This window comes from Anopheles moucheti, chromosome 3 (genome assembly GCF_943734755.1).
Source record: "Anopheles moucheti chromosome 3, idAnoMoucSN_F20_07, whole genome shotgun sequence".
Lineage (NCBI taxonomy): Eukaryota > Metazoa > Arthropoda > Insecta > Diptera > Culicidae > Anopheles > Anopheles moucheti.
Window position 1 is genome coordinate 53,264,174 of NC_069141.1, and position 144,179 is coordinate 53,408,352.

The window sequence follows — 144,179 nt, forward strand, 5'->3', positions numbered from 1 at the left end:
TCCCAACGGCTCTTATCAGAGCCAAGAATATTTTGAAAGATATAAATTTCGACAAACTCCAAAAAACACAACTGAGGACAACCCCCGGACGGAACACTGGCAATACTTAAAGAATAGTTCAATTAAGAAACATCACCGCGAATTCAATAACTTTTGTAGAAGATCTACATCGACGTACGATTCAATTGTGGCATGATAAAAGCTATACAGTCACATCACGATGACCTACATCTTCCCATCCAATTCCCATTCTTCACGCAAACTGCCGAAACCATTTTCTGTACTTCCCACTTATCACTGTATGAGCAGAACGCATCGACAGACCGAAACAGTCAATATCTATTACTCACTTTCGGCGTATCCTGTACGCAGTACGTCCTAGAAAAAAAAGGACACAATCGACAATCGAAACAGGAGATATGCTGAGACCGGTGGTACCGACTACCGTCAAACCCATATCATGACTGTTTTCCGAAAATGTTGACAACTCTACACCACTAATGCCAAAGTTCTTTTCCGCCCTTTTAACCAAATTCTATGCTCCACCGACAGCACGTCGGATTGCTGCCAAAAAACCATAAATCACGACCATTTCCCCTAGTGATCCGTCCCGCCCGTGACGTGTCGAGGTGGGCAAGCTTAAATTTGTGATGCCATCTTACCAGAAAACTTATTTCATCGTGCCCAGAATGTCTTACACCCTCGTGTCATGTACTGCAAAATTTCACCCTCGCTCTTTCTCGCTCTGCTCCAGGTTGCAAAGAAAGGTAGAAAATTGATCTTCCCCATTGCGCGGTGTGTTCGGGACAGCTTCGAACCATTGCAAAACAATTCCAAACGCTTGAATCACAACTTTCGAACCCATTGAAGCGTGAATCGACTTCATTGCTTGTTTTGCTCATCACTGGACTGTTTTTTCCCCGCTTCTTTATATAAAAAGCTCCTTGTTTCTACTGGCGAAGCAACTGCCAGCGACCCTAATGGGTGAGCAGGATAGATAAGAATTGCTCCCCGGAAAGCAGTACGTTAACGTCGACAGACGGATCTGCCTGCCATTACCATGCTCGTGCCCGGGTAATTTAAGTATGACGGGGAACCACCGGCGCAACGACCGTTCCAGTGCGAACGGGGGCAAAACATCAAACCGCCGAGGAGAAATAAAAATACCCCATCCTTTATGATCACGGCCCTTCCCCAGCCGGTCTCCTCGTCCACGCAGTAACAACTTAATGAGCAACGAAAACAAACTGAACCTTACCGGAGGTTTGGTGCGGTACGAGAAGTTGTCTGCAATGGAATACATATTAATATTCCTCCCAGGGTGAGTACTCAGCAAACATCCTTCATGGTACCCAAAGACTGAGAAGCACACACCAGTGGGCTGAAATTGTACGGATTCTCGAAACCATTGCGTGCCTGGTCGTTTCGATCCCAGACTACCTCTTTTCCCGGCACAAAAAAGATAGGATGACCGGTGAGGATAACCTAGAAAAGATTCATTCCCGGGAAAGTATACCAAAAAGGCGAGCGAAAGTATAGGCTTTAACCTGGAAAAGGGACTCATTGTTGGTAGCACTGCTAAATTCGAGCTAAACATGCACCAAACTAGATGGAACTGGGGCTAACTCGGCTGAGGTCATTTATTTCAAATGTTCTCTACCCAGATAAATCCTTAAAAGAACTCAGGGCGATCAATGTAAGCTGCGCTAGCGTTAATATAAGGTTTCTCTCCAGAAGAATTTAATTGAATTCTACTCACTTCGTATCCAAAAATTTACTAATTTTGTTCAATTGTTTTAATATTTCATCATTAATACCAAACAATTATTTTAAATTACCATCAATAGCTAAGCGAACATTTCAACAAGTAACAAGCAATAAAATATTCAATTTATTGATTTCGTTGCACTTTAAGGCAAGCAACCGCACACCAAAATCCACCTGTCTTTTAACGTGCAAAAGCCCAGACAAATTTATTTTGTTTCGGCACTCTGTCTCCCTCTGTCTGCCTATTCACTTCCTCTGTCACTCCCTTTTTCCATCGGAGCCCAAACGTTTGGAAAAGCTCCCCGAATATGACGCTCTTCCCGCAGGGCACATTTATGTACCATCCTGTTCCGACTAACCCGGACTTTATCGAGCCTGGTGGCGGTAAAGGTGTAACTATGGCACGGCAACCGTGGCTCTAATTGAAACAAATGGCTAGTGCAAAGCCCCCGGCACAACTGACGGCACCCGGCAGTACCGGTACAGGCAATGAAACATTGTCACTAAAAGGACAACGAGTCGCAAAGCGAGCAGACGAGCTAGACGACAAATGCACGGAAAAGCGTTTTCCCTATTCAACGTAAATAATATATTAATAGACTTTAATTTTTCTCCCATCACTATAAATACTAATTAATTTGAGAATAATTCCATTAGATTAACTGTGGAGCCAGTTTTTGCATCCGAAAAGGTTTGGTTTGCTGCGGCCGCTGCTTTTGGGGCCCGGTTGCTAGAACACAGCAAAGCGTACTCCCTTTCACCCCTCTATCACCTGCTCTACGTCCGGTACGAAAATTCACCCCTACCGGAAGCACGTTCCAGCCATCAACGAGGACTTTCAGACCTTTTCCCGTCGCTTCGGTTTAAAGCCTCACAGCCTGCAGCGCCCACACCGACTGCCGACTGCTGCCAGCGCGACGACTAAAACCTGAAAAGCACATACTCGAAAAGAAATTAAGGAGCGGTTACATGGAAGCATCTTGCAGCCTTTCTCCCTCCTTTACCACAACTCACGTCGGAACGATTTTTATGGCGCGTTTCCCTTTTCGTTTGCGCTCCGGTTCGGGTTTTTTTTTTATTTTATTCTTCCGCCTTATCATTTCACGGAACCTCCACGGGTTCGGTGCCGGGGTTTGACGGGGCGATGAAAAACCCTAACCGCATCCGATAAAATACTAATAAAAAACAATCTTTTCACTCATACTTCGCACGCAGCGTAGCACGATGGGAAATAAATTATTACCTGTGCGCTGACGTGCGGAAGTGACGAGACGGAGTGGATTTCTGTTATCGGCTTTGCATGCAAAGCAATGCTGCCTGCAAGCAGTGTTTTTCGTCTTTTTCATTATGTTGGTAATTTTACAGCATTGTCCCTGTTCTTTATTTCATCATCTGGAAAGTTGTTCTGGATTCGTTATCTCTTACCGTTCGGAAGCAATTTACACGCACGGTTCAGAAGTTGTGTTGCATAGTAACCATGCGTTACATGTTGAATTACTCTTTACCATCCGGGGATCTCTTTGGTACATGATCTTTGTATTAATTTTGCATTCACGGACTAAAATATAATATAATTGCAAGGACTAAAATACAACAAATATCAAAAATATATATTTATCGCGGTAAAAACTATTTTTTAACTGATTCAAATAATAACAAAATAAAATAACAACTTTAAGATTTTAAGTAAAATTTTATTCACGCGATAGGACTGAGCAATAATCCCATACGATCCGTTCCACTTTATAAAGGACTGACTATATGGCTACGTTGTAAAATTATTCGATACGGCTTGGTCTTTCCAACGAAACAAAAACTAAACTTAAACAATGTGCAACCCAAAACACATTCACACATCTGAAATATGTTCTCCTACCCATCGTAAACTGCTGCATATTTACAGATAAAGCACATTTTTTGTATTTCACTTCAACCGTACAGCGGACTTATACCCTTTTTTTTACTCCCACAAATATCAACTTCGCGCCATGCTAAAGTACGCACACTGCTCAGGCGTACGCGCGCAATGTAAATGCCTACCAATAATTTACGCCTCCCCAAACGAGTGTTTTTGTCTTGCACATTTCTTTGTCCTTTAACTACATCTAACCACAAATCTGTGCTTCCGTGCAAGCAAAAGCATAATGCTCGAACACTCCGTCACCGTAACGGCGCTCGATTAAGGATGGTAAAAGAAAAATGTTTCGCAGACTTCCCTGTGCTCGACGGTAACGCGGGTTGCGTGACGTAAAACGAGAGAAGCGCGGATTAGAAGAGTGTCCTCCCGGCAGTGAATGTCACGCGATCGACGAAAGGGGAAGCAAAAATATGAAATTCCATTAAATTTAGATTATGACATCACTTAATATTTCCAGATAATGATATTTTACGATACACCATTAATGACTCGACGCGTTTTGCTTCTACTATTTTATTCTATCCTTCGCATTGGTGTTGCTGCCCTTTCTTTGCAGCACGACGAACGATAGGCTGCCGGATGCAAGTGCCGCTCGAAAGATATTCAACCCACTGGGAAGCACTTCCGTGGCCCAGGAAGCACTTCCCTTTACATGACCCAGCTCCGTACATACGAACGTGCCCACGCGAAGTGGGCTCACATCATTCCGAACAACTTCCGTCTTCCGGTTTCGATTGCGGCGACGAAGACCCGGCTACCCGGAACATATTGACTTTTATTAACGCTGTCACTGGCAGACGGCAGAGACTCTACGTCAAGTGACACCTCCGGGAGCAGGCCAAAGCTTAATAATCGCTCCCGATCGGTTTTCACATCGGCATGCGTCGTTTGACACTTTCATGCACGGTGCCACGGTCCGCCCGTGTGCCGTTTCTTTTATCAGCAAACGACCCGTAAAGAAGTTCTTACATCATCCAATGCTTGATGGTGGTGTTTGTTGAGGGTTATGCGCTGGATCCGAGGGTTTGGAAAATGAGATTTTCTTCTTTCTGCTCTCGAGATATCTATCATTGCTTTTTATTCGTCACCTTCCATAGGTGTAAGATAAAATCGGGAACGCTCTTTAGCATCCTGACCTGTCGGAGCGCATGTTGATGAGGGTCCTCAGGAAGTGACCGACACTCCCATCTTCATGAGGCAAGTATCTAACGACTACAGTACTTTGTCATCTTTAAAGTCGCAATCGTAGCTTTGATTAAAAACTACTTCACAAGAGAATTCGTTAGAAATATTCTGCACTGAATAGAATGTTTAATCGATTTTCCTAGCCTCATGTACCGTCGAATAGCCTCTGGATATCGATTAAACTTGGGCACCAAGATACGACTCAAAGCCGCTTGTGATTCAATGGCAAAATAAATGAGGCTATCAATCAGTTTTGCACACTTCTGAATGGTTTGTTCGGATTTGCTTACATCAACCCATAATTAACCCATGAAGTTCACGTTTTACTCATTAATAAGCAATATTCATGCTTGATGAAAAGAAGAGCCAGTGCACTAGAACTTGAAATTTATTCATGTTTCACAGTTAATCTCTGGTATATATTTTTTCGTAGGGACACTACACGATACCCAATACTTGCATTACGTGTTCTTTGAACTAACCTTTGAATTTTTCTTTATTATGATTTTCCTCCTAATTATTGAACCGTCTATCAAATTAAATCGGAAATCCATATAGACAAACAATGACGGAAAATCCCGGATAAAATTATTTTGATCACTGGGAAAAATGAGAGGAAGCTGGAAGTTAATAAACATCATGAAGCATAAGCGCATGAATAACAAAAGATCACAAACTTCAATCCATCCATATTATTCTTTGGATAAAATAATAATAAACTGCTTGTGTTAATTAACCGTTTTGTATTACGTCACATAATCTCAACACATCTCGACTGCATAATCTTAATATGTATTGAAATGTGTCCTACAAAGAGAGTACTGCAACCTCGTAATCCATGAATGACCAGAAAAGATAATGGAAGGAGAGAAACAGAAATAGATAGAGAGAGTAAGAGATAAGGAGAAAAAAGGTTAATAAGTGACGCGCGGCGTCACGAAGGACAGGATTCGCAAACTGACGATCAAAGCGGAAGAAACTGTATACCAATTATCATTTAATTGCAATCATTATTTTATTAAATCAATATTTCTAACAAATTTTTCCCTACATAAATAAATAAATGTATAAATAAACAAATATATAAATAAATAAATTAGGTAATACATAAATACATAAGTAAGTAAATTTATTAATTAATTACTTAATTAATAAACAAATAAATAAATAAATAACTGTAGCTTATCGCCAGAGTTGTCAAAAGTCCAAGACCTCAAGGATTTATGGAACGAAAGAGAAACCAAAACTTAAGTGCCTTTTCACCCCTCAGTATGTTAAGAAGCGAATGTCAGCAGGATGATGTTTCGAACAATGAGGTCATGACCATTTTATAACTCAGTAGGAAACCCTAAAGTTAAAGAAGAATAGATACCATCGCACATAAATACTGCAAAGCCTCTAGATAATCTCCATTACCTCCTCCAATCACGTATGTCTAATACTCAACGTGTTACATTGAAGCTAACCAAAAGCTATCATAAAATTTAATATGTTTGATCAATCAGTATTGAAATGATTGTCTTTAGCACCGGTGTGTCTATTCCTACCTGTTGGCATAGCTCACATCATATCGATCCAATTATTCAACATTATTAACCCAAAGCTGCAAGAAAAAAACGCCATACCTTCAGCACCATCCATTGTTACCATCCTCATTAAGCATCCACACTGTACTATTTTAACAGCAAGAAGATATTCTTCTCTGTTTACAACAGTTCAAACACGTTTCATGCATTAAACAAACGAACCGCCCCCAGGTCAGGACCTGCAGGTTACGCGCAGTCCATTCTGCGTCAAATTAGTGCCCGAAAATTTATTGTTCCGTGTTTCCCTGCCATCCAATCACCCGGTCTGAATCGCACGCACACCAACGGATCGTCGGTTGGGAAAAGCACATCGAACGGTGTACCGATCCGTTTGTGAGTGCGATAATGACGCTGGCGAATAGTGCGATCCGGTCCTGAATGAATAACATCCTGCACGCGTCCAAGTTTCGCTTCCCGCAAAACAACAATGGACAAAGGTGCTTTGGCACCGTAAAAACACACTCATATACACATTTCCTCGGTTCGTACCCGGAAGACAAAGAAAAGCTTCGATAATTACGATTGACACTTCATAAAGTATTCAACGGTATGGCACGCTTTTTTTCTCCCAACGTTGTGGAGTTGTGTGGCGCGGAGTTACGGTAGCCTCGAAAGGTCCTGCAGCGGTTCCGGTGGTTCGATGAAGGGCTTTGATATTGTATCCGAAGCACTCGATGCGAGGGTCGGGCGTAGGAAATTCCTCTGCTTGAAGCATCCTTTCGGCAGGATCGGCATTGGGACAATGGTACTTGCACCCACAAGAATGTGTCCTTGTGATGTCCTGTGAGCCTTTCACCCACTGCAGACATTTCGGTCCTTACTTTGCTCCACTAGGAATGGCCGTGAAACAACCGAATGAGTGCCATAGACTCAGCGATTTAATGCACGTCCAATTAGATAAGCACGTTCCGGGTGAGGCTCATTTACCGTGCCGAACGGGTACAATTTACACGGATTGCACACTTCCAGCGTTCGAAGACCAATTTCCGCAAATGAGCGCTCGTCACGATCGTACATCGGGAATGGCCTGTCCTTCCGCCTTTTTAACGTATCGTATCATTTTTCTTCCCACACCACACGTTTGTGCATTGATTATGCGGCTGTAACAAACATCCAGCGTCGATGGGCCAACGATGCAGTGATACGCCGGCACCGGCTAGAAGTACCGAACAGAACCATTTCGACATGCCTCACACCCGCAAAGCGCTCACCCATCAGCCGAACAAACATTCTCGACTCGTTCTTTCCATTCGCGTCACGTCTGGATCGATTGGTGTTGAGGTGGAGTAACGGCGCGTCCTCCTTCGCTGCTGTTTCGTGCCTGTGCCCGGGGGTCGCACACGTGTGAACGCTTGGCAAATGGCAGCTGCAGCTTCCTGCGATCCAGCCGAGTAACCGGTTGCGATTGTGTTTGAAATCAAATTAAATTGCTCTTTCTGCTATCGGCCGGTTGGGACCATCCATGCCGTGGCGTTCCGTTCGCAAACGGACAAAAAAAAGCACGATTTTTTCCTCTCGACGAACTTTGTAAGCTACGCTAGCAAAGATGCCCCAAAGTCAGCGCAGATGCTCATCTCATCGAGCCAGAGGTGGCCTACCATACGCAACGGTATCAACCGGATCCGACAGAAACGAAATCAAAAACCGTTTGACGTACACCCTACACCGGAACAACACTCACCACCGTTGCAGTGACATTTGGTGCTGAATCATGAAAAAATAGGTGTGGAAGTGAGGTTAGGTTTTTTTACTTCCATTAACCATGACTACCAACGAACGTACCTCCCGGAAGGTACGTCTTCTTACCAGATGGTTCTAGCGGGGAGATAGTTGCGATGTAACGAATATAGCACCGACCAAACGACAAGCTTGCTCAGTGGCATGCACGGGAAAATGGTAAATAGACTAAGTGCTGATTGCTGACATTTTACATTTTCGAACCAATCTCAGCACCCATTGTAGGCAGGTGTTGAGCGTGCTACATTTATTCTTGATTCTCAGGTGGTCTAGGTTAATCGGAAGTGGTGCATGAAACCCAGACAAACTACCAGAATAACAAAAGCAACCGGTAATCAAATAAACACTAGAAAAAAGTAATGTAAGTATAAAGAGCAAGAACTCTTCTACAATCCATTCTTTATATATATAATTTGAACAAATCGTACCAATATCTCCAAGAATCCAAGATTTACCTTCAGGTATACAAAATTCAGAAAGGGATTTCTAGTGAAAAAAATATAGTGAGCTTAAAATTATCCAAACATACCGGAAAATGAAAGAATATAACTCGTAGTTAGTAGTGTTAACTACGTAGAAAGTATAACAAAATAGTGCTTTTAACACTTCGATGATCTAAAAAGGAGATTGATATAAAGTAAACATACAAAACATCATAAACAGCATAATGTTGCGTTAACACGTTATTCTAGGACGCAATATATCATAATTGCAATATCTGCAAACGATTAACATAAAACTATTGGAGTTCAATCAATTTAAAAATAGTATGCAAGAACTTGTCACTGTCTTGTTGTTCTTCAAAGAGTATCTAATAAAAACCCCTGATATATGCTAGCAATTCTGCATGAAGTTACTTGTTTTTGAAAAATCTTGTTCGAATGCTAAATTTTTACTTTTTCGGATCAAGTAAAGTTTGTAGAATTCTTATGTCTAAACATTTATTTTATGTTTTATATTGATAAGTTCATCAAATAATACAACATAAATATTACCCTAAAACATCAAATTTGAAAACTTTAATTATTTATTTTTTTTCAAACGTTAGAACGGCCAGGCCGTATACCTTTAAACATTTAATAACATTTAATAACCGTATAATACTTTAAACATTTTATAAAAATCTATCACAATTAACTTCAAACTCCCATAAAGCTAACGTAAACATAACAATGTTTCTTATAAAAAATACTTCACGAACTATACAAGCACACGACCAAACAACGCTCACTTCCGTACCACACTGATCCACTAGATATCCGAGTACAATAACTACCATCAGCACTTAAGTTTGCCGTTTGCTGAAGATATTAGCCTGCACAAACCTTCCCCGGGCCTTGCCCGACCACCACCTGCACTCAGCATGTGTCGTGGCACCGTATCCGACGCAATGGCATATGTTAATCCAATGTCATTGTATCCACTTTCGAGAGCAGCTTCGAGTGTTGCAAGCACTGCTGCAGCGGGCTATCGCCACTATCGCTCTGCTGCGGTGATCTTGTGCAAACGTACCGTGGTGGTCAGGGCCAGTAACCACAACAACCACGAACGGTACGGTGAGCTGCACTGTCGGGCGATCTGCCGCACCGAAAGCTCGCCGCGAAGTTGGTGCCGGCCCCGTGAAGTTTGTTATCATCGTTGGAGCAATTCAACAAACGTAATACAGCATCACTACGCTCCTTCATTACGGCGGCTGATAGCAAACAGTGCACTGCTCAACAACCTTCCGAGCGCCTCGGCAAACTGGAGGAACCGGGATGAACTCGATAGCAAAACTGCACATTAAGCGCAACTCGTTATCCCAGGACAAGTAAACCCAACCAAACGGTTCGCTGTGCTCCCGGTGCCCCCAGCAGGGTCTGGTAGGATGTGCGCACAAGAAACGGGAAATTTATCGACAAATCAACTTGCATACATAATCGATAAATGGTATGCAGTGGCGTGTCTCCCCGTAACGTTGATAGAAACTGTTAACGAACTTTTCGGCTGACAACCATGAATATCATCACTGACGGATTATCTACACCACACCACGCATGCACATCGTACCTACATCGATCAGCGAGTCGACAAGCATCTTTCGATATGATAATGCCAACCCGTTCTCTTTGCGTACTGCCAACCCGTATTGTACTGTGTGTAACGATCCTTTTCTAAAAATAAATAATCCCACCCCGCCCCGGTCTGCATATTCTGTATCCATTATTCTTTACCGGTGTAAATTATGCAACTCTTTCCCGTTCCCTAGGTTAAAGGCCGATAAATCACACAATAAAAAGAGGGATACACACAGCCAACGCACACCGTGACGTGAGCGTGTTGCAGGCACAAAATGTACCACCCACCCATTTGAATGTGATTATGTTTGCAATACCGTGGAATTATTTGTTTTTATTTCTCGAGTGAAAGATAAACGCAACGTCAACGCAACAGCAATCCCATCAATATGTTAACTATTTCCGTGACTGGGTGGGCAATGAATTTTAAATAAAATTACTGTACATTGTTCTACTTTATTTGCTGTCACTGATTTGTGTCGCGGGTCTGTAGTGCATCATCCGATATGTATTATTACGTTTCTGATAAAAAAATAAAACTAAAGAGGTGGACATAAAAAAACTGTTAATGTCGATAATATGTTTATAATAAAAAATATAGAAAAAAGTTTACTAGAATTGCAATCGGATCATTGATTCGACACTCCAATGTTCTGATGCATTCCTACTCCATTCGTTGCTGAATGCTGGGAATTGTAGATCTAAAATCACTGCTCTCACATAAGCAAGCTATTTTCATCGCTAAGATTCTCCTCAACAATATTGATGCCCCATCCTTACTATCTATGCTTAGCCTATATGTTCCTTGTCGTCGTCTCCGTTCCCGTCTTCCTTTATTCATTCCAGCGCGCCTTACCTCTTACGGCCAAAATGATCCTTTTCTGCGAGCTATCTAAATCTAAATCTCTAAATCTTTTAACTGCGTTTTTTATCATTTCGATTATAACATCTCGGTAATTGCCGGTATTTTTGCCGTCTAATTAATGACTCCTTGTAATCCGCTAAGTTTAGTTTGTTTCCTCATCCTCCTCCTCTGACGCGTTATTAGATTTAAGATTAGACTATAAGATTCCTTTTGTTAAGCCTTATGGGCGGACAAATTATTTTCCGTAAAATAATAAATAATAAACAAATAAGTGCCGTCTGTAAAGTACTGGAACTTATCATACATGGGACATTATTAGACGCATCCGCAAGCTATATTAATGCCGAACTACGAGGATTCAGTTTGTTGTGGATGAGATGTTGTTTCTGAATGTACAAGCTGCATGGATCAGGGCCTGCAAGTAGATTGCATTTACACGGATTGCAAGGCAGCCTCAGACAATAGCTCCGCGCATACCTCTTCGACCGCCCGTATCAGGTGAAGGTTTTGAATGTGATATCGAAGACTCAAACAGCTTCGTGTGTTTGGAGCTATTTGAGCGAAATAAATCCGAGTTTTTGAGTCAGTATGTAATCCTGTATGAGTCTTGGCTCTTCCACTTCACTCCAAAGTCTAATAGACAGTCATCTGAGTGGACTGGACGCGATGATCCTGCTCCAAAGCGGGGGAAAACGCAACAATCAGCTGGCAAGTTTGTGGAGTCAGTTTTTTCTGGGATTCGCAAAGAATAATCTTCATCGACTATCCTGAGAAAGGAAAAACCACTAACAGCGACTTCTATATCAAGTTATTGGAGAATTTGAAAGACGAAATCGCAAAAAAATGGCCACATTTGAAAAATAAAAAGTTTTGTTTCATTCAGACAACGCAGCGTGCCACAAATCAGTGAAAACAATGGCCACCCACCGTATTTCCCAGATCTGACTCTCAGCGACTATTTCCTTTTCCCAGATTTCAGAAGCATGCACACTGGGAAGAAATTTTCGTCGGATGAAGAGGTGATCGCCGAAACTGAGGTCTTTTTTGAGACAACGTACTACTAGCAAAATGGTATCAAAAATTGAGAAACCGATAAAATCGTTACATTACCCTTGAAGGAATGTGTGTTGAATTAAAAAAAAAAATTTGCAAATTATTAATAATTTATTTTGCTTCATTTTTTTTTTGTTTTACTATCATAGGCCAAACAGTTATCAGCCCACCTGTTACTTCCTGATAATCGCTACATGATGTACGCTGACGATAGTAAAATGTTTAGGCGCGTAAAGACCCGTAAAGACTGCGTAAGCTTGCAAAATGAGGTGAAAAATGTGGTCTCTATGCGTTGATAAATGTTATGTTGTGTCCTACGCACATACGACGAAACCGCTTAAGTACATGGATTTTTAAAACAAGACCTGTATCGGTAGAGCCGAAAGTGTGCGTGATCTCGGAATGCTATTAGATTCGAAACTAGATTTTTGGCTACAATACGAGTATGTAATAGGACGAGCATTGTCAAGGGATTTTGACGACCCACTGCGCTTAAAATCTTTGTTCTGTGGTACTAGAGTACGGCTCAAAAGCGTCCATGCGTTCTACGCCTGGATCAGTAGAATCGAGGCTGTTCAAAAAAGCCTACTAGATATGCCATTTGTCGGTTTCATTGACATGGCAGAAACAACCTGCCACCTTATCCCGCACGCTGTGAACTTCTGGGTCTAGAGATTTTAGGAACTGGACGAAGAAATGTCTGATGATAAGACAGTGTAACAAGTTTCAAACTATTTTAACTACAACCTTTAAAAATAGACTTTTCAGAATTTAAGAAAGTTTTTAAGTCTATAAGTTGTTTGTCTATACGGTGGAAGGGTAAAATAAACGATTAAATTGATGTAATTAAAAAAAATGATAAACTATAAAAAATTAGAAATACTAAAACTAAGCCCTCCAATTGACTGGTTAGTTCAAAACTTTTAATAACAAATTACGTCCAATGAACGAAACGATTGAATTATTTCCGACCGATTGTATCAACAGCAACCAATAATCGAGAACCAAACCAACCGACCATCCGTCCGTTGATAAATAATCCTTAACCACTGTAATGAGCTCGTAAATATAATTTCAAATTACATTTTAGCCAATAACACTGCTCCCACACCAATAATGGGCGACTAATATTTGTGTGGCTTTCAGCACCGCACCAACCGAAAGCAAGTGTGCTTTGCTGGCCACAACGATACCGTATCACTACCAGCGCTCTAAAGCTATTGCAAGCCTCACCGGTACACCTGCCACAATATTGCTGCTATCCAGAGCGATCGTTGAGGTGATACATATTTGCTTCATGAAGTGGAGAGTTTAATTATGTCCAAATTTTCGAATCATCATTCTGACACGCGCGGCTACACATTATTGACCCATGCTATTGGAGGGTACAAAATCGAACCACTCAATGATTTTGGAGGTGTATGGTGGCTGAAATGAAGCATTAATTTACGGCCCGACCTGCCGGAATCACACCCGTTTAGCGCTACTTCTGTGAGTTCAAACCTTTAATTGATGACAGTTGGTCGAAAGCCTATGAAACGTCTTTATGGTCGTAGTATTGTGTCCAACAATGAGTGCTTTAAGTCGTAGGGATAATATTCCGATCATCGTCAGTAATATTCCATCAGTAAATTTTGTAAAGAATTGAGATTCACTTCCATATACAGGCAGTCCCCGAGATACGCGGTTCCACTTATACGCAGATTCGGAGATATGCGGTTTTTGGAAATTTTACAGCTGAGCTAGTTTATAGCTCAAAATTTAAGCAAAATGGTGAAAAATTGGTAGAAAATATCTTTTATGTCACATAAAACATTTCTTTCTTACTTATTTTAATGTAATCTTTCTAAAAATCGTCTGCTACGCTGCATAAATAAAATGCAGAGAAGGAAGTCGACTCTGTGACTTTGATGTATAAACGATATTGCTCCAGGATTCGACTTACGCGGAAATTCGAGTTTCGCGGATTTTTCCCGGGTTATAGCGGTCCGCTATAATAGCGTATCTCGGGAACTACCTGTATTTATATATTTTTGGATAAGTAATTTGATAACATTCCAATTAGTTGTATCAGAACCCTTTGCTTTATTCAGCTATGTAATCCAACAGAAATTCAGTTTGTTACTCATGCTACGAATAAAATGCTGGCATCACCTTACAATTAAGAGCCTCTTCTAATCTATTGATGTTATGAGCTTTAGATTGAGAAATTTTATTTTTGTTTCACCTGCAGCGTACTATTAATTGTATAATTATTATAATCACTATCTACACAATAGCATTTGTTTGCCGTCAGTCAACAATTAGCACACGGTGAAGCATCCACCCGTGCTTTCATATTTTATCGTTCAATGTTGTAGCCAGTGCCATACACCTTTTCTACACTGCAGCACACGCGTTCTGCGCGTACAGCAATCGGAATCCTCGATTCGCCACGTCCGGTGTTTCGTTGCCGTTGGTCACCGTGTACACGACGAAAGGTCGTGCGCTTGCTGTGGAAGAAGAGGGAACTGAAACGCTCAACGTTTGGATGCGACGAATTATGGCACCGACATCAACACTTACTCGTTACGCCTGGAAAACCAAGACCGCAGAATCGATCCGAGGTTAAACCGGAGGGATTCGGTATGACAACGAAATCCGTCGTACAGGCTGCTCCGGTCATGCTCAACATGGCCATACCCAGCAGGGCCGGATCGACGGCAATTGCATCACCGGACAGCGTAAAAGCGTACCGATCGTTTGAAGGCTAGAAAAAAAGCCCATAAACCAATATTCCAAATGAGCTCCTAAGGAAGACATTTCTTTCCCGTCAAGAAATCGGAATTCTTACCAGCGAGTACGTAATGGAGCATCGAGCCGCTGCAGGACGTATGCAAATACCGTAGTTCGTATTGGCTAGCTGTCGACTGCCTCGTGCACTGACCGTATTCAGCGCTGGATTTTCTCCGAGCCCATAGTTAAGGCTGCTGATCTCACCGCTCTCGTCCGTGTAATACTGTAAACATCCAACCGGCGCCCGTTCTGCGCTGGCACACGCTATCTGTGACAATTCTATGTTCCACAGGCGGTTGAACGATATGTCCCCGTTGGTGGCGATACGCAGCGAAATGGGACCACTTCCGACAAAGTTCACGTACAGATGTTGGCCCGTGTTTTCACCGCAGATCGGTACGACCGAGGGACTTGCACCGACGATCGTCAAACGATCGGTATTGCAGGACCCATCACCGGTCGGTTGTTCGAGCGTCAGTGAACGGAAGTCGATGCGAAGCTGACAGATCCCACTGGAAGGTGTGATTGTGAATGAACAGCTGAAATTGACGAGGGGCACGAGTTAAACACACATTCTCGATAGTATTCAGCAAGCTTCTTACGTTCCACCGCCGTTGTATGGTCCCGGGAAACCCGAGTTCGTAAAGTATGTGCTATTAAGGTTGGTAGAACCCCCGCAGGTTTTCGTATCTGTTTCCAAAGAAATAAAAACCCACATCATCAAACGATGGTCCACAATCACAACATTCCCCCCCAATGGGGCCACATTTTCGTACTCACACACACAGCATACGGCCTGGTTGGTACGGGTGCTGCACGAACCGGACGACAAACCGCCATTGTCTTTGCACTCGCCCGCAATCAAACAGGTACCGGATAGGCCCGAGGGTGATGTGCACGGAACGTTCGCAATACGGCCAATCGTGTAGAAGGGAAAAACTGCATGCAACCGAAGAAAAGAAAAAAAAACAAACAAATATACAGCCACAACCACAAACCAAAGAATTAGTCAATTTTTCCACTGGTCAAATGGTTCTCGCCACATGTGGTGTTTCGTTATGCACCAACTATCGGAACTTTTGTGCATTTCTATTCCATGAAATATTTCAACCCTTATCTGCAACACCGTAAAACAACTTCGTCCCACCGGACGGCAATGATAAAGTGGGTTGTTTCAATGAAGCGGACATTGCATTCTAGGTTGATGGGCAAATAGAACGAATAAATAATAACAAGCAAAATATACGTTTTAGTTTTATGATGTTTAGTACGGTAGAGTGAACTATTACGGCACGTGCTTCGCCGTGACAGGTCGGTAAAAAAATCTCAACATTACTGATCTCATGTATGCCAGTTATGTTATGAAACGAGTTAGTTTTAATTAAGTTAATAAATAAATGCTTAAAGGTTTGACTGTTTTTCGTCCATTTGTTTTTGATTCACAAATACCAGGAAACGATAGGAATTGGCAGAACTATAGTTCAAAAATATTAATATTATTAATTCGTTATTTTTATAAAACAAAGAATAATTTTGAAATAAAGGCTAACCAAACTATTCGTAGACTATGACCGCATACACAAACCAAAAGAGCAATTTCTCTCACAGCAGTAAAAAGAAAGAAAGAACAGAGTAAATCCTAGAATGCGAACAAAACCGATCATGTGCCATTCATTAATTAGTGCAGCTCGAACATAATTTCACCATCCTGCAGTTCATGTGAATTGATTCCCGTTCCTCTGACCTATTCGACACGTAAACATTTTCCACTTCAAGCATGACTCGTACCGTACTCGTAAATCTCACACCTAACCGATAAAATAAAAAGTAGTACACCATGTTTCTATCGCTGTCGCCAATTTTCCCCATTTTCGCTACACACACATTATTTTTGCCATTTTTTTTTGACACCGATTTGTGTCACAGCGCGACCACTTTTCATCACCAGCGTCAGTAACTCACATCTTCCACTACGCTGCGCCGTGTGCGATACTTCCAGCTCATTTTCGCCTTTGATTAACGTTGCATTCGGTAGCTGATGTGTGTAGCAGCTGCAGCCGTGCAGTACACTAAAACATAAAAGCACTGACCACCAATCCATTGCACAGCGAGATTACTAAAGTGTTTTAAGCAGTTTTTAGTAGCAAACGAATCAAATTTGTGCGACAGCTTCCGCTGTTACCGGAACGTAACCACCTTTGCCGATCCAGAACGATCGCAAGACTACGGCGACATATTGTTGCACGGACCTTGTCTAGCCTATCGTTCCGCTCTGGAAAAAGGTGATAATTCCCATTCCCGGTGCGTGTGAAACGTGTGTACGTTCAGGTCAGTTGCTTCTGGGCATCACTTGCGAACGCAGCAACTCTGTCGGTTCTTTTTTCCAGTTATGAAGATGTTCGGATTGTTGAATGCACGGGCAGTTTCAATGCTTCGGTGGAAAGGGACGCCGGTAGAACACGGCAACGCATGACTGGGTGTGATGCTGACTGCTTAAACTTTCTTTTTTCACGCGTCCGAACAGAGAGTGAAAACGCGCCGGGAGGTGTCTTGGTATTTGCACGATCGATTAGCTAAACTGCGACGATGCTCTTGCTGCGGCTACTGGACCACATCGAATGTGTGCCACCTAACCTAGATTTGCCAGGGTTCATGATCTACAGCACCGCATACGTCATAAAGGCGACTCAATGACGTTCAATTGCATCTGGCACGGGTGTAGGTTGTTTTGGAGTTTCAGCTCAGAAGGAATTGTATCATGCAGTTAATTCTCATTGCGCGATCTGTTACACTGGGCTTTGAAACCGTACATTTCTGCCAAAGGTACGAAAGAAAAGAAAAGAATAATGCAAAGAGAATAATGTTTCAATATTGAACAGAATATGTTTCAAAATTTTAATTTTCACTTTAATTATAATATGATTTCTCTTTGAATTTAACGATTTTTTCTATTATCTTGCATCTCAAATACTAAAAGTTACATTAAGTTACAAAATTGAAATAGAAAAGAACCTTTCAAAAAGTCGATTGTTCAAATCCGGGAAGCTGGGAGTCCACAAAGTTTGGCTCAAGTCAGTTAAATCTTTCCGAAATCCGGGTTTGAACCAGATTTCCGTATGTTCTGGTGCACTGTTCCGTTGTAATACGTAGTGTTCAACTCCGTAGAGGTTTTGAAAGTAGGACTTACACACAAAAACTAAGTGTAAAAGATTGCCGCAATTAGTGATGGGATGGAGCCACATTTGGGGACTGTCTCCCAAATCATCATGGACGATATATTTGGGATGTAACATGTTTATGGCGGATTCAGTAATTCTGAGCTATGTTGCAGTCTGCCAATTTCAAATATTCAAAACACTATGCACATTTCAAAGTAAATATGTGTAGCTAAAACTACCAATTTCCATACAAAATAAATACACGGTAATGATGCATACTTGACGACGATAATGTGCATTTGTACTTATTGAAAAGAGTACAATCATTTCCCGAGTTACGCGACACTCCAATTACGCGAATTGGAGATCCGCGAATCTCACAATTTTGACAGTTCTTGTAATGTTGTATGCAGAATTGAATTTTTTATTTGTCAAATTTCAAATATTCCCCACAATTCGTTATGTTTGAATAGTACAAATAATAATTTTGGTAACAAGTTGCTTTAATTGTCGAAATATATGTAAAAATATCAATTATTAATGTGACTCATAGCGCATAACCGAATTCTGAATACTAAATAAAAACGATATTATAAAGCGAATTCGAGTTACGCGAATTTCTCTGGTACGCATTATTCGTGTAACTCGGAAAAGACTGTACTTTAAAAATTTCAACTGTTCCTTATCTTATATCTCTTACTATCAAATCTCTAATGACAACTTATATATTCCGATCGATGTATTGTTATCTAAGCGTGTAATAATAATAAGAGTATGCATAAAAATATCTCCAATACATTAAAATATTAAACTTTGGCTTCCTAATAAACTCTTTCTAAAGGTTCGTTCTTCATTCTTTTGAATTATCAGAAGAGAGAATCTTCATAGAGAACACACATCGTTGCCACAAGGAAGCCTGCTCCAGCAGGAACCACCATAGTAAGGAAACTGTCCGATTCGCCGAAGCGTCTACGAACTAACAACTCCCCAAGCCTCAGAAACCTTTGTCGAATGGCCCGTTAGTATATTTACGTCAGCGATAGGCCACCTGGGTACATTTTTCTTAGCAGCTAACAAAACCCTCACGGCGCCGCGCGATGATCATTGGTTAAATGTCAGGCGTTCGAGATGATCACGGAATCCACCCAGCCAGTCACCAGAGGCAACCACCTTGCTACTTCAGCCAACTCCCCTCGTGATCGGCAAAGTATGGTCCGCGTACAGACTAAAGGATGAAGGTGGCTGCTCCTCCATGCTTCCTCATAGTCACCCTTCGCGCACTCTACCTCATGAGTCTGTTGCTGCAGTGGCTGTTTTTCCCACGAGGCGCACCCCTACAGCGGGGCATACCACGGTGTCTACGAACCGAAATTTGGTGTACCTGCGACCACCCGTTATGTGTACTAGGAATACTGTGTGGAGCTAACGGTGAAGACTTTGGATAGTCAAACTAAAGGGAGCAATAAGAGGGTCACCTAATCTTTGTCTCATCGTCATTCGTCTCATCTTTGTTAGCTTAGCCATAACACGTTGATCTTAAGCCCACCACAGATAGCTGGAGATACAGCGCATAGATACAGCGTACACATATGGCACCGCGCTGATCCCCAATCTTCGCACGTCGCTTCATGCAAATCAAAATCGTAGTTGTATGGGCGAGACTCCAGATAACTAGTCCATAAAGAGAACTAGCTGACCAGATGCTGTAGATACGGCGGATTGGCACAACTTGTGCGTCGCACTTATCTTTCAGTGTTTGCATTGGTGTCGCATGACTGCGGAGGTGGTGCGCAGTAAATAGCGTTCAGAACTACTAGTCCCATGAATTGCAAGTTTCTGCCTCGGCTGGAGCTATAACATGGCCTACTTATAGTGGTTGGATGATGAGGGGCCGGGCCGGATTTAACCAGTTCCCGATACCCTAAACGGTAACCACTATTTCAGCCCCTCCGAATTTGCAGGGCACAACGGATTTTAGAGTTGACCGGAGGTGATTTAACTGCACTCTCCAGTTCCTACATTGCGCGGCCCTGCTGGAGACACTGCGAATATTAGGATTGACCTTCCGGTGTTTTGACATTCACTTTCCGGTTCCTACATCTCGCACATCTCGGTTACTACGGTCATCGCAGACACAACGGATTTTAAGGTTAACCGTTTGTGGCCTACCTCCACTTCAGGTTCCTACATCTCGCGGCCTCAAGCCTTTCCAACTTAGTTAAACCATTTTGGGCTAGTGAGGTCCAGTATGTCCTTATCCAGCAGCGCCACAAGAAGACGTGTTAGGTATCAGATGGCACGAGCAATTCACCGAGGGGGGTTTGGAAGGCCCTCCCTCCTGCCACTCAAGGACCTTATATGGGCAATGGTTGTAGCACAGATTGCCTTCTACAAACCTCCAATAAACTCACTCCCTCGTCAATGTTATTCGACTTATCTTTATATCTTCCAGCTCATTGGACACCGTAATCTAAAAGCATTCCGAACCTTTCAACACATTTTCATTCAATTATGGTCGCTTCTGAAAAGCAATGTTTTTGCAAACGTTCCATTTTATCAACGATAAGCGATGTGAGATAAACGCCTTATTCTGCAGTACAAATATAACTTCGAACCACAAAGCAGTGGGGCAAGCCTAACGAACACAAATACAAAAAAAGCATACTCAATGCATTTTTCTCACAAGTCATCACATTCAAACAACAGCGGCAACGTTTGGATAGTAAAAGGTAAAAAAAAACAAACCATTCACCTCGTACGCTTCCATTTGATGAGTTTGACTAGCAAGGAGAAGTATATTTCCGATCCTTGCTCAGCTGGTAAATAGCAGCACAAGAATGTGTCAAGAAAATGCCACATTATGTTTTTAAAACACTCCCTACTGCCCACAACGAATGCGATGCGATCCGCCCCAAACTCACCCACACACATGTACAGGCCACCCTACCAGCACGAACCAGGAAAACCAAAAAGGCATCAAATTTAGAAGTCAGCATAAACCTCCGCTTCTTTCACCGCCACCAGCACCACCGAGGCCACCACCTGGGGTGGGTTTATTTGTTTTGATCTTATACGCCATAAATATACTCTCACAATGGTGGTCTGGTGAAATACACTTACCTTGCCTAGTTATTCCTACCGCTACTGCTTGCCCACTACCCGGAAATTCTTGTTGCAAACACATACACAAATGCGTGTATGTGTGCCGCCGTTTCGTTTATGAAGCAAAAAAAAAATGAACGTAGGGACGCCGTGCGGATCCTGCTAATCCACTTGATGGGATTCTATATTTCATGGACGGATTGGCGGAGGGTTTTTATGGCGTGGTTCTTACGCTTGTATACACAGACCCAGCTCCTTTCACTTACTTACGGATGTTCTTAACCTTTCCCCATATTCTTCGCTCCGTTCCGTTCCACTCCGCCCGATGTAATGGGTGAAAGCTCAGTATGTGTTTTTTTTTTGTTTGTTGTTGTAAATTCACTCTCCCCGTCCGCTCCAGCCAACATCTTAAGATGGTTGAATGTGTTTTAAACGGGTTTTAGTGTTTATCTTGCCAGTCTCATAAATATTGCAAAATGGAAATTTAGGTGTTAAGCGGTTCACTCCGGGAAGAGATGAATCCGAAGCAACAGAGTGGAGAATCAAGAATTCTAAATCGCTGTATCGCGTTGTTTATCAAGCGCGATATATTATTGAAGTGTATCTAACTATTATAAATTGTTATTGTTTTCCGCATGTTTAATGACACAGATCGTTTTAAAATGATTATGGCTCAAGGATATCCAATGGTAGCGTGATAAACGTTTGGTTTCATGCACCACAGTCGCAGGAAACGGTTTAGTTATCTAAACACTTAACTTACCAATATCTTATTGAATGTGTTTTACTTATTTGTTAATGTTAATGTTTAACTTAATAAATTTAATTAATGTTTTGTCCCTTCACAAAATTTTCTCTTACTCCAACTACTTTCTCTTACTTACTTTTAATACTCTTATTTCCTTATTTACTACTCTCTTACTACTTTACTTATAACAGTTACCTTGATTTTTTTCCAGTTTATTGCATTTTTAGATAATTTAAAATACAATAAATAAATAAATAAATAAATAAATAAATAAATAAATAAATAAATAAATAAATAAATAAATAAATAAATAAATAAATAAATAAATCAATAAATAAATAAATAAATAAATAAATAAATAAATAAATAAATAAATAAATAAATAAATAAATAAATAAATAAATAAATAAATAAATAAATAAATAAATAAATAAATAAATAAATAAATAAATAAATAAATAAATAAATAAATAAACAAATAAATAAATAAATAAATAAATAAATTAATTAATAAATCTATAAATAACTAAATCAATCAATCAATAAATCAATAAATCAACAAATAAATAAATAGCATAGGATGAAAACATTCACTTTTGTACTTTATGGATCAAAGTGTATTGCTATTAGAAGGGAAAACCAGTCTTCATGTCATTGAGAATAAACTCGAAATCGTCAAGTTAATTACTGAAGTGCCTAAAATACAAACTTTCACTGACTGGAAGTTTTATTTGTGTAAAATTTCGATTCTATTTATTTTCAATCAATTCTTCCATTCCATCAATTTTTCATTCAAATTTTGTACCAACTGCACTATAATGCAAACAAAACTCCAAACCACTCACTCAGGGATTGTGACCCAATTAAAAAACTGTATGCTGACATGTTGTTTGTGTTTCTGGATATATCAACCAATCCAGTTCACTCGATTTGCAATGCACGTTTTTTGCATCAGTTTCAGTTTCCACTGACCCCATTTCGTGTAGACATGCAACAGCAAGGATAAAACTGTTTGACAAAAAGCATCCCCACCAGATAGGGTACATCTGCATACAGTGACACGCAGCACGCAACACAAGGTGTGGCGCTTCCGTTTGTATCATTCTTTCTCCTTCTCGCTTGGAAAATACGAATGACAATTCTCAATCACCTTACCCCATGCCATGCGAAACGTGCACGGACCGCCTCTTGGACTGTCACCGCAAGAGAGCACGACCAAAGCGACACCAGCGGCTTACCTTTCCACCGGATGACTTCGAAAGCCATTCAATTAAGCTAAATGTAATGAAAATGCTCTACCAAACTTGAGCCCGGTGCTTACTCTACTTAATTATATGCCATTTGGAATGTCCAGGGCCGTACGGTGGTGGCTGCTGGAAGAACTGTTGGGCACAGGGTACGACTAAGCTTGACAGAGGGACACTACCAATGGAACGGCGATTTCGAAGCACGAACCAATAGTGCCATTCAGATCTGTGCGAAGCTCGCACTTGAAAGCACACCGGATTTGTGCCTGATCCCGGTCTCAAGTCCTTGTCTCGAGCGAACTCAACCGACGAGCTGTGTGCAGTCGGCGGTACAAAAACGGTACAACAACATTCCTCCTGCAACGTACCACCGTTCGGTTCGGTTTGCTCGGTTTGGCTTTTCGGCGTGTGATTTTGTTGGCACATTTACACTCTAACACTTCGCACCGAGGAGAAGGATTTTGCGTGGCCGCCCCACTTGAAGCAGAATCGTTTCAGTAAATTAGAATCATGTTTGCCGAGCAACAATTACTCACGAAATCGTTCCCACCCACCACCAACCGACCGTACGACCGTTCACTTGGCCGAAGGATCAGTGCCAGGCTGAAGATACCAATATCATCGCATGGCACGATCGGACGAAATTATGTAATGATAATCTGCTTACAGAACGGCTACGAGCGGACGTGCGGAAAGAACAACACGGACAGAGGTGACATCTTTGGCGTGCCGAAAAGCACGGAATGACTCATAACACATTGCTGCCAGACGTTCATTTCGTCAAGCGCACGGATTACATCGCGCTTGTTTGCATATGCTCTCATGCGGACGGTTGGTAAAGTTTATCCGCTCGAGCTAGTCTCATCTTCCGAAGGAAAACACGTTCTACGCGTTCGGCCAAACAACATATCGCCATTGTTTGTATCGTTTCATCAACCGATTCGGGCCGCTTATCATTCCGGAGCGTACAATGGGCATCCTATCGTGCATACTGCTTTACGGGAAATTTATCTCAGTCGAAACAACACTTCGAATGAGTAGTTGATCGCATCCCAAGCTTCACTTTGTTTCATGGAGTAGTTTTTTTCTTCATTTTGCATAACAAATGGAACATGTGACATTTTTTTGTAAACATGCGACAGCTGGATGCAAAGTTGAATTCTGTTTCTGAATAATAGAAATAATTAAACTGAGAGAAGAAATAATTGTCATTATTTCTTAATTATTTATTAAATTCAACACATCGTTAGTAGCTCCGTGAAACGTTACCTCACAATACATAACAAAATTTCACACAATACCTATTCACACGCATAATACATTTGAATAACATTTTACGTAGACGGCCGCACAGAACGAGTCATAGGAACCAAAACAAGTACGGCATTCCTCTACGTCAAGTAGCATTCTAGTACGTAGCGATCTCACCGGGACATGCAGATTTAGTCGAGAGAGCAGCTCAGGCGAGTCGATCCGATTGTCAAGGAGTCCCAGACTCTGATGGATTAGTCATATCATGAGACCGACAACGGGAAACCACAGTCCTTAATTCTTTTTAAGTCGTCCACGTGGACGCAGAAGACGAGGTAGGCCGAAACTGGGATGAAGTGATGACGTTCATGCATTCGTCAAAAGGACCGAGATAATGGAATGGCAGGCGACGACAATCGGTTGTTAGCAGTTTATACTACTACTTCAGCAGTTCAATACAGCGTAGTGTTTGTAGCTCCTGATTGGTAAGTAATTTTGTAGAGCTATTGTCTATTATTCACATTTCTCGGAATCCTTAGCGATTTACAAAACCATCTTACGTAATACATAATATAACATTTAATTTACGGCATATCTATACCAAAGGATTACTATGTCCATAACTAATACTGGAACGCTCCTAACGAAATAAATACTCAATCGTAAAGTCCTATTTGGCACAAACAGCAGCAAATATCACTAGAAAGACAGTTTTACCATAAAGCAGCCGGAAAATCTCGTGGAAAACGGTTGAAGACCAAGCAGAAGACACCGTAGGTGGATTGCAGGCTGGACACAGTTTGCCCAGGGAAGAAGTCCTAGCTCGAAACATGACAACCTTCGTTGATTACTTTCCACACCGATTGTGATATCTCAGCGGAACTTATACTTAAGTTAGACAGTCGGCTTTCTGTCTTCTGTTCTGTTCTGCTTAAGAGAAGGTCCTTTATTTGACCAACGCTTGCGACTTATCCTTATCGCTTCTAACATCATACTGCCGAGCGAAGGACCCGCTCCCGTTTTTAAAACAGTTCGATTAGCGGTACTCTCCTGTATCGCCCCGCTGCCACCGCGATATTATAATTCGTCGCCTCTCACTCTCTCTATCTCTCTGCCTCGCTCTCTCTTGTTCCGATGATACGAAACACCGATGATGGTGCGGACTGAGAGGTGACACCAAACTACTCAACTATACTCCAATGATACAATGCACTGTTTTTAGGCAAATAGAATCCCGGAATACGCTACATGTCCTCATTAAAAGGCCTTGTGCCTGTTTTCATCTGGCAATTATATGTTCGGAATGATCGTGAAACGTTAGCGTTATCACATAGTGGTCTACTGACGTGATCTGCCTATCTTAGACGTAGTCTACTGTCTAAGATGGTTTGGTATTTATCCGGATATGGCTAAAGCAAGTTTCTTCCACATCAATTACCAAAAATCGTAAACAGTTGTTGAAGACGCTGAGACGCCGAGTATATTTGGCTGGTATGTTAGAATTCACAAAATTCTACGATATTAAAGTATCAGGAGTGCCTATTTCTTACAATTAACTGAGCGTACTTGTATTTTCTTCAAGAATACTATTCATCCTTTTTCGTTGGAATCCTCTAAAATCATCAACATTCTGTTTTTTCACATTTGATTCCAAAACACCGCATCTAGCCGAAATACTCCCAATTGAATAACAAGGTAGTTTTCCTAAAAAACTACGATAACTATCTTGATAAATTTTAGAAATGCACTCTTGTAGTTTTAGGGAAATTAAGCACCTGCATTTTACCAGTTAAGAAAACTTTAATAGACCTTCACTAAACATCTCAAATATTTGCACGATATTTCGAACAGTCTGCTCTAGTTAATGAAATTAACTCCCCCAGCACACTGGCTACTTAGATACTTAGATAGGTAGTTATGCCTAGTATGTCTTGTGTGTCTTATCTAAATCTCTCCTTATTCCCAACCTTATTCAATTAAAAAATAAAGCAAGCTCTCAAAGTTCGGTCAGATAACTTTTCATATTTTTTGTAACATGATTTATAAGAACATGTACGAACTAAATCGAACTTTAAGAAAGCACACGTAAATTAATCTCACCGTCAGTAAACCCTTTTCGCAAGCACTACAAGTTTACCAACCAACGCTTTTTGTAAACAGACCTGAAGGGTAACCTACAACACATAAAAGGCAAACATAATCATTCAGCTTGTATGAATTTACTATAGCGTCTTCTTGCTTCTACAAACTTCACTTCATTAATCATAAATACGATAAAAAAAACACTTTCAGTACCAGCCGTTTAATGACACAACTGATTCGAAATCAAAACTCAACGCCCTGAAAACTGACGATTCATAGTATTGTTTCGAAATGTGTTATAAATCCTTCGTGAACCTACGTCAACGGCATCCCACAATTATGGTAGTAACATTACGCAGGCAACCCACTTCAACCTAGAGACATTTTGAAAATATTGCTGTTGCTTTTCTACATTCCTGTTTTATTTTTTGCTACCTCCCGGTCTTGATTCGTTATGAATTGGCTCTTTTTTCTGTCTATGAATTTAAAAACAAACCCCATGCCCACGATCGTCAGGCGGGAATGATTAACCAAATTTGGATAATTAACGGAAACTCAATTAAAGAACCCCTGCTCGAACTTCCCAAAGAAGCAAAGTGTCTCCGTTCGTCGAAACAATGAGCATCATTATGAAAAATGCGTTTATTTCTTCTCGACTCTTCTACTTGCTGGTGCGTTTCTTTATCGTTTCGCTCGGTGCTGCCAAAAATAAATTGTAAATGGAATTTATGTACGGTAGAGCCAGAACGGAACGGAAAAGATAGAAGGTTTAAAAAGCAGCCTAAATAACTAACAAAAAACCGAATAACCTGCAACATGTTTACTTTCATACGATAACGAAAGAAAATGTAATGCCAGCAACGCAACAAGCGTTACGCGTTAATTGAGTTTACGCAAGTAGGTAAATTTGTTTCTGTTGTTTCTCACAATCCGATATGGTTATAGTTTAGCGAAATGGTTAATTTTTATTCTGATATTGTGCAGGTTCTGTGTTCGTGTAGTTTTTATTACATTTCAACTTGTTAATTTGTATATTTGCTGTACCATTTTGACATGATATAATAATTTTTAATACTAATGAGTTTTGCAGTTTATTAATGCACAAACAATTTTAATAACAACTAATAATTCTGAACCAATTAGGTAGTTTTTAGCATTAGTACCAATATTAGTTTGAGAGACATGTTTTAAATTTTGAGTTCATTATTAAAATAATTGCTCCTTAGTTGTTTAAAATGTAAACAAATTCCTATTTTTTAATCATAAAGAATGGCGAGCTCATGTTGCTTAAATTTTTCGCGATCTTAAACTAAAGTACAATTCACGTTAGAAACATTTACTTCCTCAAACAGTGACACCTTTTTCCTGTAGTACTGGGTGTAAAAATATTCCACTTTATTTAACGAAAATCTCAATCTTTCAAATCCAGTAAATATGATGCGAATAATGCCAAATTTATAAAACCCCCACTGACATTAACATCAACTTTTGCTAAATCTCCAAACCCCATGAAAAGAAATAACATCCAACTCATCGTTAATAATGATGACAAATGGCTAAATCAGTAAGCCAAAGTCAAACAAGGCACAAAGCATCTTCCTGTCTTAAGGCAATTTTCACCAATCCCCGTTATGCTGTTATACGCTGGAAACAACATTCTCGTTACAAAGCTAACAACAAAGAATGCTAATTTCTGACCAAATCTCTTTGAACGGTCAGTGATGGACGAATGTTGGGTAAACCCGCTATTGCTTTATTGACATTTCTGCTTTTTCTCGCTTCTAATTTTTCAAAATATCCAAGCTTTTCCTTGATGCTTTCCTTTAATGTTTTCTTGCTCTACCTAACGAGTTTGAAATAAGGTGTTTGGAGCCGTGAGCATGATTTGCCGTAAAGACAGTAAGACCCTGTGTGGCGTCTATGGGAGTAGCGCAAGAGTTTTTATTTCACTGATGTGATACGCTTTAATCCCAGATCACTCATTCTGGCCTGTTTTCAGCCCGGCCGGCTGAGGCTACTGTACGTCTTGTAAAGCCATCGCAGCGAAACGTTTATTTCAATCAACTCAACCGACCTCGGCCCATACAGCACGGTACCCATACAGCAACTCATCCGTTGGCAGACGGCCAGCGCACGATTTAAGGGCCAATTTGCCCAAACCACCCGCATTCAAGTGCGCCAACCTTTTTGTTTTTTTTGGCTGCTTGTCCGAGCTACGTAAAGCACTTTCTGCCGCAAAACTTCGCATGCCGGCTCACAGTAACAATGGCTTCCGGTTCGTAAAAAAAAACACGAGAAGGTGTAAATGGGGCCTTCCCGATGTGACCGAATGGAGGCGCCCGGTCACGTTCGGTGGTCGAGTCACGGACAGGATCAAAATCAGCTGTACCACGTTTCGTGCCGTGCGTCTGCCACCTGCCTGTCACCTTCCTACCCTGTTTCGCTCCTGTAATGGCACGTTCTCGCTTTCGGCTTGTAATCATGAAAATTAAATTTATTCAAATTAAGAGCCCTAAAGTTTGAGCCCCGGCCGGGACACCGCACCCGGCGTTAAACGTACGAGCATCAACCTGCGCTTCCTGCTCAAACCACCGAACCTTTGTTTCGGTTTTGTTTAAAGCCAAATTTGTCGTCCCCTTGCTTGAAAAAGTGCGCCATAAAAGCAAGGCCCGTTCGTCAGGTGTATCAGCCGGCGCGTTGCTTTCCTTGCCGCCGCCGTACGACCGTACAGATACCGTCTCGACCGGAAGCGGGGAGTCTAACTTTGAACGCCACGGTCATTACGCTCGTTGTCATTGTCGGCCATTGCCGAACGCACCGTAAAATGTCATCGCCGAAACCCAGAGCTTATTCCCACCGACGGGACCTTCCATACCATGGTCATGATCCGGCCACACCATGATGCTGCTGTGGGGGAGCAAAGTTTTCCATCGGAAAAGTCTATGCACAGGGGATGAAAAAAAACGCTCGCCTTTCGCCCTTTCGCTGCTCAGTTTCGCTGCGTTGCTCCTTTCGGGTGCGTTTGGTCCCATTTTTCTTCTATCCGCAGTACTTAAATAAACGTATTATGATTATGTTTCGGCTACATCAACAGCTGCATCGAAGTGAAAGTTTTCCGGTTGCTGTGCAGTGGCAAAGTGCTCTCCTAGGGCTAATTTGGATGTGCATAAATTTTACCATCGACAACTTGTGATGGTGCATTGTGGTGAACTCATAACTGGTTATTGCCGATGCTCGATTGAATGCAACGAGTCAAAATTAGTTTAAATTCGTGGTATTCACTATTTCTAAGTGATTTTTTGAACAATGTAGTAAACAATTTTGCTAAACTAATATTAAATTTTCACCGGCGAACAATCAAACAATTGTTATCATTACTGTAGGGCCATTTATTTATTAAAACTAAAACGTATTTTCTAGGAGATTTGTTTATATGTTTCAGCGCTTTTGTTATTTTACCAACATTAAACTAACGAGCTTGTCAAAGTTTTTGACACATCCTACCCATCTAGAGGATCGGAGCTTAGAACGAATGACGGAAGAGGGCGCCACCATCAATGCAAATAAAACGGGTTGCATTTCGAGGATCGAGTCCTATTTCTGTAGCAAACGAGTAAAAGACCAGTATTAAATTTTTAACGTCTCTCATGTAAACGAGGCTGTTAAAGATTTACTGATGACATCTGAAACTTTGCAACAGAGCTGTTGTTCTTTAATTATTTTCAACACTCGATATTTAACTAGCTGGCAAAGTTATCAGTTATTTTTAATTGGTTCTCTGGAGAAACTATTGTGACTATCAATATCAGGTCATAGTTTCTTCAATATTTGGACTCCGGTACTGAGCAGCAAAAAAAGACTGGAATCCATAAGCTCATAATGCACGATTTAAAAAAAAAAAGTTCATTTGGAAGCAATACTCACATACGCTTCCGAAATATGGACTTTATCCAAAACAGACGAAAGCCTCTTAGTATGTGTGGAAGTACAAATATGAATAGCAACTATAATCACGATCCCTATGAGCTATACGGCGAACTCACACGGATTAGACTCGCCACCGCTTTGGTGGGCTGGTCACGTTGTGAGAACGACACCGGACGACCCAGCCCGTAAAGTCCTTTTAGGTCGTCAAGGTATGGATAGAGAAGGCGTGGTAGGTTCAAATTGAGATAAAGTGATGTCGTTGATGCGACCAACAGAGAGGCCAGAATAATTGATTGGCTGACGTCGGCGCTAAACCGTGAGCGGTTAAGAAGACACCTGCAGCAGGCCAAGGCCGCGAAGCGGTTGTATCGCCTGATAAGTAAGTAAGTTTTATTGAACTTGTAGGTTTCCTCATCAAACTCGTTAAAAGAATTATTCGTAAAAAAAGCAGTAAATTGTATCTGCCAGGTGGTTTTGGAACGTCTAACTTTTTTTAAATTTTATTCCATTATGGCCATATACGTATTTTTATTCGGTACGTCTTTTAACAACAATATCTCTCATTTACTCTTTATATGTTAATTTTTTTCTCCTTAAATGAGAGTTTTCTTAAAAATGTTACCTACCGTATAGAAAGGAAAAAATGTTCTATTTGCTTGTAAAAATATGACCCCAACTTAAAATACAATTTAATCATTCTTCCTTCAACACATAAACTGTTACTTCCACCTAAATTTCGCTGCTCCCTTGTGGCCATTACATTGCAATCCAGACTAACCTCATCACATTTTCACAATTTCCATCTTCCGGTGCAATTTTTACGATACATTACTCATCCACCAAATTGAAATGGACCAGCTTTTATGCAAGCCACTTAGCTTCGTTTCAATTTAAATTATCCACCACAGCGGCATCATCGCATTTTGCAGATGGTTCATGGCGACGTCGCTGTCTGTTTTCTGCACCTCTTCTTCCATCATTCTCACCTCATTCCGACTCACGCTCTCCTGTCTTTCCTGTTGGATTTCTTCACTCAAATTCAGCAAAACAGGATAAAAATCTTTAAAAAAAATCCCTCAACCTAAATAGCTCCTCAAGTTGGCTTCCAGGCTTACGAATTCACAGCAATCCTTAAAGACTACTTTTAATTTCGATTTCTCTTTCAAACATTCATTTATGAGCTGCTGCCACCGGAGCGCACAAAACGCAAAGCAAACTGTCAATGAAAGCACATTTTATTATGCGTCATCGACAAAATCCCGCGACCTGTCCGGGGCGGTCATGGAAGCTCAAGTGTGGAAAACGTAGCCGTAGCAAAATGGTTTGCAACGTAATCAAAATGAAATGTGCTGGCATTACTCAACTAAGCCGCCCAAACGTCCGGTTGGCGCTGATCGTTTTCGGTTTAAAACGTTGTTCTCTTTTTCCAACTTTTTTCACTCCTCCTCTTCCTCCTGTTCACTTTGCAAATTATCCATGTGCCAATTGGCTTAATGAGAATAAATGAAGGAGATTACGAAAATTTGCCAAACGCCTGTATTTGATCTGAGGAGCGGTTACGACAAAAAAAAACAACAGAGTGGAAAAAAGTTGTAATGCTTTCACGCAAGCTTGTTTCCGCTAATCAAAGGCGGCTATGACGTGCAATTATTCATTGTTGGTAAATTTGTTGAATGGTGAGTTTGATAAATTGAGTAATTGAAAATGTAATATTATGAAAATTGGGATTTCACTACCGTTTTAGAACTGTTATTTGTGTTTTAATTTTTAATTACTAGAACTCATTGGGTATTCAAGTAAGTTACCAAGCTCTTCTTCCTATATAATATCATGTACTATTGCAAAGAATTGTTGAATATTTTTTATACAAAACCAAACTCATGCTTATTAACTAAAATTTCCCATAATTTTTTCGCCATATAGTGATAGTTAAATACTGTACTAGCGACGCCAATTCCCAAAGTTTAATTTAAATTTTAATTTTAAATTTTTATTTTATATTGAGCGCTCCTACATCGAATGCTAGAGAATATGCCAATGATTGTTGGTAACTTTGCCACTAGAACCCTAAATGTTTGGAACCCTAAATGACGCATTTTGCAGATATAATGAAGTCTCTTCAGTTGGTTATTACGAAACAGACCTTTGGCGGGGTTTTTTATAAATAAATAATTAATTTTTCGATTCTTGCAAATAAAGCTTTTTTAGTCTAAAACTTGTTATGATTACTACTACTGATTATTTATTTAAAAAAATAACCAACGCCTATACAAGTGCTTTAATTGAAAAATGCAATATAACAGATTAACAGATGTCTAATCAATAAATATAACACATGATATTTGACATTCTCAATCGTAATGACATTGACGTTCGTAAAATACAGCGAACTTACTTGTAAACCTAACATGTTCCGCATATTTTGTATTCTATACATTTGAAGCATGTTTAACGTTAGACTAATCCGTATTGCACCACATCAGCCCCAAAAACAATCTGATTGAATAGAACTTTAGCCTGGATCTGGTTTTAAATCAAACCTTTCAAATCTGTAATGTATTCGAGGCTGTTCTGTGCCACGTACGGCGCTAGTCCCACGGGCTCGTTAAAACTTTCCTAAATGAATGCATGTAATTTTACCGCTGGCTAAAACACATTCGTACAAAACTGATGCCTACTAACAAGCCCCAAGCCCATTAAGGCCTTGTATTTCCGTGACCGAAGGGAAGCGTTTTCGGATACTTGTTTTTTCTCAATTTAAATATGTTCCAATTCGCGCAACGAGTTTTTTTCTTTATTTTGTCCTCGTTTTTCGCTTTGCGCCAACATATTGCGTTGGATTTTCCCTTTCGTCGGTGCTCATTTGCAAAGCCCGCGAAGCCTCTCCACGTTTTACGTGTACAAGGACGTAAAGCCTCCGGGCAGCCTTTCGACCATCCTTCGCTTAATAACACGGGGTTGAGGAATGTTTCCGTTTCTTTTTTTCCATCCCATATACGACCAAGTTCAGTTCTGTGCTTTTTTTTTGTTGATTCTTTCCCCTTTGCACGCGTTTACATTGCGCTCTGCATTGCGTTAGGTTTCCGCTCATTCCTGCTAATCTCTGTTTCTTTTGCCGGTTAACCACTCAAACGACAGCTTCAACCCTCGCGTACGTAACGCCCAGCAAGTTGTGCCCGGGGTTGCACCGGAAAGGACACGACGGCGGAAGTTCCCGACCGTTCTTTTGCAACAGTGTTGGAACCGCTGAAACGCCAGCCGAATGGCGAACAAAACAAACACACACACACAAAAGTAACAAGCGTTAGCAAACGCAAAGAAGAAGTGTAAAGTTAACTTTTAATCATCTCATTAAAAATAAAATCTTGTAACAAATTTATGCTATCATTTTACATTCCACCCGCCCGCGGTCCGTCCCACGCACGGCCACCCCCCTTCACTTCCGGTGTTGCTCAAATTACGAAAAACAAAAGGATACCGACGGTGTGCGCCCCAGCGATCATCAACCACCCGAGAGTGGCCACTCGGGAGCTTTTTGCTGTGTCGTTGTGGAAGGATTAGTCTAAACGGTAGGCACCTCAGGCACGAGATCGGCATAACTTCCCTCTCGCTCGGGTGAATGCTTGGCTGGGAAGTTTTGAAAAATTAACTTCCACCATTTTGCTTACCACACGGAACGGGCTGTGCGCACACACAACGCTTCAAACGTACGCTAGCCGATTAGCAGACAATCTTGATGTACAACACCGTTTGCTACAAAGCGCCGGGATCCGCTTTGACCCCTACGTTTATCGAATTATTTTACGATGCTTATTTATATTGCCCTTCGTCCCGGCAGGCGCATGGAGGGACTATTTGTAGCAAATGAATGTACCTGCGTTCCGTGTCGCAGTAATTATCGTTTGAACGTGTTTCATGCGCTCTGTGCAGTGCGAAACCACCCCCGGTTAATGCAAAATTATTACACGACGAGACAAAATTTTAACAACGTGAGCTGAACGCGCTTATAAATATTAATGCAGTACAGAGCGAGGTTTTGCTATAATTATTTGCTTCAAAATTCGCACCACACTTCAACGGACGAATTACGCAGCGAGTGTTATCTCACCAAAAATAACCCACAAAAACCACAAATCGCGCTAAAAATACTTAACTGTGCCTTATCGAACTGGCAGTTGCTTGGTGACAACGTTTCTGCACACTTATTCGCTTCTCACTTAGTTTTGAACATTACCGAACGATGGTCGCGCGACAGCATGTTTCTAACAAAAGTGCTTTTGGTGTTTTGTGCGTTGAAACTGGCGAACCATCAGCCGCTTAACTGCACCCACGTTGATCTTAAAGGTTTGCACTATGAGCTACTACTGACCCACCTTATCGAGATGGAGTCACGGCTCCAAACAACCCTGCAGGAGATCGCCCAAAACCAATCCCGCCAACTGGAGGAGCTAAAGCTTCGTGCAAGTGCGTGTGGTTCACCTTCATTAGCTTTAGAAACCACGGGACGAATCAGTACACTCCTGCCTGGACGTAAGCAGATACAATTCCATCGCGAAACAATTTCTGGCATCGGCAGTGATCGAACCGTTGATGGTGAATGGGTCCTATTCCAATGGCGATTTAATGGGTCGCTGCTATTTAACCGTAACTGGAGGGAGTATCGTGCCGGTTTCGGCGATACCGACGGCGAGCATTGGCTTGGTTTAGAAAACCTACACCAAATTCTAGCAACAGGACGCAACGAGTTGTTGATTGTAATGGAAAACTTTCAAGGCAGTACGGTGTACGCCCACTACGACATGTTTAGCATCGGAACCGAGCTGGAACGTTATGCGATCAAAACGATTGGCAAATACCGTGGCACAGCTGGAGACTCACTGTCATTTCACATCGGATCCAAATTTACTACCTACGATCAGGACAACGATGTACATGCATCGAACTGTGCCACCCTATACAATGGTGGCTGGTGGTTCAAAGACTGCTACTCGTGGTACGTTGCTTTCAGTAGAAATATCAGTGCGAGCAGTTGCATTCTGTAAAAATATTCAGTTTCAATATTTAATTAACAGTATAATTAAAATTATTTTCAGTTTCCTCAACGGAGATTACATTCCAACACCACAAAACCAAAACGTAGAAAAAGGATTGATTTGGGTTTCTTTTACCGGACCATTTAGCTCACTGAAGTCTTCCAAAATGATGGTTCGGCAACGAAGTTCTTAAAAGTGGCTCAGAAATGCAACATCGTTAAATAGAAAGTCATTCAAAAACAAAAGAGAATTTGTTGCAACTTAACTATAAGAACTAGTATATTGATACTTGAAATTATCCATTTTATTTCTTTTTTATTTAAAGTCTTTTCATTTGGACGAGGGCTCATTCAATTATTACGTAACGTAGATAGGGGAGAGGGGGTTAGTATCAGCGTTATGATTTGTTACATACAGCGGAGGGGGTTCAACTTTTGGTTACGTAACATACAATAAGATGATACTTTCATTCCGGCTACACAGGCTATGTATGACAAATTAATTTATTTGAGGGATTATTACACCAATTCCATGTTATCTATCTGCTGTCGGTAGTTTAGAAGTAAAATTTTCTTGGTATCTACTGATTCCCACTCATTGATGACTTCTGATGTCTACTCAGATGGTGATTTTGGATTCCGGTTTGTAGTAATGGATCCAGTTTACATCCATTGTCACATAACTATCATAGTCGACTCATAAAACTTACATTGAGCTTGAAGAGCCCTAAACAGTCTCAGAATGATGCATCTAAGTTATCCACTATTTTAAAGAACTTCATGCACTTATACATGAATCATTAATTATACAACAGTTCATTATTCAATATCATTTAGTGCTCGTACGCTCATTCACGGTACAATGATCAATTTTCAACAACTAGAACGTGTGGCATCATCATTAGAGTTTGTCTGGCCGGGTCTTTCTCATGACGTGACCAGCCCACCGGAGCCTGCTGAGTCTAATGAAAAAGTCCACGCCTCGGAGACGTATGTGAGTACTGGAACTATATAAGTTCTATATACTCCCAGCTTTGTTCAAATGAATTATTCGCTAAACCTACTTTACCAAAAAATGTAGTTATACTTTCGCTATTTTTTAGTTAGTTTTGGTTAATTTTTTTTTTTGTTTCGTAAGAATGGCCTGGCCGTATCGACCACGTAGCCGGATAGTTATAGTCTTTGCTACGGTGGATTGATCCGAATGGGATTTTGGTCCGGTCCGTACGTGTGAAGACCGGCTCCGCTACCATCATGCCACCGGGCCGCCTCAAATAAAAGTTAATCAAAAAGGTGAATGAATAATGAGAACTAACAGAAGAAAACTACGCAAAAGAAAGGTTGCTGGTTAAATAAGAAACTTATAGTACTGATGATTAATTTACATATGAATTCTTGTACTTCGCACAGCCTGAAAACAAACATTGTAAAGTATTGTATGCAGAATCGTAGCTGCATAGATTGAAAAAGGTTCTAAAACCACTTCAAATTATAAGCAACAATCAAGCAGGTCAGAATAGCTCAAAAATAAGTTCAAAGAGGTTGAACTATAGGGACCAGCTCGGTAAAAAACTACTATGAGTAGTAGCAATAGGAGTTGTTGATGTAATTGAAATCATAAAAGTGAAAACGTATATGGAAAATTCAACACGAAAAATTCCATCCTTGTTGATGTGTTCTCTAAATAATTCGTTTTCAGAAATTCAGCAGATTTCAGAAATTTGCCGACCAGTTGTTCAATAACTTAAAATGGTCGAGAAATGTCTTGATACTTACATTGCTTTAAAAGACAAAGAAAATTCCCGATAAGGACATTGCATTTGTCTGAATGATAGCAACAATCGGTTAATATGGATGAGCTCAATATTTCCAATAAAATTACCATAAGTCTAGTAAATCGTTCAAAAACAGACAAAACAAAAAAACACGTTACTAAGCACTTGGTAGACACCAACGGTACATCCTCTTTTCTATCACATCAAATCGCACCAGTCTCCTGCTTATATGCACATAACATAGCCAAATAAAAGTTCTCGACGAGTCGAGCCTGCTCAAGCCTTCTCTTTTACTGGCCAATATCTAATGAATTCACCGTACGAAACGATTCTCAGCTATCCTGCAACATTCACTTTATTGCCCACTTCCATGCAACTGTGCTCGCATTAGCATTCGAATGACTCACTTTCAGCAGTTCGCTATTCATCGATCTCGGACCACACACAAACAAACAGCCCCGTTGGTCGTGAACTGCGCTGTCCTTGATTTTTTTTGTACCCTCGAGCTGTCTTCTACATGACCTCAAACAGTTTGCCCGGTCTGCACTGCGTTTGAAATGCCAAAAGCATGCTCGAAAACCTCTGGAGAAAATCAATACCGACTTACCCGGCAAGGTGGAAACATTTTTATCTGCGAAAGAATTTCGATTGGCATGGGGTTTTTTGATTCGTCTTCTGTTTTATTTGCAGTTTGCGAGCAAGAAACAATTCACCGGTAAAAATGTGCTCCAAAACGTTCACCTGCACACAAACAACTTACGTTCAAAGGGAGCAAGTTCCTTCCCCTGGGGTTATGTCTGAGCTTATCTTCGGGAGGAGGAAAAAAACCCACAACTCAACAAACATCAACAAATCAACAACAATTTGCTACCATTCGACATCACATCAAATTATGATAATCTACATGCTACAACCAACCGTACGATGTGCATGCATATTCCTACGTGTTGGAACCATGATTTCGAATTAAAATTGTATCACCACCGAACGGAATGGTAAAATGAATGGATGAAAGCATTCCGATCGTTTCTAAACAAAGTGAAAACAACAAAATGGATTCCCATATCAAATGCGTTTTACTCTCTCTCTCTCGCATCGTACTAGCTTTTACACACGTTTCAAGTGGAAGGATTATACTTTCTATTGTTTCAGTTACGAATGTTTTATTCCACTAATCTTTTACGCCAACTCACTCATTCAAACTGTGCTACCCTTACCACACGCCGTCCAGCGAACGGGGACACGCTAAACGTCGCGACGCGTAAACAATTCATACAACTCGAAGCGGAAATTAAGTAAAACCACGTCCGCAGCGAGAAAAAAATGCTTCCACCCAAAGAACAATGGTGCAAGTGTTGCAAAAACAAAGCAATGCATAAATATGCAGATTCGGGAACGGATCGAAATGTGCAGAAACCGGATTGCACATTCATCCTTCGACAGCAGACCACGGTTGACAAAACTAACTGACCATCGGTGCTACAGTCAGGTTGGCATCTGCTCACTGGGTGAGTGATTTTTTTTTTCAATCACTGTATAAATTTCAAAAGTTTCAATGAGTTAATAATGTACCCATTCACGTGAGTGCTCGATTTCCCATTGCTGCTTTCATTTAATTATGGTAACGAGAATCCCATTTCCTACAAATAATAAATCCTTTTGTGCATTTCATTGTAATTCATTTTTTGTTGTTATACTTTAAATGATCACAACCTCGAAATACAAAAAAAAAATTATAAGCTCGAAAGACAAATATTTGTCAAACAGTATGATCCCGAATTTGGACTTTAGTACCAACAAATCTCGTCTCTTACGTATTGGTGACGTATTGGTAATTGATTAATAAATAATTGAAAGTTACTGTTGTTTTAATAGTGTGACATTTTCATACCAGCAATATTTCTATTACAACAATAAATAAGCTTAGAAAATTTCAAAAAAATGGTAATTAAACATATATTTTTGAATTTCAAGCCCCAGTTTTTGAATTTTGGAAACCCAATAAATAAGGTAGTTCTTTTCTCTTAGACGCTATTAAGGAGTAACTCATTTTCCACTACCGCTAATTACTAAAACATGTCTTTTGCACATAAAATAAAATCCTTAAACTATTTTCTATTGAAAGCCTCTCCAACCGTGACGCTTTTGCAATGCAATTGCTTACATTTAGGCGTTTATTAACATCCTTTCTATTTCCGGAAAAATCACCTCAATTCATTCGCCATTCATAAACACAGAAATCATTGAAATTGTAGATAATATAATTTAAAAAATTTGATATTCCTTATGACAGTACAGTCTAATGCATTACAGTGCTTGATGTAAACATACCTTGCACAAATTGAATAAAGAATCTTGAGAAAAGGAAAAACGAAAATGAAAAGGAAAAGGAAAAAACGAACCGTCGTACATCAGGCCTACGCCATTTTATTTTTTTACGACCCATTCGTTTCCATTTTCTTTTCAGTGTCTGAAAATAAAGCCACAGCCGTAAAAGTTAATACTCAGCTGATGTATTTATCTACTTTCACGTTTAGCCTACCCGCATCCTGATGATACTGTCTACTCGAGAGATGCCGCCCAGTTCCATCTTGAAATCGTACATAAAAAGTCTATGATTTTTCTCGCACACACACACACGCCCATATACAAAACATTTACATGAGTTATCGTGTATTGTTGAGTGCATTTGACAATAAGACATCTCTTCAATCCAGGAGTTTTAACAACAACTGCAATACAACTGTATTTTACGATTGTTGTTTCAAGCGAAGAATAATAAGCTTATCGTTTTAATTCAACTGTGCTGTTGCATGTTGTGATTATATTATATCGACATGAATACACATGTAAATTACTTGTATCGTTTTCAAAGCACATCCATTTACTCTTTCAATGATCTCATGAATGCGTGCTGTGCTGTGTACTTTAATACAATACAATACAATACAATGCTTCTCAAACAATCATGAAGTTGGTTCACAATAAAACACACTAATCGGCCTCCATAGAATGACAAAACCCCATCCCAAACAAACCATCCATTGTCGGTACATTACACAGCAAATACAAAGCAATAATATCCCTGTTCATAATCTACCACGGATCATGTTCAATCTATCGAAACGCTTAACATGCTAAAGGGGTTTAACCTACCTTTTGTTTATGCCGTTTCTAACCTCATCCAGCTCCACCATCCGCACGGGCCCAACACATGTCTAACTGGTTCGAAAATGGGTAGTTAAAAATTAAAGCCCGTTTCGACTGCGACTGCGGTTCCCTTTCAAACCTAATCAGCTAATGTTGTGAACCACCGGAACGTCTCAATTTCCAGACAAACGTTCCACCACCACCATTCAGCCTGGCTCGGCCAAACTAACCTGCATTACCAACCTGCGACCTCACTGGTACGCACCCCCCGAATCGCGCCCCAAGCAATAGAATAGTGCCCATCACTATTTGTAAATCTTGGCACGAATTTCCCGGACGCACTCGAACCTATCTCTTCCATCCATTCTATCCGCCTACGGAAGAAAGGCGAGACACTTTATCCAAAAACCATCCCAAACCCCCGTCCCCCGTCCACCATGCTCCCGTTTCACAAACAGCAGTCACAAGGTTCGTCATGGCGACACGTTTTCCGGGGACCATCGGCGAGATTAGGTTCCAACAATGAGCACAGGTCGTACTAGTGCCGGAAGCTATTCAAACAGATTAATGATTCATAGCGGCTCTCTTTCCAGCCCAGATCCCCTTTAGGATGGCCGGAAAAACGGGACAAGTTGAAAAAAATCCTGATACCTGGTTGTGCTAAAAAGGATGAGCAGTAGTAGTAGTGGCAGCGTATATGAATAATAAAATTGAATAATCCTAATGGCCCTCGCTACGTTCACTGTGTTACGAGCTTCTGGGTGACTTTCCACATTTTGTTAAACCCCTTTTTTTTAAAAAAAAGCTCCACACGCCTCTGCCATCCACGTTCGCTTTAGCGAATCTTTTATCCTACACGATTTTTAGTTTAATCTACTCACACACTATTAACAAAAAAGCTAATCTATGGGCAACTATTTCCCGTGCTCTTTGCCTTGCACGTCCGCTTTAGAATGTTGTGCATTCCGTTGCGGGAAATCGTTCTCATAGGCTGATCTTCGTCGACAAGCCATCCGAGATTTTGCGGTTTTCGTTATGTCATTCGATTCGCACTTCATTTTGCTATGATTTATTGCAGTTGGGACTGAATTTTTACAAAAGCATTTTACGGTTGTGACACACTTTTTCTTTTGCAAACGCAGAACAAGAGCGAACACTAAATCAATAGCATCCCAACGCGGCGGATTGTTGCGGGAAAGGGAATGCTGGCGCTTAAGCTAACCATAAATCAACCGTGCCACAAATGAACCACAAAGCACCATGTTGTATAATCTATAAACATGGACATTCCGGGTAAGCCTATGAACGTGCTGTAATCTCTACCTCGACTTTGATAAAATGCGTAGATTTTATTATACCATTCATTGTACTTGGGCCTGTTGAATGAACAAAAGATATTTATCTGTTTTGTGTTAACTCTGAAGCCATTGCATTTTACCATTTTGAAAAACTAATATCTTAAATTTAGTAACATTTTTATAAAATCTTCAAAATAAACGATTATTCTAAGGAGATTTTAATTTATAACTATTGAACTATAGTTCATGTGACTATTTTTAATGTTATTATTCTTCAAACTATTATTATTCTCAAAACGATTCGTATTTTACCGAATTTTCTTCACGGAAAGGAAAATGATTAAAAAATTAAAAATTCATAACTAAATTATTGTAACCGTTTTTTATTAAAAATTAAAAGATTATTTCAACGAGATTTTAATTAGTAATCATTGAACTATAAATCATGTAACTATTTTCAATGTTAAACTATTATTATTCTCAAAAACGATTCAAATTTACCGTTTTACAAATTTCTTCACGGGAAAGAAAATAATTGAGGTCTTTTCATTTTATCATTATCAAAAATTAATATATAAAGTTAAGTAACCTTTTTATGAGGTCTTCAAAATCATTTTTTTATTATGATAATAACAAAATTTAAATTAGTAATCGTTGAACTATAGATCATGTAACTATTTTTAATGTTATTATTCTTCAAACTCTTATTATTCTCAAACACGATTCGTATTTTACCGAATTTTCTTCACGGAAAGGAAAATGATTAAAAAATTAAAAATTCATAACTAAATTATTGTAACCGTTTTTTATTAAAAATAAAAGATTATTTCAACGAGATTTTAATTAGTAATCATTGAACTATAAATCATGTAACTATTTTCAATGTTAAACTATTATTATTCTCAACAACGATTCAAATTTACCGTTTTGCAAATTTCTTCACGGGAAAGAAAATAATTGCAGTCTTTTCATTTTATCATTATCAAAAATTAATATATAAAGTTAATCAAGCTTCAAAATCATTTTTTTATTATGATAATAACAAAATTTAAATTAGTAATCATTGGACTATAGATCATGTAACTATTTTTAATGTTATTATTCTTCAAACTCTTATTATTCTCAAACACGATTCGTATTTTACCGATTTTATTTCACGAGAAATAAAATGGTCCCAACATACTTTCAATCAAAGCACGTCTTATACAGGATGCAATGGTTATTCGAAAACCAACACTCAATATTCAAAAAGACGACTATGCTCACATGAGCCTTTTGATAATATTTCGCCATAGATATTTTTTTTCCAAGGGTCTTCCAACTTACTTTTTAGAGAAATTAGATCACAAATTGGAAAATTATCAACAAACTATACTTTAATAACACCTGACAAAACGATCGTTGCCCTTTAAATGCTGCATGTTGAGTTGCTGAGCGCTCATGCGTACTTTAGTAGAACAATCAACCAATTTGTAAATAATGTCATTTGAGAAGCGTTGTTGAATAATCCTGATTTACATACCATCCTTTTTATGCCTAATAAATGGCAAAGCTTTTATAATATTTTTTTCTACACCTTGTAAAACACACTCACAATACACCTCTTGATGAGCCACCGCTACGCCATTATGCTAATGTCCCATTGTTAAATACAGTTCAGAATACAATTTTCCACCACAATCTAGGCGTACGACACCGGCGGCACCAAATATCGGCTGTCGGCCAACCCACAAAACCCGGGGTAGCAACTAATACACCTAAATACGTACGGTCGGTACGCTCCGATCACACAATGGTTGCGCGCCAGCGACAGTGCATGACATCTTGTCATGCTGCACAACTTTTACAACATCTTCAGGCCTTCGTGTAGAAAACTTTTCCGTTTTTTCGTCCCCCTAAAGTTTCGATGGGCGAAAAAAAACCTCCCCCGAACAACCCTCAGAACACAACACAAAATCATCACTAGGCAAGCACAAATCTGAACCGAAAGCCCAAAACGGACAAGTTTTCGGTCGTACGGTCGAGAGTTAATCGTGCGAGAGTCACAGCTTCCTATACGTGTGCCCTTTTGTTGTGTTGTTTTTATTTTTCCTGTACAGGACCCTGAAAAAGACAGAATGGTACTTGGTATGCAAAAGTGTGGGCATGCTTTTTCAACCAATCTTTTCACCCGCTCCAACGCCGTATCGGGTCAGTGGTTGGTGGCTTGAGTGGTAAAACAAAAGGACGAGCAAAGGACGAGATGTACCCAACAAAACTTAGAGCAAGTGCAAGTGAGTGACTTCCTTCGGGATGAAATTCGTCCGCCGCACCCGGGGAAGGGCATGTACTGTTTCCTAGTATTCAAACGAATCTGTTTTTTATCAGAAGGGTAGGTAAATTTAAAAATAAAACCATCCAACAAATCCAACCAAAATCTACCTTCTTTGCAACATCCTCGGATTGTCGTTTTCCGACTCGTTCGAACTTTTCTTCGAGCTTGATCTTTTTTTTTTTCCCTCCCCCCTTTCTTGTGACACATCAAGCATCCAGCATCGTGGAGCATTATCGTCCGGTCGGGATTTACCACCTGTTTCTGGCTGAATCTTTTATAATTTTTTGCTATATTTTCTGCTTCCAATCCCTGCGTCAGCAGACGCGCATAAGCCCTACCGAATGAGTATTTATTTATGCTGAGTTTCAAATGATCATTCGTCCGCCCTGTACCATTCGCCGTCCCCGCTTCCATCGCTTTTCACTAAACTATGTTCCAGGAAGGAAGTGTATGGATGTGTAAATCTGTGTCCAAGCCTTGGCACGAGATATGAATAAAATTGTGCATATCATAAAATTTAGTTCGGTTCGGTGCCAACAAGCCCCCCTGCGAGGGGAACCAAAAGCCCTTCACATATGCTCCCATACCTCCATGTGCAGCTGTATCCGTTGGTAGGAGGAAAAATAAGGAAAACCAAACAAAAACACTCGCACTCCCAACACCCAACTACGCTCGAGGACGGATGTTGTTTTGCAAATACTGCACGAAGAAAGCACCGAAATAATCCGCATTCCCTTCGGGCAAAGGGAAACCCTTGTGGGGGGAATGGGGGGTGTGCTGTTGATGTGGGCCAAACGATGATTCAACCATTTTCGTGTTTCCATTGTTTTATGATAGATTTCTCATCTGTTGTGCTTTCTGTTTGTTTGTTTTGTTGTCTTTTCACCATCACCCAAAAGATTGTTGCACTGTACGGGACTGTTCGGATTGCATGTGGCGCTGGTTTTTCCCAGTACTCTTCTTCCTTCACATACTTCCACAACGGAAAGTTATTTCTGTTTTTCCATCGTTTGTCATTGTTGTTGTGGGATGCTGCTCAAATAGAATCAAATATTTGATCGCCGATGATGGATTTTCTCGTTTCAATCTGAACCCGAAAGGTTCATGGTGGGATTCCATGCCAGCCCACACAATGCAAATAATTGATCAGTTAGCTTTCGATAGCACAACCAGCGGCACGTGGCTAACAGCGTTAACCATTCATAAATGATTAGCTGATGTTTGTGAATTGTTTACAGGCTGATTAAAATAAATAACTTATTACACTATTTTGGTACACAAAGCTGTAGCTTTTCACTTACTGACATATGAAATATTTGCATTGCACAGGTTTTGCAAATGACCTGATTGAAGCGTAGTGCTGATTTACGATTGAGCTCATCTTCACGTCGTTACGGAATAAATTACAAACAAACAAAGAAATGCTGCATTTATCTCATTTTGATAATCCTGTAAGTATCCGTCATTCGCTTTATTTTCGTCCAAAAATTTGTTTCCATTTTTTTTTTCGAAAAAAAAATTATCTCCGCACTCCTATTCTTCGATCGCTGCTGGCGATTTGACGCTTTATGCGCACCGTTAAATTCGAATAATTCAGTTTATCCCGATGAAGGCGGCTATAACGTCCTTTGTGGAGGTCTGCTCGAGCTGTCAAAGCTGCTTTTATAAGCGAGTAAAGTAGTGGACTTTCCTCGAGATACATTATTATAACCAACCAATATAATCCGCAAACGATCCTCGATTCTCCAAGTTCCGCGTGGGTTGAATCGTAGAGTAATATCGTTTATCGTACTTCAATGTTATAAATTTGCCTTTCTGCTTTGATGATAAGATGTCCACCAGTTCGATCGACATTTTCAAAGAAAACATTGTCAAAACTTTTAACAAACATAAAGCCTTATCAAACAAATTTATTAACTTATCTGTCTTAACTTAACTGTCAAATTATTGAAAATAACTGTATATCTTCGATTTCTCTAATACTCGGTACTCCGTAGCTCGGCGACAATATGTACATTCTAATAATTGAAATGATCATGATTTCGATTAAATAATAACACATTGAATAAACTATCAATGTATTTTTAACAGATTGTTGGATGAATATGCTTGCACAATGGTCCACAAAGTAATTTTTTAAAAATCAATGCTCACATTTTTACAAACACAAGTTTACATAAAACGCATTGAATTTTCCTTGGGCATTCTTTACAAAATGTCAAATTATTTGGCAAAGGTTTTTAAAATTATAATGGCTTTTTTATAGTCAAAATGATGAAAACTTTCAGCCAATTTAGGCACTTTTTAACTTCAACTGTCCAGCTAAATAAGAACTAGATTTAAGTGTCTTTGGTCATAGTGTTGAAAAATGTGACAATCTGATGGTTTTTCACGAAAGAAGTGTGTATAAAGGCATCGTACGATATTTATTTACTTTGAAAATAAAATAAAAAAATATACAAAAGTATCTTTAAATAAAAAAAACATATATATTAAATATATTAAAAATACATAAATGTACATAACGTCAACACCGTGTACTTAAAAATCTCTTCCAGCACATGACTTTCCTAACGCGTGTTTGAATTTACAATTCCTGCCGATTCTCCGTGCTACCTCTACTGCGGTATTCCTTAATCCTCCGAGGCAAAAGATTGCCAATTGCTACCGGCGTTCGCGAAAGTTACAGAGCACACCAATAGCTTCCACGGTCAGAGCATCTCATCGTCTTACCGCAGCTAATCTACCCGCATGCCCACCTTATTTGCACTGCAAATGTAAAGCAAACCGCACCGTGCAGCACATTACACCAACCAATGCAACCCACATTCCACAGAAACCGACCCACAACGGAGATCGCTAAGGGGCATCAGGCTAAGTTAGGCTCGGTTGAATAATGCTCGCATCCGAGCTAGCATCGAGCCACAATTCCAATCATACGGATCAACATCTTGGTGCAGCCGAATCGCACGGCGGCCTCTAGAGTACGAACGATGTGAGAGCTTTCCCATCAGCTGGCGCCTCACCGATTAGTCACTAATGGAAGGTGGAAATTGTTATTTAAATTGGCGGTCACTGAATGTACCATCGATGCATCCGTTGCAGCGTAATGTGATTGCACGGCCAGGCACTGGAAGGTGTGCACCCAGGAGGGATCCTGTTGTACACGTGTAATGCCACGTGTAGCTGATGTATTAGGCGGAATATCACACCATGGATCAACGCGAACTCTGACAACCGGGTTTCGGAATGAATAATGTATGATTGCGCAGTTTCGTGGTTATTAATTAAATTTTCACGAACTAACTTCCCAGCCATCTAGACACCATTACATCATTCTACACCTAGACAATACAAAATGTACACCTAGACGTATTGCATAATGCAAGTTCCCTTTATTTGAGAGCGACTTCATAAAAGAGACACTTTAATAATGTAAAAAATTGCGAATCCTTGTTGAAACGAAAACAAAGCGTTTCAAATTTATCTTCTCGAATTTTCCATCCGAATGTGGAGATAGGACATCTTCCATAATTTATCCCTTTCTGCTGATGAAAATCAGAACTAATGGGAAAAAACCCCGGAATGCACACAAAGCCCCAAGAACGCGAAGTACACTCACTGAAGGGTGAACTCTTGAGCTAGATTAAAAATCTGAACATACACGGTGCATTCTGCGCGTAATTACACCTCCTGCCATTTTGCCGAACATTTAGCGATGGAAAGCGAAACGGGACAAAACAAAACCCGGAACGTTACGGATGCAATGCATATACGCCGCCAAAGAAAAGCCATCGTGATGAAAAGCCTTGTGATAAAGGCTCAATCTTCAACCGCAGTCTCGTTTCGGTTGAGCATTCCCATCGTCGCTGTGATGCTCGCCGTTGTGGAAAGCTTCATCAACGCAAAAAGGTGCATTATGTATGTACAAGGGTGTATAGAAGAGGAAAACAGAAGCAGCAGCGGTAGCGACGAGTAACCAGAGCAGCAGCAGGAGCTAGGACCCACCCGAGAGTGGCGGCCACGGACGGGTGGATTCTGAACAACAGCAGCAGCAGCAGACGGAAGACACGAAGCGGCAGCAGCAGCGAGGACAACTAGGAAGGACGACGCAGCAGTGCGCAACAGCAAGGGTGCTACGCACACACGACCCCGCATGGAGTACTACGCACATCAGCGCATCGGCAGGGTTCGGATCAGGTCGAGGAGTGGTTTAGTGCGGTCGCATCGGTTGCTTGACTCGCTTCACGGGTCAAGCTTCATGATGAATCCCACATAACCCATCTCGAGGGGCGGTGTCTAGCCGCGATATGCCCCTCTAGGTGGGTACCTTTTGAAGGTTCCCTCCCCGTTAACAAAAAAAAAAAAAAAAAAAAAAAAAAAGGGTGTATAGAAGAAAGAATTACCTCTTTGAAAGCTGCACTCTACCGATGTTGGCATTGATGGCACGAAATGATTTCAGCCGTTTTGCATCCTCCTGGTTGGGTAAAGAGAATGAAAGCATTTGCGGCGAGGATGGGATGCTTTCACGTGTAGTGAAGCGTATGAAAAAGACAAGCATTAGGTGCACTTTTTATTATTTGTGCGCAAACAAAACCCCTTTTTGCCAGTAGGAGCGTAAGTGGAATGGCTAATTATTCCGGCCTTAAGTACCCAAATTAGATCGTTGTTGGGTCTTCAATGGCGTATAATTTGCATAAACCACATTTCATTCATAGCAATTGTTCAACCGCGTCTCCCCATTCCGGAGATGCTTGGTTTCTATTATGAAAGCTTTAATATGAGTAAAGGACGATGAGTGACTCAAAATATAAACGTTTGCTAGTAGTTTATCATCAGTGTTCTATGGGTTTATCATCAATTTTTCACTTGAATAACAGTTTTAGGATTTTTCAACGTAATTCTTAACAACAGATACTCCATTACTTTTTTGTACCATACAAGAGTTCTTCAACTATTAGAACAGTAAATTGTTCTTCAAGGACTTTCATGACCTAGACACCCTGTAACACTGCATTTCCGAATTTTCAGATTATTTCATTCGTTAAAGGGTTATTTGGTTTGTTTTATCTACGAAGTTTGCCAATTGCCGTTCTAGAATAATGGAAGCCTCTCTGAAATGAAACCAGCATTTCAGCATTGACTGTACCGCGTCGGTTGACCGAATATCGATAAAACGAGGCATCCAATTTTTCGCATTATCCGGATAATCTCTGGCCGATTTATTTCTCACACGCATACTAATAGCCGTTACGAACACCATCGAACTAAATACCCTAGTCGGGAGACTGCCTTTTCTCGAATGCTGCGACTTGAAGCAGCAAGCATAGTCTTTGCCGATCATTTGGCGCTATCTCTACGCTTGTCGATATCCTGTCAGCCGCAGGAACTTATCAGGCCATTGATTCTCGGTACCGCCTGGATGTATTTGTGCGATAGACGCTTGCCATGTCCGCTTCGTTCACCAACATCTGCTTCAAAGATGTACGTTATTCATATGTACTTCGGAAAAAGTTTTTAACTTCTAAAAACCATCGATCGTGATGTTATTAAACGTTATAATGTTAGAAGCAATCAATGTACAAGAGAAAGCACCGAAGGAGACATAGTCGATAAACGTAAAACTGATGATCTAGCTTCAAAAGTTTACCATATAACAAATCCAATCCGATTAGTTTTGAGATCAGAACCATGATTTCTGGACTCTTTTTCTGTGCCTCTTTTACTCCCCCAACAACACCTCCACCGGACGATATACAGCCGAAAATCTAATTACCACGTGTCCCCACACAACTCGGCTGCGAAGAGCTGTCTGATCAAATATCACTTCAAAGAGACCTATCCTAAAATCCGACCCCAATATGTGGCGTCCGGTCCAGTTGTCCGGTAGTTCGGTTTTTAAATGATTTGATTTCGCATTCCGACGGCTACCCTCGCTACTCATCCGATCATCCCCGGCTTTTGGTTGGTTATGAAAATTAAAACCCCCTAAGCCCGCCTTCTCGTCCACGACGCCATCGTCAAAGGATTAATTAGCCCGCATGTGTGTAGAGCCTCATGCAGGTTCACTATCAGCCTCCGAATCGGTCGGGCATTTTGGCTTCCGGTTTGGTATGACAGGTCACAACTGGCCCGGCGGCGACAACCATTGTGTCGCGCTTTCCCGGTACCGTCAATCGATGGGGCCATCTTTTGAAGAGGCGAACGACCATCACTGGACCAAGCTGAAGACTTGCCTCGAAAACGGTAATTAGTCAGACCGTGCGCCATACCCTGATCGGATACGTTTTTGCTTCTTCTATCCGGGTGTATTCGGCGGGTTGCGTTACTTCTGCCAGGGCACAATATGTTCAGTGTGGAATATGAGATGGCCTCATGATGACCATCCCGGCGCTGACACAGATACAACTCATTAATTTTTGATGACTACCATCTTTGTATTTTTTTTTTTTCGTTCGTGTACACTGTTTCAACTGTGGTAAACTGATGGAGAAAATAATGAAATGGCCATTCGACTGTGAGTAAAAGCAACCATGGAAGGATGTAATTAGCGGAGGGCAGAACACCACGAACACGATACGACATGGGAAATTTGTATCCTTCGCAAGGGATGGTGAAATTGTGCACAATAATTATGACTTTTTTCCATCCTAATTTTTTCATTTATTTTAATTTATTTAAAATGTAATGATATGAATATGCAACAAAATTTAAAGGTACTATTTTGTAGTTAAATTTTATTACTTATTTCAGCTATAAGACCAGAGGTGTCAGTGCTTCTAGATTTTTTAATATAACTCTTTTATTTGTGCACAGCAATTAATTAAGTTAAATTCATTTTTTTGCTTAAAATAAGCCGTTTCGTTTATTTATCTTAATTTCCTACCTTCGGCAAATATGATTTTATAAAAAAAACGAAGGGGAGATTAGTGCTACGTCCTTCGATGTGATAATTCGAACGGATTAGCCTTTCCACGAACCTATGAGCCAGTAAACTCATCGTTTATTTGCATTGCATAACATTGGAAAATGATTTTTTTTTACAAAATATTAAATTCTCTTCTTCTTCTTGGAACAACCTTAATCGCAACAATAATAAGGACTAAAGCCTGCCATTTCCGGCTTTCTGTGATTTAATTTACCCGTAGCCGGATACTCAGTCCTGCATAATTGATCCCGCACGATTGGTCCGGATGGGATTTTGTCTCGGTCGTGCCGCGTGAAGACCGACGCCGCTAGCAAACACACCACCGGGCCGCCCCAATTTCCTTCGGGTGAAATTCTGTTATCTTCGCTAAACATTTCATTCAGTAAAATGCATACCAATTAAATTTCACTTTAATATAAATAATGTGTTTAAAACATTTGCTTTATTTCTTATTTTTACAGATTTTTACAACTCTATCCACCTTTCCATGTCATCTAGAAAGACCATGTCTTGAATCTTTTTAAAATTGAACTTTGATAAGTGTCAGAATAGATTCATTCACGGGTACTTTTGTAAGCTGATATCGATTTCGTTCGCAGCTTTCTTATTTCACACATTACCAAAGTCGAAAAGTCGTAGTCGAAAGTCGCAAAAGCTTTGAACAGAATCAATTTCAGCATGCAATATTTCCACAAAGTGAGATGAACTCTAATTCTACCTAGTTCAACTTGAATTCTATAGTTCAACTTGAAATTAATCCAACAATGACTCCAACCTCGCCTTCTAAACTCAAAATACCTATGTTTGCTTTTTTGCTAACAAAAACTGGCAACGAACACATTCCCCAACACCCCAAAAACGCTAAATTGTACGATCGAAAAATAACACAAAAACTTACTCCATCGCAGCACGAGATAATATTTCATCCTTCACGTTTTCGCCTAATTTATTCGGAAGAATTCAGTTCTACATGTCCCCCCTTCTCGCAAACGAACCACCATAAACGCGAAAAGAACAACAAAAAATTACCCCCACCGGAAGCAAGCTTTTCACCAAATTCAGTCCAACCGTTGTGCTGTGCCGAATTTTCCCCCACCTTTTTTCATGCTACCTCTTTCGGTTCACTCTAATGATCCAATGACACTTGGGAATAGGGAGTGATCTCCGGAAGTTAGTTTTAGCTTTTCTTTTAAATTGTACCGTGCCTTTCTGCTTCCATTTCCGGCGGCGTGGAAGCGCTGACCGGGTGGGTTGATGAATTCCGCGAATATTTTAAACCACGCTTCGCCTCGCGGGAATCAAGAAGGGAACACACTCGGAGCCCTCCAGATACTCCGTCCGAATGGACCTTTTTTGTGCGAGTATTTTCATTCTGTGTACTGTTTCTTCCTTTCACTTTCAAAAATGCGTCTGGCGGCGTTTTTTTTCTATTAAACTGTAGTACACGTCACTGATCTTTACCCTGTTCGTGGTTCGTGGTGAAAAACCAAAAGTACGGTCACGACCACCAGTATGAAAAGTTTACGATGGTGCCTGAATACTTTTTAATCAGATTACTCGTCCAATTGGGTGGCTGGATGGAACACGGGAACACAGCGTTACGGGAAGAAATTATTCCCGACCGACCTCCCCTGCGCGAGATGTAAGGAAGTGGACGGAATTTACGTCGCCGGTGGAATGTTTCCTCTTACCGTCATTCAACATTCCTTGCCCGTCTTTAGCGGTAAATCGTGCACGTTTCTGCAGGCGAGACCACCGACCCCGACCTGCCACAGGATGCGGCGAATGCCGTTACGCCAAATGCTATACTTAATGCGAAAATCTTCACAACATTCGTCGGATGGTTCACGTTCCGGTAGGGTTATGATTTCATTATGCTCAGCGGAAGGTAACGTAACCGGTTGGCATGGGCTGAGATTTACCATTAATGAGGCTGTCAACAGGGTGAGCGAGCCTTGTAGAGGACTGGAAAGTGCAATGGTTTGCCGGATGCAGTGAAAGCAAAAAGTGGGTTTGTGTGATTGCATTTCATGAAGGTATGCGGTAACTTAAGTGAAATTTATTCATTATTTTGTTTGGAGAATATAAACAGAAACGAAATGTGTAGTATTTGATCTGTTGGAAAATTAAACAAAATTTAATGCTCGTAATTGATAATTGCTGTAAATTGAACCACTAACTATACATTAAATATTATTGAAGCAATGTATGTTAGCTGTGATCTACACATACCATTTAATATCTTTTCCTAGACTAACCAAGTTTGAGAGGTCACAATTTTTTTTTTTCGTTAAAACACTCATGCCGTACGTCGTCATAGGTGAATTGAAAAAAAATGCAAATTACCATATGATTATAATTTAATTTCTTTACAACCATTTCAACACATTACCATTACCCACACATTCAATCCATACAATGTGTAAGATGCAGCGTCTACCGCAACCACGAGCCATGGGAATAATTCAACAAATTTCATTTTCTTCCACTTCTCACACATAACCCATTAGGTCGTAAAATCTGCGTGGGGGGGTCTCTATTCATAACAGCATACTAAAAATATGCCCCCATGCCCTTTACACCTTGTACATGAATGGCCACGTGCTCGATTGAAAGAAAATTGTCTACGTTCGTCTGTGGAACCATCACGAGAACATGCTCCAATTTACTGTATGGCGTAGAGCAGGGCACAGGCAAAAAATAACAACCACAAGAACGGGGAGAAGATATTTTACTGTTCATTTCAAATTATTTCACAACACCTTTCACGCGCGCAAGTTTCTGCTCATTCTGCCGGATCAGTGTTCCGTGGGCGCAAGCGGGAGGAATGGCAATTTTGCGACCATCTTCTTTTCATAGTTCAATTTCAATTTGATCGTGTGCTCTATGAGACGATTTGCTAGCGAGCCAGAATCGGTACCGAAAAAGGCACGTACTGTGTTCCGTAGCAACACCGTTGGATGCGCCACAAACCACGTGTGGACAAAAGAACATATGGAAATATGACATGGAAATGTATTGTCTATCATATTATACAGCTTATGCCTTTTTTTTTTCTTAGAAGTGCAATGAATAGTGTCAAATATTTATATAATTCATTGGTCAGTTGTGGATACACCGTATGTCTTGGTCCATAGTTTCAACCGCATGTATGAGGCTTTCCCCTGAGCCGTAATCAAAAGAAATCAACGACATTCTTTGCCACGTTCGGTCGAAATTATTTCATGAACTTGAACCACCCTTCCATTGCCGATCAGATCTGGAGGAAAAGGCTAGAACAGACCCAAAGGACTTCTGGTTGTGCCATTTTATACGTGTCCTCACGTAGACTGTCCAATTTATTCTCCCGCAACCATTTCAATACGTCACACATCTTGTAGGACGTAAATCAAGCACAGTTTACCACTACCATCACCGAATGTATCAGTGTTTTAGCGTGTGAACGTGTGAACGAATTTACACCTTGTGCAACAGCTTTTTTCCGCATTGAACGAATTTTCATCTAGAATACTAAAAGTTGTACACTATTCACTTTAGCGAGAGGGTCTTTTTTACAGAATTCCACAAGTGTGTCTTGAATTTATTGTCGTGATTTCTACCACATTTTCTTATCAAATAGAAAGTTACATTTCATGCTCGTAATTGTTGTACGAAAATGTTAGTAGCTGAATTCAGCACACATGGAATTTAAGCTCCATTTGATTTCCCGCGAAATGTATCTTGCTGAATGCAGTCTGTAGAAACGAATCGCATGTTTTAGCCCAACAATCAGAGCTGTCAAATCAGAGCTTGGAATTTGTTTTTGTTTTTATTGCAAATTGACTCATTATTGCGTCGGTTATCCAAGAAAAACTGTGAAACAATACCATTCAACCTTTAAAGTAATTATTCAACAAAGTTTTTTCTTCAAATCGCAAGTCCATTCTTTAAAAAAACCAACATACTCAGTGTCTAAAATACGAAGACGTGAAAAACTACAATGGAAATGTTTTGCTGACACGCACGACTGATAACACATGTCAACAAAAGTCTAATCCTTGCAAGCGGCAGTGCGTAGTGTGGAAAGAATTGGTAAACTTATTCTTGAACATCAATTTGAGTGCTTATCGTAGTGATGTTCCGGTGGACAGCACTAGCCATTTCGCTGGTGATTTGTGTACAAGCTAAGGACGGTAAGAAACCATCACACATGAAGATCATTCCATCACGCAGTCACATCGAATTGATTGCTTTGATTGATTCTTGCTTCACAGATTGGACAGGTCAATGGTTCCCCAATGCACCGAAAGCACTTGCCATGGAGGCAGGTGAAACAGTAAAAACTGTCGACAATGCGCTACCGGCGGCCGAAGACAAACAAGAAAAACCGTCCCGTGTTGCCATGGGAATAGAAAATCCAGACTGTGATGATGCGAAGCACGGTCTGGCGATAGATTTCGATCCGTACAATGTAACCCACTCCACTGTGTATATGTGCCTTGAGCCAAAAGCGGACTACAAAGGCGATTACAATATGGATGCTGTTATTACGGAGCACAATGTACCGCCTGCGTACGTGGCCAATCATCGCTGTATGAACAGCAGCATAGAATATATGGAAAGGATTCCCTCTTAGTAAGTGTGTTAGATTTCGCTATCAAAGAATGTTCGAATGTTTGGAGTGATGCGTGAATGTCTATCATTGTTCTCTTTCAGTGGAACGCACCGTCCGCTTTGGCCAAAATATGGGGAGTATAAGTAAGTGTTTACACAACTGTGCAATCAAATTTGTTCTCATATATTTGGTTGTTCTTTTTTTTCAGATATGTTCCTCCACAGCGATGGCTGCACAGTAGTGAACACGGTGCAATAATTGCTCTCTACCATCCATGCGCCAATAAGCAACAGGTGTGACAACACGTCCATGTACCTAACAGCCAAAAACAACCCATTTGTTATACTTGAACTTGTTTCTATTCCATTAAAGGTGGATGAATTGAAGCGTATAGTAAAGGCTTGTCTTTACCGTCATGTGATAACACCTTCCCAGCTGCCGAGCAAAGACCGTCCGTTTGCACTCGTCACTTGGCACGCAACGCTAGAATTTTCTGTTCTCGAGCGAACAATTGTGGAAGCGTTTATAGAAAAGTACGCACTTAAGGGACCGGAACAGACGCACCGCGATGGACAATACGAACACCTGTTACTGGAAGCGGCAAAAGTGGTATCGACGATTGAGGACAGTGTGTTGTGCCCGAAGAAACAACGAGACTAATCTTCTGGTAGCATTTTAGCTATGGAAGTTACACATTCATTGCTTGCCATTTGCCAGATTTTACAAATCTTTCAAATCGATGTACGTTCTATGTGATATCTATATTTTAACATAACGGTGCAAATGCAGAAACTAATCTGAAGGGCAGATCGGGCGATGAATACATTGCAATATACATTATTTCAAAGCAATCAACTTTTGTATGCATGCTTTTGATACATGGATACATGAAATCATGGATTTTCCAATTTTACTGCCGAAACTCATCATCAAAAGCACAACATGGTGCCAAGAAACGCTATACACCTTTTGCATGCTATTTTCAACTTTGGTATATAAACCTTTACATTTTGACAGCGCCGCCAATCAACACACGAGAGAAAATATCAAAACAATACCGGCTGACGAACAAACGGAGAGCATTTAGCAGATAATAATTGGTCAAAAATAAGTACTTGAAAGTTCATAATTAACTTTATAAACTCCGAGCAAATTTAACACCATGAGCAACCTGATCGGAAACTTAGTTCCATTGTTCAGGCGCAGTTTTCTACAGCTGACTACTGCACGAACTTATGCAACACCAAAGGCTGGCGGTACGAGTGATCTGAATCGAAAGCATGTTCGCTGGAACCCTTTAATTCGAATGTTTTCTTTACTCTATCAACAGGCGCTCTGGGTGGATCGAAAAAGAAAAAACTCGGAAAACTTGGTCCAACGGTGGAGAAAAAAGTGATTCCCGTCGAAACGGACACGGCACGACTGGTAAATTATGTGTGTGGTAGCAACATATTGAAACAGGGAGAAGATGTAAAATTACAACCCGACACAGAATATCCTGAATGGTTGTGGAAGTTACATGTAGGTGCCCCACTTACGCTCGAAGAAATGGATCCCAACACGAAAGCGTACTGGAGAAAGCTAAGACGAATGGCATTACAGCGCAATAATAAGCTAGCCAAGCTAAAGAAATTCTGAAGTCTAGTACAATCTGCAATGTGCTTGGGATGCGCCAAACAAGTACATCCCCATATTCATAGAAGGTAACACGAAGAAGGAAATAAATCGTTATAGTTGTACATTGAAGCGTGTGAACCGTGTGGTGGACTAAGTATGCTGATATGATAATTTCAACGCTATGTCTTTAATCGAATTCCAATTCTCGAAACTGGAGCAATACCACCAGGTACGTAACGATTGCGGCTACCATCTGCAATAGAAAACATAATTTACATGAATTTAGAAACAATTTTACTTATTCCTACCCATTCATCTGTTTGACTCACCCCAAAAAAGTACTCCATGTTAATTTCAAACAGATCGTATGGTGCAATTTGCAGCTCGTGTTGAAGAATAAGAATTCTGCTGTTAAACATATCACTCCGTTTCTGGGAAATAGATATCCAACATTAAACTCTCTATCGCAAATCATACGATGATAATAATCGTACCATGTTTGATGAACGTTTTGTCAGCTTCGATTGAGCTTGCATCAGTAAACGCGCCAAACAACGTTGCTGCAATAAAAACCATGTGTACATTCAAAGGTTATGAAATACTATAATATGTACACCGTACCTCGCACTCGAGATCACTCGCACGGTGGCAAATAAGTAGCATGGCTCCCAACTGCGAAAAGAACCCTAAACTCTCCGTAACGCGCTTATACTTTTCGAGAAAACCTTCGTGGGCATGAAGAAGGATACTGTTCATATTAACGTAAAATATGGAAAACGAAACAATGAACATGTTCAATGCGGTTGCCACTAGCTGCAATCGAAACGCTCGACAATAATCTTTTTTCTGTTTATACACCATTAGCATACGATTGTAAAAATGTTCGATGGCAGGCAACCAGTAGGAATCATCCAAATTACCGGACTCACACTTAAGATGCTGGTCCATGCACTTGGACAATTGGGCACAGTCTATGCGCACACCTTCACGTATCACGTCAAGCACAGAGTCATAGTAAAGCACATTCATTACCGTTATCATTTCGATAAAGTAAACCATGAGGTAAAATGTGAGTTCGGGCCATTTTTCATCGTACAGTATTACGTATGTGAACTGGTTTAGTTCAAAGTTGATGTAATGCAGCAAGAAAATGACCAGCGCGATCCGTGAACCACGAAATGATGGTTTTATGTCTGCTAAGCTGAGCAATTTAGTATCACGAAAACTAGCATGGCACTCGTTCAATAGAGCCATTTGCTGTTTAGCGGTAAAATAATAGTTCGAAAGCATGTTCACGTTCATCGTTATCACTGTAAGGGTGATGCGCAAGAAAAACACTGTTATATGCACTGAAGGTACGGTCAGCAAGATTCCCGTTTGGCCAATCATTGTAATCCACAGCAGCACTGCATTTGGGACAATCAAATGAATTATGACTTTTAGAGCTGCGATCGTTCTGCTGCTGGTGAATGTTTTCCTTCTTTTGTTGTATCGGAAGTTTATTACCCCTAAAAGGTAGTAGAAATATAAATGGTTCATCCTCTTGCGTTAGTGGCGTATATTTGGAAACTATTTGTGGATTAGCAAACCTCGAACATTTGATGGCAACAGTCCAATTAAGATATGGATCGTTTGATAACATGCGCTGTCAGTTACCCTGCGTAAGAATAACAATTTTCTATTCAAAGCGATGTTTTCTTAATGCAGTTGTCACAGGGCATGAATTTTTTATGTCCCTTTACGATGGATTGAACACAAACAAGCATTGTTCTTTCATTTGTATGCATACTATCTCGACAGCAAACAGTGCATTGTTTCAGGCAAATGTTTTTTTTTTTACTGAAGCTAAAGAAACGATCCAGATGTTGCTGGTATGTGTCCTAGCGCACCATTGTTTGTGGGACAATTCGTTCTCGTTGCATATCTACACTCAACCTCAACGTGTTACTCCAAGAACCATTTCAGCTAAATCAAACGAGCATCCGTGCTCCTCCCTTCCGTACGCTTCCTTTAGTTCAGCCAATGGAAACGCGAACCGTATCTGGCCTCAGGTCGAGGATAATCCTCCGGCAATCCTGGTGTCGCATCCGGATAAACCGTTTTCTCTTTCTTCGGTGGTGGGGGACGTTCCGTGGCATGAACCTTAGCACGGCAGAAATATCCATAATCGGGACGCTCCAGTTCCATATTGTCCAACACACACTTATCGTAAACGCCCTGCGTTTTGCGGCAGCTACAATCAGATAGAACAACCACTTAGCAAATCATGTCATTCAAACAAATGCTTACTCTAGCACGTACTGCTTGAAATTCAAATCGCCACTGCTTTTGTCGAGACAGTTGGCGTACTGCGTAAACTCCTGGGCGCACGTCTTCTTTAGCTTTCGGAAGAACTCAAACGCACAGTTGGTAACCGCTTTCCCTTCGTTCACGCACGCCCGCGGGTCGTCCAATTCTTGACGGCATAACATGAACTCCTGCCGATGTAAACAAAGTTATAGTTTGAACGACGACAGGTTATGTTATGATTGAGGAGCATTATATAACAAAACCCCGGAACGATTTGTCCTCGGCTCCGGAGACAATATGGCTGGTTATTCGAAACCCGCCTAGGCCCTGCACCACTTACATTATTTTGAGCCTCACAGTACTTTCCAAGGTGGAAAGCACCGGCACGAAGGGCTGGTCCGGATAGGTTGATCTCCGGCACCGTAAGTTCTTCCTCCGTTGGCAGGAACGTATCTTTCGTTACAACCATGGTGCCGCAGCGGTTGCTTCAACTGCAATGTGTCAATAATTGAAGAATTTGGAATAGCAAACTTATACAACACTCTAGTACCTGCAACTGCGTTTGTCCCCTGTACAAGCAGGGGAATCAAATTTACGCGCAGCGAGATATCCTCGCAGCCGACGGAAAAATTCACGAAAATGTAGTTGGCAATAATAAGGAAAAATAAGTTTGACAGATCTTCACGTCCGTGCGCGGTAGTAGTGTGTGTGAGATGCGTGCCATAAAATGAGCAAGGGCTGGATTGCAGTTTGACATCGGTGATGTACACTTTGCGTGTTAGAATTTCTATTATTTTAACGGAATTGATGCCAGTTTCGTAACTCATCAAATTTTTAGCCTATTTAAAAATGTGATGGAAGGGATAAAATTGAAGGAAGAACAAATTATGTCGATGTGTTAATGTAGAACCAAACAATTTCCATAATTTGAAACGCTACAGTGTTTTTATGGCACGCTTTGCCGTCAAGCGCTTTTGTCTAGGGAAGCGTTTTTCTATTCAAATTTTATACTTCGAAATATCGTTTTAAAATAGAGCATCAATTCATATGTTTGCTTATCAGCATGAGTTTTAGTTATCTTCCTAAATAAAATACTGAAACCCATGGAGTTACTAAGGTAAATGGTACATTATTTTGCATGTCACAACTACAGCGTTAATAGTGAGATACACGCTAGGTTGCTGGTTGCCAACCGGTCTTTCAACTATCAGAGGAAACACCTGTCGCGACGAACGAAGTTGAGGATTATATAGAATTAATACGCAACAGAAACTCCTTAATTGATGAAATCCTCTTAGACGCGTTCGAGAGGAAGATGCCCAAAAGAATTTGGTCCCATATGTGTGGAAGAACAGTGGAGGAGCCGCTACAATGACGAGCTCTATGGGCTGTTCGGCGAACTCACTGTCGTACAGTGTATTAGACTTAGCAGGCTCCGGTGGGATGGTCACATCATGAGAAAGAGTCCGAGTCCGTAAAGTCCTTTTAAGTGGTTCACATGGACAGAGATGGAGTGATTGCCTTGATGCGCCCGCCGAAGTAAGGAGAAATCTCTGAAGTGATGAGAACCTGTGGCTCAAAAAATGCTCAAAAAAATGTTTGCTTCCGTATGTATGAGCTGATACAATTATGAGCTTTATGAGTAATGCTGTGCATTCTCTGTCGTACAGCGAGTTAAAATCTAAAGGCATTCGCCTGGTAAATCAGTCATATGATGAGCAATCATGACGAAGTAGTTCAGTTTTTATTGGCATGGTCAGTTGATGCGTTGTAAGTCAAAATTGAGCTAGAGTAATGAAGTGGATGGCACCGCAAGACATACCGGGATAACAGTTTGGAGAACGACGACGCTTGACCGAACGCGGTTAAAACGACTCCCACAGCCCAAGACCGCCTCGGAAGAAACAAGAAGGAATATCGTTATGAAATGAACATTTAACCATAAAAGCGTTATTTATTCAGTTTAGTTAAAACGATACATATTTGATTAACTTCATTCTAAACACGATCTTTGCTTCCTCAACAGATATAATTCGAAAGTGAAGCGAAGTTGTAAAAGTACCCACCGATACATTCATCTGCATAATATCACGTTTTTTGTGATAATCATGCAGCTCATTGTTGTCTACTGTTCGTCTACCTATATGCTATTGTTTCCATGCTATGAGATAAACATACAACAATGCACACTCCCCCTGCAATGCGTTTTCCTGTGCGTTGGAGGCCCTGGAGAAAGCTGTTTATTTAGTAGAATAAAAGTGGATGAACAGCTTGGATTGATTGGTGGGTTGATTAATTATAAATAACAAAAATATCACTGAGCGTAGAAAAATATTCATGTAACTACATAAAGTGATAAGGGCATGCCCCGTTTTTTGCGCTGAAAGTAAATTGCGCTCAATTTTACGACACGGACGATGAAAATTGTCTCCCTTGCCAATCCAACGTGTCCAAAAATAACCTCCAGCGGAACGGGATACCAAGAAAAAACACAGGATTGCCCTTATCGAAACAAGATCCGGAAATAAGCAATAGAGCATCAAGTACGCAGAGAAACCCTACCGGCCGGACCAATCAATCTGTCCAAGATGATGATAACAATTCAACCGTCCTGTACGACGGAGCAGTGTAACAACATTCGGCATGGAAAAGTACCGACACCCGTAATAAAGAAATCAAGCCACGAAGCGTGTTGTTACTGTGGCGGCTGGTAGGGCTTTCATTTCTCCATCAATTGCTCAGCCGTGTTCCGGGGACCTGAATGCATTGATAGGGATCTCGTATGTTGCAGTACATCGGCTGCAGAGTCACGATGCTTCAGCAATACCGACACTGCAACAAATTCAAAACACATTATCTACTCTCATCCCGAATGCTATATGGGAGTCTATCAAAATGTTTTACTTTTACCCATATTAAACTATTTTCGCCATTTTTTTTACACAACGTTCATCTGTTTCGAGTTCTAATGGCTCGACGCAGAGCAAAGTGATTCCAGCTGATAGAAAAACTCAATCGCAATCAAAAGTAGTCACAAAAACTGCACGTGCTGCAGTATATGAACGATTAAACTAAAAAAACCCATCCGCCAAATTACCTTCCGGCAGTTAACGTTGACGCTAATGTCAAATTTATTACTCTGTAATCATGAACTTGTCGAAAAGGAGACCACAATCAACGGACAAAACCTATTTGCGACGATATTCACGCCATGCGCCTGACGGTCAAAAAAGAAGTAAACGTGATGGACAGCTCTACCCTGATTGAATGTTCTCTTTTTTTTCCTTTTTTGTTCGCTTGTTTGTTTGTTTGGGGTTGTAGCAACATCATCCCCCCAATCACAGTTGCGAACGCACAACACGCTAGTGACGTGTGATTTGAATGCACATCACGATGCACGTCCGTGCGCCGATGGCAATGCAAAACGTGCGTACGAAGTTAATGCATCTTGCGGTAGTAGAGACAGTGTAAATAGCACAACTGCATCGATCGACGACTAGCTTCTCGGTAAAAGCGAACTTTTTCCAACTGGCCAGTCTAGCAACTGCCGGCTCATCTTCTCCATTTTTACACCATTTTCGCAAAAGAAAACCCCTCTACATTCTGTACCATACGTTTACCGTGTTTAGTTGGGTGATTACTATTCAGGAAATGCCGCTCTTAAGCTAAATTGCACTGAACAGTGCGTTTGTTGTCTTTTTTTACGCATTATGTCCCACCCCAGCACGAGTCTTGTACGATCGAGATCGTGTTTGGTTTCAGAATTCAACAAATAGTTTTTATGTTGCCACACAAATCCCACGTACAGCTGGGCGGTTGGATGTGTGTACGTGACAGCACACGGAGTGCGATTGTTTTAATCGAGCTTGTGTTCGTGTGGGTGTGATATTGTTTTGTATACAAACGAAAGCTGACCACATTGATGGGAGCTGTAACATTACAGTGCAAGAGAATAGATGTCTAGTTCCTTCCTAGGATGGTAAATGGCTTTAAATGTGCCTAGAACAACAATGCAACAAATAAAACAATAAACAATAAATTTGAACAATAGAAGAATTAAATTTTAAATGTTACATAGAATAGGTGAGGTGTAAAAGTAAATCATAGTGTTACCTAATGTTTGTCAACGCCTGTCTACGGTACACACCCATGTAAATGTTGATCTTCACAGTTAACGATGTAGTTGTGTGATCATACACACCATTCCAGCTAAAGCACGGTTCAGATCGATCAAGAAACGGTTGTGCTGTGCTTAATGAGTCTGTAATAAAGAGACATTCGTGTGAGTCTGTAGTAAAGAGTCATTCGTATGCGTCTGTAGTGAAGTGAGTCAATCGATTCATGAGTCAACTCTTAATCAATTTATAGATTAAATAATTCATGCGCATGCGCAATTTGTGAAGGTTTTTATGTGTTGTCCTTGGGTATTAGCGCGTTTTCTTGCATTTTCAGTCGGAACCTTTACAAGATTTTCAAAAAGATTTTAATTTTGGGCGGTTATACAGTGTGAACGGTTTATTAAACGACCTATAAGAGCCGCACCCCCGTACGCAGCACTCACTTCTTCTAAGAGGTCTGAACCTTCCATTTCTGGCTTTCTGTATCTTTATTTACCCGAAGCTGGATAGTCAGTCCTGAGTACGGGTGATTGATCTGGATGGGATTTTGGTCATGTACGATCGTGTGAAGACCGGCGTCGCTACCATCAAACCACCGGGCCGCTCCAATGCTTCCAAGTGCCAAGTGAGCGACTCACTATCCTGATTAATACAAATCAAGGAAGACCAGAAATGGTCGTTGAATCCACGAAAATAGCAGCATTATTTTCTAAAATAATACCATGCTTTACAGTAGCTTATAAATATTTTTAAGTTTTTTACTGCTTGATTCGCTGCAATTTTTCATGTTTTATATTTCACTAACAGAAATGCGAGAGTGTTTCAGGAATGATTGCTGTTGTTGTGCTATGTTGTTTACTTCTCAGTTTAAATAGAGCAATTTTTATCAAATCAGGAAACCGAGAAGATTTTTAGTAGGGTCAAAATTTTTTTCAGATCGTCTGTATTTCAATAACCCATGACACAAACACAACATCAAGAGATATTCGCCAGCAAATTCTGGGCTTTTTTTAACTTTATTTACCCGCAACCTGGATAGTTGTTCCTGGGAACGAGGGATTGGTTCGGTTGTAATTTTGCACCGGTCCTGTCTAAAGAAGACTGGCGCCGCTAAATCTGATTAAATGGCACCATATGAAATTTAAACATGCATGTGTCTGCTACTGGAAAGACATGACTCAAATATACTGTCTGTGAGGAAAAAGTTAGAAAAAAAATTGGGAAATCTGTGGTACCTGAATGTGGATGGCTACTTAACCTTAGATATATCCAATCAGTTACTTTTATCTAATTGTGAAAGACGTCGACTTTCGACGAAATTATGTGCGATGCCCACGAAAAGCATAAATGCATAGCAAGCAACTGGGGATCTGACGCAAAAATATTAAGAAGTGCTTTAGTGTAATTTGGAATACTCATGTTAAAATGATATGTTGCATATGATCCAGATGGGAGCTGAACGCAATCACGACGTGTCGTATATTTTTACGATACATTTCATTCGTGATAAATGACCAAGGTTCGGGACTTATCAACCACAAAGATCAAATATCTAAAACACGACGCTAGATGTCCAGATCAGAGGAATGGTTATATCAGACTAAGAGAAGAACGAAGTCTTCAAGGCTCAAGGTCTGTTAAAACTAATAACAACAACAAAAGCTCAATGTGACTTGGAATATGCTTTGCCAAATAGTTTTTATGAAAGTCAAAGGGGCCCGAGGTGAGAAATTTGATAATTTATTAAACTTAATAAAATAAAATTAACAACTTCCTCCAATTGGAAAGAAAACCTCTTTTTAAAACATCTTTGAGTTTGCGTACAGAACAAAATTCTGTTGCATAGTCCTGTAACCGGGCCGATTAGCTAGTAGCGGTTCAAAATCAATTAATAGACCAGAAATACTCACTTAAATAAATAAATCAAAATAAGATTTACTCAACACTACAGTAGACATTACGCAATTAAACGAGCGTAATAATTTTTGTAGTTAGTTAAACTACACCTGATCAAAACGATAAAAGTTGTCTAACGATTATTTAGGTAACCTGAAAGTAAAAAAGATAGAGAGGAAATAGCGCTCAGACAATACCAATTGTTTGCTGATGAAAGCTTAATTCTAAACCAAACACACAATCAAATACGTTATTGTATCTAATGTGCGATCATCAACAAGTTCCATTGAATAAGGTTGTGTGTGAACCGGACTTGAGCACGCACTGCAGGCACAGTTACAGCATATTTGCCAGCACGATCAAGCATCCAGCCAGCAGGGGTGAGGCAGCTGCACCAGTGCAAATCTCAACCGTGCCGTGGACAGTCAGTCGCTTCACAGTGTGTCCGTACGTGTGTTTTGCTGTTCGTCGTTGTTGGTACTGTTGGTGCTGCTGTGCCTAGCTTTGTATCCCATCCAGGTTGCCCATCCGTTCGTCGCCATTACACGCATTCACCTGCCGTTTTTGGCACAGCATCCTTCATTTTACCTGTCTCGCTAATGCTTCCGTAGCCCCGTTGCTTTGTGGCGTTGTGGCGACTCGCTGCTTGCCACATTCACAGCCACAACCCGTGTGCTTACCGTTGCATAGGAAAAACTACGCCGTGTTCGTTCGCTCCCATTGTGACGTTGCTCCGGCCGTTCGCGATCATCTACAGTCGGACATTATTAGTCTGTCATCTCACCTCGTTCTACCCCCGTACCGGGGACGGTACAGTGTTTGAAACAAAGTCCACCAAATCTGGCCATCGTTCTGTGCGCTGCGAGATCCGTCAAGATAGTCAAGATAGGCGATGTACCGCACGAGGGTTAACCTTCGCCCTATTTACTCTTCCTACCCGTTAACGCTACATGTCCTACGCTCACCATGTAGCAGTCCCATTATCAAGCCCTACAATCGTGTCATCAAGATTTTCTGGATCTTTTGTGTCATTTCTGTTGATACGCACCTCGCGAAGCGTTACCTCCGCCCCACTACAGAACGGTTTGCATGCAAAACGTGCAAGTTCCCATTTTGTCGCCTTAGTCAATTGTGTTCACAAACCGCATTTAGAACAATTGAACTTGTTTGCTCTATTACACCTTTAATAGGTGTGTATCCGATCCGCCCTTTGCTTACAGCTATTCCCGATTTTGCATTCTCTTCCAAACGGAACGGTGACGTCGATTAGTGGCGATATCTCGTACACGATCGACAGCCTCCAGCAAGCTTTTGTTCGGTTCGTTTCCCTAAGCCGTTCGTGTGCCCGATCTGATCATTAGCACGCAGATACGAGCGGGAAGGAATCGATCAGGCATGGAATATTTCGCTGTTGTAGGCTCTATACCAGTCAGCAATATACATTAGGCCAGCATTATACCAAGGCTCGCATTGCACGTATTGTCCCGATCGCACCCCGTCACTTTTCGCTCCTCGGCCAGATTACTGACCTCTCACCTGTAGCTGTGTGTGAATAAAACTTGGCGAGATTTCATCTTCACTCCAGCATTACAGGCTCCTCCATTGCCGTGTGTTGTCACTTGTTTTTATTGCCCCGTTTAATTTTGATTCCCTCGTACCCGATCTCCCCCAGGAGCCGCAAAAGCACCTCATCCAATATCCAGTGTATCGCGTGCGTTTGTGTTTGTGTGGAGTGTACGTGTGCACGGTGTAACGCCTATCGGTGAATGTGTGTGTGTGTGTATGTGCGACGGCTAGAGTTGTGATTTTTGGGGTAGTGTGTGCAAGTGCGTTGTTCAAGTCGCAAGATCATCGGTTCTTTTTTGTTGGTTACTGCTTCAATCCGAAAGCTCACGCTAAAGCTTAACGGGCAGAATCGAGAATCGGTGTGTGAGCCACGAAGAACGAAGTTGGGTTTTTTTGCTTTGCTGGTGTGTGCGTTGGCTGGCATTAGGCACGGGAATAGATTGCGAACGGAAAGGTAAACGTGCCAACGAGTAACACGTCTTCCACGGTTTGCTATCCTTCACGATCGCCATCAATTCCGGACCATCGAGAGTGTCGATCGACAGCCGGTTCGACCGTATACAGCAACTACAACGCATTGGACCAACATCTGCGCAGCTTTTAATCTTTGTTACAGTATAGGTAAGAGAATATTTTGTATTTTAAACTACAGTAATATTTATAAAAAACTCAATTTTGTATCACTGCATCGTATAAGTGATAGGTTAATGTCAACTATGTGTTGGTCGTGAACTTTATAAATTTTTAATTATACCGTCATCCCATCATACAGTTTTCCCAAAAATACGTTGCATTGTAACATTATAAACAATAGTTTTGGCAAAACATTACTCTAATTGACGAAATAAACGAAAAAATATCAATTATTAATGTGCTTCCTAACGTTACAAGCAGCAATCGATCCTTGAATACTAAATGTAAATTATATTTTAAAGCGAATTCGATTTATGCGAATTTGTCTGGCACGCATTATTCGGCGTAACTCGGAAAAGGTTTGTTTATGAAGTCGTTATTTTATTGTCAACTAATAATATTGACATGACCGTTATCAAAGGCTGTAAGGCTTCATTTGATCGAAACTGCTGATCGTCCTTCGAATAGTGTCAGTGATAATCGGATGGCACAATAGGGGATTCTAAATATATTGTTTTTGATGAAACGTTTTTTTTATGAAAAATGAGCCTTATCGTGATTCTTCGCGTGTTTTGGTCGGTTTTTCTATTAATGTTCTACTCATTCGCATTAGTTAAGGTTTCTCTAGGCTACAGCAACTCGTAATACACAACACAGAAATGGTCCCACCAAAATAGTCGTTAGCGGTTGTCAACATCGAAATCGCCATCTTTGAGCTACGAAACTAATCGCAAGAAGTATTTTAACGTTGAGCTGTATTTTCATACCAGTTTTAAAACTCTTAATGTACTTCGGAAGCTGATTTCTTCGCATCTAAAGAAAAAAATAGGACCGTTCCCCCAGATGCCGATCATTTGGCACAAAATTAAACTTTTTTAAGAATACAGAAGCAACAATAAAATTAATATTCCGATGAAGCACGTTTACCAAATGTTACCAATAATAGATTAATAAGATTTTGGATAGATCATTACCAGGTCAGCAGCTATTCCTTGGGAAATATGTTGACAAATAGCCAGAACTATTATTAACATTAACTTTATTGTCACTATTTTATTTTCCACCACTTTCAAACCCTTATGCGTTGTATCGCCGATCAAAAATAGTAGGAAAGGTTTCAAAGTCATATTTTATCTCATCAAATTTATTATCATTTTTGTAAATATCAAATAAAATTCTACGTTATTTAGAAGCAATTTAATACTTTGACTAGTGTTGCGTTCACATAATTTGACTGCAACTCATACCGGTGCCAATTTAACACCTTTCATATCGAACATGCAGTCTGCGAACCCATACGCTATCGGTCGAATTTTGGAATGCCTTCGGACACGCACGTTCCCGGTGCCGGAAATTGAACGCCACATGCAAATTGATGACGATCGCGAATCTCTGGCCTTTCTCTTGCTGTGTCTGTGTGTGCTTTTCTTTTAAATGACTTATAAAATCCGTGCCACAGCTCATCCTGCAGGAGCGTTGTTTACCCGGTTCCGTCACGTCTCCTGCAAAACGGACACTTCCTCGAGTGCTTTTTGGCAGGCCCCGGACGTTAGGTAATAGATTAACCCGCGTCCAACCCAGAGGCCCTATTGCTCGCTTGTTTGTTTTCTTTCGTTTGTGTCTTCCTTCTTTATTTTTTTTTTTCGCTGTTCGTTTGTAGTCAAGCGACATTCGAACGTCACATGGTTGAGGGAGTTTTTTTTGTTGTTGTTTCGCTTCCATTCCGTAAAAAGATCCCGCTTTGTTGAAGTTGTACGCAATAATGGCGCCATATGCGTTCGCGATCGTGTGCGTGAGCCGGTGGAGCCAGTGGAGAAAAAAAGAGAGTGTGTGTGAGAGAGAGAGAGAGAGAGAGAGAGAGAGCGAGAAGGAAAAAAGCACACTACTGGAACTTTCTCTTCTCCATTCGCGGCTTGTTGGGGGGGTGTTTGTTCGTTTTGTTTGTTTGATGCTGTCAGACGGTTCGGGTTTATAAGGGAAGCTTTCGCGCCTGCCCTTACTCACGGACGCAATTTCGTGTGGCCATTTTGGGATGCAGGATGACGAAATGTGTTTTGTTTTTTTTTCAACTCGTGTGATATAGATACACCAGATACAGATTAACACAGACATATTCCTTCCCGTGGTAAAGGTTCCGGCCTACCACGGAAACACACGGTTTAAGCTATTACACCCGAGCACGAGCAAACACCGCAAAACGGTCCCGCAAATGTATCTATTCGACATTATTATTGCAACCACCCGTGTTCGAGTGGTGGTAGTTCTGCTGCTCCGTTGCTGGTTCGCTTCGGTGTGGTTGTGGGACAAGCTTCACGCAGCATCCTCCCGTGCACGGGAACACTCGTACTAATCACCAACACAGAGCCCTAATCCAAACACACCTAGTCCGGTGCAGGAGAGAAGGAAAAAGACCGTGCCATTAAAGCATCAACCGAGCCGTGGCTTGTTGCCATGTTGTATAATTTCTGCCGTAACACAAACACCAACCATCGGGCCGGGAGATCAATCGTGACGGATAGTGTGTGGATCACACACACACACACACACTCCGTACCTGGAGCGGTTGATAAATTATTCGCATCACTTTTTGGTCACCCAGCAGTGCAGTAATTCAGGGCTCATTTTGGTTGCTTGTTCGGTTACTGCTTTACCCTTTCTTTGTAGGAGCTGCTGCCAGCGTTTGTCCATCGTGTGCAGCAAGGTTATCTGGCGCAGTACCACATGCGCAACAAAACAATTGCATTCCCGTTCGACGTGAACTATCGTTTGCTATTTGCGATAACCTACATCATCCCTTCACAGCTGCCACCAACAATCGCCCGTAGCGGGAGCCTTTACCTTTAAGGAACACAAAGCTTTCCCGAGCAGATAGGCAGAAATTCCACCATAACGTCGTTCATGCGGTGTGTGCTCTATGTGTGTACCGTCACTCATCCAACAAACCGTATGGATGCCTCCTACACGAAAGACCGCAAAATATGTGAATCGTGCAGTAAAACCAAGATGCAAAGCCTCCCAACAACCTCACACAACTCCAGCGCTTCTAGTGGATGAACAATACAAAAAATAGCTCGGGAATAGAAGAAGTGAAAGCTAGATAACCGCCACAGCGGGACAGAGCGCCCAATAGCGGCTGTTAGGCCATCTCCTCCACGTGAAACAGTCCGGGGGCGTTTGCCATTTTTTTTTGCTTTCCTCCACCCTCCCGCAGAAAGGGGCTTTTTTTTTTTGTTCGACCGGCAATAAAAGGTTATTTGCATTTTCTTTAATTAAATGAGCTGTGTTTTTAAAATATTTTACCTGCACCGTTCACTTTTTTTCTAATTTGTTGAGCAATTTTTCATTTCTTCTGGAAATTCTGGACAATGTTTGTAACAAACGAATTTCATGGGGGAGGGTTTTATTTTTGGATGATCTGATTATGCTTAACGTGTTTAAAAGCTGATTTTAGACGTGTACATTCCAGCGTTGCGTACAGGGAGTGCGAAAAAAAGCACCTCATCACTGATAACTGCCCCTATATTGCTCAATGTCAATTACCAAACATGTACATTGATGGGATTTTTTGTCTTCTTCTGATTGTTTTATAATCGCCACGGTGTTTTCCCCTCGCGGTGTGTTTTTGATAACCCGCGCGCTGACCGAACGAAGCTGTCGAAGTGCTAGAAGTTGTGCAACAGATTAACTAACCAACTGCTAATGTGTTGGGAGGTTTTCTCTACCTTTTCGGACACCTCTTGTGCGTTAAACCTGGAAAGGAATTCTTCGAACGCCTTTTGTTAAAATTGTTCTCAATTCGTGTTTTTCGCCACTTACGGCAACATGAAGATTCTCGAGAAAAGCGTAAATCTTACCGCTTTTGTGCAGCCGAGGAAGAATTGCACGGTTGGCAGCTCGGTTTTGGGCTTAAGACTTAAGTGCCTTCGGCTGTGGGATGACCACGCCATTCACCATTCCCATTCCAAGCCGCGACTACGTAATGATAGTAGTTTGGTCGATTGTAAATCCAAATGACTTGCCGAATGGATGATCGTTAATCAATCCCGTCTCGCATTGATTGATTGATTGCAATCTGCAGCGGTGCGGAAAAATGTGTTTCTTGTTTCGTTGGCAGTAAAGCAGCGCAACTGTGGCTGTGGTAGACTTGGGGCATAGCAAGCTTTCGAAGCGATTGCGAAGAAAACAAAGAGCCTTAATGCTTTGTTTATATTGTGGCACAGAATAGATATTTGCATTGGAAGATGACGCAATCAATTATAATTTTATTTGTCTTAAGTTTCCAATAACACTGCACCTTTGGTTTGGATGTCACAAAGACCCCCAAAAACCATACAACACACGAACGATCGGAATGAATTTCGGCCTTATTTATCCTTCAATTCTTGCACACTTTATTGACCGTCAATCACAATTTTATCAAGTACGGCTAAACCTCACCATCATCACCTCAAACCCAGAGTGCTGCTGCTCAAGGAACATCATCCGGACGTGAGAGCGAATAAAAAAAGCATCCCCTCGAAATGCTTCACAGCTCATCAAAAACCTTGCACTGTAAGCCCTCTTGCCACTTCCACAAGCCATCAGCCTCACTATCGCACGCAAGATTCCGTCGTTTCGGGGGTTACTTTTTGCTCATTATTTATCAAATTATCAGCACACCAACAAAAAAAAAGCAAAACAAAACAGCTCAAGCCCGAAACAAAATGTTTTTTTTGCGTTTTGTTTGCTGCGGATTAGCGAGACGGGCGAGTAATGTGTGGGTTAGTACTTGCACGCCACGGCTACGTTTTCCTGCAAAACACCCAAACGTTTCCCAGCCTCTGTTCCCAGGTTCAGATCAGCTTCAGGTGCCTTTTTTTTGGCAAAATGCAAAGTCTGTCGTGTGTAAGTGGTTTCCTTCTGTTTGTGCCTGCAACGCAAGTACGTCAGCAAACCATTCGAATTTGCGTTTGCTGTTTCACGACCGAAAAGACCATCTTATTGTAGCTAGATGGAGATAAAAAAAACATGCTGCATGATATGACGAACAACGCTTTGCTTTGTGTTTACAATCTAACGTTGGAAAAGGTTTTATAAATGAGCGACATACATAGGTACTTCAAATGTAATATAAAATATTTTTTTAGCTCAGGTTTTTTTTTTATTTTTACAAAAATTAGGGTTTATCATTGACTCTTTTAGAGAATGCCAAAAGATCTATCGCTTGTCTTTGTTTATTTAGCAGATTTAGATATTTTAATGGTAGAAATTTCATTCTCGAATCTTAAACTATGAACAATTCCAGCAAGTATGAAAAATACAAGCCAGCTTCCCCGATGACATGTAGCTTTTAGACGTCTATAGGATAGAGGCATGAAGAGCTTTTACTCTCCTCTGGTATTACTGAAGAAGCTACTGGAGAAAAATATCCTCTAATCACAATTACTTGCTCGTTGAGCGTTGTACAAGTCCTAAACGATATACCTGGACGTTGAAATTATTATAATGGTTTGGGCAAATTCGTGGAATATCGATTGGAACTTCGTTATCTCTAGCAAAATATGGCATTTTTACCTCAGCTTAACCTTCAAGTAGGCAACCGGATACCCGGGTATTTTTTCAACTTTAAACTGCAATTACTTTTGATTCATTGCTTATATTGACCTGAAAATTTCTGTAGCCTCCCAACATTTTGTTTCCGATTTTTTGGCGCATAAATTGTAATTTTCAACAAGCAGTATGTATTTTATTTTGATTTATTTTAAACTTTACTACGTAAGTTGGCAACCAGCATACCCGGGTATTCCATACATTTTGTATGGAGAATGACGTTTCTCTTCTTCTTTTTCTTCAATTTCAATCGATTTAAAATTTGAAATTGATCGTTAGTTTAATCATAACATAGAACAACATAATTAATGAATAAAATAGATTTTAAATACGCACAAGCAACAAAAAGTCTAGAATAAATGAATAAATTGTAAATAAATACATTACATAAAATTAAACGTATAAAGACAATGATTATGCTGAATTAGCGAAAATGTAAACAATGGATTGTAATACAACGCATTTCCTATTACTTGTTTCTTTTTTATATTATAATATGTGTGATATAAAAAAAATTATATAATATTGCATTATAGTTCTATATTCATTTAACGTTCCGATTTTCACGGATTTGCAAGAATATAAATGTATAGGAAGCATTGTTTACCAACGAAAACCGTTAATTGTATACGTCAAAACGTATGGAATACCCGAGTATGCCGGTTGCCAACTTACGTGTGTAAATTTGGTTGACAACTCTACGGTTAAGAATGACATGACTAATGACTACTCAAGAATTAATGAAGAATTCCAATTGATTTTAAATATAGGTTTGATAATAAAGGTATATATTTGAGGATTATCAATGTTCAATTTTCTATGCTAAGTTCTACTGACCACCCAAAGATGATTAAGTTCCGTATCGGTGGGATCTAAAGAAAAATCTTGTATTATGAGCAAAACTGGCATTTGGACTATTGTTTATGCGAATCGGATGCGATAAGCCACAAACTAAAGAGATTGCATTGAACACAATCGTAGTTAGAAAAGAGGATCGCACTCGCCTTTTTCTGTCCAGATTTGACACCAACCGATCATTTTGCCGATAAATGTTTAGCATCCAGATTAAACTCACAGAATTAGCTAATCAACTCGATGCCCTGGGTTTTAGTGTAATAGAACTAAGGAGTTTTGAAGCACAAGTTAATATTCGACTGTGATACCAACGGTCAGCCAACAAAAATCATGTTTTTTAACCATATGCATCTTAAATCCCTTGGTCAATGTCACTTTCATGAAAATCACTGCACTTGGAAATAACTACCATTCCGAATATGTATTTAACATGATTGTAAAAAATCTCAGAACTAATAATGCCTATCATAAATTATGGTAATTAAAGAAAAAACTTGACCATTCCAATGATGTACCCTAATTGCTTCATCCAAGAACACACATTACTCTACTCTCTCGCCGAGTGCATCTATAAAATGTTGAAATCAATCCGTCGGTGCGCAATCGAATCGTATTTCACACACAGTCGTCCCCGACTGCATCCAATGCGTTCCAATGCATTCACTCGCTGTGTCACCGTGAATTGTTTGCCCGTTTGGAATTGTGTTCCTTTGGTCATGGCCGACGGATCGGGCGATCTAGCCCTACCGTGCACGCCGCCGCACGACCGGTGAACGTTTTTCCGCGCATTTTCGCATCGCATTGACCGTGGCGGGTTGACCACGCTGACGATGGTAGTTGTGCTCGTGTTTGCTTTTTTTTTGCTTTTTGTGTGTGGACGTTCCGCCAGTGCGCCTCGGACGGTAGAATGAGGTACGTTATGGTCAGCTGACAATGAAATCCAGCTTTTCGAATTTCGTGCCGTGTTCTGCCATCTCCAATCCGTGTCCTTTGCTTCGTGCGCTAAACCGTGACTCAGTGGATTGAATGGTTGAATTGCATGCGGCAAAGCGAAATGTGTAAAACTCTGATCGATTTAGGTCGCACGAATCAGGTGATTATTTGCAATCCCGAGCGCTCGGAATCGTGAACTGAAATTCACACGAGAACAGTTTGCTTTATTAAATTATTGAGATATAAATACAAATATATTTCTGGCTTATAGTAGCTCTTCTAGCTAGAGTTGCAGTTATATAAAATCGAAATCCAGCAATCATTTAAATTTGTTTCGTATTTTGTATTTTCTCATACAATCTCCCAAAAAACCTTTCGAAACGACCGACCATTGCGGATCTTCATTTGCATTCTTCGCATCCGTTTCGGACCGATCCGTTTGGTGGGTTTTTGAAGTTTAAAAAAACAGTTTCCTCCGTCACCATCCGATAAGAGTTAGCAGAAACAAAAAATCCGCATAAATCTTTCATTACATAACTGTTCCTCTTCCAGCTGCTTGTTTAATGGGCATTAGCAAACAACAATAGCCTGAACCTTTTTCCTTGCCGCTTTGCGCTAAAATATGACTTTAGCTTTGTTTTGTTTGGTGTGTGTGTGTGTGTTTTTTTTGTGTTCGTTTACTTCATCAATATTGCCCGGACAACCGGAGACTTGATCGTGTGTTCAGCCTAAAAAAACCGGTTGAAACGCATTCTTTGCATCAACAACGGAGGGGTGCTGCAAACGGGTGAGGCGAAGTGATGACAAACATTCAGATTCGAATAGGCAGAAACTACACATACCCGTGTGGGAATATTAAACATGCCAGCAAATAGCTACCACCCTCCGGTTCGCTCCCCCCCTTCCAAAAAAGGGGGTTGCAGTTCTTTGTGTATGCAAAGATGGAGTCACCGTCGCGCACAGAATGGCCAAACGATTCGAGTTCTTTGCGAAATCAGCAGAAAAATAAATAAACACCCGCTGCCGGTGCAGCTGTAGCAGTGGCCAACCCACCCTTCGTGCAAGCCTGAACGTCAATGCCAGAACGTAACAGTACCCCGCTCAAGGGGAAGCGATCTTAATTAGAACCGGCTTTGACGGTGGCAAAGCTTCGACGCACCTCCCACGTACACACACAAGCAACAGTACTGGGGAGAGCTTTTTTGCCAACCCATACACCCATACAATCAGACGCGGGGTGCGCTGGGAACGCGCTGCATCAGCTGGTTTGCTGGGATCGCGAGATGCTTTCCGATGAAGGGATGAAAATGACCGTAAATGAAACGCCATTTGAATGATGCGGAACAAATTACACAGCGTCCCGTGTGAGGGTGTTTTTTTGTGCGAATTAATGGATTATTTAACACGCTAAGCATTCATTTCCAACTACGTCCAAATACCTGAAATTCCTAAACCAATACAAGTGATTGCTAGTGAGTGATTTCAAGTTCAAAACTCCAAATAAATTATTCTTTTTTTCGTTCATTTTCTTATTAGTTTTCGTTTGTATTTTAATTAATTTAATTTAATTTAATTTAATACAATTTATTCATTAGAAATTAATTACTACAAAAAATACAAAGTATCTTTTAGTAATATCACAAAGTAAATACTGTGTTTTATATTAAATTGTCCCTCCTTCCTTCCTTCAGCTATCAGTAGTTTGTATTTTATAGCCCTTTCCACCTTCAACACTAGAACGGCCCATGGTAGTATTCGTGCAACACCAACACCAACGGAACAGAGCTGCATTCCATTTGTGCTAATCTTGTGCACATCTTGCACGTCTCGTCCGGCAGGCGCGTCTCGCCGTACATCGTGGTGCATATCAATGATCGAAGATCACCAGATAACTATGCAGCCGTGCATCGTTGCAGCCGAGACAGTCGGGCCGGTGGTGTCGATGCGTCTCGCTAGGTGGTGCCCACAGTCGGAAACGATCATTTGCATAAATTAGTTAAAGATGAATGAAGCTGTTAGCACGAACGGGTACGAACGGGGGTTGCAAGGGATGGGAAGATGAAATTCTTTAGCCATGATCCTTCAAGTTCGGAATGCAAACAGCATCATCTGGGCACTGTTTGCCCAACGGTGGAATGCCACTTGAGTGATGGTGTATGGAGAGCAAATATTAGATCTCTTAAAGAGTTTAATAGAATTCAGTAATTTTAGCCACATCCTCACAGAGACCCAAAACCAACAACATTTAACGAGCAGTACTCCAGTAACACACATTATCGAGGGTCATATTGGGCATGAGTTCCGATCCGATATGCAAAAGCAAGTGACCATTTTCGTCCATCCGCGTGTACGGCCTGTTTGTGTCACGGTGCCGTACCGTTCGTCCTTCAATCTCTCGCCGCATCTAGATGGCAGCGACTAGAGCAGCACTCCTGTACGAGTCGTGCGAACAAAACAGCAAAACCAGCACCAGTGTGGATCGGTAGCTATCACGATGGTCACGTCAACAGTTTTGAAAATGCGTACCCGATACCGCTTCCGAGCCGAGCATCTCAATTCCGTTTTTGCTGGAAGGTATCGGTCGTCGCACACGTCGTTGGTTTGCGGTTGGGCAAGGTCCAAAATAAAACCCTCCAAAACCGGTTCCAGTGTGTCGGCACGAAGCTTTCTGCCATTCCTCCCCTTCCAGGCGGTAGGTAGGGAGCGGTAGGTTCATTTTTATGAGTCTCTAAACTTTAAGAGCCAACAGTTTGTTTTCGTTTTTGTTTGCTATGCGAACGCTGTCGCGTCGTTGTGTGGTGCGTTGCGTCTTCTTGTACCGAGAAGCTGACCCTAAAGATGGGCGCAACATTGGACGATTTGGAGGGTGATGATCGTACGGCTGCAACTCTTTGAATTGTTGGCCAGAAGTGGAAGTATGTCTTCAAACGAGGATATCTTTCTTTAGCTAGCTTGTGAATTCTTCGAATATGAGGTTTCATTCATACAGATAGTCCTCGACATACCCTGTTATACAGTAGACCAAGGCGATCGTCGAATCCTAAAATATCGTTTATTCTTGCGAGTCTTAGACTCGACTTCACGTATTTGCTCATCAAGCACTTAACATCACATTAGAAAATTAATTATCAACATTATTTAAAATATCTCGTGGTGAAAACTCTCAGAACTATCAAATGTCAAAATCCGCTTACATCAGATACCATGTATCTCGGGAACAAGCTGTGGTTTTATTTGATGACGCATTGTGTTTGGAAGGGAACAATATTCGGACATATTCCAAGGTCAAAAGCACAACCCGTCCGATAGAAACCAGGGAAGCGAGAAACTCCACTTCGCTATCTACGCTCCGTACTGCGCCATTGTGCGATGCCTTTCCATTGCAAAACTTTGCCCCGCTAGAGGACAGTAGTTCGAAGGCCCTCGAAGGCTCGTGATCGGAGAAGAATCCCGCCATTGATAGGGATTGTTGTAGAACGAGTTTTTTTTTTTCAAAGTGTTCGTCTTACATCTATCCACCCTCACGCGTGTGTGCGAATGGGGATGCAAAAACCCATGCACCCTTGCCCGCGTTTGTTCTTTTCTTAGACACGAAGCTTACGAAACCGTTGAGCGGCACCGACAGAGTCTTAACACACAAAAAGCTACACCTCACAGCACAGCACAGAGCGTCGTTGGAGTTCCAACCTCCAACACAGCGGTACGGAGGGATGGAATGTAAATATTTGCATTATCCGCCGCAATCTGCGCCCGACTGTTTTGATCTTCCGATTCGTGGCGAATGCACGCGTGTGCACCTGACGACACAACTGGCAAAGTTTGCCAAGCAAGATTGATTTCAACGATAACGCGCAAGGAATTTATTTTTACTAGCGAGTGGAAGAAAAAGGACCGATCGCATCTGTTATTTGTTTATTGGCACAAAGTTCCGAGTTTGGCTTCAGATGAGCTTCTTTGATGTCTTCACCTTTTTTATTTGTTTTAATTGTTTTGCAGAGTACATATTTCCGTTTTTCAGACCATTTTCAAAGGGATTACCGAGCATCTGGCAGACTTGTTCAATTCTGTGAACCATATTTGTGTTTAAAATGTTTGGTTGGATACGGTTTTGGTTTTTGGGTTCTATAACTTATTTAGGTTATCCTAAAAAAGGTAACTGTTGACAAATGTAAGCAGTCCGACCAAGATATATAACAAACTGGTCGTGATTGCGGCGTTTGCAAAGAGAGGGCGCTGCCGTCGTCCTGTAGAACCCGAAGTAGCACGAAGGATCGTTGGAGCGATGACCGGAGAGGCTGGGTTGACGACCGTAGATATAAGCACGTGTCAGCGCGCATTAGGGCCTCTTTTTCGCAAGGTATAACACATGTGAATTTTTTAACTCGTGGAAATACAACGTGTTAAATCAACGTGTGTGTGGAAGTAGAACTTTACCAAAGAATCCGAAAAGAGCCTGTTGCGTGACGCAACAGTAACCTTTAAAAAAAATCCTTCATAAACCTGTGCCAATTTGTTAATTAATTCGTAATTAATTAAAAGTATCTCACGAGATTTTTAATTGCAATGCGCAAATTGTGAAACTAAATTTTAAATTTTGCCCAAATTCATTGAATTGATAAGTTTTAATGTTCATGCACGTTAAGTAGCGTGAGGAAAATGCCACTTCCTACTTCTACTAATTTAACAGAGTTTAAACAGAATTTATTTTAAAAACTAAATGAGGCGATAACTTATGCTCCTCAAATAAAATTTCCACTCTTTTGCATTTCTGGCTCAACATAAAATTAACAAAACATACACTGCACCTGTTGACAAGCTCCAATAAGCTCCAATTTGCAGACTGGGGGGAGTTCCACTTTTCGCGCACATGATAATAGAATGCATTTTCACACCATGCGCCGAGGTCAATGACCCATTATTGAAACTGTCCCTAGGTGGAACAGGTAGACGCGTGGAACGCGTGACCTACACAGCATGGCGAGAGCATGGTGTGAAATAATAGTAATAATAATGATCACCAGATCGCCCGGATGCCATTACCAGCTCGGTTTTCCATCACACACGAGAATGAAGTAATCGCTCGGTAATAAACTAACCACCACCGAGCCAGGCGAGACCCTTCGAGATGGACCGACCATTTTAGTAGGTGGTAATGGGATCTATTTGCGGGACAGCCGGGTGTGGGTGGCTGTGTGACCGTCGGGGAAACTGTCGAACAATGGGCCAATTTCCATACGGACATTACCGGTGGCCCGGTGTGTGCAATATGAGTGTGTGAGCGAATTGCAGAGTGGTTCGTGTTTTTTTTTTGTTCGTCATGTGCAAACGAAACAAGTCAATAGCAGCACCCCAATTAGCAACGGTTGCAAGTGTGGGCCAGAAGCAAAAATGTTGCTAGTTTTCCATTTTTCATTCACCCACACACAGGGGTGCAACAAACTTTGTGTGACCCGGTATAGGTGTGAAGGCTTTGGGATGCAGCGTATCGAGCCGTGCCAACGTTGCTGCAACCCTTTTTACGTTGCTAACGATCGTTAAAATACAGTGAGCTACATCTCGAATCGAAGATGGGTCCGTGTGACGTTATCTTGCATAATTTGACAACCCAAAAGATGTAAGGATAAGCAGCCCCAAACGCTATTGTGACAGCGAAGCAGACAAACAAGCGACTGCCAGCAATAAGATAAGACGTGTGAGCTGAGCTTAGCGTGCCCTTAGGAAGGTAACATAGTGTTTACTGACGTGAAGAGGGATTTTGCCGTGTGAAAGGAACATCATCAGCGCCTTGTATTAATATTACCCATCAACGCGAGATAGGTGACGAGACTGAAACGGCAAATTGATGAGAAAACATCGCTAACAATATATCGAAACGAAATGCATGCTAATTTATGTTGCCGTTTGTTTTTCTCTTTTAAATATGTTGCAATAAAAATGGGAGGTTTCCAAAACAAATGTTCCCTAAAATTTGGGTAATGAAAACAAAAGACCTGAACCTGAAAACATTCCTCACCGAAGCCAACCTTCAGTATTCGAAGCGGTGTGCCATTGTCTTCCGTCCAAAGCTCATGACAATGTCCCAGCGGCTATGGCTTTCGAACACCCTCGGTAGGGTCCGTGCTATAGTGAAGCCCGAACTAAAAGCCATCATTACACACGTAATGGTGATGAACACCTTGAAGGCGGCCAGTCGAAGGTTTTTGGCCCTTGTGACTGTGCCGTGCGTTTGTGTACGGCTTTAACCACGCTTTGGTATAACGCGTATCGATGAAGCATGTGATATTGAACGAATTTCAAGTTTACGCTCCTGTTATCTTCTTCAAAGTTCCCAAATTCTAATGTTTTGCTTTTCTTTTTTTTCTTTTTAGGTAAGATGCAATCAATTCTTGAGAAGAAATGGAGATAGTATTAGCAGTGATATCGACATTTTATGATACACAAAATCGTACAGTTTAACGATTAAGAGGGACGGCAAAGATCCGACTATGCGATAAACACACATGAAAGCCTCCAACCAGCAAAGACGGCAATGCGTAAGAAAAAGATATTTCCACCGAAGAACGAACGGTATAATAATTTATCATAAAATATTACTAAAAGCCTCCGCGCAATAAAAATTTGCATACATTAATTGCAATTAGTATGCTTTGCTAAGCCGCAACGCTAACGGGCACCTCGCAGAGTCCCGTTTGCAGTGATGCATCTCGGTGCATTTCGTAAACCGTGCGCACAAACGCTCTCGTTATTTTGTTTTCCTAACCCATCATCAACCGCTGCCTCGCGGACTCACAATCGCGTGCTACAGAAATGCGGACGGATTAGCAACATTTTCATCTTTACGCTTCTGACAAAACTGTTCTCTCCATGTGCATTGCATTACCATCTCTCGCATATAGGATGATCTATGCACAACACACCATTCGATCATAAAAGCCCGTTTCGCCTATTCAACAACACCTCCGCTGTCCAGGGAGTGAGAAAATGATGAAAATTGCACATTTTGTTTTTTGATGCAACTGTGCAGCAACAGATCGACACGGATGGATTGGTGAAACTGTTATATTTTTCGTTAAGATGCATGATACGATCTGAACACATTTGGTATGGTGTAATGAATAGCAGCAATCTGATGCTGGAGAGCACAATAAAACATGATTAAAGCTCTACTTTAGACATAACTAGAAAAGATTACAATCAGATAAATACTACATAGTCTTTTTCATTAATTTTCTAACAATACTTTCAGTCTGTTACTTAGATTAGATGCATTACTTACTTACTAATCCGGTACTAGATCCGCTTCGTGGTCCATTGCATGTGCTCTAAATGTTAGATCGGTTTCAAGGCGATTAGGTACATCCATTCAGTGGCGGGTTTAACGGTAAGCAAACTAAACAATTGCGGGGGGCCTTGAGCTGACGGGGGCCCCGAGCTGACGGAGGTCCCAAACTGAGACAGGTCGAGAGTTGAGGACTTACCTTTTTCAGGAAGCGGGTTAGGCAAAAATTGGAATAAGCAAGCTACGCAGTAAGCAAGGTAAAATCCGAGATAATTTCATAAGACAAAGTCTACTGATCTACTGTTCTAAGAATGCCCCGATCTTGGGCTAGACCATTCCGCGCCAGGAGGCGAGCACAGCAAATGTGTGCACAATTGTTCGAGCCAAAAAGTATGAATCTGTTTTAGAACCCTTCAGTGCATTATTTGATTGCAATATGAGTATTCAACGCAGATCCCAGTCGTAAAAAGAACTTATAATGATGATATTGATGTACAAATGCGAGGTGATGAATTAGAACATTACTTACATTTCAAGAAAGATAAGGACACAATTCAAAGTTCAGAACTGAACATTCAGGAAATGCATAGAATAACAAGACGCATTGTTACGCTTTTTTTTTTCTAAATATTGAGATATTATTGAAAATTTTCTTCACCATCCCAATGTCAAATGCTTCAGCGGAAAGATCGTTCTCCACTCCATAAAACGTCTAAACTATATTTGAGGAATACACTAGGAGCATAAAAGCTAAACAATTTAGCACTTTTGTATGTAGAGCAAGATTTATTAAATCAACTAGATACAGAGAAAATTATTCAAGAATTCGCCATTAGCAAAGTCAGGCGCAAACATATTTAACTCATACTTATAGAACAGTATAATATTTGAAACATTATTAAATACAGTTGCAAATGATGTCCAAAAAGAATAGAATCATTTTTTTTCTTTTCCTTTAAATGCAGATTTAAACTTAAAAAAAAAAATAAAATCAATAAGTTTGAAAATAATGGAATATTTGAATTAAATTAAGGAAAAACATGAACTACAGGTATTTCCCATATTTTTCAAATAAAACGTAAGATATATTTAATAATACAAACATTTTTATTAGGGGCCCTAAAATTATTGTTGCTCAGAGCCTCCGCATTCCTAAATACGCCACTGCATCCATTAGGCGTCTTAATTTGGTACTTGTATCATTGACGAACTTGAAAAACTTACAACAACAAATGACAAATGAACGCTTCACTTCAACATACTCTTCTAATAGATCATAGAATATACGATTTTAAATAATACGATCATTAAATTTTAGCGATTACTTTGAAACTTTTATAGTTAGGTTCTCTTTTATCGTTGTTTTAAGAAACCTGTAAACAAGTATATGACTTAAACCTACTTATTCATAATGCATCATATTAATATTGAGCTCATTTTCTCTATTTATTTTTGCTTACTCAATCATTTGTTCTATGTTATTCGCACCAAAGTAAATCGTAGTACAACCTTTGCACGATTTCTACCCAATTCAAGCGTGACTAAATGCAACTGCATCAGCAATTATGCTTATTGTTTGTACAGCGTGTCTCTTTGCACGAATGCATCAACGCTCGGGGTCTTTGATTAGGACAAAAAGCAACAAACGTGTGATTACTAAATTGTATAACCTTTGAGTTTCATTCATTTCGTATTCGTTCATAAATCGATGAGTGACAGGTAATGAATTTTTAATAAATCATTCGCTCACTGTTGAACGATTACCAACGGTTCTATTCTCGGGCTTAGTCACGTACGCTCAAGGGCAGCGTTTTAGTTCTTTCTTTTGCTAAGGAGACTGTGCTGTATGCTGGCGACGTGCTTGGTGTAATATATTACCCACTCTGATAATCTGAATGCGCCGACAATGACTGTCAGGAAGTAGTTATAAATGAAGTAATTGTTGCCGCTAGAATGGATTCCGACAACAAATGATTATTTTACCACTACGTAGCTTTACTAAAACAACTACAATTCTTCTACGTTTTAAAGAAATTTTAGAGTTCAATTTCCGATCGTAAAATACACTCATTTGAAGAGAACAACTTCAGCTGCTTAACATGCTACTCTCAGCCCGAGCGACCATAATCTTCAGGTCACGATCGTTTCATTAAATTGCTGTCATCTCCTTTCTTTGTAGGCCCACTTTCTTCGATTCGTTTTGCTACCCAACCTTTTATGCTGCGAAACAGTGACCTGGTTCGGGTTTTTTTTTTTGCTTTGCCGCCACCGTTGCATTGTGAAGATGTCAATTTTCGTTCCCCTGCGTTTGGGGGTTAGAGAGCCTGGTGTACCGGAACAATGTCATGGGGTTGTTTCCGCTGCTCATCTTCTGCACGATTAATCGAAATGGGCAATCTCGATGGGTGGTTTGACATGCGCGCGTCGTCTTCCCAGCGCTGTGAACGCAGCGATGATTAGTGCAATGTTCCTGCAAAAACCTTTTCATTACAAATTATTTTTTTTTAGTTGAACTGAAATATGCAATATACAATCCTACGTATTTTAATGCCACTGGAATTAGCAAACTCTCGTACGGCAAACCCCATCTCGAAATGGCACCCTGGCATGCTACCGAACGGGAACAGGAAGTAAAATCACGCCACAGTCGAAAGGACTGATTGCATCGGCTGTGGCATGCAAGTAAACTAGTTTACGTCCCATCAAACACAACGTTACCCTTACTGCTAATGTGATTATTAGTACTCCCGTCCGTACTATCACGGGCCCCGGCATGAGTATGCGCTCCTTCCTTGCACATGAAATCGCCACAAATAGCGCGTTAGACGGCAAGATAAGATGGGCGCACTCGATCGCGTCACCGCATCAGGAAGAAGTATGCACCCGGTCTCCGTTCGGTGTCAGAGGGCGGCTGGTAGAAGTAACGGCAGCAGCCTGCAGCTTATCACTCTCACGTCACTCACAACGTGGATGGACGTTATAGTGGGCAAGTTTTTTTCCACGCCGATTTCCATCAACTGTGAGTCAACTGGTCCGTATCGGTACCGCTTTTCGCTGTATTATGTCGGAGTTTATGCTTCGGTGTAGCGTGTAAGTGATGTGGCGCTAGGATTTTGATTATTTTTGTTATTGGGTTTATAAGTAAGTTCACACGTTCCAGGAAATTTATTGTTATGGTGTGGTAAGCATCCTAATGCCAGTAGAGGTATTATGAGCTCCCGAGTGATCAAACTATCTGCGGGGAACGAAATCGAGTCCAATCGATTTGTTTGAAATATTTTTTTTAGAGAAAAACTATCAGAATATGAACCTAGCAGCGAATCAACAATTCTCCATCATGACAAAGAACATTTTCATGTTATTGATCCGGTCTTGTATAGGATCTTCTATATCAGCAACAACAATCTCAAGAGGTCAACCATTTCTACCTTTATTCGACCTTGCTTTTCCCATAGCTGAGAAATTAGTCCTGCATACGAGGGATTAGTCCAATTGGGATTTTGGACCAGTCCTGTCGTGTGATGACCGGCGCAGCTACCAACACACCACTGGCCCCACCTCGCAGTGGATAATAAATTGGGAAATCTACCTCTCTAGCCATGTGGCCCATACTTGGCACCATGCAACTACAGAAAATTGTTTACAAAATGCTTCTTTTCAGATGAGTGAATCAAAAACCGACTCGCTTGTTTTTGGGAAATTTGGAGGAAAAATGCTATGGGTAACTTTTTAACAAAGAGCTTTTTAATTAAAAGAGCCTTTAATGTTCATTTGAGTTTTGTTAAGACGTGCTTTACAAATTGTGTATAAAAATATTGCTTTCAAAGAAATGCCTCCCTTCTCACGGTATCTCGCCCATGACAATTGTTTCATAGACCTTTCAGAGTCCCGCACATGCACGTCCATAACCACCGGTTTCAACTCATTGTGTTTGGCATCGAAAGCGAAAAGGAAAAACCACCGTGCAATGCTTTCGATGGCATCGGCCAACAAAAAAAAGAAGGTAGAAGCAACCAGCGCTACTACACATTACACCCGAACGACGCATTCATGTCTTGGCACTAAAACATCCCCCCAAAGGATAGGTAGGGCATTTGTGGCTATGATGGCGCATGCGGTATGTTATTGCGGCGTAATCATACCGTGTGTGCGCGCGCGCGCCATCATTCTCTCTTCCCTCGCCACGCCACCACGGTCAGTCGATGATGTTGTGAGGGTAACGCCGAAGACGCACGCTGGAGGCGCAAGTGTAGACGAGCAAAACAACCCCCGCGCACACCGTACGGAGCAAGCACTCCCCCCTCCTATTCCAAGGAGAAAGTGATGAGGAACCGCACTATGGTCGAGGTGGTTCGCCTCTAGTATATTTGTACCAGCGCTAGACAAACACTCTACCACGCCAGTTGGTCGAAGGGCTCCAAACAAGGGCTCCCCTCCCGCAGTGGTGGCGCAGGCAGGCGAACATGCAGGGTGTTGGGTTCGTACCTTCGATACATTCGTGTGGTACAAGAAGTTACCCGAGCGATGCTACTTCGGCTGGGGTGTACCGTCGTGATTGGAGCGAATTATGAAATTTCCGGTTTTCATTTTCCTGCGGGTCATCGTGGTCCACCGTAAGACGCTGGGCTTTTAGGTACCCCACCCGGGGTGGTGGTAGTGTTTTGTTTTTGCCCACTGCGGGTTAAGAAGCGAGGACACCGAACGAAACAGCTCGGGAATGAATTCCGGTTTGGGAGTTGACTCGCTCGCGATCGTTTCTTTAGCATTCATTCACAAGTTTCAACGAACGTTAGATTGTATATTTGATACAGGGATCGTTAAATCGTAAAATAAGAAGCATTATATCACATCCAATGCATATACGTAGCCTGATGATGTTTCACAAATAATAATATTTTATAAAAGCTGAATGTTGTTTTCCATCCGTTCCCCTACAAAACCATCTTATAGTGAGCATTGACAATTGATGTGAATCGACAGTTGATTTAGTACACCGAAAGTCTTGGTTCGAATCTCATCTAGATGTTGCTCCCATTAAAGCTTGAAGCAACATACAGGTAGTGCCCGAGATACTTGGTACCTCTTATACGCAGAATCAAAGATACGTTCGAAATTTGACAGATGAATTAATTTATAGCACAAAATGTAGGCAAAAAGGTGATAATTTGGTCGAAAATACCTTCCTTTCTCATATAAAACATTTGGTTTTATTTGATTTTAATCTATTCTTTCAAAAACGCACAATTTGTTGATTATATTAAGTGCAGAGAAGGAAGTCGTCTCAGTGACTTTGAAGTATAAACGAAATTGCACCAGGATTCGACTTACGCTGTTTTTTCCGGATTATAGCTGTCCTCTATCACAGCGTATCTCGGGAACTGTCTATACTTATCTCCAAATACAGGCTGTTAGGGCTCCAAATACTGTGGTACGCTGTTAGAGTACCTCACTTAGGTAGTTTAGCAATTAAGGCGATGAAATAAAACATTAACAATAATTACAAATAAATGTTTTATATGTCACAAAGAGGCATTTTCGAGCAATTTTTCACCCTTTTACTAAATACTTATACTAAATACAGGCAGTACCCGAGATACGCGGTTTTTGGAAGTAAGACAACTGAGCTAGTTTATAGCATAACATCGAAGCAAAAAGGTGAAAAATTTGTCGAAAATAAAACTCTGTGTCATATAAAAAATTTGTTTTTATCTTATTTTATTGTATTCTTTCTAAAAATCATCTGATTCGCTGAATAAATGAAGTGCAGATAAACAAGTCGACCCTGTGACTTTGAAGTATAAACGAAATTGCACCAGGATTCGGCTTACGCGGAAATTTGAGTTACGCGGATTTTTCCCGCGTTATAGCGGTCCGCTATAATAGCGTATCTCGGGGACTGCCTGTACTAGATACTATTAGATACTAAATTTTGTGTTGTAAACTTACTCTGCTGTCAAATTTCCAAGAAACGCGTATTTCCGAATTCGCATATAACAGCAACTGCATATCTCGGGGACTGCCTGTACATACTTAATAACAAGTCTAGTAATTTCATTCCATGACAGGGGTGCACGATGCTTTGAACTGGGACGTTAAGCCAAGAAGAACTGAGAGAAAAAAACTTCTTGTGCAGCGTGAAGCTACCGTAATTAAGCAAGCCATAAGCATGATGATGCTCCCAGCGTAATATGTCCTTGGTTTACGACGTCTCCAAGTGCAAAAATGGTCAAGTGCGAAATTGGACAGTAAGTGATATAATCACTTAGGAAAATTATTCTTGTAGAAGGATATACTTAATTGCAAGCTTCATGGGGTGTGCGTAGTTGACCTTCCAATGCAGATGATGCTTGTGGTGGTACATGAAAAAGAGAACACTATCGTGCAGCCATCAGCAGACTCGTGTATGCAATTACGTTTTGTTCTATGTACTGATTATTTCATTGCCTTTAACAGTGCTTCAATTTTGCAAAGCTATGATTAACGAGAACTTGGCTTTTTACTGGAGATCTCAGAAGAATTCATCTTATTCTTGTTTTTTGTTTTGCTCTGTACAAATCCATTCATACATCACATGAATGAATGATTGTTGACTTCCATTCTATCTAGTTCCCTATCTCAAAATGCATTTTCTTCTTCCAACCCCAGTGCAACTGTCAGACATACCAAAACAACTCCATTGCACAATGCAGACTGCTCCTATCACACTGGCAAGCAACACCGATGTTCACAGTGCATCTTGTTCCGTTGGCGGACTATGGATGGATTCGTTTAAATTATTCTTATCAACAACTTTTCCTTCCGCCTCCCTGCGTGCCAGTTCCGAACAACCGAACAATCCAATCAACAACAGATCAACCATCTCCTTTGTTCCTCGGTCCCATCTTCAACAGCTCAAATCAGTTCAAATGGTTTAACACGATTATACCACACCACCGCATACGGCACCGGCAGGCGCGAACTCCCGGGCCAAAGGTCTTCCGATGTGAAGTGATCCTGATCATTTCAATCACCGAGCATAATTTTTATGACCACAAACAACATCAGGTCTCGCAGTACACGGTGCGGTCACGCGTTTGAATGTGATGATGGCTTACTGTTATTGTTGCGCCATCGCGCTCACTAGCCCGATAAGTAGTACATCCTTCAGCTGTCCGTTCCGGGAGGTGATGGATCTCAAAAACATCAACTCGGACAACGTGCGGTGTTGTGGAGGTACTAACAAAAATAACCATCAACAACCATGAAGAACATCATATCCTAGTGATCGCGGACAACCTTCCCTTGTCGTGCGCAGTGTCCTACTACTTCCCCACTTTGAACTTCTATTTTGCTGTGTATAAATAGAAACCTAACCCGATAATGATGCTCCTCCATAAGTACACTCCAATTCTCGCCAATGATGACAACGTGGAGCACACACGCTCCATTTTTGGGGTCGAGCATGCTGTCGTGTACCGGCTTTGCGATCGGCCACAAACATGCACCAAATAGCGCTATCTTAAACGACGATAATCACCCACAAGATGTCCACCGACTATGTGCACCCATCTCACCCCATTCGTATCCGTACGTGCTTAATCAATTGGAGCGAATGAATAAATGTGAAGATAGTTGGACAATTGGACACGACACCGCATTATACGCGCCTGGAACGCAACGGTACGCGGCGTTGGAGGTTGGCAAGGGTTTGAATGTTTGGCAGCACTGCTGTACGTGCCGTGAGTTTCATTTTCACCTCCAAGGCACGGAAGAGTTGCTTTCTATCGGTAGCTTTTACACTTTCGTAATGCATGACATTAGTCATTATTTTTGGGCCATATTATAATACAACCTCTCATTTCAATTAGCCTTTGCCATGTTTGTCACAATGTCATGCTTATTCCAATTTGCATACAGAGGTACCGTGTATTGACCACTCGACAGGAGCATTGCGCATGCTGTAAGGACATATCCGGGATTACGAAACGTACACTTTCTTTTAACTGTTTATTGGGCGGCTTCGGATATCAGGTGTACGTAATAGGTTAATAGTGAATATCTAAGCTAGGATAGAAAAGTAACATGGAGTAAAATTTGACGATTGTCTCTCGGGCCGTAGTCGAATGTCGCTGGCCTAGTAGACGGAAGTTTAAGGGAACCTTTGGGAAGTGCTAATAAACTAAAGAACCAGAACTTGAGAAACTAGAGAACCATCATTACTTGATATGTAACCTGCCTCTTCACATACTTAAAACAAGCAAAGATTTGCGGATAAAAATTCGAGTGAGGTTAATTAATAATTCTGATGCATTAATTAATAATCAAATAAAAACCTAATCACTTTCCACTTTTCAAATGTAATTCTTATAATGATTCTAGTAGAGGGTCAGTAACACTACTAAATACTAGAAAGTACAGTGGCGGATATGAAAATAGGGTCATAACTTCATGAAACACATCGTTGTATAATTGATTGGACAATACTCTTTTTAGATTAATAATGGAAAAGACTAAAAATATATTTCACTACAGCAATAGTCCTGATCATTTATGTTATTATTAGTTATTATTATTATTTGTTAGTTATTGATAGTTATTTATACCTTATTAAACTTATTTAATTTCTTTGAAACTTAATTCCTGAGCCCTAATACCAAATTACAATACTTCTCAAAAAAGAAACCATAGCCCAGTTGTATTTATCTAGAACCGAGATCATCGGATTTTCATTAAATAATTTCACCGATATTTTTCATAGATCGAATGAATAATCTTCATTGAAAAAAATTCTGAGAACAGAGCGAAACTAATCGTGGGAACAAAAAGGCATAGAGTTTGGTAAAACCCCAAACCCAATGGAATATCATTTGTATCAATAAGATAAAAAGTTTAGCAGGCAGTACGTCTCCCATTAAGAATTACTACATGAAAATATAACTTAATGAGAGATTTTTTTGTGAATTTGATATTGTGAATTTTAATTAAATTAATTATTGTGAATTGGGCGATATTGTGAATTTTAATGGTCTTTAATAGTTATAACAGACTTTAATTTATATCGTTTTACCTTTGCCCTTCTTTATAGACCTATTGTCTGGGGAAGCAACAGGTTAGGATCTGGTCACAGAGTTGATTTTCAAAGATTGTAGATTCTAAGCTTGTTGTTAGCATAAAAGCAAATGTTATTCTAATTGAAAACAAACTGCTGATGGCTATGAAGGACCAGAAAATTCTGCAAAAGATGTTCCAGCGTATTTCAGTTAACTTAATCAGAAAATTAACGAACTGTTATGCCAAAAATTATGGTGAGTTTGACAAAGGTCTTATGTCACTGTTCACCACTTGTGCATTGCTTGCTAGAAAAGTCACCTAGTCCTACTATCATTCGACACCATAACAGCACCTAACGTGTCCAGTGAGTCTATGTGGCGCTTAGCAATCAACCTCTTTCATTGAATCATCAATTCATCGTGAATTTTCACAGAAATCTGTCAAAAAGAAAAGCCTTTCATTCGCTTCTATCTTTTTGAATTGAAATTTCTCATCGGTATAATGAAAACTGTCAGATAAACTAAACTTCTGCTGTCGTAACACATCCCCGAGCTACAGTGCGAAAGCAGATGCAGTCGAATGATACGTTTGTGGACCCATGGTGTGTCTCATTAACGCTGACCGGTGTCATTAAATGCGATTCCATTGAATTTGGTGTTGCTTTTCGCTCTTGAATTCATAATCAAATTAGCAAATTAGCGTAACACTTCGGATGCTTGCAAGCTTGCAAGAGCAACAACCAGACCAAATTCAACCGTGATTGAAATTTGGTCATCATTCCGTTTTTTTTTGGTTGCTTTTTACACGATTTGTTGGGGGTGTACCACCCCTACATACTTGAACCGATGGTGGCCCATAGCTTTAGGCATGAAACGGAACCGTCGTGGGGTGGAGTGATGTGGAGGGTGTTTGATTTGGGGTTTTATAATTACTGCAACCATGAGTAACCGGTGTTCAGCGCTGGTAACCTTGAGAAAAACGGTAGCACGGTATACGGATTGGGCACCACGATCATTCCACGGCTGCCGTAACCTGCCTACCCTGTCCGGCGTGTCGGCGGTTGTGGTAACGTTAGCTCATCCGAACGAGAGGTGAAATCCAATGCCAAAAGCACAAATGCGCCCAGTCGTCGGAGAGGGCAGGCTGGGAAAAAGCTCCTGCACGGAAATTGAGGTAACGTTTTAGTGCTCGAGTTTCTGTGGTCGCTTGCCAAATGCATTCGCGCTATTGCAACACACAGCCCGCAGTTCATCTCATTTGGCCGGCATTATTAATTGGGTGACCGTGACCATACGTACTAGGGGTTGCATCGAGCGATGGTTGCATACATTATATTTGGGAGTAAGTTAGGTATTCCTAGCGCATTATTTTAGTTTAATATATTTTAAGACGTTGATACTTATCTGCTTTGTTATATTTATATGAACTATCACAAGCGAGAAGCTACACAATGTTGCGTTATTTCGTTCTCACAATCAACTTAACCGATCTTAGGTGGAAGTCAGTGGAAGCCCTGATGTAGGACTGAAGATATTCTTAGGTGCTATTTAACAGATGCATAAAATAAAATGTCATAAAAAGATTACCTGAGAACTGACATTAATTTCTGACAAGAATGGCCCATTTTCACCACAACACGAACGACAATGCATCAAAGTATGCTGCAGTTTTACCACATTTTTACATCCCAAATGCTACAACAGCATAAATTGGTCTAAGGAAGCCATTTTACTGCCGATTGTGTTTTGCACACGCTTTCATTGTTGGTCTTTTGAGGTTTACCCCAAAACAAGCACACGTGCGCACACATGAGTTAAACAAATTGAATGCCACAATGCATCCCACAATTGACTCAGTGTTTGCTTCTTATTGGTTGCGCCGTCGTCTCGTTTCGACAGTTACGACCGGGTGAATAAGATCTTAACTGCACACAGTAACTGTTCGTTTCGTTGTTTTGACGTGCGTCGTACAGATGACGTGCGTGCTGAAAATACAAACCGCGTCTAGTGCGACGAGAATCAGTAAAAACAAAACCCCCACCCTCTAAACCGTTTGATTATTCCTGCAGCAGCAAGTGATGCTATTTGTGACGAAGTGTGCTCTGCAGGTGTCGGTTGTGTAAACGCAAGCACTGGACTCATAAAGGAAGTTATTGAGAAAAGTAATGAGCTGCACAGTAAACCGGAATGTGGTTTAAAAAGTGTGAATGTTCTTTGTTGCGAGCGTCAGTTTATTGGACGATCGTGTTCTTGTCAGACTCGCTTAATCTTGTAGAATGCTAGTGTTTCTAATGATAAGTAATAATGAAGTTGACTTGCTGGACGTACATGTACTTGTTAATTTATTATAAATTTTCCATAAATACTTCTTTTTGAATAATGTGATTTAAGAGTTGTGTTGATCTCTTCACGGAGTAATCAGGCTTGTTCTATTTTTCAACATGCTCTAACGTAACCATGAGCACCGTGTCGTATCAGAACCACAACAAAAACTGGTACGGGGTATTTCCCAACTCCCCGAGACACTTCATTAGTATTCACATCATGGGAGGATGCATACTTATCGTTTGTACCGCGCGACATTCAAAGGCAACGGAGCCATCGCCAACGGTCGCCATTAAATGTGGTTGGTGCCGCGTAATCAGAACGGTTGAAACCTCAGCCGCGAGAGCCTTGAGAACACAAACCAGAACCCGACAATTGATGGCATCCGGCAGACGTAATACGATCGATCGGTTTCGATCGAAGGGGGAGGGTGAAAAAAACATGATGACGCACCAGCTAGATGCTGGATGCTGTTTATGCAGTAATGGGTTTGTAATTTGAGCGTCCTGTTCGAATGACGCTCGACGCCCAAGTCGCCAGTGCGCCGTCGACACGCTGGCGCTTCCAGTGTGATAGGATGTTTATCGCAATAGGAAACGAGACAGCCTCCAGCTTTCTTCTGCTGGAAGACACATTCACCCGATGACGGTCCCGATAGTTTCAGTTCCAGTGGGTTTTGCCTATATTGGATACGCAGGGACGTCTGCCGTTAGAGCAGCAAGGGACTTAGTTGCAGTACGTACCCTGCTTATTCCACGTTCCGATATATACGCTCGCAATCATGCATACATTAGTGTCGTCATTGTGTTGTGGTTATTGCTTATCATGCTGTAGCTAATTGCGGAACAACAACAGCTCCCATCTAACTTCCTTTCACGCTTGTATTGCCTCATTGCAGAGATCAGTTACGCAGCGGACGGTGACCGGGGCTGTTCGGTGTTTAGGCTCCAGCGCACAACTAGGAAGACACGTGCGTGCTCCGTACCTACGGCGGCTTACAGCAGCTTGGCGGCGCTATACGTGACAAATACGTGCACCGATCCCGTGGCCCAACATGGCTTCCACGCTAATGTTCTGGAACAAGCAGAACTCCAACTCCAACCAAAACGGAAACGATGCCAAGAACACAAAAAACGGCCGCAACTGGTTGCACGCGCCAGATGTGCTCGTCAACGGGCACGTCGCTTATCTAGTCAAAGTAAGTTGCGCTTTACCCACTACCTTCACCACAACCATTCGCCCCAGAGTTGTAATCTGCTGTTCTTTGTTCCTTTGCAGTACCTCGGTAGCACTCCCGTGGAGCAGCCAAAGGGTATCGAAGTTGTCAAGGAAGCCATCCGGAGGCTGCAGTTCACACAGCAGATGAAGAAGGCAGAGGGCGGTGGTAATGTGAAGACGAAGAAGGTCGAAATCACCATCAGTGTGGACGGTGTAGCAATACAGGTTGGTAGAGTTGCTAGTTGCTGGTTGACCGTACCGTACGTGCCATATCAATGACCACCATACTTATACATCTTCACCGTCCACTTGCAGGAACCACGATCACTGACTATCATGCACCAGTTTCCGCTGCACAAGATATCCTACTGCGCGGACGAGAAGGGCGTTAAGAAATTCTTTAGCTTCATCGCCAAAACCGGCACGGCGGCAACGACCACGGCTTCTATAAGTTCTGTCGATGATACGAACAGCTCGAACAACTCCACCACCAGCAACGGTACTGAGGACCGGCACGAATGTTTCGTGTTCATCTCGAACAAGCTCGCCTCGGACATAACGCTCACGATCGGGCAAGCGTTCGATTTGGCCTACCGGTTCGTAATCGCTGCACCAAACTTGTGCAATAAAACAATACGATTTTTGTAACACTCGAATCCCCCATCCCCACATTCGTTCACAGGCGTTACGTCAGCGATAGTGGCAAATCGCTTGAGTCGGTCAAACTTCTCGCGCAGAAAAAACAGCTGGAACACACGATCACCGCCTACCGGCAACGGCTGCGTGATCTATCGGAGCTGGTATCGAAAGCGGAACTGGAGAAACTGCTGCTGAAGATGGGCCTCAGAGATATTTGTGATGTACCAGCGCTAGAAAATGGTGTCGAAGGCCATAACAATTACAGCAGCAATAACAACAACATTAACAGTAACAACCATAATGTCAATGGCAGCAAGACGCCGGATTTGGGTGAGATAAAACTGCCAGTAATTGTTTTCTTTTTATCGATCACAATATTTATATCTAATTGATTTGTTGCAGGCATTGATGTCTCGTTACCGAACAATGACGATCAACTGTTGATCGAAACGTCACCAAAACACTTTGCACCGATGGTACCGCCGAGAAACATTCAGAATCAAGTAAGCCAAACATTGATGCTTGGTTTGAGAATAGTAATTTACACGTGGTTTGTATTCTTGACAGATTAACAACACGCTAGAAGCACTCAAACCATCGGTCGGTACGAAGCTGGAGGGATTGCTTCTGAACTCAGACTCGGACAGTGATTTCGATCCGCGTGCACCAGACACTGACTCGAGTATCTCCACTGGTGGCGGTAACAAGATCAGCAACGATCTGTTCGGCTTTGAGCCACCAAAACCTGCGAATGCCACCCTTGGTCAGCAGCTTTTTGGCAGTGTCACCAACAACGGTCACAACAATGGATTCACCAACGGCAACGGTGCTGTCACGAACGGATTTGGCGCTCCGAACAGTCCTCCTCCCATTTGTAAGCGTTGGTCCGCTTTATTTCCAGCAAGACGAGTAATTTATATTTAATTTCCTTTTAGTGGCTCCTCCACCAGCGAAGTCCGCTCCGCGACGAACGGTACCACAGAGCAACGGAACAACCAACGGAAGTAGCGCGTACCAGGACCTATTCGGATCGGTACCATTTAATCCGCAGGGTAGTGATGTAAGTATTGTGCGTTGCCGGTAAACGTATATATTTTTTTTAGGAAACAACAATACATACCAGTCAGTATTCAAATTCTTCTTGCCTAGGGCAGGACAAAGTACCTCTCGAGTAACATTTCCTCGCTAACTCCTTTACTAACTCTCGGACAGGATTCGACAGCAACGACGGAAGAATCGTCCTCCCATATGCTAAACGATCACACGTGCTCCGTCAACTCGGCCAACCTCAAATCGGGATTCGGTCCATTCGCGCAAGAGGTGAACGTACTGAGCAAAAATTCGTATCATCTCGATTCGATCCTTGCGTACGGTGCGGGTTGCAACGGGTCGGGCGCTTTTAATGAACCAACCGTCCCAACCAGCAACACCGCCGGAACCGCTGCAAATCTGGCCTCTAAATTGAATCCGTTCGCGGCGGCCATCCGCAACAGCAATCCGCTCGCTGCCGTGCAGCACAAGGCCGCCGCATACGACGTGTTCAAAAACGCGAGTGATAAGGAACGGTTAACCACTAATACCGGTACGGTCTCACAGCCTACATCGTTCGATGGGGACGATGGTGAAATGGCACACAGTGCTAACATTACGGCCCCTGCGGCCCTTGCATCCGATACCGACACTAACCAATCGGTTCACATCTCATCCGGTCCGGTGAACGAACAGGCTCACGCTTCTGAGGCGCTGTTTGAAGATTTTGCTTTATCGGCTTTTAACGAGTTTAAGAAAGATTTAAGCATCAACAGCCGCAGCGTGAAGCGTCAGTCCTCGTTCCAGCAGGACCGTCTTCATAAGCCATCGCTCGGAACACTTAAATCCATCGGTGGTAGCCTCGGGGATGCTAACTATAGTGGTGGGGTTCGCTTGCGCCGGGCCGGTGGTGGCCCCGTGCTACTCCAACCCGAGATGAAGGTAACGCGTTGATGCATAGCCTACCCCACACGGTGCATCAACGTACATGTCTAGTTTGTGTCGCGCTGTTTATTGCTGTTTATTGTCGTTGTAGCTGTACTGTCTTCGTAAAACAAAATCATATGTTAATGTTAATGTTAATTGTCATTAACTACTCCATAAACTCCATAGAATGTATTAATCACCGCATTTACATTCCGTTTTTTTGTTGTTGTGTTATAATTAATATTTCATGTGGATTTACTAATTAAGTGTCCTCGATCGTCACATCGTGTGTTCTTTTGTCCGCAATATTTTTTTCGTGTTGTTGTCGTCGTCGCGTGTGTTCGTCTATATGCCTAACCGAGTAGCAAAACCAACATTGGAATAGCTTATTTATCAACCAACTAATATACTCCTTTTTTTCTCTTCTCACACACTTCCAGACGACCAAGAACGGTTTCTTTAGCTCCGACGATGTGTTGGATACGTTCGATCCGCTAAAGAAGTAAATTCAAACCATCGTCCATCTGCAATCATACGATCTTCGCCAATCTCGTGTCGTGTCGTCATCGCAGGCAAACTGTTTCGAACAAGTAACGCATCATTTAGACAGTAAACCAGCCAACAACCATGGCGTAATGTGCGAAACAGTTGCAACCGCCCCGCACATAGCGCCCGGTGAATCCGGTCGTAGACGTTACGAGAATGTTTAGAACCGTGTTTGTGTCCGTGTGTTTATAATTTTGTTTTGTTTTGTTTGGAAATGGAGCGGCAAGCTTTTGCGTAATGTGGAAGTGAATTGTATTTTGTTATAGTAATTGTACGTACTCCGTTTAAGTAGGGACACGTTTTCTTCATACTTTGTTTTTTCCATTCTGTCTTTTTTTTCATTTTCTTTGGAGGAACTCGTTGCCGACCATAGCTTGGATAACATCTTTCTGATTTGTGTGTCCAAAAATAATCTTTGCAATATAATTAACGGTGCTTGAATTGGCAACATCCGCGTAAGGAGTGCTTGATCGCAATTAGAGTGTTGTATAGAACCAATGTGATGCCAAAAGAATTTTCATGGTGACATTATGCTGAACATAAAACATACGCACAATATTTTGCAAAGAAGTGTAGTAGAAAGGAGTGAAAGGGAAGTACTATCTGGCACAATGATCAATATTCCATTCGATACTTTAGTTTAGCAACGGAACGAGTTTAAGCTAGTAACAGGAAATATTCAATATACCATCAAGCGATAGCTTAATTTATACTTACTTTTAATCAAACACTAACGTAAAACGCTCTGTGGTAAAATTATCCTAAACGAAACATTCCCTCGATATGTGTAAATGATGATCTACGTGTTTCTTTATCGTTTCTCGTGTTTTCTATTCTTCGAATCTCCCGTCATTCCCGATTAGTGAATCAATTGGTGCATTAGAACAAACGTTAGTGTATGGTGTTGAGAATTGAAAAATTTCGTGATGGGATGAACAAAAAAAGGGAAAAGGTACAATTTTACATACATATTTCGCAACTTTGTCACAAAGCCAACTAGAGAGATGTAGAAAAAACAAAGCTTTTAAAAACAAAACACACTAATAGAATGTTATTGACGAGATAAATTGTTATGGAGCGAGAATTTGAAATTAATTTGCTAGTTTTTGTTGCTTTTCTCAAATGTTTGGATACTGTTCGACTTTAACGTTTCCCAAGTGTGCACTCTAGTGTGTTAGTACTTTGTAAATTTTTGTTATTTGTGCGTTTTTGACTCTCTCGATGTGTTGTATCATTTTTTGTTTCGAATTTTGCTTCTGTTTGTTTTCCTTTTTCTGTCCGGTAACCTTCGCCCACGTCTAAAGCGTTAGCAAAAAAAACCCCATCACGAAACGATTCAGTACTGTGACAGTATAATACGAACCATTACACATAGATATATAGAGGTACGCAATAATATATGTAATGCTAGTTGATAGATGCAGCGCAGAGAGAAAACTCGGTTCCAAATTGTATCACGGCCGGGTCGTAGCCAACGTTTTCCATTTACATTTTTGCTTTTCTTAACATACTGCGTGGTTAGTTTTGGTACGGCTATTGTGTAAACGAGCAAAACAGCATTCGGAAGGAATCAGTAGGGCCATTGTTATCGTAGTTGAGTAAACATATCAATCTATACATATGGAATTATAAATATAAACTTATGTTAGAAGAGTATGTAGCGAATAAACGAAAAAAAGAAAAAGTTTCGTAGTGATTATTGCAAAAACTAATAATAATGCAAGTAACATTAACAAGACATGGACAAAAGACAACATGAGAACGTAATTCATATAGGATTATAATTTTTTTTGTTATAATGAAAAGCGACTCACACGAGCGCGGTCCGACGGTGTATTAGTAGCAAAATCGCCCTTCACACGCCAGGACCGAGACAAAATCCCATCAGGACGTGATAAAAATAAGTCGATACGCGGCCTGACCGTTCTAACGAAATAAAAAAAGGCATTTTACACAACTAGCAGCCAGCCTGCTCAAACCTTACGTACAAAATGCTCAAAAAGTCCAAGAATTATCATCAATTACGGAACAGTGGCTAAAGAAAAAAAAACCGTTTCCTTTTCCCTAAACATTGCTAAATTATTCATAAACTTCCTTCACTGCACAGTTCGCTGCAGCAAGCGGGTAAAGTGTTTGCGGAAGTGGACATTTAACGGCTTACTACCGTAATCGACCGGAACTCTACCGTTGAATGGAATCGTTCGCGGTTCGGTCTAACGATGATAATAGTGATGCTTTCGATTTATCATGTCACTCGTTGCCCGTGGGATAAGTGTTATCCTGTTTGTGGTGGCTAAAGCAGTAAAACTGTTTGCCTCTTTCACTCACCATGATCATGATGATGGTGATGATGATGTTGTACATTGCTGACGGGCAATAATTATGCGAAATTTGTCGTTCTAGCAAACGGTACGCGGTACGGTTCTGTGGCCGAGATTAAACTGTACACGATCCTGACTGGAAGATCCAAAACGAAGCAGCAAAATAGGGAAAAAACAACAAATCATCGAGCAAAGAAGGCTGTTCGCATCGGTTCTATTTGTCTGCGGAGTGATTTGTGACTACGGAAACGAACCAAAACGGAAGAAAACTTTCCATGAAATGGTGCGGCAGAGTGTTATGGGTAAAGAAATGGTTATTTAGTGTTACATAGTGGGAAAAATGCATGCTCAAACATTTCAAATTCATTTCAATTATGCCTTTTTCAGGTATCAACCGTCTTCAATGTACGCTATTCAATTCAACGTTATCGATTTTATTTAACTTTTGTATAACTATTTATTATTTTATATATGTAATAATTTCCAGTGTAGTAAATCATTATGAAATACTTCGGTTTCATTGATTCGTAGAAGAACAAGAATTCAATGCATGATACAATACAAACGTTCGTAGCAAATTCGAATTTGATACGATAAGTTTATTTCCAAACACTTAGTTTAGTACAAGCCGTCCCTTAGTTCTTTCGGCACTGATTTCCTACTTAGCATACGCGTCACTTGCCAACTTTATGCACAACCCATCGTCACGTTCTCGCAGCCAGCATCGCCGGGTAGAATAAATATTAATCATATACACTCCCTTTGGCTCGTCGCACGGCATAGCGAATATCATTTCATGTTGGTTCCGCCTCTCAAAAATTATAACACGATAAATGAATTAGAAGCACCACCGCATACGGTCCCGTTTCCGCCACACGACCGGCCCTGCACTACCACTCATCGCTTAATATCCATCGCTGGCAAGCTGCACGATTCGACCAACTGTTTTTCTCTCCGGGACCCTTTTTTTGTAATGGGTTTGTTTTGTCCTTCTTTATCGCGATGCAGTGCATAATCAAGGACACGATAAAGTACGTCGTTTGATGATGATGATGATGATGCGGCTGATGATCTAGTGTTGGTTAAGATTTTTTTCTTAAATGCGTTGATTGACAGTTGGGTTTTGATTTCGTTCTAGCTTAGAAGGTCAATTCAGAGCACCCCTAAACTATCTTATTATTTTTGGTTTTATTTCGTTTTCCTAAAACGCGATTCGTTATTTATATGTTTTCTCGTGAAATTCATTAATTTATCAGTTGTAGTAATCTTTTAACACAATTGCTTTTCTTTATGAAATGTGTTCGATTTATTCGTTCAATTGGTTTGTATTATGTGATCTAAGAATGTTTTCTACCAAACTGTTTAGTTTTGTGTTTGATAACACATTTTAAACTCATTTTCATTTTTTTCATTAATATTATCAATTATTTATAAACAATTATATTTTCAACCGCAATTTAATAATTATTTTGCATTTAAAATTAGCTCTTGGTTTACATTACCTCACGTGCATTATGGCAGGCACAATTATTCTATTTATTTCAAATAAACGTTCATCGCATTTCCAAGAAGTTGTAACCCCCGAACCAGCGATGGCAGTCTATTACTAAACAAAGCGTTGTAACAATCATCTGCGATAAATGGTCCGTTTGGTTGACAAGTTCATTTTCCCCATTTCCTCTGTTTTCCACCGCCTAAGTGACACTTTAACACGAACGGGTTCTTCGGGACAAAACACTTTGTATCGTTTCGTTGCGCTTTTCGAGCCGAAACGAAATGAGAGTGTGTATTTGCTGCGTCAGTTTGTTACACGACCATTTGAAAAGGAAAAGAGTCTGCGGAACAGGAATGGCTGGCGAGTAATGCCCGTCACAATTAGAAACATCCGTCAATCACGGTGGAAAGCAGACACACAAATTTGCATTCTTTCAGCATTTTGTTTAAACCCCTCGTCGGTTAGGATGGATTTATGGTTTTATGCATTCATTCAAAGTTAAATGATTTATTCAATGATTCATGTTTTCGTAGTCAGTGAGTTTACTAAAAAAAAATGGTTAACCACAAAATGATAATAAAACCTAAACAATTTGCCTGCCAAGATCATCCTACCAAATGTAGTTATCGTCCTTATCATCAAACACAAAGCAAAATATGCTTTTCAATGTGGGTGTTGCGATCAGCATCTGTCGGACATAAATTCCATTTTCAGTTTAATGGCAAACAGAGTAAAGCTGTTCGTGTCCTCATGCGCTGGGGTTGGTAATGGGGTGCGAAAAACTGGGCGGTCAGTTTGAAACATTTCGCTTACACAATCAACTACAGATTTTGTTGCAAACGTTTAGTTTATCTTTTCCCTTCACAGTCGGAAGCTGTTTGGTTTTACATTGCTTTACTTTGTACTGGAATTGTTATACGTGTTTGTATACGGCAACTAACATCCCAGAAAGTCTTAATAAACTTCCTACCACGTGAATGTTATCGTGCTTAGAGAAATATCTAATAATTTTGTAAAAAATAACATAAATATTGCAAGATCTTATCCTGTAGTTTCATTGAAGCTTTGAGCTAGGAGCTTTAAACTGCTAGTGATTAATATCGTCTTGCTAACAACCATAATTGTATAGCTTTCATTGTATTGATATAATATAAGACTGAATCCGGGACAGTAACAGTACAATAAAATAAAATTAAATTTCTCATTTGTGTGTGTGTGGTTTTTATTTTCCATTAACTCATATCCTTTACTAGCACGGTGTGAATTAGGTTGACTTATAATTTTTAATTCAAAATGTATTCCAGCTTTATTAATTTTATAATATCCTATTTCTTTTACTAACATCGGTGTTATATAAATAAATATACAATTTTTATAAATAATATACTTTAAGAACCAGAACGTAAAACAATATTGTTGAAATAATTAATTATTTATGTTTTGAAATAATAAAACTAACAGGAAAACTAACTTCACCAACTTACTTGACTAATGAAGTAAACAGTACTACTCAATTCTTTCAACTTTTAGCAAGTACAGTGCATAACGTAACTTTATAATCGCTCTGTATTTGGGTACAACTTGAAAGGAAATATAGTATTGACATTGAAGTTCATCATTTCACTTCATCTCGTTTTAGGCCTACTACGCGTCCTTGACCGTGTTGACGGACTAAAAAGACTCTGCGGATTGGATCGTTCTATGTCTTACAGATGCTACTACTCATGACAGATGTCATTGTAACAGTTCTTTGACTGTCCTTCAATATAAAAGAAAGCCATAAATGTCCAAATAAGCTGCATTCATAACACAAGTTTTAATTATCATTCAAATAGCTATGTTATGTTTTAAAAGCTGTATTTTAAATATTTTAGTGATGATAAAACAAAAAATCATCATGAGTTCCACCTTTTACCCCAAGATCAGACACCTCTTACATCCTGCTTTTTCGAATCAATATAGAAATCATTTTATTTTCATATAAAACATAAATAAAATCGGAAATTAACGTCAAATAAATAAAATACAATAATAAGAGCCAAAGTAAAATTACGACAAAACGCCGCAAATAAACGCACACATGATAGATCCGGCAATAGTTTTCATAGTGAGAAAAATTCCACTAGAACCGGCTGTTTTGAGAAGTGTTGGGTAATTCAGATTGAGGTTCATGAATCTGAATGAATCTTTGAACAGAATGAATGAATCTGAATCTCTATTCCGAAGATTCATGAATCCTCAGAGATTCGTGAATCAAAGGATATTGAATTCTCATAGATTCATGAATCTCTTCGGAAAGCATAATTTTGGTCTGTTTTTTATGATTTTTGCGTCTAAAATAAGAAGTTTTATACAGATGAAGTTATTACAGGGTTTAACAAGTCACTTTGGCTTTTCTCGGTCTGAAATCCTAGTGAAGAAATAAAACCAATCGCCGCTAAAATCATAGGAAGCAGAAGGAAATACTTCATACGATACGAAATGCATTTCAAGACCGGCGAAGTATGCCATTGAAAAGCCAAAGTAACTTGTTTAACCCTGTATTAGCAAAGCTAGACTGCTTAAACCTAATCGGACTGAATTGTATTCTAGAGACCGTAACATTACGTTGCCCTTAGAGGATGATTTAAAAAATTATGTTTCCAAAGAGATTCAAGAATGTATGAGGTTTCAGTAATATCTGAGGATTCATGAAGCGCGAGGAATCTTTTGCGAATCGACTCATGATTTCAATGAATCCTCATTAAAGATTCATATGAATGACTCTTCGCAAAAGATTCATTAGATCAATCCCCTTGTGGTCGCGGTCAAATTTTCTCCAGGAACCCCTCAAGCATAAAGAGAGGATTCCAGCTTCGCTTTTCCAGCCCTTTTCTGACATAATCTATACACCTTTTACTACTAACCATAACGGCGAGACCCTAGGCAATAGCAGCTTCCGGTGCTCGTTAACGGCAGTCAGAGAGTCCGGCGTGCGTCTTGCTGATGATACCCTTACTCGAGTAGCAACGCCGAACCTGGCCGCCATCAAACAGGCACGGCATGCATTCGGCTGCTGTGTGGTTTTGTTGCTCTCGAATCATTCTGGAAGAGACGAATATCCAGTTGGCACTAGCATTACTGGAAGCTCGGTACAGATAATGCTCCGAACTGGAGTCGACTGAGCGGCAAATGCTGGAGAGACAAGCAAAAAACATGCGTTCTCCTCTTTTGCTAGTGGATTTATACTTCGTTTTCGTTTAAGGCAAGGTTCCAGTAACCTTGCACTGCAAGCATCTAACATTTCCAAAGCAAATATTGCCCTCATCAATACTACAGTCGACTCGCTACCGCTCATGCTATCGGTAATCAATCTCGAGTCTGCCTCAAACAGCCTCAAGCCTTCATCCGCGCCATCATGTGGTCCTGGGGGCATTCCCGCGATCATTGCAAAGCGTTGTTCTACATCAGTTGCCTTACTTCTCGTGAAAACCTTTCGGATTATACGTGAACACGACGACCACGTATGGCTGCGAGACTCTTTGGATGACTTCATCACCTGGTGTAAACACAAAGGCTTAACACTTTCATGCCGCTAATGGAGCCCAACATAATACGTTCGGCTAAGATGTGCCAAGAATCTTAATGACACTAGGCTCTCTCTCAAGGACCAGCTTGACCACGTGGTAGCCAGAAATAGTAGAGTGCTTGCATTGGTCATCCGTATCTTCGTGATCTTCGCGATCCTACTTGCATCAGTACGCTGTACGTTACTATCCACAGTGTCCAGAGTAAGAATGTATTATGACCAGTTAAATGCAGTTAAACATATATTTATTCTTCATCAGGTTAGTCATCCACTTCGTACATTGCAATGGCATTGTAATCTAAACAGCAAAAGAAATAGACGTTAAACGATAAAACGATGTGTGCAGCAATGTGAAAAAATTACTTCTAATACACTCACCTCTGTCGTAATAATCGTAAGCGACTACGTATGCTGGACGCTTCATAGCCACCTTGCCCCGCCTGTAAGCCGTCACGGTGAAACAGTGCCGTTCGGTGCCCATGTTGTTGTAATACACGACAACGGATGTGCCACCGTACCTAATCTCGATGTGCTGTAAATGTTAGAATTGCTTAAATATCACGTTTATCTTTACTTTCATAGAAATCTTCTCACTTGTATGGGATTTGCGGTAGTCTGTTCGCTGACCGGATTTTGGTCGACTTCGTACCCGCTGGGGAAGGTTACCTCGATGAGTGCCATATGCGAACGAGTATTGGTCATTCTCGATATGAAGCTGGCACACACTTTCAGCCGTAGTTCGTAGCTGGACCCCGTGTTCTGTTTCTCCAGATTCAGATCGAATCGTTGAGGGAAATTCACAAGATTTAAACTGTACTCATAAATCACTTGAACAATGCCGAAACCGATACCAGCAACGCTGATCTCCAGCCATTGAGTGTCTTCCGGTATGTGTCTACTCATTTGAAAGTAGATATCTTCAGGTTTTATGTGGAAATTTCCCGTTGTTGTTGTTTGTTTTAAGGTAGAAATTGACTTTCTACCCTGCAGCTGTACGATGTATTCGTGTCGCAAGGGAGAGACTTTTTCCGCCAACTTTGTCAGTGCCTTCAGTCCCACAAAGGTGTCTTGAGTGCGCGGGAAGCTTCCGGTAACGTAGCGTTGGTTCACCAACCAGCGCATCACCGGTATACCGTTCCCATAATATTCCGCCATCACAATGGACAGCAAAGCATAACCGGTAGTCTCGATGTTATTTTCCGTGCCGAAGTACATTGTCACGTCCTTTTTCAAGGGAGTTGCCATTCCCACAAGCTTTCCAAGTGCCCTTTTCTTCTTGCTGTGCCCATTCAACATCAACGCATAGGTCGCTATGGACAAATCGTAGGGATGTTCTATGTTTTCCACGCTGTCGCTTAAATAGCACATAGCCTTTTGGATCGCAACCGCGTGCTTCACTTTGGCGTTCTCATTTTCTAGGAGCGCTATCAGTACATAAGATGTCAGTGAAATGCCGTTGCGCAAACCACCTTGCATATCTTTGTGAATGACGGCACCGACCTCATCGAACCTTCCCGAGCTGTGTTGTTTGGAAGCAAGCCAATCGTACGCCTTCTCGACCATAGCCGTATCCACATCGCTGATGTACTTCGACGCCGTTTGAATTGACATTGCAACGAAGGCGGTAAGAAACACGCTGCCAGTAGCATTTTGATACGCACCAAACGAACCATCTGGCTGATGATAGCGCATCTGATTTTGATAGCCTTGGCGCAGCAGATTGGTAGCTTTATCGAGCAGACTCCGATCCTTCGAGCCAATTGCATGCAAGTAGTCGCGCACAACGATGTTCGGTACAAACTTTGCCATATTTTGCTCTCCATTGCCAGACGAAGTTGCAAGCAGATTATTCAAGTTATCAATTATGTTGGTAGGCTGACCGGCTTGAAATACAATCAAACAGTTGCATGGAATCGAAAGGATACACTTTTATTCAAATTGATACTCACGATTCAGTCGGAACGCGATCTTTTTAGAACCATTGTCTGCCTTCTTATGGAAGTCCAAATGCATCAGGAAGGTTTGATTTTGGTATGTATCAAAGTAGAACAGCTGGGATTGCATCTTTGCCTCTACCAAACTTTCTGGCATAACTCGGATCACCTTCTCCAGTGCGTCCGATTCTTGGTTGGTGTTAATTGTTGCCTTAATCCGTACCGTCATCTCGCCGAGCTTTCGTGCCTTTACCAGAAATGAGACAGGTATACCAACCTTCGGAGGAACAAGTACGGATTTGGTGTAGCTTAGGTCTGCAAGCAAGACAATGTAGTGTCAATCATTCAACGCATCAACAAATCAACGAGACTCACCTTCCAGAGGTCGTCCTATGAATTCCATCTGATTGGCCACATTGTACAGTGTCACATTCACGATGTACTCTTCTTCAAGATTGCTGAACAAAGTAAACAGAAACAAGGTCTTTTCGTCTCGTTTGATGGAGTACGGTAGATTTTCCACGATGTAGAACGACTGAGCCGTTGTTAACTGGACGGGTTCCTTAATGATGGACAAACCATACTCCGGATGAATCGAGAATCCCGTCAAGTACCAGGACGTGATCATATCTGGGACGGTCTCGATCATCTTATGCGTACCATACTTGCCTAATGTCACATTCTGCCAAAGCCACGATTCTGGAAAGCCTGTCCAGTACGAGACTGTTTTGGAGATCGCACTGCTCATCTGATGCCCATCCCGTGCTGACATATCGTGAGCTTCATTGCACACGATATCATCCAATGTCTTAACGAACACCCCCATACTCTGCAAAGTGAGCACATCTGTTAAATAAGATTTTGTGTCTCAAACTATTTTCCGAACTTACATAAAACAGGTCAAACTCCTTCTCTGCGTTCGGACCAATTCCTTTATACACTCGCATAATGTCCTTCCAGAACAAATCTGGGTTCTTGTTGTCGTGCATCAAACCATTGTTGTATGCAACTAATCCTACGTATGTTTCTTGTTGTCCGGATAAGCTGAGCTCTATATGTTGTCCCGGTTTTACTTCCTGTTTGTTTAGGTTTAAACGGAGCTGTTGGGTACAGAAGATGTATAAATTGAAACTGGATAATTTTGCGACTTGAGTTAACAGATTTACTTGAGATTAACAACTCAACAGGTGAGGTAGCGATACATCGTTTTTAAAATTACAGGCCCCAACTATAATTCCACCCTGGGCCTCCAAGCGGATTGATCCTCCTGTGATCTATTGTAAAGACTCGCATCCTGATATACCAACTTGTAAATAATTGATTGTAACAATTGCATTCACAATTGTAACAATTGTGGTGATAAGAAATAGTACATTGACAGATTCCAGTGTACTTACATTGTTATGATGTTCTTCGAAATCGATGTCCAGATAGTCGAACATCATCCTATCGTTCTTTACAGTCGCTACTATTATTTTGAAATACGGAATCATCTTTTGCGAAGCAATGAACCGAAGGGGATATTTGTTCTGTTCGTTCGTTCTTATGAAACCGGAATCAATAATGTTGCCGTTCTTCATTACGTAGTACACGAAAAACGCCATTGGTTCATTGCATGTTACCTGGACTTGCACTAAACGATTCAAACGAAGGCTGAAGGTAGAAGATAATATATCTCGTCATAACTACAAGCTGCTTTATCATCCGTGCTTTTACTACGTTCTACTTACGTTGATTTTAATTCCAGTTTGATGAACGCATTCGACGCAATACCTGTATCTTGAACTTTTTCGTCAAAGTAGAAACCGTCATCGCTTTCAAACTGTAAAATCAATTTATGTGCATGAGGATCATTTGTTTATGGCCTTTAAAATACACTTACGGTAATAACCATCTCTTGTAAACTGTTCCCTGGGCTTAGCTCCAGTTTGATCAAACCGCTATCGTCACTAGTGACAGCTTTCTCATATTCGATGTCGAGTATGATCACTTTACCGGTGATACCTTTGGCAGGTGTTCCATCGTGGTACCGGAACTGAAGCGCACATTTAAAGGGAAGTCCCGGATGGAAGTAAGGAATATCTTTTATCAAATCCACACGATATTTGTACTTGTACACAGTAATATGAGATTCTTTCACCACGGTGCGATCTAAACCAAGTAAACAAGAAAATCATGAGTACATCCAAAACTCTTTTGACATATTACTTACTTTTATGATGTTCGATAAAGGTCGTCTTTACCAACACATCTTTTTCATGTTCATGCTCGTCAAAGTGGCCAACGAATCCCAACTCCACCAGCCTCATGCCGTACATTGCGACCTGCTTCTGCTGGTTCAACTTATCGCCCTCCAAATACAGCTCCACCGTGGCTAATCCCTTCACTGGTTTGCGAAAATGATAGTTGGCTGCAATTGTCAGATTCAACCCCCGGTGCTCCATCAACGGAATGCCGCACGGTATCACCTCCACATCAAACACATACTCCTTCACTTCGAACGTTCTCGATACGAGCTCTTCTCCGTCCATCTGCACCGAAATTTTCCACAGTCCGGGTAATGGAGTTGTCGCAATCTGAAGATCACCCTCGAACACTCCGACGTACAGCTTGGCCGAAGGCCACACGCGGATCACCTTGTTTTGAGGATCACGGATTGTCGCATGGACTGATTTTACCCGTACAGGAGGCTTCAACTCAGTATCTAGCACTATCACACGAAATTTAACCGTATCGCCCGGTTTGAACATTGGCTTATTGATCTGTATTAATCCCGATATGGATTTACCGAGGTATACCAATGTAACTTCCTTCTGATAGCCAAAGCCACGCTGCCCGGCGATGGTAAGTTTGTAAGTTCCAGCTGATAAATCCGCAGGCATCTGCAAGAGAGTATACGTTTAACTTCCACACAGTTGTCAGTTGAATTAAGCTCATCCTACTTTGAAGGTGATCACTTTGTTCGTATTCCGCCGTACATCAACCGACTTCGTTAAGTTCAGCACACTTCTGTCATCATTAGATCGGCCTTCCATCCGTAGCATCAGGCCTACTTCGCTCATATTCAACTTAAAGTTACTGATCACAACCGTGTAATCCTGGTTGGCCCGAATGAATTTGGGGCCCACGACCAGTATTCTGAAACGGAAATGTCGTAGGCAATTTATTCATAAATCAATGATAACCACCGAACACAGAAAGTGCAAGATCGTCAGTTCCTACCCTTGAGTTGCACTTATGAAGATTATCAACGTTAGTATTCGCAATCTTATGAACTGCCACATGTTGTTCGAGCGTTGTGCGGTTTTGCGTTTGCTTCAGAAGGTGTCTAACATTGAACTGAATCCGGAGCTGCTTGCATCCCTATCTTGAAGGCAATGTTGCTAGTGGGGATTTCCTATCGCTAAAGTTCCACTGCAAAACATGCGAACAAGTCATCTTCCAAAAATATTGGGTGGTGATAAGTAAGAATTGTATTTCCCCATATGAAACGAAAACGTGGCGGCTCATCTAGCATTTAGCAACTTAAAGGAAAAGCACTTTTCGATCACAATTTTTCTGTCTTTGAAAGAACATTTTGTGTAGTTTATTGGCTTAACGTCAATAACTTAGGTATAAGGTGCATACATAAAGTAAATAGAAAATAACCACTGGAACTTGAAATCTGGAGGCTTGAAATCTTCAACAATATTTGTAGTTCTTGCATCTGAATGAAGAGATATCATTAATTTTGTTGATGTAGGTTAGTCTCTTCGAAGATTCTGCTCGACAAACAGACAATCGACATTGATTCTCCTTCGTCTATTATGGCACAATTCTTAAAGGTTTTGGAGAAGTCAAGTCTACCTTTCATTTGCATTGTTTACTAGATACAGCAAGATTTTATAGCATGAAGGCCGCCATTGGGTCATTTTATCCGATCCGATCCATAAAAGTGATTCCGATTGAGTCCGAGTGAACCGGTATCCATCAATATGGTTTCAAGAATAGTTCATGGCAATGTTTTTTTTATAGTGAGAATGATTCCGATCAGAGTTATAATAAGTTAAAAAGGGATTCAAATGCATTGAAAACATTTAAAAAAGACAAGAAAACCAAAGAACCGTTTTTTTCTATCTCTGGAACTACTGGACTACTGTTAAAACAACAAGAAAAACTGAAAAACATCAAAATTAGAACGACTTGTCTTAGAAAGTAATTTAAACATAATTTTTAACATAAACCTCGAAGAAAACTGTTGAATGTCGCATACTGCCAAAACAGTCTATGCAAACATACTTAACAATACAAAAATAGTTACTCGCGAACTCAAATTCGTTCAATTTTGCTTACAAATCCATAACAAACAGACCAGAACCAGACCATTTTTGGAATTATATGAACACTTTTACCACTTAAAAATAATCATAATTAAAATAATCATAATCATAAATAATCACATACTCTCCTAAACCCCTGCAAAAATCGTTTAATTTACGTATAAAACATTATTGATATTGGTAATTAATATCCGGATCATCACATGTTGTATGAAATTTCGTGGATGAGTCAGAACGCTTATAGTGAGAATGTTTCCCATGTGAGATGAACTAGGTGAGAGCACACGCGGAGAGCACGGAAGAAACGATCTCATAGTCCTCCTGTTGCTCTACATATAGTACGCCGAGCGGCCGTTTCATACACACGTGTCAGACTATTTGCGCTCAAAATTGTTTGTACTCGTTCGTCTCTCTCGTAAGCTACACACTTTCTCCTTTTTTATGAATTCTTATCACGTTGATTATGCGCATTGGTGTGTTAGTATTTTTGCTACAAGTTGATCAAAACATATATACAATAAATTTGCGTCAGATTCTTGCTAACGTTAACAAATTTAGGCTTTACAAACTAAGTAATATATGTTTTAAAAAATTAAACAGTCATTGTTTTTAGTTCCTAAATAACCCTAATTCTAAAAAAAAGATATCGATCGATTAAAGAATAGTTATATTATGCAATTCTGGTCTACCATCATCTTTATAAGAGAAACACAAACAAACGCTACCGGACGAAATCATTTGACCGTTAACAGTTTTAAATAATCACACAAATGTTCCTGTTATAATTACTCCCCAATAGAATGCGACAACTTCCCACAATAGATTGCACAGAGAACATTACATATTACGCAAATTATTTAAGTATAAGGTTACATACTGTTGATAACCATGTTGAATTTATTGACAAATATTTCTTTCAGTATCATGTCACCATGTTTGTATTTTGTTGGCATCAAGTGTTGGCATGATTTTAATTCAAGACAATCGATTATGACTCCTTGAGATAGAATAGCATATTGGTTGTAAGTAATGGGGCGCAAAATATTTAATCCTTAAATTGAAATCCGAAACGCGCTCCGACCCCGGAGCATACCGGATTGATCCGATCCGGCACATGGTCGGAGCAACCCATCTCTAATCACAACCAATAGTAAAAAACTCAATAGAAAATAATATTTGCAGGACGGAAATCAGTGTTACATCTTCTGTGGACGATCTCTTTGTATCGGAAATGATGAAACTGCCCTTTCTGCTGGAATTGTGTATCAACCGACGGATATTTTAACGAATGAAAAGAGTTGACAAATTCTTCCCACTTCAACTCGATAGTCGATCGATCACTCTTCTCTATTTAATAGTAATCCATCCTGGATCGCATTATGTACAGCGTCTGTTTTGGCTGACTAAAAAATATTTTTCCTGCGATCGTGGTGGTCATGATGGATGAACGATCGAGAAGATCTGGGCCAATTTTAAACATATTCAAATCATTTTGCGGTCCAAGCAATTAAATTATATGCCTTCAAACTATTTTTTGCAGCTATCTGCCACAGAAATAGCGTTGCAAGTAACGGGCAAAGTTTTTTGAAATTCTATATGTCTGAAAGAATTAAGTACATTTCAGGTTGTTACAATACCTTTTGCAATTATTTTACCATCCATGCGAAAAAAATACTCTTTTACCTTAATAAATTATTTGCTTCCTTCAAATGCATACTGCACCACGCATAATTTTTTGAATTGCAATATTTTCACCTATAATTAATTTTGTTCCCGACTCACGCAACAACGCCATGGCTTTGTATTACGCCGCGTCCCTACCGGTGTGCGCACCAATCATGCCGGCCGATCAGGTGAACATTATTGTCCAAATTACAACGAAAAATGTCTGGACAAGATTAGGACCTCCATGTTTGTCGTTTGCATGGCACAGAGACACTTTCGTAGCGTTTTTGCGTTTCTGTCTACGTATCAACGCGTTCCCACTGCGCCATACACCGCTCATTGTGGACCATGTCAGACATTGCGACGACGTTCCGTATGTTCTTCTGTTTGCCGATGGACTTTTTCTCTTCTCCACTCTTGGCCAATGCTATGCAGAAAGCAGCCCCCTAAACGTAGACCCCACATTCTGACCAAGCTCGTAAATGTCCTCAGCAAATGCGAAGGTGTGGACGACTACTACTTAGAATTCCATCGATCATCTACCGGCAGGAGGGAATTATCGTCGACAATCAACCGTCACTGACGCTACCGCTGAACACACACATTATAAGCTCATTGACAAAAATGACCAAACGCTGGTAGCGTCGATCGCTTAATATTCACGTAACGTTAGCGGAATGAATTGTTTAATTACCGTGAATGAATTGAGGTTTGGTGCAACCTAAGCATTATACCGGACTGTTAGTTTCTAATGTGGTTGCGTTTTTCTTTTTTCTTGTTGTTTTATTTCAGTTCGGAATACCATCTTTTTTGCCTTGCATTAATTGTTAATGCTGTTGCCATTCGCTAATCATGCTCACGAGCCAAACCGATGCTGGCGGTGTTTTTTGTTTGATGTGTGTTCTCTCTCTCTCTCTCTTTCTGAAAATGAAGGAATGCGACAACGAAGAAAACACAAACCATGAACAGAAGATCAATTTTATAGCTTTTTGATAAATGCATGCATTCAACTGTGGATTATGATTTAATTATCAATTTTTTTATTGCTTTTACAATGTAGAAACGTTCATATTGCTTAATGTGATCAATATTAGTTTCACGCCTTTGCCTTAATATAATAATAAATAATTAATAAATTGGTAGAATAATTCATAAAAATACGGCATTGGCGAAATAATGGAATTTAAATAAAAATAAATAAGAATAATTCATAAAACACTGCTTAATTTGGTACATTTACCTTCTATACCTTTTTTAAGAAGAATTTTTTAAATGATTTTCATCTTTCTTATGAAGTATATGTCATGTATGTTTTTTCCTATATCGCAAACAAAACTTACTCTAAAGTTCAACAAATACAAATCAAATTTAATGCCATTTTATATTATGAAAAGCAATTAAAAACATTAATTACAATTCCTTGTATTTGTGTATAAAATTCTCCCAAATTAATCTTACTACGGTAAAATGTTAAAAGTAACAAATAATCTATATGCTATTTTGGTCAGAAATGCTACGCTCAACTAAAAATAAAACTCCTTATAGCCTGCAGACTCGTTCGATCATCTTCCACGGCACAACGGATTCTTCCCCGGATGGACAATTTTCCCCCAGCAGCGTAGAACGGACCGGGCAGCCGGGTTCACTGTAACAACAGTGCACAGATTTCCACGCTACCGAATCTTTCAGAGGCGTGCCCAAAGTCATTAGTTTGTATGATGACAAAGGGAAATTTTATTACATCGCCCTTTTTATTCGTTGCACCCGGGAGAACGCTGGTTGGTTCACATCTGTGAGTGCGAGAGACATTTTTTATAGCTCCATTTCCTCGCTTTCGTCCTTGCTTAATTCGTTCGTTCCCTTTCGCAATACCGAATCGCTCCATTCTAACCAAACCACATCGATTACTTACTTCCGTTTCCGTTGTGCACTTTTGCTCGTCGCCCTACGATTATTTCGCTTCAATTCTTCCCATCTCCCGGGGAAAAAAAAGGTTCAATAGCGCAGTTGTCAGCGGTTTTTACTTCCGAGCACGAACCGGGCTGCATTGGTCCGGAGTGGAAATGGTCCCGTTTGCAGGAATTGGACAATATCGGACCTTGAGTGGGAGAACGTCGGTCGGTAAAGCAATTTGCTTTTTTATTTGCCATACTGTTGTCCTCACCGCGGGATACTGCTGTTGATTTGATGAGAGTTTTTTTTTCCTCGTGTATGTGCGAATGGTGTTTGTGTGATCTTGGTGTGACCGAAACTGGACAGTGGCAGTGTGTTAAATTTATTTACCGTTTGAAATTGGTGAATCGTTTAGCAAACAATACCATTTTTGAACTTGTGTGCTTTATGTTTGTTATTTTCGGCGACAATTAATTCGTGTGCCTGCCATGCAGCACATTAACATAGTTTTTGAGAAATGCTCTAATAAAGTTTACTTTTTTATTAGTTATCAGTTAAGTATTGTTTTAGATTTTTTTATTTTTATTTGTTTTTAATGAAGCTTTTCGGAGTTTGAGAAATTCATAATCTACGATAAACTCTGAAAAATTTGCTTCAAACTGTAATTGCGCACTTTCCGCCAAAGAGCTATTGGAAATTAGTCCACACACGGTTAGATCATGCACGGAAAACTGACATGGTTACTAAACCGTCTCACGTGGAGGCAACATTCGATTTCCAACAAATAGCGTTCCACTTGATCCAACCATTGGGCTCGCAACAGGTGCTCTTAGCGACTAGGACTTTCCTAGTACAACATCAACAGTATTCTTGATTGTTTCATTGCCATAAACATTACTGTTATTATTGCTATATTATTACTAACATTCTTCTCCCTCGTATTTGTCTTACCGCTAGGAAATTATATTATTATTGATATTTCGCATACTCTAAGACTTATCTTAAACTTAGAGATATACTCTAAGACTTATCCCTGCTGACTAACTATTAGACAAATCAGCAGGATACGGATACTGAATTCCTGTATTGATGAAATCTGCTTCGGATAACTTTGTTGATCCTATGACTTCGCCTAATTTATACTTATTTTGCTTACTTATACTTATTTTTGCGATCTTCAAATCGGAGATCCTTTCAGTTTGACTAGCCTACAGCTTCTGGTTACAAAAAATTGTGCCATTTTATACTATCCGTTGATATAACATTCGTTTTTGGTATTTCAACGCCTAGTGGCGTGGATGCTACAGATTTTTTATCTATTCCATAGCATCGTGAATAAAAATCGAATAAACTTCGAAGAAGCTCTTAGCTGATCCAGATAATTTTAAACACTATGTTAAACAACAAACAGTAGAGTCCATCATTATGCTTCATTTTTGTAGGATTTGTCGGCGAAGGAAAATTTTGTCTGCGGTGGTATATTTTTCTGCAACACAACCAGAAAGTTTATTTCTGAAGAAAGTTACAGCAATAAAAAATTTGTGACTGAATCTATTACTAATGTTTTAGAACCTGAACGATCCCACAGTCTCAGTCTGTCTTCTTTCCTGGGCACTAGGTGTTACGGAAAAAAATTAATTGTACAATTGTTTTTTCCTGATTATTCTGATTTAAATTTCTTATATTTGCTCGATTCAAGTGTCCATCAAAGTAGCACTTCCACATACCGATGATCTTCAGTTCGATCGTCAAGATACCTACTTCTGCATAACGACACTCAACGATATTGAATGGTGTTTAGCTTCGTGGCGAGTATTTACTCGTTTTATTGCTAATTTATAATTACTTTTCGGTGGGCACACGCGGTGCGTAGTGGTTTCGATCGTAACGACGTGCTGGACGTTGGCAAAGGCAGAGAGCGAGATTAAGCTCGCCAACACTTTTATATCCTGGTGCGAACGTGCACCACTAGCTGTCCTATTCTTATATTATCCCTTGCCCTGTCTCCTAATACCCAAGGATCTTTTCTCCTGTTACGTCTTGTTTGCGCCAGATGGCGTCCTGGTCGCCACAGGTGGAACTGAAGTAGGAGTCAAATTGGGATGGGTGCTGTTTTAGTTGTTCCGACTTCTCAAAAAGATGTTTAGCAGAGACGTATCTGTTGCCTTGTTGTAGTTAATTAAAAGGGCAATTTTCTAGTTTAGTTTCACCCCAAATAGCACGAGAATCGTAAGTATCGATTATAACGTAGTAACGTTGTTTCTGGGACGGCCTGGACGGTGGTATAGTGACAATCCTATCCGGATCAAGGATTGACCATCAGGCTACGTTGTAAAATAAGTTTAATAAGCCAGAAACAGTAGGCATTACCTACTACGACGTTACGTTGTTTCTTAGTAGTTCTGGAAATTATGGAATCAGAAGTTGATCCTGAGTGTTGTTTTGCACCAAATGAAGTACTACGGATTCAAAGAAGCTTTTTCTTCGTAATCTTCGAAAGTAAATAAGAATTGAAAGCGAGCTCCATAACTTCTTGGATACCCTTACATCTGATATTTTGCTATAATCGTAGGTAATAAGAAAAATTGTTTAGTTCAATAACTTCTTGTAGTCACTAACGTTATAAACAAGAACTCTCGCAGTAAAGTATTAATTTCAATCATTTGAACATACGAAATTTGCTTCACTGTTAATTTTTTAAGCCTTGCCTGCACTTGCCAACACAGTCAATCATTTCCAAATATGCTCGAGGTATGCAACTCACATTTCAAGCAACATTTAAATTTAAACGTACTCTTTTTCTCTCCCTCCATCGTTGGAAGCAATTAATTCAACTCCCAAATGTACCCAGCTGCTCTCACGGAATGGCAAATCGGTTTCGCTTTCCCACCCCAAAAACTAACTACATTCCACCATATCCTTCCTGAAATCGAACCCCATCACATCGTCTGCTCACGTAATCGTGCACGATTTATACGATTGCTTTATTGATTGATTTTTAACGATATGTCACCCGATATATCAAACCATGAAAGGTGCAGTAACCGCGGTGACTGTGTTGTGTGATGGCCCGCTTTTGCAACTTCGCTATCCGAGCCGATCTGTGATGTGCCTCTGGACCTCTGCCGGTGGAGATCCATTAGTTCGATGGTATCCGGGAACCAAAGGTCGCAAAGTGTGATGGGATTGGCGCTGATCTGGAGCTGCTTAATTCACATCACAGATTGCGAATGTTTTAATAAATTGATTTCATCGCTCGATAACTGCACCGATCCGATTGCCAATCAGAAGAAACATATTTCGCATCATTGCTCTGAGGTTGCAGAATTTACTTATTTTTTATCAAAAATTCCCCATCGAGTGAACTCTCTACAGGTGCAATACAATATAGGTGCAAAGTAGAAAAGTAAAACAGATATCAGCAGAAAAAGCTTGATAATTTTGAGTATTTAAACACAAAATTATCACTTAGTTCAGAAACCGGCTTTTGATTTTGAGTTAATAAAACAATAAAACGAAACAAATAAAATAATAAAACAATAATGATCTTTCACAGCTATCAATAATAATGAGTTTCACTGATTACATTATAACAATAAGTCTAATAAAATCAAGATTTCATTACAACTGGCATTGTATTATAACAAACATTTCCAATTTGCATCAGTGGGAAATCAAACACCTTACATTTTGTGCAAATCTGCACTACATTTTTCATAATATTGCATTGCTAAATAGTTAATCAATGCTGACAATGCAACGCAATAAAGGTTAAACAAAAACAACAATGTGTTAAAAATTGAAATAGACCACATAAGTCTTTTTTCCCACACACAAATGTTCAAACGATGCCGCACTCACCGCCGCGTCAAACATATGCAAACCATGTGGCATCAAGTGTAAAGCAAAAATTCCGTAGCATTGGTTTGCCCTTCCCTCACAGCGTCGGTGGTCTTTGCGGCTTGAGAAGGGATAATCATATTTATCGGTCTTTACACATTTCGGTCACACACGCTACCATGATAAAGTGTTATCCCGCGGAACAACTAGAACACCCGGAAATTCTGCACACAAAGGGCACCGATGCACTAATTACGTCTTGATTTCTGGATTGCTCTGCTGCAATGTATTGAATGGGCCGTTTGTCGCCTTGAATGTTTCTCGCTTCAGAACGCATCGTCGGTTTTGACAGCTTTCCGTTTCATTTCGGCAACAGTTAATGAGAATTCACCAATGGACTGGGGTTACTAATGACTTATGAGGGTGTGACTTCTGTGGTTAAGCAAATGCTCAAAATTGGATCCTTCAAAGGTACCGACTTGGATTTATTGCGAAGCAATAGGCGGCATTCGAAGCTAACCATTGATAATATTCCCATTCCAACTAAATATTTTTATTTTGAAATAATTGCGCAATGTATTTTAATATTATTATTAATATTAATCCAAGTTTCGTAAATTAATCTTGCAAAAAGAAACAGGAGCCTGTAACAAACTACAACTTTAGTTTAATATAACTTGATAGATTTATTGCTATAATTTGATAATTTAAACTTAAAATCAATTATAATGCTCTAGTCAAATTAATGCATGTCCAGGTTAACCAAGATGGCGATTAGCATCGCATCTAATTAAAGCAATCTGACAAGGTACATGATATATGCATCCAATGATGTTGTACGTGATAAATCTCAGGATTATTTTGTCCCCTAAGGTCACTAAAAGAGTGTCTGATGTACTGGCCATATGCAAACAATCGCGATAACTGTCAGGAGCACCTAAGCGGTTTGGGGGATTCCTAGATTCCTAGGAGATGGTTTTGAGAAACTAGGAATTCGACGTGTGCCGAAAATTTCCTTCGTGCGGAAGTAATTTCTTTCGCTTACCATTGAAGTGTTTTTAACATTTGTGGAATATTATTCAACGGACGATTTCAATGCGACAGCTGGAGTCGATTGTTTTGCCGTATATAAACGCCACATTGTGCGGGAAAGCGATCGAGTTGAGATTACCCGAGCTGACAGGATCAATGATCAGAAGATACCGGATTCGAAAAAAACATACCAGGTGAAACAAACAAACAACTTAACATAGCCATACCTGAGGCAATGAATTTGACAAATAAATATTACTAAATCAAGTCCTGTTTGTGTGTTTTTATTATATTTGTGCAGTTAGTGTTTCATGTAATGGAATGAACACTGTTGCAAGTTGCAACAACATGAATAAATTTGTGTTATTTATAGCGCTAATCTGATTTTTTGCGAATTTAGTATCTTCGACATACCTAATTAAATCATGAATTAGAGTCTTAAATATCCCCTTCTTTTTTATATCGGTACAACAACCTGAAGAGGTCTAGGCTGGATAGTCAGTCCTGCGTACGGGGGATTAGTCCGGATGGGATTTTGTACGGGTCCTGTCGTGTGAAGACCGGCGCCGTTAAAAATACGCCCCGATCTGATCTAATGATCTTAAAAATAATTTCTTGTAATACACCTAATACATATATGTTTTCTAATTTTTTCCTTTGTTTGCAAAACGACTTAAATCTGAAACGATCTATTGATCAGTCAGCTATTATAAAACTAAAATAACTCAAAACAAAAAAACTTTTGTATGACAACGCAAGTTTCGAATCCCACAATACATAATTATTAATTTGTTTTAAAATACTCTACCAAATCGTTGTAGTGTTAAATCAGTAATTAATGAACAATAAACACATTTAGAAATAGTAACTATTTAATCTAATTGAGAGCAACCTGTTTGTAAATGATGAAGTATTTAATCAAAAGAAAAAAAATAATTAAAAGGTATAATGTAATTGTACATAAAATGTTACAAATATGAATAAATACTTAAAATAAAACAGGCGAGCTCGACATTAAGCTATTTGAGATCCTTGTAACAGGGTTAACTCGTTGTATTACCTCACTGACTCCACCTAAACTCACTAAAGAGAGTAGATGTTTTTATCGCTAATTCAATGTACATCCGCCCACTGTTTCTAAGAACATTCTCTTAGGCCAATGCAGAGCAATCTGTACTAACAATGTACGTTCGCTGTTGTACGATTTAAGCAAACTAGAAACCATAAAAGCTTAACACATTTTCTCTCTATCTTCAGTATCGGTTAAACAGTTTGTATTTAACCATTCACCATGAAGTTTGCGTGTGCCTTCGTGCTGCTGGCCTTGTTCACAGTGCTCAGTATCTGCCAGGCCTCCGAGGAAGCCACTACATCCAGCGATAATGGAAGTGTCCAGACCAAAATCGACGATGAACTCACCAACGAGGAGATAGCTGCTATAGAGAAGATTTTGGGCGGTCGTAAAACCACTTTGGTAGATTTTCTTAATACACTAGGTCGTAGATACACTTGGGTTAATTTCTTGTCGTATTATAAAGGCTAATAAAAAATCAAGTTAAAATAACAAATGCATAGAGTTTGTGACTCATTGCATCGAACCAATTTGAAAAAGGTTTTTTCTGGTATACGTTATAGTCTATAGTAGGATGAGAATAAAAGGTTTGTGTTATTCTCAAGTAACACAGTAACTTTTTTCCATTTTTCAGCAATGGAATGATTCTGATTCCACAAGTAGGCAAGTAGACTAAATTTTAAGAAACCTGCGTCATATACGCCATATGCGTGACACAAGTGTTTTGAGCTAAATTATCCGCATAAGTTGTTTACGCGTGTCATTCGATTCCCGAGAAGATGGAGTGGTAAAGTAAGCTTTTTATAACCATAAACAACCAGTATTTTTGCTCACAAGTGCTCACAAGTGCTAACAGAACGTACATATGTGGAATTATAAATAGTAACTAATACATTGAATCGTATTCGAGAATATCTTTTCTCTCAATGCATTATCATCCATTGATATTATAGAGGAAATAGGCGAGATAGTTGGATTATTCACAATCAATATAATCTTGATTAAAATTTAAAAAAAATCCATATCGTTTATGTTCCAAGGGAAGGATGCACCCACTTCATAAATGTGCATGTTGACACAAGTAGTAGTTTTAACATTGGCTTAAAACCGTATAAAACTAAATATCTACAACCGTTTTCCAAAAAATAATACCTACAACAAATATCTACAACCGTTTTCATTTGTCAACACCACAACATTAACTAGAAAGTATATTAGAAAATCTCCAAACATAATCAACATTGCTGTAAGTTTTCACAGCAACGGTACATGTTGGGAACACTACAACAGTGGGTGAAACGTTCTGAACGACCTGTCAGACCGTAAAGGAGGAAGAAAAAAAGGGACCTCTTTCAAAAACGATAATTAAAGAATAAAGACCAATCTTTTGGCACACGTAAGAATCGTGTCCGGCAAAGTCTTGTTTCACCAAATTCGTTAGCAAACCAGTGGTTTTCTAACAGCACAATTGAAACGATGACAAATGACAATTCCAAAAGAGGGCGCTCAACACTTTCAAAAATTGGATCGGATCGTGCACACCACTCAACCGATGGTACGTTATAGACAGTTGAACAGACAGTTGAAATTGAACCAAAAAAAAATGTGCCAAAGAATTTCAATACGATGAACTAAAAAACGTTTTATAATGTGCAGAGTTGAATGTCAGCCTGCATGCACAAAGCCTCTATAAAATGAATTAAACAATTGTAATGTGTCATCCTAATCATAATGTCATTATATTTCATATTACACTGTTTAAATGCCATTCGCCACGCCTCCTCTGTCCATGTGGTCGACCAGCAACTTTACAGGCTGGGTCGTCCGGGGTCATTCTCATGACGTGGCCAGCTCACCGTAGCCAGGCAAGTCTAATCCGTTGTACGCCAGTAAGTTCGCCGTACAGCTCATAGAACTCGTTATTGTAGCGTCTCCTCCATTATCCTTCGTCAGTTCGTTCAAGTCTATGACTAAGAGGTGTATGTACTGGACCTGTATAAGTTCTATATAGTCCCAGCTTCGTTCGTCGCGACAGGTGACCTGTTGGTAGCCAGCAATGTTAATGTTATGGTCGGTGCTGACTTTTGACCCAAGATAGGCGAGGTTTTGGACAACTTCGAAAATGCGCTCACCTATTTCTATATCACCCCTGCTTATGTTAGGATTCAGTGTCTCATTATTCTTGAGCCGACGGTTGGCCTTTCGGGTTTAGTCAATGCTTGGTGACAGTAGCATGATATCGTTTGCTAGTGGAGCTTTTAGCTATTCGCTGAACTGATCGTTTAGTAATTCATCGCGAGATGTCCTCTGGCTGGTAACTGACCAGATCTCCATTCGTATTTCGACAACAGGTCACCTTATGCAAATTACCGAACTCGCGTTCGTTTAGGGTTTTTAAAAAATTTTATTTTGTGAACAACTAGACTTAATTTCCCAAACCGTTCGATCGGACTGCTACATCAGAACTGGCTATTGTCTGCTGCTGGTGTTGAATTGTCGATACTGCTTGGCTCACCGATTCCCACGATTTGGTTAGATTCCGCTGACTTTGCAACACACGTGCCGATGGTGTCATCGTCCGATGCACGCGCTGTTGCTAGGTCCACCAAGGTGCACGCGCAGTTACCCGATGCCTCCGTTGACGCGGTAGCTTGCTGACGCGGTAACTGCTCCCTTTTTTTGAGCGTTGAACCTCCTGGTTAACGTGGTTGAGAGTATGCCAGAGTTGATGGGTTGAAGTACCTAACTGCTTCTTGGTTATTGTCTCTTACTGTTCTATCAGCGGATATTTGTATGGTGTTTGCGGTTGTTTTCTTGGTTAGCAACGTTAATGCCGTGATGATACTTATTATGATTACAAAAGTCCATGCTGGCCATGTAGCCCGATGTGTGAAGATGTGTTCTAGTTTCTGAAGGCGTATTTCTTCCAGGTTCTTTGAACTGGTTCTTGTTACTCCAAGGTCTGTCGATATCGTATAGACTGGGTGTTCTACCTTGGCTATTTCATTGTTGGAGAAATTAAAATTTATGAAACGTATTGAACAGTTCCTATAGTTTATCAAAAATGCTCCTTTGAGGTGCCTTTCTGTTTCCTCGCATGTTGAATATAGGATATCATTCACATCGTTTAAAAAGACTATTGTTGGGCTTATCTCTACGACCATGTTTCGTTCTGTGACTGTTTCGTAGGCACATTCACTTGGGTATCCCAATATCAAGTTGGCATCACATTTGTGTGTAGAGACATTTTCGACTTCGTCTGTCTTGCATAACGTTATGTTGCTCATTTTCATACAATTTCCGGTTTTCATTAGTATGTTGGACTGATGTCGTAAGAAACGGTTTGATTTTAGAATCACTCTATGATCTTGTTTAACTACTGGCTCAACTCGTAATGTTTCGTAAGATGTTTCGCTGAGGTTCGGGATTTCTACGATGTACAGTATTATTTCGTTGTTTACTGCTATTCGTGTGGTAATTAATTGTAGCATTTCTTCTATCATGTCAGTCTCGATGTTCTGTGTTTGGAGATTTTGGTGTATCAGATCGATTTCGGCGGGTGTAAGTAGATTCTTGTTTACAATGTTTATCTTAGACAATATAATCGCCATCTGAATTTGGTCTATTATATTATTAATCATGTCTAACGTGTATAATTGTTTCAATATTGTAGTTTCCTGATCATTCTTTGAAATATCGCGCAACCTCTCTCTGATAAGGGCGTTGATTGTTATTTGTGTATTACTATTATCAACTAGCTCATCTAATGAGTTTGTAATGGTTCTTAAATCGTCTGCGTCCGGCGTTCCGGCAATCCATTTCCACGCTTTGCCTAGTGAGTCCCATCTCTTATGGCGAGGGGTCTTTATTGGTTTTACTTGATTTAAGTTATATTTGATTTCTTGCAATTTCTTGGTTAATATTTCTGGTGTTGTTTCGGAATTGTAATATTGTAAGATTTGGTTTTCTACTTCTTGAATGGATGTTTCGATTATGGTTACGTTTATCGTATGTATGATTTTTCTATATCCTTCTATTAGTCTGGTCTGTCCTGTATTGACTATGGCTACCGGTTTATTCGTGAGGTCAATTATGTCGAGTGTAGCCGCTATGAAGGGTATGCTGTAACGGGTAGATTAACATTAACTATTTTATATTTTGCCATTTATAGGAAATTTCTGTGTAAAAGTTAGTTCGTTATTTCTTTTAGGTTTATGTTCTTTACATTCGATTTGTGAATTTTGTGGTTTGACTCATTCCTGAATGTTGTATTCTTATTTCTTTGTACAATGTGTCTTTTAAATGTGTCTTTATGTTTTGCTCTTATTATTTTATCTTTCACATAAACATTTTGACCTGTTCTTAAATTTGGTGGTTCTATTCTTGATTTATTATGCTTTTTTAACGACTTTAACTGTGTTTCTTGTAGTTTTATTATTACTTCGTCATACCTTTTATTTCTTATTTCATCAAGTTGTTCGGGGGACGTACAATTATTGGTTATTCCAAATAAGATCTCTTTCGGCGTTTTGCCAATGGTAGAATGAATTGTGTTATTATATTTTTCTATAGCAATGCAAATATTAGACCTGCAATTTAGGTTGGGAGTTAATTTCTTTTGAATTCTGTATAGTTCTGTTATTGTCGAATGCAATCTTTCTACCTGTCCATTTGACTCAGAATGACTACTAGGAGTAGTAATGATTTTTATATTGAGGTCTAGCATCATTCCTCTAATTTCAGCGGATAAGAAAGCTTTTTCGTTGTCCATCACTACTATTGATGGAATTATGTTTGAAGTGATTGTGTTATAGAATGCATTTCTTAAATGAACTGTATGTTTTGATTTTACTGGAAGCATTCTAGCGTATTTTGAGAATTTGTCAATACTAGAAAGAAACAATTGTCCTTCAATTTGGTAGATGTCTAAGTGTAAAACTTCAAATGGAAAATTTGGAATAGGTGTTTCTTGGAGTTGTATTTTTAGGGGTTGCCTATCGTATTTCGACACATTACATGTGTCACACGAGGAAATAATTTTTCGGATGATTTGTGTTATGTGTGGAAAATAATATTTCCTGAGAATTTGTTTCTTATTCTCATCAATTCCACGATGTGCTCTATTGTGAATTTGTTGAACTATTTGTTCTTGCTCATTTTCATCAGCTACATCGTTTAAAATTGTTTGTGTAAATCTAATCCGTAATAGTTTCGATTGGCTAAAGTATTTACGGTAGACTTCTTGTAATTGACCCATGATTTCTTCTGATGTCATTAATCCAATGATTTTGCTTGGTTCGAAAAATTCTTTGACAAGCGATGTTAATATTTGCTCGTCTAAACGAGTTCTTTTTATAATTATACGAGTGTAATTTGGAAACGGTTTAGATACTATGGTTTCGGGATTAGTATTTGTTTTTTCTAAAACGATTTGTAGTTTAAAAGCATTTAAAGGTGCTTCTGTCGAAATAATGTAATTGGAATCGTCGTTATCAGCGGAATGTCGTGTAGGTGTTAAAGTGTGTACCTGTATTCGACTTAATGCGTCTGCAACAACGTTCGCTCTTCCTGGCTTGTATTTAATCTCGTAATCATGTTCTTCAAGATATGATTTCCAGCGTTTCAGTTTTGCATTAACATTTTTATCTGACAATGAGAATGTCAACGGCTGATGGTCTGTCAAGATTATAAACTTTTGACCATAAATGTAGTTCCTAAATACTTTAAGTGCCCAAAATATAGCTAACATTTCTTTTTCTGTAGCTGAGAAGTTTTCTTCTGTTCTACTGAGCGTTCTTGATGCAAAATGTATCGGTTTGTCTTTGCCTATTTCGCCTTGGCTAAGAACTGCTCCGATAGCGAAATTTGAAGCATCTGTGGTGATAATGAAATTTTTCTTGAAATCTGGGTATATTAAGATGTCGCTTGACGTTATAACCGTTTTCATTTTAATGAACGTTTTTCTTTGTTCGTCGTTGAATTGAATTTGTTTATTCTTCTTGGAGTCTCTCTCCCCCCTGAAGATATTTGTTAATGGTTTTGCAATCTTTGCAAAATCTTTCACAAATCTTCGGTAGTAACCTAATAGTCCAAGGAAACTTCTTAGTTCCTTCACGTCTTTTGGCTCTGGCCATTTTTCAATAACGTCAATCTTTTTCTGGTTGGGTTGTATACCTTCATTAGTAATAACATATCCTAGAAATTCAATTGATTTATGCAAAAATTCCGACTTATCTGGTTGTACTTTCAGGTTTGCTTTTTGCAAAGTCTCTAGCACAATCTTAAGATTATCATTGTGTTCCTCTAAGCTTTTTCCGAAGATCACTACGTCATCAACATAAACATAGCATCTTTTGCCAATTTGTTCACGAAGTACATCGTTCATTGCTCTTTGAAAAATTGCGGGAGCATTTTTGAGTCCGAAGGGCATTCGAACGAACTCGTATTTTCCAAAGTTAACGGAAAATGCGGTCTTTTCAATGTCCTTTGGGTGCATTTTTATCTGATGAAACCCTGAAGCTAAATCAAGGGTTGTAAAATATTTATTTCCTCCTAATTGGTCAAGGATATTTGAAATCTCGGGCATAGGATATTTGTCGGATATGGTCTTAAGATTTAACTTACGATAGTCGATGACTAATCGAAATTTTTTCTCTTTTGATGCGTCCATTTTCTTGGGGACGATCCACACGGGAGAATTCCATGGTGATCTAGATGGTTGAATAATACCATCAGTTAACAGTTTTTGTATCTGTTTTTCTACCTCTTCTTTATATGAAATAGGATAAGGGTAGGATTTCTGATATATGGGTATATCGTCGGTAGTACGAATGTTGCACTCTACTTTTGTCGTACACGTAAGTTTTTTATCTGTATCGTGAAAAATTTGTTTAAATGGGTTTAATGTGTCAAAAAGAGTTTCTTTTTCGTGACTGTTCAGATGTGATGTTCTGACAGTAGTTTTCAATGTTAAATTGTTCACTTTGCGTATAGCAGCTTTTGGACGATAAAAATTTAATGGTATTTTTAAATCTTCTCCTTCACCGAAAACGTAAAGAGTGGGTTTGCTTGAAACCATTTTCACATTTTCGTGAAAAATAATTTCCGTTCCAATTATTCCATCGAAGAAGGGATGGAAATCGAAAATTAGAAATTCGAAATTTTCGTTCAAGATTGGTTTAAAAATATCTAACTTGATCATTTTTGAAATGTTACCACTTCCTGCGATACCATGCACTGTTTGTGAAATGATTTGTTCAATTGTTTTCCCTGATTTATTGGCCCATTTATTAGATATTAGATTGATATTTGCACCACAATCAACTAAAAGTTTTATATCTCCTTTTGTAGTTGGTACAATTATATAGGGCAGTGGATTAACCTTCGGGTTTAATCCTTCCACCTGTTTCGCCACTCCGTGGTTTCCTCTAAAAAATTAGCGGTCTTTCTTTCATAGTCGTTGTCACGATATGATTCTACGTCATTAATTGTTTCACTTTTTTCACTTTGATCTTCACAATATTCACTTATTTCGTACCTGTCTTGTAAGGTATGTGCCATTCTTTTTGGCTGTGGATTGTTTCTCTGCATTGAGGATGATGTAGGTCTGGAGAATTTCGGCCTGTTGACGTAATCAACCATTCTGGACCTAATGGAACGATCAACTTCCATTGGTTCGACCTTTGGTCTCGGCACGAATGTCCGATTTGGTGCAAACACATTTTGTGTTGTCCTTTGAAAGGTCTGCGGTGTAGCCTCTACGGGTTTTTGCCTTGGTGGAAAACTTAAATGCATCGGTTTAGGAGGTCGTTGTGGTATGTTACAACGCGGTGTGGGCACTGGGTCAAATGTCCGACCTCTATATGGTGCATTTCTTGCATCAACGTTTTGAAATTCGATACAATAGTGGTAAGCTTTCGCTAAACTCTCTGGTTTATAATTTTTACAAAACATTGATAGCGGGTCTCCTAAGCCTCTTACAAAAGTATCCAAAGCTATCATATTGTATAGCTTAATGATCATATGTTCATGACCTTTCCAAGTCTCGTCCATCACGATGGCTGAACTTATCAGAGTAATCAATTCTGTGATTCTGCTGTAGTAAGCTTCGATGCTTTCAGCACGCATTCGTGTGGTCGATTTCAACTGGTGATCTAATGTCATTAGATCCCGTTTGTCTGAATAGTACAAACATAGCACTTCTTTAATAGCTAACCATTCTGTTGGCGTATTATTGGTGACGAGAATGTCATTAGCTTCTCCTTTAATCTTCCTTCTAATCGTTTTTACGATCAAATAGTATTCACACGATTGACTGTAGTCTTTGAATAGCTCTAAAATTTCTTCTACGTCGAGAATGAAATGTGGTAGATTTCTCGGATTCCCATTGAATTCGGGTAGGTCCGACACTATTCTGGGGATATTGCCCCTATCATGAAATGATAGTGTTTGATTCACTACATAGTTACTCCTGTTACTACCAGTTTCTGATGTCTGGCCGTTTGTATTGGAGCTTTCTCCAAGATCGTTATTCATTTCGATCTGTGTAGTCCTAAAAAGTTCTATGAGATTTAAGAAGGGATTCTCTTTCACTGTCTTAGCCAGTTTTCTCGTTTGAACTTAGTTAGTTTGTTAGTTGGAGGTGAGTCTGATGTAAAGCCCTACTTTCACTTATCACTTTTTTCGGATGAGTTTCGGATCGAGATTAGTGTGTTAGTTATATTCACCAAATTAATCCCACGATGAGGAAATGCGTTTGCATCGCTGTTCAGCTTGGATCCTCAGGAGATGTTGGAAACCTTCGTTACAGTGCAGCTCTTCGCGCTCTATCGTCTCAAGTCGCTGGTTATACGGCGATGGTGCTCTGGACCGGGCGATGGATTCCTCTTAAGGGACAGCTGAAGCTGGCTTTTTCACTACCGTGAACTTATACGATTACTGCGAAGGTCCCTATTCGGGCGCCAATTACCGAACTCGCGTTCGTTTAGGGTTTTTAAAAAATTTTATTTTGTGAACAACTAGACTTAATTTCCCAAACCGTTCGATCGGACTGCTACATCAGAACTGGCTATTGTCTGCTGCTGGTGTTGAATTGTCGATACTGCTTGGCTCACCGATTCCCACGATTTGGTTAGATTCCGCTGACTTTGCAACACACGTGCCGATGGTGTCATCGTCCGATGCACGCGCTGTTGCTAGGTCCACCAAGGTGCACGCGCAGTTACCCGATGCCTCCGTTGACGCGGTAGCTTGCTGACGCGGTAACTTGCATGAAGTTGTTTCTTGGTAAAACTTTCTGCCGGGTTCGTAACGACTTACTCTGATTTCTTAAAGTTCACGCACTCGCTGTTCTTCTCAGAATTGTTGCTTGGTGCGGTGAACTTTTTTCTCCTCTCGTCTGAGCCGTGTGTATTCCTCTACGCATGCCCGTGTTCTATGCCGCTCTTACTTTGCTCGGCATGCGCGGTTCTTACATTCGGTCACTTGTCTACATTGTTCAACAAACCAGCCAGATGTGGTGTTGCCCGATATGGTGGGATAGTAGCATTGACATAATTGATAACATTCGTCCAAGTATCCGACCTTACACTTGTAGTTATGTATTCATTTTCTGGTAGTAGAGCCTCATACATGACCTTCTCATGACCTCATGACGCCGTCGTCTGCCAATTGTCTAATATTGCAGTTGGATGCTCAAGAACCACGAATGATGGGAGCGCGGATATCACCAGTATCGCTCCCCCATTTGATTAAAATATCGTAATAAGTTAAAATATCCCGGGATTAAAAATGGATAGAAATTTTTAGCCTCCTTACAGAAAGCCAAGTTTTCATCAGGAACCTTATTCCGAAGAGATCGCTGCTTCTTGGGCTGTTTCCTAGGAAGTTGTGGATCAGGAATGGAAGGATCAGCGTTCCGTGTTAGATTGAAGGAAGCAGGGTTAGCAGTTTTAGTGGGTTTTTGTTATCGACTGGATTCGGAGAGTTCTAAAGGGAGTGTGAAAAACTGTTAATGTTAATACAGTGAAATATCCAAAATAAAAACAACAGTAGACGAAGCATATCCATCTGAAAGTACAACGGTAGAAACACAGGAAGGAGCAAACAGGCAAAGAAAAACAAAGTTGAAAATAATCTGGAAGAAAAAATGGCAAGCAAATATTAGAAGAACACGTCTCCAACACGGAAAATCAAATGAAATGCAGGATTCTGCACCAAATGATTGAATGTTTGTACAAGCTGTTTGAATTCCAAGGTCATTTCATTATGCCACTCGGCTAGCATCTGTACTAACAAAATTCATACGCTGTTGAACGATTTTTGCTGAAAAGTAATACTATAAAGCCCCAAACCCAGTCCAGAATTTCTTCTAGCACGTCACTATGAAGTTTACCTGTGCCTTCGTCCTGCTCACAGTCGTCCTGCAGTAGTTCGTCGTGTTCATAGTGCTCACTATCTGCCAGGCCTCCGAGGAAGCCGCTAACTCCAAAGATGATGGAAGCGTCAAGACCAAACTCAGCTCAGAACTCACCAAGGAAGAGGTTGATGCGATCCAGAAGGCTATGGGTGGCCGTGCGTTTGATTGGTGGTATTGGATAAGGAGAAACATGGGCTAAAATAGGAACTGAAATATAAAAATCGTCTTTGCGACAATAAGTCGATTGTACAACTCATAGAGCTCGTCATTGTAGCGGTTACACTGTTGTCGTTGCACACATACTGGTCCAAAAATCCTTCTGACCATCTTCGTAAAGAACGCGTCTATGAGGATTTCGTCAGATTTGGGCAAAGTTCATGACTCAGTAGCGTATTTGAGTACTGGAGCTACATAAGTTCTATGTAGTCCCAGCTTCGTTCGTCCTCAGGCTGTAGAGAAACTATGCTGAAACCTTCACCTATCTGTACATCATAAATTATTTACTAATAAGGGTTTCGTCAATGTATCCCTTCTTAAACAAGGAGTACCTAATTATTAATATTATTGTGTTTATTTGTATGTCACAAAAGATTTACAAAAAAAATACGTGAGCGAAGGAAAGGAAGGGGAATAGAATTATAGCTCAAAAGTGATTTTAATAATGGGTCACTATGTACGTATGGCTTGTATGGAGCCTGTGGATATGGAGTGTAGGACTATCTCACAATCGTCGGAAAGAGTTGCCGTGGATAAATGGACTGGAGCATCAAGATCATGAGCGAAGATACGAGTGACGAAGTAAGCTTGTGACTGGGAGTATCGCGTGCTTAACATCTCTAATCGAAAATCGAATCGATCTCCACACTGGTTGGTTAGTCCAATAACTAAGCAAGTAATATAGACTTCCCATGTTTTCACAACCAATACATCCTTAAGCATTTTTCATACCCTTTTCATTGTTATTGATCCTTCTTTACACGATTAGTCATTTTTAATCGACTGATTGATTGTAATATTGTTGCACAGTTTTATAGTTCATCGCAGTGTGTTATGATTGATCGACGATCGCGAACACGTCCTTGATGCTTGAATAAACCAAAAGACTGAAGCGATAGTGAGCAGCAATTTGTTAGGCGAAGATGGAGCGGAAAGGTGTTAGAGCTGCCGGAAAGAAAATGTTTCGATCATCGATGAAAATCCGCCGTCCGTGTGATTTCGCCCAAATGTCAGCTTTGATGGGTCCAGTGAGATCATTCCCAATCTGGTCCCCTCCTAATCGGTGTCGGCAGTCTCGGCAGCTAATATGTTGCCGAAACATAAAAACACAATGACAGACACGAAACCGACCCTGAGTGGAAGCAAACCCACATCAAACGTGTCCGTCCGCCGGTATCATTCAACCGTATTGTACGCCCGATACGCACAACAATGGCATACTGCTCGGTGTTGGCTGTTTGCCTTTGCAGTCCGACGCTTCGAGCAGCATCCCGGGTGTCTTTATGCAACATAATGACACGAACAGGCAAAAGGCGTGAGACACCTGGGATAATGGACGAGCTACCGGTAATAAGGGGCGAGTGATTTAGGGGTGTGTAGGCCGTTCCCGAATCCCTTGCAGTCGTCTCTTAGCAAAGCACACGCACATAGAAGTTAAAGGATAGAGAAACCAAAAGAAGGTAATTCCCAAATGTACAACCCCGAAACGCACGGCAAGGGCACAATTTGGTGCGTGAAATTGTCCCACTTAGTCACGCCACTAGAATCTGTTGACTTTTCGTGCCATGTTAATCGATGTCCTTGTTATCCTTACGTTGCTTTCACTCGATCGCTATGTGGCGCCGTTCGGAGTTTTATTAATCGATTTGTACACACCAGTTCGATGCTTGCGCAGCACCAAACTGCGAGAACACACACTAACGCACTCGTACCCTTAAAACCATCGATGTTCACATCCCTTTTTTCGATGCAGTGTGCAGCTTGCGGGCCACACTAATAAGAAACGCCACAGCGAAAAGGGCAACAATTAATGTAATCACTGTATGTGCGCTAAAGCTAACCGGGTCGATGCTGAGCGAATGGCGAGAAAAATCCCGCCCCGAAATCTCGACCCAACAATACGACGAATTCTCCCTCGTCGCATGCAGGACAGATACGGATGGTAGGGAGCACGGTACGCAACGGAATGGTAGGGGCGGGATAGAAATTGTCGTTCGCCTGGAGGTGCTGCGCAATGCTGCGTTTACACCGGGCGCAACCTCCGTGCTGTGGATTAAATCATGCTCATATTAATTTATGTATACGGGTGGAAACGATTTGCGTGCGAGTGGGCCTCGTTGCAGATGGTTAATTGAAAAATTAATGACCGTAATTGGTGGTGGTTTTTCATCCTTTAAAATATCTTTCCCGTGCAGTCGTTCGCACCCTGTTAGACATTGAACGCAACGCAACACACACTGTGGTGTAAAATCTTTTCTTGATCATTTACATTTTATTACTTTCATACGCCACTGAACATCTTTACATGCATTCAACAGTTCTTATCTGTTGTTTTTTTTTAAGATTTTTTTTTCTTTTGTTAATTGTTAGTTCGTATGTACATTGGTTGGGTACGGGTGTTGTACAACACACTGCAGTGAATTATTGCTTGCTTTAAGTTTCATTATACTTCAACTCTGCTGTCATTTCGAAACGTCACATGTACTTAATTAAAAAAAAAAACTGCATTTTAATGCGATTTTGTTTGTTTGAACTGCTTCTAAATGGTGAGATGAGTGAGTGAAACGTAATACAAACGAACGATTAGGGAAGCAACTAAAGTGTTCGATGTTGTAGTACAATTATACATTTTTATTGGTTTATAGAAAAAATTAAGGCTGACCGTTACTTTTTTGTCTGTAACTATAAATCGCGGAAAATTAAGTTCTTCTGAGTCATGAACAAAGTGATGTAAACATTTCCCGGCATGCTTCTATGCATCCGTATAGGGTGAACGTATAAAAAATCGGAATAAAATGAATCGGTATGAGAAAACTTCTTTTTGTGCCCTAATATACTTAAGTAACAACGATCGTTTAATATCTCCGAGAGGAAGTGACTTCACCTCACAACAACACCGGATGTGACATTGTGTTTATCACGAGTTTTGAACTGAACCAGAACCAACCAGCAGATGATGTCCCAACAATTAATGGTGACTTTTACGGGTGAATCGTTTGATGTGGTGCGATGCCACTGTACACTGTTGCATCAATTACTTCCAATCAGCAGCAATTGACCACACAACTGATTTGTTCGTGCAACTTCATTACGTCAGTCATCCGGTTTTCACCATCACAGAAACCTTACCCGAATGTACCAAAACCAATCCAAACACATTTACACTGGTGTGGAAATTTGTGGTTATCTTCTTCGCGTAATGCTTTGCGCAAAGTTACGACTTAGAATGTTTTCGGATTAACGACGAGGGCGACTGGATGGGAGGCACTGTGTGGTGGGGCAGCAAGTGAACACATTCCCAACCCCAACTGAAATCCTCCTCCACCTCCACCTCCTTCTCCACCACCTCCTCCACCACCGTCACCATCATTATCAATGGTGCCGTTGGTGGCTCCCTCTGTTGGTCCCAATTGATGCAGCGGTTCCACCATATTAATGGACGGCTCCGTCGGTACCACCTTCGATAGGTGCTTGCTTAGTCCAAACCGTTCGAATCCTCCCGTTTCCGCTAGGCCGAGATCAGCCTTGCGCAGTTCAGCTTTCGGCCCTACCAGGTTCATCTTCTCCATTTGCTGGTGTTGCGAACGAATGGCGAACCGGTTCACGTGCACCGGGATCGGTACAACGATCTTATTAGCTGCCCCGGTCGTACCGGAAGTAGAACCGCTAGCATTACGACTTCCGAGCCCGTGCGAATTTAGACCAGCTTTCACCCGTTTCCATTTGGCACGTCGGTTTTGGAACCAAATCTTCACCTGGGATGGCAAGTAGAATGGATAAGTTGGAACCTAAAACCACGTAAGACGGTGTCTGTACCTTACCTGGACTTCGCTCAGCTTCAGGCTGGTCGCGATTTGGCTACGTTCCGTAAGACTGAGGTACTTTTTGGCGTGAAATTCTCGCTCCAGCTCCAGCAACTGCTCGGACGTAAAGGCAGTTCGCCGACGGCGTGATTTGGATGTTTCCGCTCCGCTGCCGGATTTGCCAACCCGTCCGGAGGAAGAAGAATTCTGTGTACAGTCATCTTCCGAACACGCATCCGAGTCCGTGTCGCCGAGATCTGTAATTGTATACGATAAAATACAGCCCGGAACGGATGAATTAACCACTATTTTGTTGTGATACGAATATCTAGAGAAAGCATAATTTGTTAGTAAACACGATAATTTAAAAGTCACTAAGCTTTATCCACTTCATCGAAAATTGATTTTTTTCGATTTCATCAATCATTAACACCAAAGTTTCAGACACTTGAACGTAAGAACATTCATTTATTAGAACGTTCTAAAACTCCTCTTCATAATGCACCTTCCTTTATTGTTTTGTTCACCTCTTTTTTACGTGTTGGTCTGTGAAGTGTTCTTTGTTAGGAATAATCTAGTTTGTATGATTCTTTGCAATTTTATTTCAAGTCTTGTTGTATAGCCCTTTGAGGCAAACAATAAATATTTGACATTATACATGTATGAAGTCCAAGTAACATAATTTGTACAAGGTAGTAAAAGCTTAGAGTGCACAATGTCAATTCACAAAGTAAAAGGGTATCCCATATCAAATTGCATTACTTAACGCTTAAATCAGCGCATTAAGTTCTCTACAACAGCTGGCTGTATCATCTTCTATATCGATATTCACTTTTCCTTCATTTCTGGCTATGATTAGTCCTTCTCGGGATGTTTCCGTAATGCCTGCTTCATAACTCATAACCACTCCGAGAATCAATAGTGCCCGGAAGGTGTTGGGGTCCTCGAGTTGCTTTTCCAGATGAAGCAGACACACATATTTTTCTTCGGGGATATCCTATAAGTCAATCCAGGACTTATCATGCGCTGATGACATAGATAACGTTGACTGCGGCTAGAATAACCAAAGGATTGAGCTGGTGGCGGAAAACTTCGGATTAGAAATTAACGAAGCAAAAACCAAGTTGATGCACCATCAGTGGTCAGTACCGACAACAAAATTGATGTTGAGATACGCTCCTAGAGTGCAGGCTTCCAACCGCTCTTTCTATTGTCTGAATAAATTTCTCAACCCATAACTCTTGTATGACGCGACGAATTAAACTGGTACTATGTAGAACTTATATAGGCCCTGTACTCACATACGTCTCTGAGACATAGACTTTGCCCAAATCCTCTTAAACGCGTTCGAGTCGAAGTTGTTCAGAAGGATTTTTGGCCCAGTATGTGTGGAACGACAACAGTGGAACCGCTGCAATGATGAGCTCTATAAGCTCTACGGCGGATTAGATTTGTCAGGCTCCTTTTGAGCTGGTCTGTCATAAGAATGACCCCGGACGACGCAGCCTTTCACATGAACAGAGGAGGCGTGATAGGCTAAAATTGAGATGGAGTGATGGCCTTACGAACTAGCTGACGACGGTGCTCACCTTCAAGGAGTTTAGAGGACTCCTGCAGCAGGTCAAGACCGTGAAGTAGTAATAGCGTCAGTTAAGTAAGCAAGTATGGTTTCCTTTGATTGATTAAGTTCAATTAAATGATCTTGTTGCAATTAAATCGGAAAAAATAGTTTAAAATCACCTTTATCACTTCAATGTTGAAACAAATTAAATACTATGATCGACTATTTCTGCGCTAAAACGTGATTGAAGCAAACACAAATCAGCGAGATGATTTGACAAGATTCTACGAGACACTGCAGTACAATGAACCGCTAGAAAAGTTAGGTGTTACGAAACCTGTTGCGAAAACGTATTGCAAAAATCTGTTGCCGAGGTCTGTTATACCACAGATTATGTAGATTGTTAGACACATATTTGATTTAGCATACACTGGTAACACGGAAACATTTCTGCAACGTTTCAAAAAATACCCAATATACAGGCTTTACTGTTCCCAAGGTCATTTCTAGTGATGTGGAATATCATCTGTACTAACAATGTTCGAACGCTGTCGAACGAATTTTGCCGGATGATCGTGTTATAAAACTTCATGGAATTATGGCTCCATCATCAGTATCAGACGAAGAATTCTTCTAGCAAGTCACTATGAAGTTCACCCGTGCCTTTCTCCTGTTCGCCCTGTTCACATTGCTCACTACCTGCCAGGCCTCCGAGGAAGCCGCAACCTCACGAGATGATGGAAAGGCCAAAGCCAAACTCAGCTTAGAACTCACCAAGGAGAACCTCACAGCGAACCAGAAGGCTCGATGGTTCGACGCTAATGCATTTTTGCAACAGAATGGTTTATTTGGCGGCGCATTCCGGAATCAGCCGTATCCATCGAGTAACCAAAACCAACGATTTGGATGGGGGAAGTAATAAAAACTAATTAAACACTTACTATTATTGCAAAAAATTGAGCATGAGACGGAATCTTAATACAACCGAAAGTTGAAAGCATTTTTCAAATCGTACCTCTAGTCTTATAGGCTGTTTTCGGTAAATATGTTTAATCCTTAATGCTTCAACTCGGTTGTTGCAATATATGATTTAGTCTAATATTGTTCGACACAGCACATTTCTTTCAATGTTCAATTTTTCCAGTATGAACAAATTAAAAAAAAGACTTTTTGTACTTTTGTATGTACTTTTGCCCTTTTTTACACATAGTCTCAATTTATCGAAATGATCGTAATAGAGATCATTACAACAAAGATGCAGTCTTTTGTGTGACGAACGTCATAAACCAAATTAATTTCTTTTTGTGTAATTGTAGAGCCGATTCTTATCAAAAGTTGAAAGAACCAATCGAGCAACAATGAATACAAGCCATTCCGTTGACTTACATAACATTAAATAACAGAAACAATTAACATAAATAACATTAAATAACATGCTAAGTAAGTACTAAAGTAATAAGTACTTAATATATCAATAATGATACGATGAATAAGCGGAAACATAAAATAAAGTTTTCGAATAATTATCCACTACAAAACAAAGAACTTGCAAAAGTGGTAAATTATTTGTAATTTCGTTACTAAACAATTGTAACATCAAAGGAGTGGAATCAATTGTGGCGCAACTAGCTACCGAAAAAGAAATATGCTTATGTTGATTGCTTGTTTAACTTTTGGTATGACTTGTGGATGTGTGATGAAGAATCAAATATTACTTAAACTTAAGGTGTACGGCTAGGCCATTTAGTTTAAATCTTTTACTTCAATTAATTTCTCCATTTCTCCAAGGCATTTGCCGAATTGCTGAAGTTTAAGCAAAAATTAACCCTATTCTGAAGCCATGGATTTTAATAAAAACATTAACGCATAGTAAAAGTCTGTAAATATGGTGATGTTGGAATTTTCATAAAAATACACTGAAACCAATGCCTATAGCTTTGAAGGGTGAACTGAATTATTATTCATTACATTAAAACAAAACGGTTCAAGTCATCATCCAATCAAATGTATTAAATGGAAACAAATTGTGTGATGTATACATGTGTAAACGATACAATCCATTGAAAAACTCACCGTAAATCCATAAAGTTAAATTCAGGTATATTTATTATATTATTTTTTTTTTATAAATTGAATATATTTTCTTATTTGTAATCAATAAACCTGACATACGTCTGAAATAGATCATGTAACCGATCGGCACTTAGTACCAATTTTCGAATACAAAGGCAAACTTTAACAATTGCCATTATAATGCTATTGAAATGGCGTTTATATGTGTTGCGAGTGTACTTTGTTTAGCAAAATGGAAAATTTGCAACATTTCCCGTACACTGGTTAATCCAAATTTGGTTAATATGCTGAGACTACACTCTCAATTACATCATATAAAGATCTTTAAAGTTTCTAAAAAGTTCTAAAGTTTCTTAAAAAAATTGGACAATAAGAGACTCCTTTATACCACGACAAGTACGGCATAACACTTGTGTTACATAAACGGTCCACGATTTCCTTAACTTAGGTAAGAGTTGTGTTACTTTAATATGTACTGTATTCGGTAGAACAGATTTGTTTTCCCTTTTTTGCACAGTTTCCACTTGAGTAAACAGTTAAAAAAAGAACAACAAAAAACAAACATGTCGATAAGTAAGTTAACAATGTGTGGTTAACAATTATGGTAAGTATATGAAAAATTAACTGACAGACACATGTTTCACAATTATTTATACCGTCAACCACGTAGTAGGACAATCAATTATTATTCATTCGCTTTAATCGCCAATCTTTACCATAACCAACGAAATGGCCCTCTTACTAACTCGATAACCCGCTAGCTAAACATTGATCCCATCAATTTGTTGCCAGCCTGTCTTGATTTGTTGCCGACAAAATCTTGAGCGTGAAACATTTTTTTCGCTCGTTTCCCACCAAACAACCCACACCAAGGAACTTTAGCGCACGAGGGCGCCCTTCCGCGAGTTTGTCCCGTCGCAAACGCACAACATTCCCCTTCACAAAAAAAGAGCGAACACGAAAGCAGAACCTTCAACCCCCGGCCAGGCTGCCAAATGGCTCACACACCAAACAGAACGCCACAAGAAGCGCCACTTTTCATTACCGCCTACAATGAAAGTCAATTTAGGTGAGGCTTTAACGGGCTAAAGGGAGAACTTACTTTGCGGTCGTCCTCGACACGCGTTCGGTAATCAAATCATAATTCCTTCCCGTCGAGATTTTTGCCACGTGATCGAACAGTGAGCTAAAAAAAAAACTGCATTATGGACGACGGGACACAGCACAACCGTTGTGCATCGTTCGGGGACGGTGTGGTTGGACAGTTTTGTGAATTATTCATAATCTGTTTAAGTGAATATTATCGCCCTCCTTCCGGTGGCCGGAGATGGGCGATGATGCGATGTGTTTGGTGTAACGTTTGAGGAGCGCAGATGACAACTGGTGCAGGAACATTTAGCATACGTACATCTGAAGTGTTTACTAGCGCAGGACCAAAATGAAGTGAGACAGTGAGGGTAAGTTGTTTCAAAAATTATACCCCAAAAAAGATTTACATGGGAGTTGGAAAGGACATACGATAGTATTTCGAAGGATTTTAATTAGTGCAATTTATAAGTTCGTTTCATACGTATTTGTCATATTACAGGTATAACAGATTTGTCTTAAGATATGTGAACAGCAAAATTTAGCCAATGAAAATCTGGTAGTCTGACGAAACTTCTATTTAATTCTTAGTACGATCAAAATCATCGTGATGAAAGATATGTTGGCAGTCTATATAAAATGCAAAAAAATGTTAATTGAAGTTTTAACAACGCATTGCTTTAATTTTATGATCTCTCATGCTCTGTACAGTGTCTTTGTTAATTCTTTCGATATCTCAAGGTTTTGCTTCACCATGCCCTTCTTGCATTGTATTGAACGAAGTTCTGGGGTGTTTGCAAAATTGCAGAACTTTGGATTTGCTTACATTGTACATTTTCATCATAACACAAAACACAACCTATTTAATGTATAATGCTCATCCTTTTTTTTTCAAATCACTTCAATTATAGGATTTACATTCTCTAGGACAAGGAGTTCTGGCCATTCCTGGAGAAATGGTGTCCGGACTTGGTGTCCTCGGTTCAATAGCTCTGCGTGTAGGGCAACGATTCTCATTTATTCCCCAGAACAAACTTGTTGAAGTAGTATTTAAACTGGGTAGCCTACGATACATGATCTTGTGTATAAACAACACTGTTTGATACATTTGTTAAATTCACATCTATGGAAGGATGTCAAACATAGCCGCAGATAAAGTGAATTTACTAAAATAAAATGCTAAGTAATTTAATACTACATTTGTTTTGGTAATTCTTCTTCTGGGTGTAACGACCGACTAGGTCATATCTGCCATTTCTGGCTTACGACACTTATTTTGGGGGTCAGTCCTTGCTACCGGAGATTGGTACGGATGGGATTTCGAACCAGTCCTCTCGTGTGAAGATCGGCGCCAGTACCAATACATCACGGGACCACTATCCTTTTGACCGTTTTGGTAATTCATAATTGCAATATTTCACGTTGTTGGTAAATACGTGGACTCACTTGTTTGCATTAATGCTAACTGTGTTATCTATAAAAGATATTTATATAAAAAATATAAAAACTACTAGAGAAAAATTAACCATTTTAAGAGGATCTTTTATCATTTGGCATTTGGTAATTTTGGTATTAAACATTTGTTGCTGATATTTGCCAGAATTCCTAGTCAGCTTAGAGTTCCAGATTCAATTTGTTAACTTGGTGTTAGTATAGAAGGCTCCAAACTAGTAACTGGCATAACCACTGTGTAATGATCATTGTAATATACATGTAACGGATATAGACTAGTGGCCGAATAACCATACCATGCCAATCATACATGGATTGGCCGACAAAATAGAGGAGATTTAAGGTGAATTTTCAGCCATGAAAATTTTTTTCAAGAATCTTGCAGTCTTCGTATTACAAAGTAACAGGCTTAGGACCTTCATAGGCTGAGACGTCCGTAGGAGTGTTTCTAAGAATTTCTAGATAGTAAGCGTCTCCCATTCGATCTCTGATTTGAGAACGCGTGTTTCTTCTGGTGTGATAGAAGAAAACTATTGAAGATTGCAAAATGTTCAGCTTTACCCAGTTCATCGAATATTGCATTCCAGCAGACCAAACGCTGTGTAATAATAAAGCTCCCTAAAAGTTGACGAATAAAGGAAATGTCCATATTACTGAACTACGAGTTTGGTCTTTTCAATAAAGTTGAACTTAACTTGAGCAATCGATTTCAAACTCAATGCGTGTAATGCGCTTAGGTAATTTTGAACTACTACTTCTTATTAATCGTCAATAATAGTTTTTCGTCGCATGGAGTTTCCTAAACTCCCACCGAATATGATAACGCAGCTTTAAAGAAGGACAATTACACTATTTCCTTGCGGCAATCTATTAGTGCAGCAATAGCATTTTTTTAAATCGCATAGTCTCGTTAACATTGTGTAAGAATGATAACCCATCAACTATTGTAATAATTATCAAATAATTCGGAAGGATTCTTCAAACAATTGCTTCAAACAAACACATGATCTTAATCTTTTGTAATCCAGGCTTGAGATATAATTCGATCAGGCCAAAGGCTATAGACTTATGTGGGGATATGTTCTCTCTCTCTTCTTTAGGTAATGACAAACTAGATCATGCCTGCCATTTCTGGCTTACTGGATTTAATTTTACGACGTAGCCGGATAGTCAGTCCTTGCTACGGGGGATTGGTCTGGACAGGATCCGTTCGTGTGAAATCGGCATCGCTATCATCATGGCCCAGGGATATAATCATGGTGTTGATCAAACCGTTGCTTCACACAGTTTTTCTACATTAGCCACGCGCTATAAATCGCTATAAGATTAGATATCCTAAATGTGGCGAATTTGAACGACAAACCTCTAAAAGTTTCTTAAGTTTATAAGATTTTCGTTTCCTATGTAATTTTGTTAAGCAGTTTAGTTGTAAAATATTTCAATACTAACAATCTGATTTATTCAGACGAAACAAGCTAAATAACAAGCAATAACGATGGATTTGCTTAATATAAATAGCAGTACTGCGGTTGATTAGTGTTGTACCCAATTCTCGAATGATATCATAAACAATCTTGCCGATTTATTTTCCTTCCACACATATGTTAAGCCTTTCCAACCTAAGTATAGAATAAACGTCAACAACAACTCTTTCGATTACAACATAAAAAAAAATATAATACCCTCTCTTTATGAGACTGCACCAAATCAAATTAAATCATGACAAATCACATTCGATTGAATTGACAGGCCTCTTCACGGCAACACCCGTTTAGACATCCGTCGTCTCATCATCCAAGATCTGCCAAGAAGTCGAACCGCCCGTTTTGCCGAATCATGACCCCATCATTAATAACTTACCGGTCGTTTTGCCGCATCCGGACGGTGAAAGTGTCAGACTAATGTCATCGCTATATGCCGACCCATCCGCACTCTCTCCCCCGTCCTCCATTGGTCGCGTACGTTCCTCATCCTCTCCATCACCGCCCGGGGCCACAGTGCCTCCACCTGGTAGCTCCATCAGCTGTGGCTGTTGTTGGAGTTGAACATTCCCGGCTGTTGCCATGCCATGTGGTACGTTCGAATCCAACGGCCCAACATAGCCGGTCACCCCAGGTGAGCCAGAGCTGTTGTGATACCGTGAGTGATGCTGTTGGTGATGCTGATGTTGATAGACGGCATACACCTTCGACAGTAGATCCGCCTCATTTGGGAACAATTTATCGCCACTTCTGGCACCCCTCGGGCTGGCCGCACCTGGCAAGGACATTCCCACCGACGGTTGCTGCGCCTCACTCGATGGATACGCACCGGCACACGGTTCCCCACCCGGGTACGATTTATGTCCCCCACTCGAGTGGTGCAGCAGAAGGGTGGACAATTTTTCATTCGCCGC

At 40.4% G+C, this 144,179-nt stretch overlaps 9 protein-coding genes across 9 annotated transcripts in view; 4 read left to right on the top strand and 5 right to left on the bottom strand.

Annotated features, from left to right (window-relative positions):
- Positions 1-14,547: 14,547 nt before the first annotated feature.
- LOC128304607 (uncharacterized) lies at positions 14,548-17,044 on the bottom strand. Its single transcript, XM_053041813.1, has 6 exons — positions 16,906-17,044; positions 15,724-15,882; positions 15,546-15,633; positions 15,002-15,482; positions 14,734-14,917; positions 14,548-14,660 (listed from the first exon to the last, which is right to left on the bottom strand). Exons 1-6 carry the CDS (start codon positions 17,042-17,044, stop codon positions 14,548-14,550), a joined length of 1,164 nt encoding a protein of 387 aa, XP_052897773.1.
- A 17,670-nt stretch (positions 17,045-34,714) lies between these two features.
- Positions 34,715-35,684, top strand: LOC128305347 (microfibril-associated glycoprotein 4-like). The gene is made up of 2 exons (XM_053042736.1): positions 34,715-35,451; positions 35,552-35,684. Exons 1-2 carry the CDS (start codon positions 34,715-34,717, stop codon positions 35,682-35,684), a joined length of 870 nt encoding a protein of 289 aa, XP_052898696.1.
- A 19,139-nt stretch (positions 35,685-54,823) lies between these two features.
- Positions 54,824-56,374, top strand: LOC128303708 (uncharacterized). Its single transcript, XM_053040757.1, has 5 exons — positions 54,824-55,127; positions 55,209-55,569; positions 55,651-55,692; positions 55,758-55,842; positions 55,922-56,374. The coding sequence occupies exons 1-5, from the start codon at positions 55,070-55,072 to the stop codon at positions 56,207-56,209; spliced, it is 834 nt and encodes a 277-aa protein (XP_052896717.1). The 5' UTR covers positions 54,824-55,069; the 3' UTR covers positions 56,210-56,374.
- A 205-nt stretch (positions 56,375-56,579) lies between these two features.
- LOC128304306 (39S ribosomal protein L54, mitochondrial) lies at positions 56,580-57,284 on the top strand. The gene is made up of 2 exons (XM_053041477.1): positions 56,580-56,805; positions 56,880-57,284. The coding sequence occupies exons 1-2, from the start codon at positions 56,712-56,714 to the stop codon at positions 57,185-57,187; spliced, it is 402 nt and encodes a 133-aa protein (XP_052897437.1). The 5' UTR covers positions 56,580-56,711; the 3' UTR covers positions 57,188-57,284.
- Positions 57,285-57,353: 69 nt separating this feature from the next.
- LOC128302835 (gustatory receptor 68a-like) lies at positions 57,354-58,733 on the bottom strand. Its single transcript, XM_053039683.1, is given in 3 exon segments — positions 57,354-57,419; positions 57,496-57,726; positions 57,788-58,733. Coding segments are annotated over 3 exon segments (1,215 nt in total). The 5' UTR covers positions 58,706-58,733.
- Positions 58,734-58,882: 149 nt separating this feature from the next.
- On the bottom strand, positions 58,883-60,107 carry LOC128301966 (NADH dehydrogenase [ubiquinone] 1 alpha subcomplex subunit 8). Its single transcript, XM_053038655.1, has 4 exons — positions 60,006-60,107; positions 59,796-59,946; positions 59,468-59,643; positions 58,883-59,399 (listed from the first exon to the last, which is right to left on the bottom strand). The coding sequence occupies exons 2-4, from the start codon at positions 59,922-59,924 to the stop codon at positions 59,177-59,179; spliced, it is 528 nt and encodes a 175-aa protein (XP_052894615.1). The 5' UTR covers positions 59,925-59,946; positions 60,006-60,107; the 3' UTR covers positions 58,883-59,176.
- Positions 60,108-65,876: 5,769 nt separating this feature from the next.
- Positions 65,877-99,419, top strand: LOC128301767 (PTB domain-containing adapter protein ced-6). The gene is made up of 11 exons (XM_053038394.1): positions 65,877-65,946; positions 67,142-67,656; positions 94,577-94,876; positions 94,957-95,121; positions 95,212-95,492; positions 95,579-95,865; positions 95,938-96,038; positions 96,103-96,409; positions 96,471-96,595; positions 96,748-97,506; positions 97,932-99,419. The coding sequence occupies exons 3-11, from the start codon at positions 94,733-94,735 to the stop codon at positions 97,995-97,997; spliced, it is 2,235 nt and encodes a 744-aa protein (XP_052894354.1). The 5' UTR covers positions 65,877-65,946; positions 67,142-67,656; positions 94,577-94,732; the 3' UTR covers positions 97,998-99,419.
- Positions 99,420-105,681: 6,262 nt separating this feature from the next.
- LOC128302836 (thioester-containing protein 1 allele S3-like) lies at positions 105,682-110,639 on the bottom strand. The gene is made up of 12 exons (XM_053039684.1): positions 110,578-110,639; positions 110,298-110,493; positions 109,568-110,237; positions 109,238-109,506; positions 109,086-109,177; positions 108,753-109,008; positions 108,246-108,455; positions 107,731-108,184; positions 107,371-107,670; positions 106,016-107,304; positions 105,800-105,953; positions 105,682-105,719 (listed from the first exon to the last, which is right to left on the bottom strand). The coding sequence occupies exons 1-12, from the start codon at positions 110,637-110,639 to the stop codon at positions 105,682-105,684; spliced, it is 3,990 nt and encodes a 1,329-aa protein (XP_052895644.1).
- A 24,391-nt stretch (positions 110,640-135,030) lies between these two features.
- The window catches only part of LOC128303738 (homeobox protein unplugged), a 9,518-nt gene continuing 369 nt past the window's right edge, over positions 135,031-144,179 (bottom strand). The window contains exons 1-3 of the mRNA XM_053040795.1: positions 143,645-144,179; positions 135,631-135,869; positions 135,031-135,564 (exon numbers count right to left, since the gene is read on the bottom strand). The exon at positions 143,645-144,179 is cut by the window's right edge and continues 369 nt beyond it. Coding sequence (XP_052896755.1) covers positions 135,031-135,564; positions 135,631-135,869; positions 143,645-144,179 — 1,308 coding nt within the window. The remainder of the gene's footprint in view (positions 135,565-135,630; positions 135,870-143,644) is intronic.

Bases quoted from the DNA above. Each gene is read 5' to 3' on its own strand.
- LOC128301767 (XM_053038394.1), top strand. From the start codon at position 94,733: ATGGCTTCCACGCTAATGTTCTGGAACAAGCAGAACTCCAACTCCAAC. The intron at 96,410-96,470 runs GTAAGCGTTGGT...ATTTCCTTTTAG, and splicing joins GAACAGTCCTCCTCCCATTT to TGGCTCCTCCACCAGCGAAG. The intron at 97,507-97,931 runs GTAACGCGTTGA...ACACACTTCCAG, and splicing joins TACTCCAACCCGAGATGAAG to ACGACCAAGAACGGTTTCTT.
- LOC128303708 (XM_053040757.1), top strand. From the start codon at position 55,070: ATGTTCCGGTGGACAGCACTAGCCATTTCGCTGGTGATTTGTGTACAA. The intron at 55,128-55,208 runs GTAAGAAACCAT...CTTGCTTCACAG, and splicing joins TTGTGTACAAGCTAAGGACG to ATTGGACAGGTCAATGGTTC. The intron at 55,843-55,921 runs GTGTGACAACAC...ATTCCATTAAAG, and splicing joins CATGCGCCAATAAGCAACAG to GTGGATGAATTGAAGCGTAT.
- LOC128301966 (XM_053038655.1), bottom strand. From the start codon at position 59,924: ATGGTTGTAACGAAAGATACGTTCCTGCCAACGGAGGAAGAACTTACG. The intron at 59,644-59,795 runs GTAAGTGGTGCA...TTACATCGGCAG, and splicing joins ACTGTGAGGCTCAAAATAAT to GAGTTCATGTTATGCCGTCA. The intron at 59,400-59,467 runs GTACGTGCTAGA...ATCTGATTGTAG, and splicing joins GGCGATTTGAATTTCAAGCA to CTGCCGCAAAACGCAGGGCG.
- LOC128304607 (XM_053041813.1), bottom strand. From the start codon at position 17,044: ATGGATTGGTGGTCAGTGCTTTTATGTTTTAGTGTACTGCACGGCTGC. The intron at 15,883-16,905 runs GTGAGTTACTGA...GGTTGCATGCAG, and splicing joins GGCGCAGCGTAGTGGAAGAT to TTTTTCCCTTCTACACGATT. The intron at 15,634-15,723 runs GTGAGTACGAAA...CTTTGGAAACAG, and splicing joins CCAGGCCGTATGCTGTGTGT to ATACGAAAACCTGCGGGGGT.
- LOC128302836 (XM_053039684.1), bottom strand. From the start codon at position 110,639: ATGTGGCAGTTCATAAGATTGCGAATACTAACGTTGATAATCTTCATA. The intron at 110,238-110,297 runs GTAGGATGAGCT...ACTCTCTTGCAG, and splicing joins ACAAAGTGATCACCTTCAAA to ATGCCTGCGGATTTATCAGC. The intron at 109,009-109,085 runs GTAAGTAGAACG...TTCTACCTTCAG, and splicing joins AAACTGGAATTAAAATCAAC to CCTTCGTTTGAATCGTTTAG.
- LOC128304306 (XM_053041477.1), top strand. From the start codon at position 56,712: ATGAGCAACCTGATCGGAAACTTAGTTCCATTGTTCAGGCGCAGTTTT. The intron at 56,806-56,879 runs GTACGAGTGATC...CTCTATCAACAG, and splicing joins TGCAACACCAAAGGCTGGCG to GCGCTCTGGGTGGATCGAAA.
- LOC128305347 (XM_053042736.1), top strand. From the start codon at position 34,715: ATGTTTCTAACAAAAGTGCTTTTGGTGTTTTGTGCGTTGAAACTGGCG. The intron at 35,452-35,551 runs GTACGTTGCTTT...AATTATTTTCAG, and splicing joins TTCAAAGACTGCTACTCGTG to TTTCCTCAACGGAGATTACA.